The following is a 144,179-nucleotide window of genomic DNA, read 5'->3' on the forward strand; positions in this document are numbered from 1 at the left end:
ACCTTCCCTAAATACTATGAATGTGATTATGTTATATTTAAATGGTATTAATAAAATATTTCATTGATTATACTTTACGGGAAGGCCCTGGAGAACTGTTAATGTCCACATGATCCATATGTTCTTTCAAGATGATCAAATCCATATAAAATAGTTAGGAGGGACACCTCAATAGAGGATTTTACTCTTCTCTTCTGCTGCTGTTGGTTATTATAATAAGTTAACAAGAAAAATCCAGTCATATCATCCACATATGGTTTCTCCTTGCCTCTCTTCTTTGCCTGATGGCTCTGCTCCAAACTACAGGCTAAAAAGAAATCTCAGAGGCTTGTGAAAAGGACTGTGTGGTAGGCAGAATCCTAAAATGCCACCCCTCCCCCAAGATTTATCTTATAATCACCAGGACTGCGAATATGATGAAATATCAGGCTTGTGATTATATTATGTCACATGTCAAAGGAGATTTTGCAGATGTAGTTAAAATTACTAATCAGTTTACCTTCAAATAAAATATCCAAGTGGCCTAATCTAATCAAGGGCACTCTTTAAAAGAAGAACATCTTCTCCAGCTGGTAGCAGAAGGGAAAGTTAGGGGTAGTTGACATGTAAGGTAATTTAGCTTATAGTTGCTGCTTTGAAAGGGCAGAGGATCATGTGAGAAGGAATACAGGCAGGCATTCAGGAGCAGAGAGTGGGCCCCAGCTGACAGCCACAAGGAGACCTCAGATCTAGTCACTTTAAACTGCATTCTGTCAACATACTAAATGAGCTCGGAAGTGGGATTCTTCCCCAGAGGCTCCAGATAAGAGCCCATCCTAACCAACACCTTGATTTCAGCATTGTGAGACCCTGAGAATTAAACCTAGTTGAATCCACTGGGATTTTTGACCTACAGAGCTGTAAGATAATAAGTAGATATTGTTACAAGCTGCTAAAATTGTGGTAATTTGTTATAAAGCAACAGAAAGCTAATAGACTATACTCTTAACTATTGATACATGAAAATATAGACAGATGGGTATAGGATGTGGATCTTGAAGTGTTACCACTTAGACAACTATCACATGTTACCAAAAGACTGAGTCAGGATTTTTGGTACTTGTTTTAGTCCCGAGGAGGATAACCTCACTAGAGCAAACTGTTGACATAAAATCTAAGACATAAAGAGGAGGGAAATCTAATTGTTAGTGTTAGTTTCAGTGTTCTTTTTTCTCATAGATATATGAGAAAATCTTTTTCTTTTTTCTGTATCTCTCCCTAACCCTCAATTTAGTAGATGATACTTTCACAAATTGAAATAAAGCATTCTTTAAAGGGAAACTTATTCTTGCTGAGGCTTCGGAATTGAGGAATAAATACTTTCATTTTTACTTTCATGGTGATATAGTTAATTGTACAAGCTCAATAAGAATCATTTCTCTTTTTTACCAGGACATAATTAGACAAATTGATAATGCAACCAGGACCATTACTGGAAGTGTCATATATGAGAATAAATGTCATTTCACCAGTTCTGACAAGCCCGCCATGAAGAAACAAAGGTTGTACTTCACAGGTTAAACCTATGCCCATAAAACAGTCCCAGGATACTGTTCTGATATGCGTTCAAGAGCTTTATAGGCTGTAAATAACATCACTCCTTGGCAGGCAAGAAATTTCACTGTATTTTAGGGACCTTCAAGAGAGAAGAATTTACCTAAATTTATAGATACTACAAGTGAGCTTTGTTGAGATGAATTTCTTGGGTTTGGTTTCTTAGCCTCAGAATAAAACAGCCAATAAGAGCAATTTTTAAGAATCTGGAATAATAGAGGCTATTGAAAATTCAATTTGAGATTCTTTATGAAATTTTCACAGAAGTTAACTTTCTGGACTTGGTTGTTGCTTAACACTATATGGCTGTAGATGTGCTGACCTCAGCAAGGTGGCTTAGCTGGTTAATTAATACTTTGTGCTATACTCACATGTCAAGATAAAATGAGACTAGCCTTCTTTTGTTTTCAATAACAATCTTTGGGGATTTTTGTTGTTTCTATATTGTGAATGTAAGTGAATTGGAAAATAGTTTATACCCACTGAAAAGAACAAGTTTCTGATATCCGGACTGGTGGTGTATTAGCCTGTTTGTGTTGCTATAACAGAAATACCTGAGACTGGGTAATTTATAAAGAACGTAGGTTTATTTGGCTTACGACTCTGGGACAGCTGCATCTGGCATGGGCCTCAGGTTGCTTCTACTCATGGCAGAAAGCAGCAGGTGGTTAACAAGGAGATGACATGGCGAGAGGAAGCAACAGAGAGCAGAGAGAAGGTAGGGAGACATGCTCTCTTCTTTTAAAGCCCTCAGAACCATGCCCCTGACCACCATTTTTAATCCATTCACTACAGCAATGTCCCACAATCCAATCACCTCTTCAAGGCTCCACCTTTCAACTACCGTAATAGGATCTCCCACCCTCTTAACAACCACAGGGGGTGCTAAGTTTCTAATACATAAAACTTGGAGGACACAATCTAAGTTCCAGTGAATTTTGGGGGGACATAATTCAATCCACTACAGGTGGTTTTTGGTATTTTTACCCTCAGAACCAGGTTCAGCATTCTCGGTTTCATTAATCAATGAGCTAAATAATTCTTTGATACATGTTTATTTTACATTTGTATTAGTCATGTTTACAACTTTTTAAATATGATATATTATCAATAATACAATGAAATTCAGTTTAGGTTTAACACCTAAGTTTTTGTAATTTTATTGTGATTGATAATTTTTCACTTTGGAATTTTATTCCAACATAATGATTGCTTAACTTTCCTTTTTAAACCATTAATTTTTAAAATCTTAAAGGAACACTTATAATTTGATGATTACTTTGCTCCTCGTCTTGGAAGTTGCCGTAATGTTAAATGAGAGGCAAATATTATATTTCTTTAAATCGATTAATTCTTAATGTTTGAACATAAAAATCACCAATTCTATTTCTTGATTTTATTTCCTTACCTAAACTTAAACGTGCAACACTATTTTCCAATCAGTGAATTCATTGCTAACTCTGTGTACATTTACTTCTAATCATTTATACATTAAAGACACCCCAGAGAGTATGCTTTTTTAGTATTGTGTACTACTATTAAGGAGTAAATGCATGGGTGAGAACATGTACTAGAGAAAAGGGAGCAAATATCAATGATTAAACGTGGAATGTGGTCAGTAGGAACAATAGGTAGTATAAGCAGTAAGAAGAAATTTTTTTTAAAATTATTTTTCATGGGGCATGTTATCTAACCATTTTTAGTAAACTGCACATGGAAAAAACAATGAAATATATATATCATCTTACCTTTGGATTTCTTACAGAATGTCTTTAATTTTGATGTACACATTAAAACCAGTGACAGTAAATGGCCTAAATACCTAGACCAAATTCTGTTTCATCAGATGATATTTCAATTATTCTTTTTTTTTTTTTTCCTTTTTGTCTTTTTTCGTGTCCGGCCACGGGATCGCAACCCTCGGTGTTGCTCCCGCCCCTCGCTCAGCCAGTGAGCGGCCGGTCTGTATGTGGGATCCGAACCCTCGGCGGGAGCGCCACCGCGCTTCTCAAGCGGCGCACTATAGCAGTGCGCCACTGGGCCGGCCCGATATTTCAATTATTCTTGCCTGTCTTATTCTGGAGAGAAATAAGAAGGCTTTTGTAAAATAGATAAAATAGTTGGTCTTGGTTAGCCAATACGTCTTTATGCCCATCAGTTTTCCCCAGTGAGTCTTAGACTCCAATCTATAATTTAAGTAATTGCTATAACATTAGCTTAATTGCTTAGCCAGGAAACTCTTCCTAATCAGTTACAAACAAAAACAACAACAGGATATAACTCCTTATTTAATTGCAAAAATAGCAATTAGATTCAGCAAAGGACAGGCTAAATTACTTTATCACATGATCAATGCAAAAGCTGAGATTCTGTTACAGGTAACACTGATCTAGTCTTTCCCAGATAAAAATACAGTTAAAGGAAGAAACTACCATTAAATTAAAGCAAGATATTTTACACTGTTTTCAAAGAAAAATTTTCATTCAGAAGTATTATGTTTATTAAGGAATATCCTGATTCATTATTTTTACCTGAAATCACATGACAATATGTTTGGTTGGTGGTCCATTTGGAAACACTTCAGGGTATCAGTTTCTGCTTTGGATATAGGTTAACAGAATGACTAATAGAAGGAAAGTCTGACTGAATTTCCATGGAAGAAAAATAGTAGACTATGTGTATATCTTTTTTCTGCATATGTATTTAATACACTCCTGATTATGTTGAGGGCCCACATTTCTATCACTATAAAACCTTATTTTTCCTATCGACATATCTTTTCTCAGAATAGTAGACTCCACGACCCTGGGTAGGGTTGAAATTATATTTTTTTTCTATAATGATCAGTGTGAAGTAGCACATGAGGAACTGATCAGTTACACTGGTTTTGGATGAGTCATAGTTATTTTAATTCAGAACTTTTTAGGGAGGTAAGGAGTCATGTATATGCTACAGTTGTAAGGTAGAAAATTCACTCATTATATAAATGTGCAAAGAATGTGTGGATTTTTATTTAGCTATAGTAAATTTTTTCTGAGCTCTCAATTCATTCAGTGGGAGTGATTGGGGCAGGGTTAAAAACTTCAGTTTACCAATTCAATGCATATCAGTTTCTTAAATTTAGTTTCTTTCTAGTTAAGACAATTTGACTAGGTAAACATTTAGTCAATTCAGGGATTAACTTTTTGTTAGTACTGTTTGTCCTGTGCCTACCTCCTTCATAAGAGGGCTTCTACATGGAAAGTTTAAAGGTCCTCACTGGAGAGGGAGGCACCTTGTGATGGTCTTTTCTGTTGGTCTGGCTCTTGCATTTGCAACTGTTGATATCCATTAGCTTGTGGTCAGACTGGTTCAGTCCTCGAGTGTTTTGCTAGTGTTCATGAAAGAAATCCATGGCTAGGAAATTGTGGTCTGTTTATCTTAAATAAGTAAGGATCTATTTTTTTTTTTTTAAACTACATCCTATCTTCATCCTAGTTGACACTACGGATTCCACATTTTTTCTGAGTGTGGCTCCCACTTGCTCCCAGGTCTGAATACTCACCTGGAAATACTTGACTATAGGAGGACTTTGACTTCCTTACTGTAACCCCCTTGGGTGAGCACCCAGTTAATCTCTGAAATACCAGTAGTGCCCTCTTGAAGGCATTAGGCAGGAAGTTCTGGATCCCTTCAATACCATGTGCAGGCTTTGGGGAGCCACAAACACTGCCTGAGGACTAACTGTTTAATAACTACTTCCCTCCACTGTCTCAACACTGTTAAAACCCTTTTCCCCTGCTCCAATGTCAGTGTGAGGCTGCTCTCATGGTAACCTACTCCCAAGGTACCAAAGCAGAGACAGGGCCAGAGCTTTCCAGCTTTTGGCTCTCCTTTCAACCTAACTAGTATTCCACCCTCCCATGATTTTAACCCTGAGGGGAATAGGCAGAACATATGTCTGATAGGCTGTTTTCTCCGCCTTTCTGTTCCTTCCCACCATCACTTTTCCTGGAAAGGAAAGACTTTCTTTCTGCCCCTTCCTCTGAATGAATTTGCTGATGCCAAATCATGTGTTTCTTCTTCTCTGCAGTCTATAATAAAACTCTGCCATCCAATTTGCTTGACATTGTTCTTAATATATTAATGGAAGCTAAAGAAATTTGGAAAATATTTTGTTTCAAAATGAATTTTGATATTGAAGCCTATTGTCTATCTCTGTACTCAAATATTACATTTAGTTACCAAAAGCAGAATATTTTCATTCATTCTTTCTTTCTTTTTTTTTTTTTTTTTGATCTCTACTGTAATTATTATAACTATACAGGAGGCAAATGGATGCCTTTGAAACTATTTGTTTATGCTTTCAATTGGCAAAAATTTATTGAACATATTCTATGTACTTGGCATAGTTTCAGATGTTTGTGTGCTAGTGGCAGAGGCAAGCAATAAAAAAGAGAGATAAGGAAAGTATTAGTAAGTGATAAACACCAAGGAGAAGGATAAAGCAGGAAAGGTCAATTGGAAGTGTTGAGGGAGTTGTGCTGTTCTTTCTTTTGTGTGTGTCTGTGAATCTTTTCTTATTGACACAAACCAAAAATATAATCAGCATGTTACCTTTATATGTTATAAAAAGTATGATTTGTTTTCTTTCCTTTTAATTTCCCTAAAATCTGCAGATGAACATATTCAGAATATGGAAAACCTAAAGAGAAGAAGAAATTAAGTAAATGGTTTGCAGGGCCTTCTCCTGTTCCAGAACCAGGACTCCTAGAAAGTATAGAGATTTCACTGAAATGAACAGATCCTTAAATGTCACTGACTTTCTCATTTTTAATTTATGTAATACTCATTCTAAATTTTTGTTTTTCCCCATTTCTTTTGATAAATTTGTAATTTCAGACAGGGAAAACTCCTCCAATCAAATTATCATCTATTATTTAAATATTTTTTGCGATTGTCTCCTGGAAGTGCCATGATTTATTTTTGATTTTATTATCATTTAAAAACATTTTAAAAAATTTTTTATTGAAACAAAATTGACTATACATATTTGCAGGGTACAGAGTTTACTATCAGTATTTGTTACAATATGTGATGATCAAATCAGGATAGTTATCATATTCATCGTTACAGAACATATTTATTTTTGTGCTCATTAACTAATCTCTTCCTAATACCATCTCCCTTCCCCTCCCCCCTTCTAATAACCACAGTTCTGTCCTCTCTTGAAAGTTCAATGTATTACTGTGTTTATTGATTTCTTCTATTTTTCTTTTTTAGCCTCACTAATGAATGAGCACCTATGGTATTTTTCAATACCTGGCTCATTTCAGTTAACGTAATTTTCCCCACATTCATTGATGTTGTTTTGAATGGCAGAATTTCATTGTTTTCTATGGCTGAGTAGTATTCCATTATGTATACATACTGCATTTAATTCTTTTTAAATTTAATTTTTTTTATTGATTACGCATATTCCTGTGTTTGAGATAGGAAATTCTTTCTTCTGCTCACTCTAGCCTGCTGCTTAAGCTCTCAGTTGTATTTTTATTTCATAAAGTTCCTCCTTTACATCCTGAATTGTTTTTCTCTTTTCATTGTGTTGTCTCAATCTTCTTGTGTCTCATTGAGTTTCCTTCAGATTGTTGTTCAGAATTCCTTTTCAATCATTTCAAGTTTCCTGCTCTTTGGGTCTGGTAATTGAGAGTTATTGTATTCCTTTAGTGGTGTCATATTTTCTTGTTTTTTCATATTTCTCTGCTTTTTGTCATATTTGTTTTTTGTTTCATATTTGTATTTTGGTTTTTGTCATATTTTCATATCTTGTTTTTTCTTATTTCTTTGTTTTATGTCATATTTTCATATTTATTTTTTCATATTTCTTTTGTTTTTTGTCATATTTCCTTTTTTTTCATATTTCTAGTAATTCATTTAATGGTATTGTAGTGGATTGAATTATGTTCCCCTCAAACTCATTGAAGTTTGAGTTGTGTCCCCCAAGTTTTATATATTAGGAACTTAGCCCCCACTGTGACTGTAAAGAGGGTGGGAAATCCTACTATGGTAATTGTAAGGTGGGGCCTTGAGGAGGTGATTGGGTTGTAAGACCATGCAGTAGTGAATGGATTAAAAACGGTGGTCAGGGTCATGGTTCTGAGGGCTTTAAAAGAAGAGGAGGGTCTGTCTTTCTCTCTGCTTCCACCATCTTGCAATGTGAGACCCCTGGGTCACCATCACCACCACCAGATGTACTTTGGACTTCCTAGCCTCAGAAACTGTAAGCAATAAATGTCGTTTTTCTTTATAAATCAGCCAGTTTGAGGTATTCTGTTATAGCAACACAAGATGGACTAATACAGGTGTCATATTTTCTTGTTTTTTCATATTTCTAGTAACCCTGTGTTGATGTTTGGTCATTTGGTAGAGTAGTTACTTCTTCTTTTACTCCAGAGTGGCTTTTGAGGAGAGAGACTCCCTCCTGTAGGTGTGTTTTATATTGACTATTGGCCCTGGGCAGACTTGCTGGTGCCCTGGCTAGTATCCTGTGCCCCTGATAGGAGCACTGGGTGTGCTGAAGTTTCTCCGCTTGAATGGATGGCCTTGGGCAAGCTTCCTCTTTCCTCTTTTCTGTGGATAGAACCTTCTCCTGGGTCTTTGCTTCTCCCTCTTTCCTCTTTTCTCCTGCCTGGTATAATGCAGGAACACCTGGATCTGGGTGAGGTAGAGCTGGTGGAGCTCGGGCTGGGCATTGGCAAGGAGCAGTACTGCTGTGTGGAGATAAAGGTGGCTACAGCAGTAGTGTCCTGGGTTGGGGGGTGACAACGGCGGCCACCACAAGGTCATTTTTTCCTTTGCGGTTTGGGTGCTGGACTGCCAAGGGTGGGGCTGCTGAGCTGTTTCACAGAAAGTGGGCAGGGCCACTGGGCGAGCCCTCTGTGGAGTGCCTTGTTTCTCTGCTGGTGGGTGCTGGAAGGGGCTGCTGGGCCAGCAAGCATTGGATTCCCAGTGTGGCCACCTGGGGGGTTGGGTGGGGCCACTGGGCTGGTCAGGCCACTCTTGGGTGGTGTGCGGGGCCATGAGGCAGTCATGCAGTGAAGGGGCTGATGCATTCACTTCTGGGTCTGTTGGTACAGTTGCTAGGTGGGATTGTTCAGGACAGAGTTGCCAGGCCACCTTTCTGAAAGGATGGATGCACTTTATTTCTTCCAGCCTGAGGGTATATTTGTTATGTTAGAAACCTGTGAGCTGTTTTTCTGACTTGGGGGCTCAGGCGTACACTACTCAGTCAGCTGGTGGGGTTCGAGGGGAATGGAGTGTGGTTCACCTGAGGAGTGTCTGCCTGTCGGATCTCTGGCTGCGGACATTGGTGTGCATCAGTTCAGCAGGACTAGGGTTAGCTTTCCTGGCTGCAGAACAGAGTCATAGCCACTGTGAGTCTAGGATTCCAGCTGCCAGGATCAGAGTGTTGCAGCCTCTTCTTTGAGTGCTGAGTGCACTGGGTGGAGGACAGAGCCTTAAATGTGAAGAAGCCCTGTGGCTACTGGCACCAGAGCAGGGTATGCTCCTCTAACAACTCCAGTTTCATGATAGTGGTGATCTGTATTGGCTTGGGTCCTGAGAGTGGGGCGTGGGGAGTTCACTATTGATGCTAATGTTCTCAGGCACTAGTTGTGTAGGAGGCTGTCCACGCTTGGCTCTGTACTTGTTCTGCCAAAGGATCTGTGGGCCTGTGTGGTGAGGATGGACATTGGTGTAGGTCCTCTCCCTACCTTTTTGTTGCCAAGGAAAGTCTTCCTGCTACAATCTTGGTGTCGGAGATGTGGTGGCAGAGGCTGTATGCCTCTCTATCTTCTCTGTGTTACCCTCCTGGGGTTTCGTTCTCCACAGCAATCTTGCCAGTCTTCTGTTTTATTCCCACACTCTCCCAGCGATCATGCCTTCAACATTTAGCTGTCTGTTAATTGTTCCTGTCCTTTTCTATGGGAGGTACATGCCCTGGACACCTCTACTCTGCCATCTTTGCCCTCTATCTGTTCTATACTTGATTGAGAAAGAATGCCTCACTAAGATCATGACTTTTGAAAAGAATTTTAAGGAATTGAAAGAATTAGTCATCCAATATTTGGGGGAAGACCATATCAGGCAGAGAGAAATAGCAAGTTCAAAGGTTTAAGGGCAGGAAGTGTGTCTGCTTAGAAAGGAGCAGGAGATGAGCTCAGACAGGTGATGAGGAATGCTTTTCACAACACGTCCTGTGGGATAGAACCACCATCTAGTCAGTGGTGGCTGACTTACTGGATTCATGAATTGTTTCTTCCATGGTTTGTCTTTCACTCCCTATCCTTCACTCCTGTCCACAGAAATGATCTCCTGAATTAACCACTTTGACTTAATTAAGCCTCTGTTGCAGGCTTTATGGAGAATCCAGGGGAAGAATTTTTTTTTTTTTTTTAAACCTTCTACCACTTCAAGGGTACAAAGGCAGCTGGTCTGTCCTAAGCATTCAGAAGATTGGCACGTGACAGACTCTCAATAAATATGTATTGAATTCAATTGATTGTGATTTGGTTCTCTAATTATGAAGTTAAGGATTTGAAATTTGGGACTTCATTGCCAAAGTACAGCTATCAAAATGACATATTACCTCATAAGTCATTAAACTAGACTACAGGGAGTTCAAAATGTATGGCAATATTGAGCAGGGATTAAAGGACTTGTATTTAGGAGGCAGACTGCTTCAGTTGCATGTTGCTTGCTAGCTGTGTAAATTTGAAAGTTTCCTTAATTTCTCTGTGCTGTAATTTCCTCATCTCCAAAATGGGAATAATAATAATCCATAACTCAAAGGGTTGTTATAGGGATTAAATGAGTTAATACATATAAGCATCTATGTAAGTACTATACAATATACATGTTTGCTATTATTATTATTATTGATTTTTACCATAGCATCATGGAGACCCAGCATCAAATTAAAATAAGTGCATGTTGACAGATTTTAAAGAAATCTAACCAAAGTCTTCCCATAATTTTCTTATAGTTTGTTATTAGTTACAAGTAATATTTATCCTAATAAACAGTTAACATAAAAATATATAAAGTATCACAATCTGTTTCATTGCCATTGCTCAGCCAAAGTTCTATTTTATTCAAGTATAAGTTCATTTGTTTGCTTATAATGTTAGCCTATTTATAAATGCGCTAACCAAGCCATGATAAATACTAAATTTTCATCGTATACTAGCTTATCCTTGAGCTCTAATGCACAATGTGGACAGCATCACCTTACTTACTACTGTTAAGCTAATGGACAAAATACCAAACTAAGCATCAGGATCCTGAAATTTCACCGTTTGTGAAATTGGGATTGCCATGCCTACCCCACCATGCTTGGGGGACAATTAAATATCAGAATGTTCATGAAGGGGCCTAACACAGGTTCTGTCTGACATGTAGTTGAAGATCAATGACACTAACTGAAATCAGTGCTAATTGGAATCTCATTCATATCCCATAGTTCTCTGAGCTTAGTGCTGTAATATTTTTTTAAAAAGAATACCAACACAAAGTTTTAGCATTACAAATATCTCATTAGTACTTGGCAAATGGAATTCACTTTCATGAAAATAAATGTTCCAGAGATGGATGTTAGACATTGAAAGCTTTTCATCAGCCATAACAGCACTAGGTACAGAGTTATTTCAGCTGCATTTCAATTTGTAATTTAATTTAGTAGGTCATAATGGGAACTACTAAAAGCAGCCTAATCTGAGTTCTTTGAATTCCTTTAACTCAACATCATGTTCTGGGCAAATGGATTTATTAAGCAAGCTGCTTGGGAGGCAAAACCTTGATTCAAACACAAATCTGTATTTTACAATCTTTAAACTATAATACATGCTGTGTGTGACTTTCAAGTTAATAAAGATAAGATAAAATGGAGCACTGGACTTAATGTTAAAAACTTTATCTCTAACTAGATGTTCTTGAAGTAACCCTTATTTTTAAGTCTATAAAAATATGTGGTTATGGGAATGTGGAAGGAGACTATGACAGATATATCTATTTCCTTCATTGGTATTTATGCCAGTGAACTCTACGTGAAAGGTCCTACATACATTCGAGATATTATTCAGCAGTAGAAAACCTCAGAGTGAGATTCAGAGACTAGTAAGAATACTTTCGTGAATTTGCAGGAAAGAGAACTGTTTCATTTTGAGATAACTGCCAACTTGAGAATGCACTACAAACAGTCCTTTGCTATTATGAAGCTCTTTATATGCCCAATTTAGCACTTTTATTGCTTCTAGGTTAAGTGTCATAGACTTACAGAATCTTGTAACCTCACATGCAATAAAATTCAAAAAGAAGAGAAAAACATGATTTCTGTTAATTCATTCCTCTGACATGAATTTATTTACAACCACTTTTACTCCTGAAACTATTTATTCCAAATCACATATTACATGTAAGATAATTTAGTATAATAAAATCGTGCCTTTTTACATCAATGCTAATTAAGTGCCTTAAGCAGAGCAGGTACCAAATTAAATACTGTAGTAAATCCTTGTGACTTCATTTAAGGGAGAAATGATTACCCGTAAAATAAATCGAAATACTGGAAGAAAATACACATCACATTTTAAAAAGAGGTTTCTGAGGCTTAAAATGAACTAACATTTTACTGAAATATTTTACTTGAAATGATACTGAATAATTACTGAAAAGAACTGTATCTGTACAAAAGCTTTCACTAAAATCATTTTGAGAATAATTCTTCAAAAATAAGATTCTAGAATCTAATTATTCCTTTCTCTAACCTCAAGAATGCATTTAGAAAATGACTAAAAATACCAGAAATGGAGACGAAAGCATTCTATTAATTCTAAACTGTTTGGAATATCATTTTTCAAAGGTGTTTCCTGCCCAGTTTTAAATGTCTGTTGCTAAAAATGATAAGCAAACGACTTTATCAATGGACTGCTTGTGTTCCTTTCTCTATTCTCAGAGCGACAAAGTGCCTGATTCCAGCAGTGATTCCCCAGTCTGCTTTAGTGTTACGTTTCCATTGTGATCGTTATCTGCTGAAACTGAACCCAGAGCTCTTGGTCACAGGATCTGAACATTGCAAGAGACGCCAGGAGGTAAGTTAACTCATCCCTCTGCCTCTAGGAAGAGTAAACTGTGCTGAAATATTTTCAGATAAATAATTTTGCATCCTAATCTAAGCAGAAAAATGAAGGAGCGGGAATTTCCTTTAGAAACCTACTTGCATACTTTCAGACTATTTCTATGCAAATGCAGTTGCCACAGCAAGTTAATGTTGTAAAGCGTACAAGGGTGGTGCCTCCCATGCAGCCAGATTAGCATGTGCCTAGGATTAGGCATCTAGGTGTTAATTTGCCTGAGAAAATTCCTTTTATGGATTAAATAACCCTATAGAATATAACCATTTCAATCCATCTTATTTTACATTAATAAACATTTCTACTTTCAGTATTTTTCCATCTCTACTCTCCTTTCAACTTTCCTCTCCATTCTTTCCTTTCACTTTTTTTTAATGGGGTCCTCTTTCTGCCTGGCCTGTTCTCTATCCTCCACCCTGGGCAACGACACCACTAAACTCAAGTTTAGCTCACTACCTTGGCACCTGTCTTTTCCTTGACCTTTTATATTCTATCCAATGCCAAATTCTATAATTAATGCTCCAAAAATGCTGCTAAATCTCTCTTTTCAATTCTGTTACTACTGTCATACTTCAGCCTTTTATTATGTTTTACTTGGATATAAATTAGGCCCCCACTCCTCTTCTTGACTCAGTTTCTCTCTATCTCCCAAATGTATCTTATGCTCGGACTCTGTCCTGCAGCAAAACCTTCAGTGGTTGCACACTTTCTGCCAAATGGCATCCAAACTTCTTGGCATGGCTCTTACACCTTCCTCTCTCTTTCCACACTACCCACACATATCTTATCACTCAATACCAACCTAACTTTGTGGATTTACCATCTACTTTTTCTCTTGCACATGGATGATAGTATTGCTAAAAACAATACAAAATTGGGTGTATTTCAACACACACTAAATTTTCTGACTTTTTTTTTTTCTTGATTCCATGTCTTTGCTATATTATCTCCTTCATCTAAAATTTTATTCTTCCACTATTTACCTATTGAAATATTAACTCCTTCAATTCCTAATCAACCAACCAACCAACCAAATGATATTAACAGCAGTTCCACTTTACTGTGCATTCCTAACATGTCAGAACCACACTGAATATCCTAAGTTCATAATCACTAATCCTCACTCAAATACCTGCTAGGAAGATATTATCACCATGTCACAGGTGAAAGAACTGACATTTAGGAATGTTAATGATTTTTAACTTTGGCTGCACAGCTGATAAGTAGTATGTGGCACATTCTGGTAGTTACCAACATAATACTCTTCTTTTTTTTCTATTTGCAGGGGGGTGTAACAGTGTGACCAGCCAAAACATTATTAAAACAAAAAGGAAACAAAGAAAGTACATATCCCAGCCTCACTTATGGCAAGGAGTGAGTGGCCTTTTGACATAGTTTTAGCCACAGAGACTTATGGGGCAGTCTGCTGCAGATGTTAGCAACATTTTGCTGTCCTGCTATTGGTGCTGCTTCTTTTCCTTATCTCTTTCTTTCTTTTATTGTTTAGGAAGTAGGGCTGATATGCCTGGTGAAGCAGAAACCACCTTGGGGCTATCAGGCTGAGATACAAACACTAAGAGCAAAGCAAAAGGATAAGAGCCTGGGACGTTGATGGTGCTGGGGGCTGCTGCACTGTCCTCAGTCCAGAAATTCTTGTTGGGTGAAAAGACTAAACCTCAGTTTGGTTCACTGATGGAGTTTGGATGTGTTGTCCCCTCCAAAACTCATGTGGAGATTTGATCTCCAATGTGGCAGTGTTGGAAACTGATTGAGTCATGGGGGCGGATCCCTCATGAATGGATTAATGCTCTCCCTGGGGGAGGAGGGGTAGTGAGTGAGTTCTCGCTCCATTAGTTCCCGCAAGAGCTCATAGCTTAAAAAGACCCTGGCACCTTCTCTCTCTCTCTCTCTTGCTTCCTCTCACCATGCGATCTGCTTGTACCCGCCAGTTGCTGCCACTTTCCGTCATGAGTAGAAGCAGCCTGAGGCCCGTGCCAGATGCAGCTGTCCCAGAATCGTAAGCCAAATAAACCTCTTTTCCTTATAAATTACCCAGTCGCAGGTATTTCTGTTATAGCAACACAAAACAGACTAAAACATTTACCTAGACATCGGATTTTCTGTTGCTCATACGTGAACATAGTTCCTAACTGGTACATAATAGAAATGGCTTGTGTCACCTTTATGCTTCTTTCGAGTACCTCACCACCACCTCCTTCGTGAAGCAAATTAAACCTTACCTGAATCCCCACCTCAGAAATAAATTTTTCTTTCTTCTGTACTCCCATACAATTCTGGGCTACTTTTAAGTAGTCCCTTATGATTTTTTCTTTTTATTTGGAATTTTTAGTGAAGATTGTAAATTCCTTAAGCATATAGTCTATAGCTTCTTTGCTTCCATATACTATACATGAAAAACATCAAGTGAACATTTACTGTGTTGAATTAAAACATAAAATTCACTGTTTTCTATTAACTGAGTCTTCTATGAATTATTTTTAATCTTTAAATTTTATGTGGACATAAATGTAACCTAAACCACAATTGAGTTGGCTCTCTTCCAGCTCTGAGAGAGTCTCAGTTTATAGCTGCAGGATGCTTAGAAACAAGGCCCTCCCATTCTGCTCAGCCTTATTTTTCCTCATTTCCCCCCGAGCTGCTACCTCTTATGCTGCTGAGACTGCCATTCTGCAGGTGGCTCTGACTGTGTATCACACTCCAGGTTTGAGGGAGGAAACACTGCTCTCACTACCCCTTTGTTTCTTATGAGGCACAGACCTTTTTCTAAGTACTCATTGCACAAGTGAGACGGGGTCATTTCTTTAAAGAAAACAATAAAAGAATATGGAATGATGCAATGGAAGGAAAATACTCAGAATAGTTACAACTGTTATAGGCCCAGACCCACTGGCTTCCAGCTTTTTCTTAACTGGCTCAATAGGACCAAGGTAGTCCACCCTCACTGTCTGGCTACTGCTAAGCTACAGCTAAGGCCTGAAATCCTGCTCACAGTGCCAATTGTCTAGCTCTTAATCCTGTTTGTGATGCCAATTGTAAAGCTAGGCGACCACGCTAGTTGTCGTGGCTCTGTTACCTGCCAGTAATCCTGCACCGACTGGGCTGATGGTTGAGCTAGGGCTGGGTCTGGAGCTCCCAGGGCCCTCAAGCCCATTCACTGACTGGGTCACAAACCCTTCATATGCCAGGCTGGGTCACCAGACCCCTTCACGCAGGTCTATGAGCTAGGTAACTGGCCACACAGTCCTTGGGAGCTGCAGGTCTGGAAAAAAACATGGCCATGCAGGGCGGGCACCTGAGGCAGTAAACACCAGCCAAAGTGGCGAAGTGCGGGTGCACTCACTCCACCCACATACACACAATGTTTACAGAACCACCCCTATCCGGCCCTGAGGCAAGGGGAGCTTGACCAAATTGTTCCATTTTCTCAATAATCCACCCCTTCAGGGTCTCTTGCTGTACAATCTATGTGTTCAGAATCTTCTGCAATGTTCCCTTAGCAAGGATAAATGACCCTTATATTTACATAACCTATTGTCCATTCGATATGCCTTAATGCTTACAGTTCTGTCCTTTTAACTGTTAGCCACATATGTCTGGTTAGTAGTCACCATTGGTATGATCCTCCATGCAAATCCTGTAGTTATACTGATGGGAAGTTCAATGCATATTCAGTAGGCCAACATGTTGATCACGTGACTCTGGTGCAGTGCCTGCAGCCAGAACACTATGGGCGAAAAGAAAGAAGAGTTATTCGTACCAATAGGGGAAGTTCTCGCCCCTCTGGTAAGATACATGCCAGTTTGCCATCTTGAGAAAGAATGGTTGCAGGAGTAGGTATGTTACCTGGCTTATGATACCATATTTTATCTGCTAACACTGTTGGATCTGTAGGTTCTACATGTAACTGTACAGGGGAACTCATAATGATAATACAAATGCACTCTTTGGAATAGAGTGCTCATCTGTTCCAGGCCATGTTACCTTTACTTGAGGAGGCCAGGTACTTGTCACCCAAGGTGAAACTTGCAGGCCTTCCTCTAATCCTTTTCCCCAAGGCCCTATTAAACCTACTCAGTGTATATGGGGGCTTTCATTCTCCAAGGTCATTCCCATTGTACTGTCTTTCCCTGTTGCAAACAGATTGGGGCTGGTAAGAGAATATTTCCATTCTTAACCATATCCTGGCTTCAAAAACTTACCTTTAGTAGTGATTTGCAACTGTACAGGTGCTGCAGCCCTATGCAACAGAGCTTCCACCAGAGAGGGTCCGCCCTTGTGAGGTCTCTCATTTAGAATTCTGACTGTCAGCCACAATCGCCATGCCAACCCCTTCAGGGATGAGGGTTGTGTAGATAGCCTTAGTTCCTTTTTTAAAAGGCCATTGTACCGTTCAATCATTCTTGCTGCCTGAGGATGATATGGCACATGTAACTTCCACTGAATGGACAACTGGGAGGCCCTCCTCTAAACCCCATGTCCAGTAAAGTGGGTTCCATTATCACTTTCTATAACTATAGGCCAACCATACATAGCTGTAAGGCTATTCTGTGCTTTCACAGTGTTTACCTGGTCTGGGGCCTTACAAGGCCACACAAGCAGGAGACGAGTAGCCATATCAAGAGCTGTGAAGATGTATCTGAAATTCTCTGACCTTAACAGTGGTCCGACAAAGTCCACTTGTCATTAAGTCAGGGGCACCCTTCCTCGAGTTATTTGCCCATCTGTATGGGGCATCCACCAGGGGTGTGGACTCTCTTGAGCACACACTGGACAAGCACGACATGCATTCACTACATCTTCCCATTTTATAGGCAGGGCCCATCTTTGGGCTGCCATACACATGGTTTTACTGCCAGCATGCTGCATTTGTCGATGTAACCATTGGGCTACATCAGTAGCTGGGGCTCTCTGTAACCATTGGCTTCATCATTTCCTGGACGGGCTAAGGGGAAGTGCCCTGTGACATGGAAAAGAGTTACTTCTTTCTCATGCCCCAATTCCCATAACTCTTGCCACATGGCTTGTCCCCACAAGGGCTGGTGGCCTACCAGCCACCATTTATTCTTCCAAGTAGAAATCCAAGGGGTTAAACCTTTATACACAGCCCAGCTGTCAGTACAGATGGTTAATGGCCCAGGCTCATTTTTTACCACCATCCATACTGCTCTCAATTCAGCCCATTGACTGCTTTGCCCTGTACCATTTTCATACCACATGGTATCTGTTAAGGGCTGGACAGCAATGCTGAAGGTCCCATGCTACAGCCATCTGTATACCAAACTTGCTCTGTGATAGGTCCCTGTCCCTCATGGAAAGGTGTAGCCTCCACCTCCATGGGTAATGGTTGTGTCAAAGTCTCCTCCACAACCTCTACTGGGCTTAGCACAGTTTGCAACTCTTTGGACAGAGGACTTGTTGACACAGTGCTCTTTTGTTCTATGTATGCTCCCCATTTAGACAGAGTGGGAGTCTGAGCTACACCCATTTTAGGTTTGGTTGCCCACATGTGCAGCCAACCTATTATGGGGTATGTCATCCTTACTAGGCCTTTGGCAGTTCCTGTGATAGTTTCAGTGGCTATCAAGGCGGAATACGCAGCTGCTAACTGCTTTTCTATTAGGGTGTTACATACTTCAGCACCCTTCCAGAGCTGAGACCAAAATCCTACAGGTGTGCAGAATCGGTCTTGTCTCTGCCACAAACCCCATCCTAACCCCTCCTGGTTTATATGTATGTCCAACTCAAATGGCTTAGTGGGGTTGGCCACTTGTAAAGCTTGTACTTGCTGTATTTCCCTTTTTGTAGCCCAATAAGCTTGTTCTACTTTCTTGGTCTAATCCCAGAGGGCTCCTTTCTTTGTCTATGCATATAGTGGGTGTGCCATTTGGGCCATATGGGGTACAAAAACTCTCTGATACCCCAAAAGTCCCAAATATATCTATAGCTGAGCTACCATTGTGGGTCGAGGGTATGCCTATATCTTATCTATAATAGCTTCTGGGATGACCCTCATCTTACCCAACCAGACCACTCCCAGGAATTTGACTGGCAGCCCAAGTCCTTGCACTTTGGCTGTGTTCATGGCCCATCCACATTGTTCCAAATGACTTAGCAGCATTGGAGCTGCCTGGGTTAAATCTGCAAGAAAATCAGAGGTTAATAACACATCATCAATGTAGTGAAAGATTGTAACCATGCTGGGCCTAGTCCACTTAACTAGGTCCCCAGCCACCAAACCATGACAGATGGTTGGGTTATGCAGATAACCTTGGGGCAATACTTGAAAGGTCCACTGTCTTCCTGCGACAGTGAAGGCGAACTGATCTTGGCTATCAACTGAGACTGTAACAGAGAAAAAAGCATTTGCAAGGTCCAATACATAATGATAATGATAAGTCCCCAGCTGAGTCATCAGCTGATCTATCAAGTCAGGAACTGAAGGCACAGCTGCATGCAAAGGAGGCATTACTTTGTTCAGTTCTCAATAATCTACAGTCATTCTCCAGGTACCATCAGGCTTTTTCACAGGCCATACTGGAGCATTAAATCGGCTCTGAGCTGGACGAATAATGCCAACTTTCTCTAATTCCAATATAGTAGCACTTATCTCTGCATGTCCTCCTGCTAGGTGATACTGCTTTATATTAACTACATGTCTTGGCTTGGGTAACACCTGTGGGTCATATTTAGCATATCCTCATAACACAGGTTTTACTCTCCATATTCACAGCCGAAACTCTCCAACTGTTGTTTACAGGTGCAAACCATGAAGTACATCCATACCCAAGATGTATTCAGCTACAGGAGACATATATACAGTATATACACGAGGAGGTAATCTTCCTATGCACAATGGCAATAACACAGCTTTACTTCAGTAGTATGTCCTCTGTAGTCATCTATACGAACTGTGGCCCCTGGAAACTTATCTGGATTGCCATAATCAGGCTACATTCTGCACCTGTATCCACCAATCCAAAACACGCTGCACATTCGTCCTCGACCAATATATTGCCAGTTCAATATGAGGCCTCTGGTCCTCGCCTGCCCCCAAAAGACAACTATGTTGGCCTGCTCCCTAATCAGAATGGAACAGTTCATCCACCTCCTTGGGAGCAACCAAAAAGTCCTTTAAATCCACTGAACGTAACTTGCTACCTGTTTCCCGACGTTTGGTGAAATGCTGTTCAGGGCGCAATTGCTGCCACAAGGCAAACAGGACTGCATTTAGCTGCCAGTCAATTTTCCTACTATCAACCCCTGCTGCAAGCAAGTCAAGCCACATCTGCTTATAGCTAGTTTTGCTTGGTCCCTTTGGGATAAAATCCTGAGTATTTCTTGGGGGTTTGGTCTTAGCCACTTTTCCGACCCCTTTTGCTCATCTGCTATCCTCTACTTCACCCAAGCTGGCTATCATGGTCATTACCTCATGTATAGGATGACCAATGTATGGGTCCAGTATGGCCATCAGTGACCCAAAGGACGTTGACAGGGCATTTCGCAGCACTATGTCTCTCATGCTGCCTGTAAAGTTCTCATCGTCCAGGCCACAAGTGTTCACATTAAACATGGACTGTTGCATCCTCAGCTCTTGAATGATTTGGACCAGCTCCACATACGTTTGCCATTTACTAACAACCTTGGGCAGTTCTCTCACATTTGCCCACACGGTTCAGGAAGCTGCATTCACCCAGTCCATCAAGGAGTGATTACCTTGTTTGGGTGCATATCTACGTCTATTTTGCAGCTGTTGTCTCAGGGACAGGTGCATGGTGATGGAGGCCGATTTCTTCATCTCCTCACCAGAGCACATTACACTATTCACCCCTAGGTCCCATAACTGCAACAGCCAAGCAGCCAGGGTCTCCCTATATTTCTGCCTGAACTGTCTCCCCAAGTAAACCAGTTCAACCTGGGTATACAGTACATAGGTAGTGAACTGGGTCACCTGTGGATCGCCCACCGGTTGTCCATCTGGTCCCATAGGCTGCTTGTGCCTCAATTTCTCGTGCACAACAGGTTGTGCCTGGAGATGCATGGTTTCCCCCAACTCACCATTAGGTTGGTCGTCTTCCCTGCTGTGAGGGACAGGAGTGGCCAGTAGCTTAACATCATCCTCCAGGACATTTATCCGTGCTTCCAACAACTCTGCTTTCTGCCTCGAATCTGCCAGTAGCTGCACATCATCTGCCAACAACTCTGCTTTCCACTTCAGCTCTCAATCAGTTTGCAGCAGAGTGAGCAAAAGCCAGGCTCCGGTCAGCAGAAACGTGGCCACCAGGCACCACACGCTGAAAGACAGCCATATTTCTTCCCCCTCCCAAGGGGTTTTCTGCCATAGTACCTGGTCTATGCTGCCTTGCAGTACAGTTTGCAGCAACCGGGTCCTGGTCAACAGGAAGGTGGCCATAGGGCACAGCATACTCATAAATAGACACATTTCCTCCTTCTTCCAAGGGCTTTCAGCTCCTGTATCTCCTCAGAGTCCTGTTGCAGGCTATGCCAAATGTGGCGTAATCCTGCCAACTATGCCAATTTGTCTGGCTACTGCTAAACTATGGGTAGGACTGGAATCCTGCTCACAGCACCAATTGTCTAGCTCTTAATCCTGTTTGTGACGCCAATTGTAAAGCTAAGCGACCATGCTAGTTGTCACGGCTCTGTTACCTGCCAGTAATCCTGCACCGACTGGGCTGATGGTTGAACTAGGGCTGGGTCTGGAGCCCCCAGACCCCTCAAGCACATTCACAGACTGGGTTGCAAACCCTTCATATACAAGGCTGGGTCATCAGACCTCACACATGCCAGGCTGGGTCAGCAGACCCCTTCATGCAGGTCTGTGAGCTAGGTAACTGGCCACACGGTCCTTGGGAGCTGCAGGTATGGAAAAAAACACTGCCATGCAGGGCAGGCACCCAACACAGTAAACACCAGCTAAAGTGGCCCCATGCAGGTGCACTCACTCCACCCACACACACACAATGTTTATGGAACTGCCCCTCTCTGGCCCTGAGCCGAGGAGAGCCTGACCAAATTGTTCCATTTTCCCAACACTCACCACAAGAATTTCCATGGTTCTCTCAGTTGGAGAGTCCAAGCAGACCATGGTCCCCAGAGAAAGACTATTCATTTTTTTTCCTCACCCCAGTATAAGACCTCCTTCTCTTACTCTTCATGTCCTTGTTTCCCATGATTGGCAGTGGAAATATGAATTTCTTTTAGGGAAAGCCCAAGCCTCACTCACCCATAATGAGCCTAGAGCACTGACTAGTCTATAACAAAATAACTCAAATTTGATTTAAGTTAACTCTGCTAATCTGCAGAAACTTTTGTAAAATGAATGCAAAATTTGATTATAGTCTGAGTATCATAGATTACATTTTGGATATTTTACATTGGTTTCTAATTGCTGATGAATTTTCTTACGAGTATTATAATATTGCTATTGTCAGTTTTGTCAGTTGCTGATGACACTGAGATATTGTCACTGTTTTTCATAAATAGCAGCTGAAATTTTTTTTTTCCTTTTTGTCTTTTTTACTGACCGGTAACGGAATCGCAACCCTTGGTGTCGCGCCCGTACCGGGGACCGGCAACGGGATCGCAACCCTCGGTGTTGCGCCCGCACCACGCTCAGCCAGTGAGCGGGAACCGGTCTCCACATGGGATCCGAACCCTCGGCGGGAGTGCCACCATGCTCCCAAGCGGCGCACTCTCCAGTGCACCACCGGGCCGGCCCAGCAGCTGAAATTTTAAAATGTGGCAATGAAGTCTAGATTTCAAGTGGTCTGAGGAGCTAAGAAGTACATTTTTAAGGTGCAGTGATTTGTGGAGAAGAAAAGGAGTGGGTGTCAGGAATGGAGTTGGAACTTGAGGGAGTGTGAGTGACCAGGCTTATGAAGAAGGAAGAAGTGGGATGAAAGGAAGAAAAGAGAAGAGGAGAAAGAGAAGGGAAGAAAAGAGAGAAAAAGAGAGTAATTCTTCTGTACCTTTCCAGTAGAGAACATTATTTGGTGAAATTGATTGTTGACAATATTGAATTAAAGCTGTATGAGTAATATCCTGGTATTCTCATATGCAGTGTACAGATAATGCTCTGTGCTCATGGATAGGAAGAGAAAGTTCAGGCAATATTCTTTTGAAGAGATATTGTTTAGGAATTAAGATGGGAAGCATTTAAAATGAAATATTTTTGTCAGACACATGGGAATATAATTAAACCAGGTTCTTTTGCACATGACCAATATTCTATACCATATGTAGGTTTTCTCAACTTTCTGTTTGTCCATTGGTTTATAACTTGGTAACACTTTTTGATGATCTATTATTAACTTCAAAATGAGAGAGCCTTTTATAACATATTGTGATTTTAAACAAGATATGGTAAAAACTTGTAAAGCATATTGTTATTTCAAATTTTTAAAAAATAGGTCTCTCCAAATGTGCTCCACAGGACTGAGGCTGATGTAACTAGAAGCTGCAGAGCTACTTGGCCTTGGAATTGGTCATTGAGACAGAACTGCCCACTCTCCCTTGCCAACGGGGCAGTGAGTCTCCTTCACTTCTCTGTGGCCTCCAGTACAGAAGGTGAGGCTGTCTGTAGTCTTTATAAAACTCAATGTAGTTCTTTCCTTGAGGATAAGACCTTCATTTCATCTCTTCCTGGAATTTAAAAAAAAATTTTAAATTATTTTTTTCATTGTACATGTTTATGGGGTACAGTTTGTTGTTTCAATATGTGCATGTATTGTATAGTGGTCTAATCAGAATAGTTAGCATGTCATCTATCAACTAAACATTTATCATTTAAAGGGATAGAATAGACAATAACAAGAGAACAAGTAAAGAGAAATTGAGGAATGCATTTTAATGATGAGTTTTATAGATGAATTAAAAACTATTGTTAAGGGCCGGCCCGTGGCTCACTTGGTAGAGTGCGGTGCTAATAACACCAAGGCCCCAGGTTCGGATCCCACATAGGGATGGCCGGTTCACTCACTGGCTGAGCGTGGTGCTGACAACACCAAGTCAAGGGTTAAGATCCCCTTACCGGTCATCTTTTAAAAAAATTTATAGATGAATTAAAAACTATTGTTAAGGGCCGGCCCGTGGCTCACTTGGTAGAGTGCGGTGCTAATAACACCAAGGCCCCAGGTTCGGATCCCACATAGGGATGGCCGGTTCACTCACTGGCTGAGCGTGGTGCTGACAACACCAAGTCAAGGGTTAAGATCCCCTTACCGGTCATCTTTTTTTAAAAAAAAAAAACTATTGTTAAAATAATAAATTTTTTTTGGTTGGCAAAGTGATAGATGTGACACACTTTAAATTCTTTCAAATTCTAGAATATTATATATATATATATTTTGCAATAACACTATATTTTGGGGGTTGGCAAGAATATTTTATCTTTTTGAGGTAAGTTTTTTCAAATTGGATGATTCTTTAATATTCAGTTTATATTTTTTGAAGTCTTTGGAATATATCAGTTCCCACAAAGAGTCTAATAGATTTTGTAAGATTTAATTAGTTATGTGGGTGACATCCTGGTGTTGTCTTATGCAGCATACAGGGGTATTTTAACAAGCTCGTGGAAAAATAGAATTAAAATATAATACAAATCTTTCCATGAACTTCTTGAATTACCTTCATATAATCAGTTCTCTCTGCTCTTGTATAATAAGAAAAAGCTTAAGAGATTTGTCTTTAAAGGGAAATAATTTAGGAACTAAGGTGGAATAATAAAGTTGGATGCCTCAGTATATTTCAAAGAAATATATCCATTCTGCCTGGGAGTAATTTTCTTTCCTCTCTCTTTTCTTCTTCCACGCTAGCAGAAAGCCCCTAGCTTGCAAAGCCGGCTTGTTCCTCTATGGTAACCGCCCCTGACACTTAGTAGGAGAGGGGATCAAATAAGCCTTGATGAATAGATCTTCCCTTCTCTCTTCCCTACCTCTGTTGTCATAGAATTAATGTTAAATCGGTGTCTACGTGATCTTAAATGGCTCAGTTATAACAAGGTGAAATTTAGTTAGTTTAAATGTAAGTACTGCATCCTACTCTTACCTGCCAATACCACTGTGAAGTGCACTAGTACAGTATAGGAGAGGTATATTAAGGGTAATTAATAGAGATATTTTTATTTTTGACACTACTCTTTTTTCCTAAAACAGGCAGCTATTACATTTATAACAAAAGTGTAAGCATTGTTTAAAATTATTTTGAAAGCTCATGGTAGATAAAACACCCAAAAAAGATTTCCTGCCTCCAAAAGTTTATGTGAATGGTGGGCTCTGATCTTTGCCAATGTGTTCCACTTTATCAATTCTACAAACAATATCAAAAACACTAAAATAATTCTATGAATATCACTCAACATCTAGCTAGGAAAATGGAACTCACCCTCAATCTTTCAACTAGAGGGGATTAAATACAAGGAATTGATCAGTCAGATGGTGGAAAACAAAGACACTAAATAGGGGACAATGAGGAAACCCAGAGATTGTACATCCAGAAGCTCATGAATTCCCCTGGACATCAAATGAATGTATGGTTGCCAGAAGGCAGAAGCTGGACTCATGTGGGAGCTAGAACCATGGTGGGGGCTTAGCCTAGTGGTTACTGAGGCAAGGGATCAGGTGTGCTTCCTAGCAGGAGCTGAGCCGTGGGGGAGACAAGGGCACCGTCAGAGATTCCTCAGAACACAGGAGGAATGGGAAGAACTATCCTAACTTCCCCCATAAGGAAAACTCTTAGGATAACAAAATCCTGCTTGTGTCCTTTAGAGACTTTTTCTGCATTTTGAATCTGGGCAGAAATCAGCCATGAGCTAAACTGAATTATGTTGAATAGAGACATTCAGAGTGCTGCAAGACCAGAGTCAGTAAGTAGAAGCACTGGCTCATCACAGGTAATGCTTACCTGTGGCATAAAACAAGGAGACCTTCTTACCCTTCTTTTTACATTATACCTTAATGATTTAATGTAAAAATTGAAAGACGATTTGTGCCCTCCCATCTGTCACTCTGTAACACAGAGACTAGAAAAATATAATAATAGCTGATATTTATTCATATGTTTTATGTTTAAAAACCTTGTTCTAAGAGCTTTCCATGTATTAATGCTTTTAATTTTCAAAAGACCCTCATGTGCTACTATTAGCCCATTTATGGAAGAGGAAGTTGAGGAACAGAGAGGTTAGCTAATAGGCACACTGTTACATACGGATAGCTCAGTTGTACTTTTGAGTACTAAAAATGGCCTTAGTAACTAGCTCCGCTATGTGATTGTTGCCATAAAGAAGGTTTTCAGATAAACTCTTCTAAAATGAAATGTTGTTTTCTTATAGACATAATCTACATGACAACACCCTCAATCAAGCCACCATCTTGTTTTCCCTGTACCTGCAGACTCTGAACTCATCTCCTCACTTCATTCTTGTCCTCATCAGTCTACTTTTCTCAAGCAGCCAGAATAACCTTTTAAGAACACAGCTCAGCTTCTCAGAAGCTTAAATGGTACTTAAAAATAGCATACCGTGGGTTTCCAGTGGACAGGCATAGCCCAGTGTGTTTGGAGTGCTGATGGTTTCCTGATGTGGCTGGGCAGCCATTTACTGACCTAGCCACCTCCTCTGGGACAGCCATTGTTTTATCTCTCTCATACTGAAAGGCCATGGTCAAGCTCTGAGTTAGAAAAGTCACACTGAAATCATCCTACACCTCCTGCTCATGAGAAGAGCATTGATCCTTAGGCAGCAGAGCATTCCAGAAAGTCTGTAGGTTTACATGTTAGACTCAACTCACCCTTGGAGACCCCCTGAGGGTTTGTGAGACTGCTGGAGTGCTTGGCAAAGGGACAGCCATTTTGTAATGTCTGTCAATGGTGCAATTTGTTTTGGCCTTTCCCAGGAAAATTTGGTGGGCAGCCAGAGCAACAGAGGGCATTCCTCAGATGAGAATTGGAAAAGGCAGCTGGGGTGAATCTCTAAGTAGTAGAGAGGGGTGTAGGGCAAAGGAAACTGGCCAAGGACAGATATAAGCTAAACTTGACAACATACTTGCTTATATTTGAGCAAACAGCAAAAGCTAACGAAATGCTAAGACAGGTCATAGCATGCTGAGAGCAATGCTTGGTCCCTGTACATTTGGGCGCTGTACATTTCATCCCTGTGGCAATGAACTGTGCCAGGATTTCAGCCTAACTGCTGCTCTTAACTAGCAAGACTATCTTAGGTGTTTCATATGTGAGATTAATTAAATAAAGAACAGTATGAAAATCCTGGCACTGTCTTTGGCTCATCTAGTTGCATTCATAAGACATAAGAAAGAAAGATTAATTGGTATAAAAATATAAGGAGTATTTACCAGCTGATAAATAAAGGGAATGATAAAATACCTTAGGAAAATACTTTGTTCACAAAGATTAGGTATACCCAATCAAATTATTAGAATAACTCGAGAAAAAGATTGTTTTTTTAAAAATTATTTCATGAAGTTGGTGAAGGTGGGCTGTGCATCAGGACCACAATATTACAAGTTTTCTTATTTTAATCTAAATAATTTGCCAAATTCTTCCCAAGAGTTCATTGAATGTGAATTATATTGAGTCCTATGGGTTCTACAAAAGAACTTTGAAACCTCTTTCACTGCTTCAGACTTTATGCAGCCAAAATAATTACTGGAGACATTTCAGCCTGCCTTTTTTTTTCAATTCAAAGGTCATTTACATTGACTCTTCTTGCTCTGTTTTCATTCAAGACTATGACTTTCATCATTAACTATATGTGCTATTAAAATGTTAACATTCCCTCCAAATAGCTCATTAATGTTCATGTGTACTTGACTATGTATTTTTTTTTATCTGAGTAAATTAAAAATACCTGGTAGGTGAAGAAAAAACTCATTTGTTTTATTGTACCTTGCATTGCAAGACATCACAATCTAGTACCTCATAAATATTTTCCATCTAAAAATCATTGCCTGGAAAATAAGTTTGTCTCACTTTTTCCATAAAGCTAAAGTTACAGAAGTCAAATTTTGTAGATGATACAAAAGACTTTCCTCCACAAATAATCACAAGCTCATGCAATTGGAAAGGTCTTCAAGGAATGACAGTTCAGCCTATATCCAGATGGTTCTACTATACACTGACAGTTACACTATATTGTTCAGACCCCTGAGACAGACTGTCCAGAGTCTCTTGCCATGGTAGCCTGTCTCATGTCTCATGTTAAATTATCTTTATTTTTTCTATGAAGCTTTATCTGATGTCTAATTTCTGTTGTTGAGAATTATTCCCATTTCTGATATGATTTTTGTTCTTAGAAGACATAACTGGTTAAAATAAATGCTATGACAGTGATTCCCAAGTGAAAAGTGAATGGGAGCTGAGCTTTGGTGATATTTTGCTATTTTAGATATTTTAATGCTTTTCGAGTATTGATACAGAATTGTTACGTATTTAAATTATTAGAAAAAAAGTTAAGGGAAGAATAACTGTGGAACACTCTACAAATGAGTGCAATTCTCACATCAACACTAAGCTCTTTTTTCAAAATCTAGCATCGATATGAGAACACAACTCTTTTCTCAGAAGTGCTCTATTTCTTACATTAGTTCTGTAAGTCTCTATGTTCTTTCCAACAGATGAAAACAAATTTGCATTTGAAGTATAAGGAGTCTGAAATTGAAGTCAAATGTCCTCAACAGTGTGTAAAGCACCTTCTAGACTAAATGCTAGATTCGTTAGAACTGCGATATTATAAGTGGTGACCAAATAGGTAAAATGATAGCCAGATTATGACAATAGATGTAAACCTCAAACACAAATCACTGATACATTGGTGTTTGCATATAGGAAAGGCAAGAATTAAATTCTTGTATTTTCTGTTTAATGGCGAGTCTGCTATGTAAGCAGATGTTATTTTTTGCTTAGGGGTTCCTACATGTAAATATGTATTTTGAATTTCAACATGTAATATAAATAAAACAAAAACCTACCTCAGATCCCAGTAATACTTATTGTAAAGTATCTTGCTTAGTCAATGAACAGAATTCTAAGTAAAAGCTATTTAAATTTTTTAAAAAATCATAAAATATCATTTATTTAGCAAATATGAATTGTGCTTCATTATTAAGCTATCTACTAGGTGAAGGAAGTATAGCTTGTGATTTTTTAATATAAATAACCAGAATCTTTTCTTTATAGGCTAGTGTAGGAGACATCTTGAAAAATCTACAAAAATTATGTGAGCTTGCTTATGTATTTTGGGAAGTTTTGCTTTTTAAACATTTCTATTTCCTTTGATTTTATTGTCCATATTATATTTTAAATGTATTATTATTAAAATAGTATATGTCATGGTAATTAATGTCAAAAATATAGACAAGTAGGAAAGAACCAGCCCTACAAATATATTTTGGTATATATCCTTCCAGATTTTATGCATAGTTTAAGAAATGTTTATAATGTGTTTTATTCACAATTAAGAAAAATTGGAAAAAATAAAATTAAGGTGAATTTACTCACCATAAAAATGTGTCTATTAACATGATTTTGATATATTTGAAAACACGCTTGTAATATGAAAAAGCTTCTATTATATGTGAAAAATTCAAAATATGAAATGTTATGTACATAGTTATATTTAACTGTTATATAATAAACTTGGAAACTTGTTAGAGCTTGTCTTATAAATCAAAGTCAATATTTGAAAATGGCTTCTGGAATTGATCATATTTCTGATCTATTTAGTATAAAGGAAAATAATCCAGAATATTTGGGAGCAAAAATATAAGTCAAGATATTGTGATTCAGGCTACTATATGGATAAGTTAAGTCCTTCCTTTTTCTTGAAATTTATGCTAAAACACACACACACATAAGTAAACTTTGACTCTTTAAAAATACAAAAATTGGACATGAATTTTTTTAAAAAACTATCACCACCAACCAAAAAATACAATACCAAAAAAAAAAAAAAAAATTAGCAGGGGATAATTTTATCTGTAGATTTTTTTTTTTTTGGGGGGGGGGCAGCTAGAATAGAGGTACAAACTTTCCCGTCCCAAATTTTGATAAATGTGGAATGATCAGTTTTGCAGAGGTCAGGGAATGACTATAATTAAACGTGGGCATTTTTATAGCATGGACACTTAGGTTGAGTTCTGAGAAGTTGACCCTGAGAAAAGGATTCATGTGCGATTTATTAAGGAAGTGCTCTTGGGAGACACAGACAAGGGAGTGGAGGAGGTGGGACTGCAAAGGGGGAAGCAGGCAAGCAGGAGACATTTCAGGTGAGTTCTCAGCCTCACACTGATTCCACAGGCAACATAAATCACATCTCAGATTTCTCGCACTTTGAGGCAAAGGTTGGGCTGTCAAGCTCCTGCACAAATCAGTACTAGGCTCTGGGTTTTCCCAGGAAGGCAATGTCTCTCAAGCACTTCTGGTTCTCTATATAGAGAGCATGGGCAGAAAGGGCTCTGGCAGGTCAGGGTCAGTCCTCTGAAGAGGGGGTCATAGGGGACTGAGATGGGTACAGGAATGTTCACATGGATGTCACAAATCTGCCAGAAATCTGCATTTAAGTTTAGAAATATGATTCCCCATGTTTTGCTGGGCCAAAGGGTCTATGATAAGGGTTCAACTGTGAGGCATAGTTCACAAGTCCCAGGTGTACTTAGAGCTTGGGCATTTTCAAAGAAACTGTGCTATGGGTCAAATATGTCTCCCAAAAGCTTATGTATTGGAAATTTGATCTCCATTGTAACAGGGTTAAAAGGGTGGGAAATCCGATTATGGCATTCAAAAGGTAGGGGCCTTTAAGAGGTGATAAGATAGTGATGACTGTGCCCTTGTGAATGGATTGATCCATTCATGTAGTAATGGGCGTGGTTCTGATGGGTTTAAAAGGAGAGCAAGTGAGGAGGTTAGCTCTCTTGCTCACCCCATTCTTGCCATGTAATACCCTGAGTTGCTGTAGAGAGTCACCACACCAGGAAGAAGGTCCTCGCCAGATGTGTTCCCTGGACCTTGGACTTCCCAGCCTCTGAACTGTAAGAAGTACATTTTGTTTCTTTGTAAATTATCCAGTTTCAGGTATTCTCTTATAAGCAACAGAATACAGACTAATACAAACTGTGATTGGAATTCGGAGTGGAGACTGGTGGTAAGAAATCCTCACGTGTCTGTGTTCAGGAGTGTAGAGAAGAGAATAATATACATTCTGTAAAAATTTGAAACACAAGGAAGGAGAGAGGAAAAATAAAATAACTAGGAGAAGCCCAGAATGTATTCATTATAGGAGGATGCTTAATTGAGGTAAACTGTGTTTTTATTGCCCACAGGAAGGTTGGTCAGAAAACTCAGCTCACATTTGGAGCTGCTAGACATGTGAGTGCAGTGAACTTGACTTGGGCCCCAGGCTGGAAAGGAGCCTGGTTATGTAGGAGCCTAGGAAATCTGTGGAAGTAAAACTCACAGGAGGCCTGGGATGATGGTAGGCCTGGCAAGAAAGGACAATGACCCTGGGTCAAGGCCAAAGGAAGGGCCAACTGCCTCCAAGGGGAAAAAAAGTGAAGCTGTCCAAGAACAGACTGTTTAAGGCTTTAAACTTGTGCCAAGTTTATTGAGGAATGTGAGACTGTGTACTTGCAGATTACCTCAATGCTATATAGTTTGTATTCTAAAATTTTCTCACAGTGTAATATTCAGAGCCTTTTCAAATCTTCCAATCTATGATTATGTGATCCTAAATGAGTTGTGTATGTTAATGTATCCTAAAGATACTGTGTTATTGTGAACAGCACCAAGGTTGGGTGTTGCTAGGAAGCAAAGTGAGAAAAGAACAAGACGGTGACCCTCCCTGTATGGTCCTGGGAGGGAGCTATCTTGCCATTACGATTATACAGAAACTTGTCTCAAGTAGGTGTCAGAAGAAACCCGTCAAGGAGAGACTTCTGTTTGTGCCTTGCATTTGGGTGCCCCATTTGTATGCTGTAGGTCTTTTAGTCACATTTGTATGCTGGCAAACTATATTACAAAAAAAAAAAAAAATTCACAGCAGATAATTATGTCTTTAAAACAGTTTGATGATAAGCTTGCTTTGTCTATATTCTAGAAAACAATTTTTTAACATTAAAAAAAATAGAAGGCTAAGGAGAACACTTGATAATGGTATATTCACTTCAATTTCATTTTTTAAGAGTATTTTTAGGGTCACAGTAACATTGAGAGAACGTACAGAGATTTCCGATACCCCCCTACCCCCCATATGCATAGCCTCCCCCCTTATCAAAAGTTCTCACTGGAGTGGTACATTTGTTACTATTGATGAACCCCAGTGACACATCATAATCACTCACAGACTGCAGTTTATGTTAGGGTTCACTTTTGGTGTTGTACATTCTGTGGATTTAGACAAATGTATAATGACATGTATCCATCATTATAGCATCAAAACAGAGTATCTTCACTGCCCTGAGAGTCCTCCGAGCTCCACTTATTCATCAGTCCCTCTCCACTAACCCTTGGCAACCACTGATCTTTTTACTGTCTCCCAAGTTTTGCCTTTCTAGAATGTCATATAGTTGGAATCATACAGAGTATAGCCTTTTCAGATTGGCTTCTTTCACTTAATCATATGCATTTAAGGTTCCTCCATGTCTTTCCCTGGCTTGATAACTCATTTCTTTTTAGCACTGAATAATATTCCATTATCTGGATGTACCACTATTTATTAATCCATTCACCTACTGAAGGACATCTTGGTTGCTTTCAAGTTTTGGCAGTTATGAAGGACGTAAGCCATGTTGGGACTTAATACCGCCTGGGCTGCAGGAAATGTTAAAAGAGCTTTTTTTCTTAGCCTGTTTTTCTCTGAGTTCCCTCTTTACCCATGGTTATTTGATATATTTTAAACCTTGGTTATGGGGGAGGATGACATTATTTACATAAATGTAAAGTTGTTTTTCAGTCAGCTGGAACTGCAGACTTGCAACAAGACACATACTATCCAGTCCCTGAGAAACCGAGGAAGACATTTATAAAGCTGGACTCTGACATAACAGCAAGGATGAGAACAGAAACCAGACAGAGCATTGGCACGACCTTGCACCTCGCTCCTTGCATGGTGCACCAGCAGCTCATTTCTCCTTACCTTCTGATTTTCATTTCCCACATTCCATTCCCTCAGCCCCCTCTTTATTTTATTTATTTATTTATTTATTTTTAAAGATGACCGGTAAGGGGATCTCAACCCTTGGCTTGGTGTTGTCAGCACCACGCTCACCCAGTGAGCTAACCGGCCATCCCTATATGGGATCCGAACCCGTGGCCTTGGTGTTATCAGCACCGCACTCTTGGCTTGGTGTTGTCAGCACCACGCTCACCCAGTGAGCTAACCGGCCATCCCTATATGGGATCCGAACCCGTGGCCTTGGTGTTATCAGCACCGCACTCTTGGCTTGGTGTTGTCAGCACCACGCTCACCCAGTGAGCTAACCGGCCATCCCTATATGGGATCCGAACCCGTGGCCTTGGTGTTATCAGCACCGCACTCTCCCGAGTGAGCCACGGGCCGGCCCCCCTCAGCCCCCTCTTTAAAAACCCCTCAGTAAACCTGAGTTTTGGGGATGGCTTTAGCCTGGCCTTTCTCCTTCAGGTTTACCAGAGAGATGGGTTAACCTAATATCTTTTCTCAGATCACTGGTATTCCTGAATAAAAGCTGACTTCCACTTTCACCAACATTTGACTTTTGAGTTGATTGTTTTTGTTTGTGGGCAGGCAGCTGGACTTGGGTTTGTTAACAAGATTTTGGCAAGCCTAAACCAGGAGCCAAATGCCCTGGGGTAATAGATCTTGAGGAGCCAAGCCAGGGATCTTGTTTGGGGTCAGCAGCCAGACTTGGGCCCGGTAACACTATTACTCCACATTCTGGCCAGCATTTGGTGTCAGTGTTCCAGATTTTGGCCCTTCTAATAGGTATGTAGTAGTATGTCATCGTTTTAATTTGCATTTCCCTTATGACATACGATATGATCTTTTCATATGTCTATTTGCTCTCCGTACATCCTCTTTGGCGAAGTGTCCATTAAGGCCCATTTTTAAATCACGGTGATGTCTGGCCCATTTTAGTTGAGTTGTCTGTTTTCTTGTTGATGAGTTTTAAGAGTGCTTTGTGTTTCATTTCATTTTTGTACCCAAGAAAATAAGAATCATTTGAGTTCCAAGAGCTGTGGACATCCTCTTACCCTATACTATTCTTTGTTAAGTTGGGCACAGACATCAATTCAATGAGAACATTTCTTTCAAAATGACCGGAAGATTATGAGCTCACACATTTTTTTGATACTCCCAAAATTAGTCAAACTATGCCATTTATTCTCTATAGGCCTGGAAGGTTGTATGTGATTAGACTCACTTCCTCACCTCCTCTCACAAAGGATAATCCAAAAATGTTTTGTTCTTTTAAAAAAAATTTTATTGTGGAAAACTTCTATACAAAAGGAAAAAAAAAATAGTATAATAAATCCCCATGTCCCTGTCACCCAGTTTCAACAACTATCACTTTATGGAAAATATTGTTTCATTTATATCCTCACCTGCAGGATTATTTTGAAGCAATCTCAGATATCATTTCACCCATAAATAGTTCAGTATGTATCTATAAAAGGAAAGTCTTTTCTTTCGTGACCAGGTACTATACAAAGCATAACCACAGTACCACTCGCACACAAAATATTTAAATAATCCTTTAATACCATAAGATATTCAACCAGAATTCACATTTTTCCATTGTTTCACCCCCTCCCCCAACTTGTTTGCTTTAATCACAATCTAAATAAGATTCATACATTTTGATGGTTAACATGTCTGAATCTTTTTTAATCTATTGGTTCCCTTCCACTTCTCCATTTTCTACAGATTGGAAGTTAGATTTAGAGGCTTGATAATTCAGGTTAGACTTTTTTTTCTAGACTACTACATAGGTGGAGTTGCAGTCTTCCATTTGTGGCAAACAATATCATGATTTCTCTTTTTGTGCTGTTAGCAGATATTGGTGATCAATGCTTAGATATATTAATTCATTAGGGAGGCACAAAATGATAATATTTTAATTCTATCATTCCATTGTCATTAATTATCTGGAATGTTGCAATAAGGAGAAACTTTCTCCACCAATCTTTTGGTCATCCGGTAGTACAGCTTGTAGAGAAAAGACTAAAAAATGCGTGATTTTCCCCTTTCTCATCAATTTTCAAATAATATATTGGCTCCCTTGAATGCCCCAAAGGTGATGAATGAGTTTTGTTTTGTTTTGAGAACACACACAGGATGAATTTTTAAACCACTGCTCTTATCGCTCTGGCTGATGTTCATCTTGTCCCATCTTTGTCTAATGGAAGCAAACCCCTTCAAGTTGACTTACAAGTTCTTTTGACAGTTCTGCTTCTTTGTTTTCTGTCATGAAATGATAATCTATTCTAATCTTGTACATTTTTTGTCCCACTCATGCAATGAACCATTTCTCCAAGGAACTCTGGTTCCTTTTAGTGGAAAAGGTATTTGGATACCACAGTCATGTTCAATGTGTTATGCATTGGTCATTGTTTCTAGGCCACTGCAGTGGACAGAACTAGGAAATATGTTTTTAATTTTTTTTGAGATAAAATATTTTTTGAATTCATATAGATTTTTACCAACTTTATTGATGTTATATGTGTATTTCCTTTATCCCATGCTACAAATCTTGATTTTTTTTTTAAAGGACACCATCATAATTATTCATGTGCCTTGAACTGCAATACCCCAAATAGCCTTGGAATAACAATGCCTATACCACCACATATACCATCAGTAAGATTATAGAAAATGGTAGTTTTTAAAAAATGTTCTTTTTGTCCTTAAAGTGTATCTCTCTAGGGATGTATATTCAGAATACTATGCTTTAAACCCATTTAGAACAAATCCTATCTCATGGCTAATATTTTTAAATGGTAATACACAGTGTAATGTGTGACAAAATGGACCTTCATATATACTTGTAAAATTTTTAATTGGTACAGCTTATCTAGATTTCAATTTTGTAGCAACAAAAAAGCACAATCCTTAAAAAATGTTATATTCTTTAATTCAGTAACTGTATTTCTAGGGAATTATTTTAAGAAAACAATGAAATATGGTACAAAGATTCACATAAAAGGATGTTCATTAAAGTTATTTATAAAAATGAGAAATATCCTAAAAACAGAACAATAGGAGAATGATTATAGAACATATGAAAAGTGAAATGTTAACCATGTCTCTCATGAAGGTTTTTAAAGACAAGGGGAAATGCTCATAATATACTTTTAAAAAATGGACCCAAAACTTTATATGTAGTATTATCTCAATTTTAGAAGTAAGGTGCATAGAAAAAGCAGAATGTAATAACCAAAATATTGACAGTGTGGTAATTTTTTTCTCTTGATGCTATGCTATTCCACTTTATTTACAATGTGCACTCTATAACTTTATAATAAAAATACTTGAAAAGACATAAGTATGAATTATAAAAAATAAAAAACTAGACGATAATATGTGTAAAGTATTATTTATTCTTGAGTTGAAACTTTTATAAAAACGATTGAAAAATTTTAAATTAAAAATAATATATTTGGTTATATAAAATAAAAAACTTCATTAAGCAAAATAATCATTAATACAATTAAAATGTAAATACTAAATTTACTTTTTAAGTTACTACACACGCATATATTATTCATAAAGGCACAATATTAATCCATCAAGAAAAAACAAAAACACCAGTGGAATTAAATAAGTAAATGAAATACAGTACATAGAATTAATTCAAATGATCAATAAACATAAGAAAGACTCTCATAGACCTAGATATAATGATTTCTTCATTTTACACATGAAAACAGTGAGGATCAAGCAGATTAAATCAGTTGCGTAGGTCAATAAAGACAATGTTGAAATTCACCCTTGTAACTTTGGAGTCAGACCTCATGCCCTGTCACACTGAGGCCTGAGGAAACCCCAGTGGCCCTCATCTAGATATGTCTTCTTGTGGCTATAAACCTCTTTATCCCCCAGCTTTACTGAGGTATAATTCACAAATAAAAATTATATAAATATAAGGTGTACATACAGCGTGATGTTTCAATATCAGTATATATTGTGAAAAATTACCAAAATCAAACTAATTAACATAGCCATCCTTCACATAGTTACCTTTTTTATTTTTTCTTGTGTGGCGAGAACACTTAAGATCTAGTCTCTTAGCAAACTTCAAGTATACAATATAGCATTATTAACTATAGTCACCATGGTATGCATTAGATCTCCAGAACTTACTCATCCTGCATAACTGAAGCTTTGTACCCTTCAACGAATATCCCCCATTTCCTGCACATGTATCCCAGCCCTTGGCAACAACCATTCCACTCTCCACTTTTATGAGTTTCTATATGCCACATATAATTGAGATCATGCAGTATTTGTCTTTCTGTGTCTGGCTTATTTCCCTTAGCATAATGTCCTTCGGGTTCATCCATATTTGCAAAAGGAGGATATCCTTCCTTTTAAAGGAAATCCTTTTTATGTGGTTCACCCTTATAGTCAAGTGTTCTTGTGGTTAGAGTGAGGAATATTCTTCTTTCCCTGAATGACAGACTCACTACATTTAAATTAAACTGTATGACTCAGTTATTGCTTGGTTCTAAACAGACCATACTTCTTCCATTAAGCTTTTATTGTTAAAGTAATTATATGTTCACCATTATTAAAAAGTCAAAATGTATTTTAAGCCATTCTTCAGTCTAATTGGAGAGAATGTCTTGTGATATTGAATATTTTATATTTAACCAATCACTTAATCTAGAAGCAAGGTAAGGAGTATTTTTTATGACTTTCATACATTTATCTGTTAAGTTGTTCTCTTTATGCATTCAAACATAAGTAATACTATTTTCAGGCTTTAAACATTTATTGCAGTGATATTTCCTTCCATTGTCTGCTCTCTATTTGTTGGATGACAGATATGACCATAAATTCAAGCACGTTCCCATGCTAAAAATGTTCTAACTGACTTGTTCCTTAGGGCATTTTTACATACAAACTAGAAGTCTACAGGATGCCTTTAAAAAGTTTTCTTCATTTGTAACATTGTTTTTACCATAGTTAAAAAGAAAATGTCAGTGAGAACTAAAGAAAAGGCATGGCTTGTGTGTTTCAATTTTAGGCAATGATAGGAGAATTTGCTTTTGATCACATGATTACAGGTAGAACAAACAAATGGGCTTAAGTGTTATAAATAGCAAGGAATCAAGAATTACAGTCTTTTTTCCTCCCCAAATCCCCCCTGAAAGGTTATCACACATTCTCATCAGTAACAGACGCCCTAGTTGGGCATAATAGACTCTCCAGGAGGTGGTTGCTCATTTAACCAAGTTTCCTAGCTGATTCTTATAAACCCCCCTTCCCAAAGGACAAGGACCCTTATATTCCAGGCTTCTCAAACTTGAATGTGCACATGAATGACCTGTGGTTCTTGTTAAAACCAGATTCCGGTTCAGCAGGTTTGAGGTGCTGCATTTCTAAAGAACTCCCAGATGATGCCAATGCTGTTGGTCTACAGACCATACTTTGCAGGGCAAAGTAGCATAACCTCATCCTGGCTCTTAATCACCAATAGATGCTGCGCATCTGTGAACTGAATTATGGGTCTGATGCATTTGTCTTTATCTTGTCTGTGGTTCAGTTATGCTCTGCTTTTAGGGAATTTCCTCTAATTGAAGGGAGCAATTACAGAATTTATGAATCCATTCACCACAGTTATTAAATTGTTTGTTTGGTGTTTCCTGAAAGTGATCTTTCCCTTGAGTAGAACAGCAGGAACAAGGAAAAGAAAGAAGACAATGAGAGCTGGCCTTGCATGCTGGTCAGCAGTAATTCCTGCACATCAGCCCAATGGTAGAGTGAGTAGAGTTGAAGAGTCCCTCTAGCTCCCTGTGAACTCTCAAGCTTCCTTGGGATCTAAACCCTGGAAATCTGGTGCTTTGTGGTTCTGCTCTATATCTGCTTTATTGTCTCCAACTTGTCTTTCCTTCCCTTTCTTAACCTCCCTTCAAAATCATCTGCCATGGTCCAATCCATAAATTGTGTTGAACACTTATTTTGTACAAGGTGGTCTAATCACTGAAAAGGAATCAATGGTCACTGTTCTTAAGCTGTATAATATCTATATATTTAAATAACAAAGAAGTTCCTTAAAAGCTGTATTTCAACAGAAAACACAAGACAGTACCTAGAAGGTCAGCATTAGGGGAGACCTTAAAGATCATCAAGTTCAATTCTTATCCAGCACATGGACTGCTCCTACCACATTGTGGGCAATTGTTTGTCAAACCTCTGTTTAAGTTGTTCCAGGCACAGAGGGTTCACTGAGTCCCAGGGTAGCCCATGCCAACATTAGTCAGCTCTAATTGTTAGAAAGTTCTTATTTACACTGGATTGTCCCTTCTATTAATTGTCAGATATACCCATAGGTTGCAGAGGAAGAAAACTTATCTCTGGAAAAGGCTGATCAGACTCTTAGAGAAAGGAGGTATTTGGGCAGAGCCTTAAGTTCGGCTGGAATTTAGGGAGGTGTAAAGAAGTGGGAAGGGCAGCATTCTTATTCTCATAGAATCATACTTCCTAATTTTTAATCTGGATCCTCTAATTTATGCTCCAGTGTTAATGGATGTCTCCATTTTAAATACTGAAGAGCAATCAACAATATGTCAGACACTGTAGTATCATTTCATAGATGATATTTGAGAAAACTAGTAGAGTTTCCAGATTCTCTTCACTTAAGAAGTAGATGATTATCCACCCACTACAGCAGGGTCTTCTCTAATCCAATTCTGAAAGGCTAGATTTATTCATAGGACAAATGAAACAGGCAGACAAACAGTTGTCTGGAGAACATTCAGTGTTGGGTGAAACATTACGAAGGCTGAAGACGAGCTGCAAAGGCCTGTGGGAGCACAGTGTTAAGCCATGTGGCTCCACTACTGAGAAACCACAGCAGCAGCTGGTCAACCCCTGCTACCCATCTGGGTGGGACAGCTCTATTTAAAGCAATGAACCCAAGTTTTAGTTCTATGTAAGGCAGAAATCTTTTGGGCTTCTCTTTTCATGAACAACGTCACCAGAAATGCAATTCTAAATATAAATGACAGAAAGTACATTTACATGAGGGATGGAAAAACAAATGTGTATAGACAGCTTCCATCTGAGTTTTTCTTAGGAAGAGAATAGCATTTGTGATGAAGGGAAAAAAAAATTACAAGATGGTGGTAGGGTATTGGGGGTAGTGTGTGTGTGAGCATGCACGTGTGCATTATGGGGGTGGTCTCTTAGAGGCCTGGAGGTGCTGGAACCTCCCTGAGGAAGGCAGAGGGAAATATTTGTCAATCTGGAGAAGAAGATGGCAAATGACAGGAATAAAGGAGGAGCTTGGACAGTGTCATCTGAAGACTGGTCAAAGGCCATGCACTGGAATGTGACTCGTCCTTGCAACCCCTCTAAATCTTCAAAAGATAAAATAACAACAATAAAAATGTACACACTGTATGATGTGGGTGGACTTTTGTGGGAACTGCTGAAGAAATTGTATTTTGTATTTAGAGTATTGTGGAGTTTTACAGATACAGAGCAAAACAATGATTTATGGCAGCACGAAGTGTGAGAAGGAAAGCCAGAAGGATTTGCAGAAATGATAGAATAGGCTCCGAACTGTGGAATGCAGTTTAAGATCAAGTTTAACCAGATCACCTGGGGACAAAGGGTACTCAGCTGACATTTAGGTTACACATATAAAATTATTTATTCCTAGGAAACTCCATTTGAAGCTAACAATTTTTTAATAGCTTATTTTGTTTTTTAAAATGTCTACTTTGAAAGGTCAGACTGTCTTCCAGAATAGGGAACATCTCCCACTGCGTTTGTACAATCGAGTAGCCCCTTCTACAAAGCCCTAGAGTTTTCTAAGCCCTATTTTTCTAAATGTTCAAGCTTATTTTCCTTCCCTTTTCTATTCTTACAGCTTTTTAAAAAAAGTCTAAATTCTTTTTTAAATGCTTTAAGACATAAAAACATAAAAGCCAAGGTCATATTACTCAGTTTCCAGTCTGTCTATATCTTTCACACAGGGGAACAGTAATTAAATGTGTAGCTTAGAAAATTCTTTTTAAGACTTTATAAGAATGCAAAATTATGTCAGGAGGAAAAGTCAGAAATCACCCATAGGCTGCCTATCTAAGAGAAAATAATTTTTATTTTTTCTTAGAAGATACTTTACTATCTTCTCTCCCAGAACCTAAGAAATTAAAGAGCTATTTTACGTGATGGGACTGGACTCTAAGAAGCCTGGACTGAATTCCTCTTTCTGGAACTGGCCTTGCTATCCTCTAGCAAAACAAACTTTAAAAAATGTTCAATACATAGCTGCCACTGTGTCTTGTAAATAAAAATTTCCAAAGTCTTTCAAATTTTAAGCTGTAAACCGAGATGTTGCCTGAGGTGTTTTTCTTACATTGCCGCCTGCTTGTTCCTGAAACCCCTCTTCTTTTCAGTACTGTACTGAACTGTCTGCTGAGGTTAAGCAAGGTGAAGGTTGTAACTAAATCATGAAGGCTTTTCATTTAAAGTTTTGTATCTTTGCTTCTTTCAAAAAAATATTAAATGAGAGAGTTAATATAGGTTCTCCTGGTGGGTTATAAATTTAAATATGAGTTAAATACATCTAAATTAAGTAAGTTCAAGTCATTAAATCTTTATCAAGAATCTTGAATGACTAAGATATATGAGCATACGCTGGCAAAGATAAAACTAAATACTATATGTTCTTAGGTCTCAAGTAGCTTGTCCTTAAGAAAGATACAAGTTTATTTAGCAATTGAAACAAGTGAAGAGATATGTGCTGACTGGTATATACTTGAGTTGTTTAAAGAATATTCCTAATAATTTTTCTGATGATTCTATATATAGTAAAGCAAACAAGAAACCCAATTTAATAATCTAAAGCAGCTTGTTGGATGAATGGCCACATCACATAAAATTGCTACTTAATTGAATGACAATCATTATAGCTAAAAAAATCCAATAAAATAATTTGAATGGCTATTGGTACAATTAACCATTTTCTCTTTTATACCATAAATCTCAAGTCAAATATTTAAGTGTTCACTACATTCCAAGACACCATGCCATGAGTTTTGAAGAATAAAGAGACTTGAAAACACACTCTCTGTCCTCAAGGAACTTTTAGTTTTCTGGTTGGCCAGACAAGGATCCCCTTTGTATAATATAAACATAAGAATTACAGAATTCCAAAGAAGGAAGAACTAACTCGTAGTTAGGGCTGTCAGGAATGGCACATAGAGAAAGCTGAAGGATTGTCAGAATTTTGATGGGGGTTTTGGGCATATCAGATGACAGAATGGCAAGAATTGAGCAGCAAAGGCAGAAGGTACACAGAGCATTTTGAGTGTAATGAAATGCTTTAGTTATGCTAGAATAGAGGGCTCCTTCCTGCTGTCAGGAACAATCAGGCCAGAACAACACGTTGAGGCCATATTATGAAAGCTTTAAACACGGGCAGTGGAGTTTGTACTTTATGCTATAAGCACAAGTGTTTCATGGAAAGCTTTTGAGCAAGCGAGTGATGTTACCAAAGAATCAATTTAATAAGATGGTTCTTGAAGTGATACACAAATTACCTGGGAGGGGGAAGAGCCTGAAGGCAGAGTGCTCAGGTAAGAGGCCAAGGCATTAGTCCGGATGTTAGCTGGAAAAGACCAGAATCAGGGGACAGTTAGGAATGAAGGACAGACTAAACCTGGTTTTCGTTTGTTTCTGTTTTGATGCAGCATTTAGCATATTGCTATAAATGAATAATATAACAAAAATGCCAAAGTTAAATGTGTGGGTAATCTTCATTGTTGATGAGTGAACATTCACAGAATGACAGTGTCCTATAAAAGACAGCCACATGAATTCTTTTTCTAAACGATGATATCAAGACCATTGTTCATAACCCAGTTTTACTCATGTTCCCTGTGTAATTTTCCAAGTGAGACATTCCATTGACAGTTTAATCCCAGAAACCTTGTTGTGCTTTTGATGAACTGTTATATTTTCTTCTTTCTCAGAATAAGAGCTACGAAGCTCAGGCAATCTTCTCTGAACGCCAGCAGGCTCGGAACCAGGCTTTCAGTTTAACCACCACAGCTGCGTTGACTGTGAACTGTAATCTGCTTTCTCCTTTGTTCTAATCCCTCCTCCCCACCCCTCGCATTACTCTTCACTAATCTTACTGTCTGGGTTTCTCCTCTGCACCCAGTGTCTCTAAATGATTTTTCAAAGAGGCAAAGGATAAATACAGTACGTTTAATATGTGCCAATAGCTCTCCCTCCTGTCTCCAGCCTCAGTTTCTTCCCTGAACTCCAGCATGGTATTCCAACATCTTGCTTGTATTTTGCCCCAGCCTCTAAACAGGTGGCCCTGTCTAGCACTTTCTTATGTCCAACCTCCAGTCTTATTCATATGTGGCCCCGGAATCAACAGCATCAGCATCACCTGAGAACTTTTCAGAAATGTAAATGCTCAGGCCCCACTCCAGAGTACTGAATCAGAAACTCTGGGGGTAAGGTCCAGCACTGTGTGTTGTAACAAGTCCTCCAGGTGATTGTAACACAGGCTGAAGTTTGAGAACCACGGCTCTAGAGAATGACTACTCTTTCTCTTTCTCTCCTGGTCTATGCATTCTCTAGCTCATGGTGTCTGTGGTCCACTCTGCAAATTTGGCAAATTCTTTATACACTTTTTAGAATGAATATATATTCTATTAGTTGGCATTATTGGAAACAGTCCAAGAAAGGCAGTTTACCCATTCTAATTTTTGAAGATGGTTCAGTTAGGGTTGAGATTAAAGGTTCTATTGTTAGTGAAGTGGACTAGGACTCAATTCCTAAATTACACAAATGCCATCCAATTGATATCTTTAAAGGAAATGTGTCGCTAAATGTTCCCATTAGTATGTAAAGAGATTATTGCTCCCCACCCACCTTTTTAAAATTAAGGAGCACTTTATAAGTTTAAATGTAGTGACAGCTTCTAAAACTGGTTTGTAATGTTCAAATTGTTTTGGTAAGGAAAAGAAGTAGCCAGAAAGTAAGGAGTTTCAGTGGAAATCTCTGATTAAATAGAGGCAGAAAATAGATTGGGGGAGAGGGGATGTCTTGCAGTTCTGCAGGGTGGCAAAATAAAGAAATAGACAAGTATTATTGCAAAATAAATGAGTTTCTAAGATTTATTTAATTATAATTTGAAAGATGTCAGTAATCCATGCAGCTAATAAGTGGGTCAGAGCAGTCTTGTTCTACAGTTGATTACATTTAATGACTGGGTCAAAGGCAGTCTTGTTCTACAAACAAACAAACATTTATTAGGCATTAATGCTGCATGCATTTCTACCAGGAGCTTTTCATCTACTTAAAGAGTCAAGGTTGGCAAAGTCTAAAGCAACACCCAAAACACAAGATAATAGATGGTTAAGTGCTAAAGTATGTTATCCTTGATGTGCTTTTTTTTTTTTGTACACTCAGAAATCTCATCCCTCATGACTTTATCTAATAACTATGTAGGTCAGCGTTCTCAGTCTTGAGTAATGTGGGGATGGACTGCTGCAAAAATTTCTTACATTCCCTCAGTACGGGATGAAAACATTTTATTACTATTTTACCTAAACTTGTACCAATCTAAAAATAGATACAAACTGCTTAGGCTTATGACTCTTAAACTACTATTTTAAAAAACCCAACAATTTTCAAGTTAAATACAGAAAAGCTGTACATTCAACAGAATTCAAATTAATTTAATGGCATGGGTGATGTTTAATTGAAACAAAAATTACCACTCAAAGCCTGAGCATGGTTCTGCCTGCTATGGTGGTTTCCTTTGTGCTCAATCGATCTTTCTCACTGTGAGTCAGGGATGACTTGGCTCCCAAACTACTGAGAAACTATCCTTTATATACTTACTGTGGGTTTTTCTTTTTTCTTATGCTTTTTTTTCTTTTTTGCCTGCAATTTGTACAAACACATTGTGTATGTATTAACTCTGCTTATGATATTTTCTCATTATTTGGCAATAATTAATAGATTTCAACCTGATTGAAATTTTAAAAAAAGGTGAGAAATACAATCTTGGGCAATATTTGGTATAAGGAAGCCATCCACATGGCACCAAGTTTTCTCTTGTTACTTTTTAAAGATCATCATAGATATGAAGACTTGAAATCCTCATTAAAAGACATTAAAATCCCCATTAAAAACTGAGGGTATCCTGTGGTGGACACAGCTGTGCCTCCCAGATCCTCATACAAGGAAGCATGTGGTGCGCCAGCTGCCCCAGCCCGCAGCTCTCAGTTCCTCTAGGGTTTTTTCATCTGCAAACAGCTGCCTAGCCCAAGGCTGGAACTCATCCTTCCCCAGATGCCTACATTCACTGACTGATTGAGGCTATTCCTCTCAACAGGGACAACTCTGATGGGCCCTATGTGCTCCAGACTCCCCGCGTGCATTGCAGCTCCACCACTCCCTCCAATCCTGCTTCCCCCACTCCATTAGTGATAATCCCTACTAAATACCCTGCCTGACAAACTCTGTCTCAGTGCCTATTTCCAAAGACATGAGTAGCCAAGAGCTCTCAGCAGCCTCTCAGAGGACTCCCCAGAGGAGTGAGGATGCTTCTTCTGTAGCCCTGATTCTACTTGCAAGCTTCTGGCCTCAAAGTTCAGCTTCCGGTTGTGTATTCCTGCCAGCTCTTCAAGCTCAACAGGTCCAAATCTGATGCATAACCGATCTCGTAGGCTTGAGCCTGAGAACATTTTGTGTTTTTCCCCCGTGTTATAATTTATTTAATGGTGCTACCAGCTCCTTCCCAGAGTATCAAGAGTTGAAAGACAGTTGTGATTCCTCATACCCCTTGCTCTGCAGTCTGTTATTCACACTTCTTAACATGGGGAGAACTTTGCTCATTTCCTCAGGGATCCACTTCCCCCTAAACAAGGATGTGACTGTAATGATAATAAAGAGCTTCTGTTTGCTCTTGGGATATCTATTTTTTTTTTTTTTTAATAGTTTTGGGTTCCCTTCCCTTCAATTGCATAGACTTTAAATACAAAAATAATTTTCTTTCTCCTAAAAAATAAATATGCAAAATTCCAATCCACAATCACCTATTTATTTTGGAGCACAGTATATTGGTTCACATATTAAATAAGAGAGGAATGCTTTGAGGGGATGGCAGCCAATGCTAAAAGCTTAGGACAAAACATTAATTTTGTCCCAGCTTAATGTAAAATACATTCAATTTTTGTTTCTTCTTTATCTTTTACATTGCACTAAAGAGTAAAAAAAACCAGGTCTTGATAAGTGTCAAAATAATAATTTTATAATATAGACACCAAAACACATGTGAATGTTTATTATGTGGTTTAGAAGTCTATGAAAGCATACATATTTTTAAAAGCAGGCAACTCATTGAAAGATACTATTGTTTAAAATTGAAAGTTGTGTTGTCAGTTGAAAATGAGAATCCGAGATATTCGTGAGGGACAAATTATCAGGAAAGCAGTAGAACATTTCCTGCCCATGGGTGCAGTCTTGATGATTGGTGATGGCCATGACAAATCCAAAAACCATCACCACAGCACCAATGGGAAGCATGAGACAGGACATTATCTTATCTGAGTGTGTCCTCGGTTCTTCAGACAGTCTCAGATAACATGCTGATGGAATGATGAAAATTAGGGGAGCTGCACAGAGTGCACCCTGTGTGTTGAAAACAAGAAAAAAAGATATTGTTACCAGATAGAAGCATTCTTTGGACAGTTTTTAAGAATGTTTAGAAAATGTATTTTTCAATGCACATGTTAAAAATTCAATAAGTTTAATTGAATCAAACAGAGGAAAGAAAAATAATTCTAAGAAAGACTCAGAAATAGGTTTTTTTCCTTTTCTGATGGTATACAGTATATCAAACAAAAAGAGTAAAACAGTGTGACAGTATATGGAACTTAAGAAAAGATGATCAGAAAATAACGTAGAAAATAAAGCAGATGGTAAAACTGACTTCTGGAAAGCTCTTGAAATTTCCCATATTTCTAGTTACATTATATTTCCTTATACTCTTCATCTGAAATTACTGTGTATCTACTATGCACTTCAAATCTGAGTGGCCTGTCATTTGTGAACAAGTGGGGACTTTAAGAAATTGTACTGGGAATACTGTCTTTCCTCTTTACCTGAGCTTGTATGGAGCCTGTCTGTGTGAGAAAGGCAAACTATAACCCTAAGGGCACTTAACATGAAATAGCATTTGTAAATCCTCTTTCAAAGAAAACTAAACACATTAATTACCCTAAAAGATTGACAGCAGAGCTAAATAACTGTAACTCCTTTACCCTCCCCCACCTTAGTTATGGGTAAGTCCAACCTAAGGGGGAATGTCAGATTGAAAATAATGGGTAGTAGAGTTGTCTATTATAAAAATACTAAGAGTTTTTGACTTTAAAGAAGAAGACTTTCCCCTTGAATAGGCTTAATTCACACTACAAGTGTTGCAAATGGGGTAAATGTTAATATTTAATGCATTTTAGGTAATACATTTTTCTAATTATGTTACATGTTAATTATATTATATTAAATAAAATGTAACATTATTAATAAAAACATTAACATTTATGATAAATGTTATTCTCTTAAATAATAAAACAAGTTTTTAATAAATGTATTGTGTATATTTGAGGTTTACAAAATAATGTTATGGGATACATACAGATATGGTTATTATCGTGGAGCAGATTAACATATCTATCATCTCACATAGTTACTTTTTTGTGTGACAAAAGCAGCTAAAATCTACTTAAACAAAAATACTAAATACGATACAATTTTATTGAGTATAGTCCTCATGTTGTCCATTAGATCTGTGGACTTGTTCATCTTACATATGTATCTGTGACTTGGTATCCTCTGATCTACATCTCCCTACTTCGTCTGTTCCTCCCTTTGTTTTTTTTTTTTTTTCTATTCCTTTTTGTCTTTTTTACTGACTGGTAACGGGATCACACCCTCGGTGTCGCGGCCGCACCGCGCTCAGCCAGTGAGTGGGAACCGGTCTCCACATGGGATCCGAACCCTCGGCAGGAGCGCCACAGCGCTCCCAAGTGGCGCACTCTCCAGTGCGCCACCGGGCGGGCCCTGTTCCTCCCTTTGTATTCTCTATTTCTGTATATTTGACCTTTTTTTCCTTTGAATTCCATATATACATAAGATCGTGCAATATTTTTCTTTCTCTGCCTGGCTTATTTCACATAGCATAATGTCCTCTAGGTCTGCCCACATTGTAGGAAATGGCAGGATCTTTTTTTTTAAGGCTAAATAATATTCCATTGTATTCATATACCACATTTTTTTAAATTAGGCCATTGATGGACATTCAGTTTCCATATCTTGGCTATCGTGAATAATGTTGCAATGAATATGGGAGTGCAGATATCTTTATGATGTGATAATTTCATTTGCTTTAGGTATATATCCAGAATACAGGTTGCAGGGTCATGTGGCGGTTCTATTTTTAGTTTCTTTAGCAATCTCCATAATTTCTTCCTTAATGGCTGTACCAGTCTACATTCCCACCAACACTGTACAAAGGTTCTTTTTTCTCCACATCTTTACCAACATTTGTTTTTGTCTTTTTCAAAATAACCACCCTAGTGGGTGTGAGGTAGTATCTCATACTGGTTTTAATTTCCATTTCCCTGTTTATTAGTAGTGTTGAACACTTTTTCACATATCTGTTGACCATTTTTATTTCTTCTTTGGAGAAATGTCTGTTCAGGTCTTTTGCCCGTTTTTTAATCAGCTTATTTGTTTTTCTGCTTTTGAGTTGTAAGAGTTCTTTATAAATGAAATAGAATTTTGATATTAACCTCTTATCAGTTATGTAGTGTGCAAATATGTTTTCCCAGTTCATAGGTTGTCTTTTCATTTTGTCGATTGTTTCTTTTGTTCTGCAGAACATTTTTAGTTTGATGTGGTCCCATTTATTTTTGCTTTTGTAGTCTGAGCTTTTGATGTGGTGTCCAAAAAATCATTGCCAAGGCCAACATCAAGGAGCTTTTCTCCTATGTTCTCTTCTAGAAGTTTTATGGTTTCATGTCTTACATTTAGGTCTTTAATCCATTTTGAATTGATTTTTGTGGATGGTATAAGGCAGGGGTCCAATTTCATTCTTTTGCCTATGGAAATCCAGTTTCCCCACCATCATTTATTGAAGAAGCTGTCCTTTCCCCATTGTGTTCTTTTGGTATTCTTTTTAAAAATTAGTTGTTTCTATATGCTCGAATTTATTTCTGGGCTCTCTATTCTGTTCCACTGGTCTATGTTTTTGTTTTTATGCCAGTACCATACTGTCTTGATTACTACAGCTTTGTAATATAATTTTAAATAAAAATTTTAATGTGTGATGCCTCCAACTTTGTTTTTCTTTCTCAGCATTGCTTTGGCTATTCAGGTTTGTTTGTTTGTTTGTTTTTTGTGGTTCCATACAAATTTTAGGACTGTTTTTTCTTTTCCTGTGAAGAATGCCATTGGAATCTTGATAGGAATTTGTTGAATCTGTATATTGCCTTGGGAAGTATAGACATTTCAACAATATTAATTCTACCAATCCATGAACATGAAACATCTTTCCATTTATTTGTTTCTTCTTTAACTATTTTATCAATGTTTTATAGTTTTCAGTGTACAAATCTTTCACCTCCTTGGCTAAATAAAGTGTTTTATTTTGTTTTTTGATGCTATTGTTATTGGGATTGTTTTCTTGATTTCTTTTTCAGCTATGTTGTTATTTGTCTATAGAAATGCTACTGATTTTTGTATGTTGATTTTGTATCCTGCAACTTTCCTGAATTAACTTATTAGTTCTAACAGGTTTTTGTATGGAATCTTTTGGGTTTTCTACATATAGAATTATGTTATCTGCAAATAGAGATAATTTTACTTCTTCCTTTCCTATTAAGATGCCTTTATTTCTTTTTCTTGTCTGATTGCTCTGACTAGTGTTTTCAATACTATGTTGAACAGAAATAGCGAGAGTGGGCACCCCTGCTTTGTACATACGGATCTTAGCAAAAAAGCTTTCAGTTGTTCCCTGGTTATTATACTGTTAGTTGTGGATTTTTCATAAATGGCCTTTATAAGGTTGAGGAACTTTCCTTCTTTACCTAAACTGTTGACAGATTTTATCAAGAACTGATGCTGAACTTTGTGAAAAGCTTTTTCTGCATCAATTGAGATGATCATGTTGTTTTTAATCTTTCATTCTCTTAATGTGATGTTAATGAGACATCATAAGGTTTATTCTCTTAAACCATAAAATGTAAGTTTTTTAAACATACAGTCAATGGCAAATGTAATACTGGTTTATAATTAAATGCAAGCTTTCCATAAAATGTGTCTCTATATTTTAAAAAGTTATTATTATGTAAATGTGTAAGTATATATAAAAGCAGAAAAAACAGTATAATAAAACCCTATGCACCTATTACTTATGGTTTAAAAACTTTTTGACACATTATTTTGGTAGATTTTCCCCAGGGAAAATCACAGCAAACTTAATTTTAAGTTGGATGATGTGAAATAACAAATAATACTTTAAAAACAGCATTAAAAATAACTATTTTGTCAGTTTCACCATTTAATAAAATTACTGTGTGCTTTATACTAAGCACCATCTCCAAACCAGAAATATTACAACTATAATTCCAATAATATAACTCCTTAAGCTTTTACAAAAACAAAATGTGTCCAGAGAAATGGCAATTAAGGGTGATACATTGTGAAATCAGCCTAGCCAGGCAGTATTTAAAAATCTGGGGAAAAATGTCAGGCATCAAACTGCACAGAAAATATTTCCACACTAAGAGCAATAAGAATGAGAAAATACTAACGGATACCAAAATTGCATTCTGATTTAAAATGTATGGACAATATACTTTTACCATTCATGGCACCTGAATACAAATGAATACCTACAAAGGTACACAATAAATAAAAGATTAGTCATATGGCTGGAATTCAATGAATTATGGATTCCCTAGATTCTATCATGATACTTAGAATTGACTATGCTTTTTAAGTTATGGAAAATACTGTTGAGTTCAGTCTGTGTTTATAACAAGAAAGTATTACTCTCTGATTTCTTTGAAATAAGGATTTATGAAAATAACAAAAAAGTAATTCAAATACAGATACATATGTGTGTGTGTATATATGTGTGTGTGAGAGAGTGCATAGATATAAGTATAGATATATACTTGTGTGTGAGTGTGTAGGCTCTTTGTAGGAACAAACATGTAAGGCTAATTCATCTGGTATTGCAGAGTGGGAAGATACTATCAGGATGAAAATCGCCACCAGCTGCTGCTAAGAAGCTGTCATCAGTCAGGCTTTTGGGACTCTTCCAAACCTAACTTTCTGCACAGTGCAAAGAACTGGGTGATCTGTTTATGTTATAATTCTTAAGAGTTGAGAAAGTAGCAATTAGACGGAAAACTATATAGCTAATGTTTGTACTGGAAGAAGTCCAATAGCTTGTCTAGATACCAGCTACTTTCTTGATATTTGAAAGCTCAATTTTGCTGGAGGTTGTTGCTAGGACTCAAGATCATTAGTAAAATGATAGTGCAGTTCCATCTGATCCCTATAAATTAGGCCAGTTTATTTGTTCTATTTAATGCAGACTTGCTTGAGGACACACCACTGGCTTTGGAATAATTTTTGAAATTGCCTGAAAGCATGTAAAACCATAGCTGCTTATTAAAAAGACAATAAAATACAGTCTTATTTATAAAGGCAGGACAATTGATAATAATACTATTGATACCAGGGCATTTTGCAGTTTTCAGTAGGGAAAGAACAGAAGGTGTTGAAGATTTTAATGGCAATACAGATTGGAAAAGTGTCTGAGTTCTACCTAAACAGAAACCTCTCAAATAATGCAAGGAAACTTAAAACTAAATGAAAGAATCCTTATAACATACAGCTTTCAAATTTCTACTTTGTAATAAATTCAGACTTGTGAAATTTATTCCTATACTTAAAAAAAATATTTTCTCTAGCTCAGGAGGTCTTTGGCAATTTGGACTATGGTTTGCACACCCTGATGGTTGTATTTCTATATTTCAGCTCTCACTAGGTATTTGGCTAGCTTTCTTCCTTCCACTGTAAGCTGTTCACAATGCTTGCTGGGCTGGTTACTCTGGCCACAGGCACCAGCTGTTTTATTTTTTTTTCTTTGTACTGCTGCAGGTAGAAACCCATAGGGCCCAATTACTGCAGATGCCTCTTTTCTGTAATAGTAACATTAGTGCCAAGATGTTGGATTCTTATCACCAAGAATAAAACATATTTACTTTATTTACTTCTAAAAATAAATCCTTTAAAGTTGAGGATGTGTTTGCTTTTGAAAAACGTTTCTTTGTCTATTGCCATGAAAACCACAAAATAAAAGGAAAGCAAAGTTCTAAATGGGGTTTTAAATTAAATAGCTACTTTGTATAACCCAAAATAATTTATCTTATATTATTTAGTTATATAACTAACTTTCCCCTCACTTTGCAAGATCTGATTCTAATCTACATCTCATCTGCGAGGGTCATTATTCTATTTAGTCATGATTCAGAAGACACAATAGAAAAGAATTCCTAAAGTACTATGATTATCACCTAAAATAAAAGCTATTAACTAAAATCCTAACTAAATCCTATTAACTAAGAATTATTGAGACAAAAAACTATTAGTTCCATTTTATATCATATTCTGGTATATATTTTAATTCATTATTAGAGTCTATCCATATGTATTGTGGATTACTCTTAACCTTACTTCCAGATAAACTCAATGCATAGATTTTTTAATTTATAAATGGATAGAGAAATGAGCATAATAATTTTACATAACTTAAAGCTTACACTTAGGAAATCTCAGACTTATATAATGATTAAAAATGTGGGCTATCTCCAAATGCATGTGTTCAAATCTTGATTCTTCTACTTAAAACTAGCGTGACCACAGACTATTTATCTAGCCATTCTATGCCTCAGTTTCATCATCTGTAAAGTTAATATGGATGACAAAAGATAACGCACACAAAGCACTTGACACAGATCAAGTACTTAGCGCACATTATCATTATGAAGTGGAACACAGCATGCTTTAGTTACTTCTAATGTGTTGCATTATCCAATACGCATTAGTTACTGAGAGAAATAATGCTTGATTTGGCTCTGTTAGACATGGTAAGTGCCCACACAAAGGGGATTTTAGCAAAGACTTGAATATGTTATTGTGTACACCAAAATACTTTTATCACTGGAAAAAACACAATATTCTCAGGTGGTCTGACAGAGAATGGAGATGTACATTTTATTAATTTCCACAAAGTACTTTTTTTTTTTTTCCTTTTTGTCTTTTTCCGTGTCCGGCAACGGATCGCAACCCTCAGTGTCGCCCCCGCAACGGACCGGGACCAGCAACGGGATCGCAACCCTCGGTGTTGCCCCCGCGCCTCGCTCAGCTCGGGAGCGGGAACCGGTCTGTATGTGGGATCCGAACCCTCGGCGGGAGCGCCGCTGCGCTTCCCAAGCGGCGCACTATAGCAGTGCGCCACCGGGCCGGCCCTCCACAAAGTACTTTAAAACTAATGTAACATAACATATAATTTAGCATTCTTTATTTTTTTTTAATGTACATCTATATAGCAGGTTTTTAAAAATCTAAGGATCTAGAATCATGTTTTAAATTTTTAAATAGTTCTTCATAGCCAGATCAGATTTTGACTTTACAAGAGATACTCACGGTATTATTCTCCATTTGTTCTATAACACCAGAATTCTGCCTTACCACAAAAAGTTTGCAAATTTAAATATAACAGAAAATATTTAATGTGATTACATGCTTACAATTTTGTTGTGCAAGTGTCACAGAGATTAGGATTTAACTTTACAGAAAGTAATAGTTAAATTTACAAAAATATATCATTCCTGAAAAATGAGCAATAAAGGTGTGTTTGGTTAGCTCAAAGAGAATACAAAATTTTATAGGCTATCAAGATGTGGTGAATGTTCAGACAGTTGATAAACATATTTCCTCTCACAACAAAATTCTTACAATATTACAAAACAAACAATCAAAAACACTTGTGAATTAAAATGAGACATTTCATATACCAAGGAAAAAAAACATTACGTTGATCATCTTCACAGGATAATTGAAAGATTACTACTACTTTCAACATCAACAATTTTTTGTAACACTCAATTTTCTGATACTACACTGAAGAATGTATCTTATGTACAGGAATATGTATAGAAATAGGTCCTAAACTGTGGTCCCAAGAGGCAATAACTCATGCAATAATTTGAGCACTGTGTTCTTAGCACTGTGCCAGATACCATGGAGGATAGAGAGGGTGGTTAAATATTCTTGTCCTCAAAGATCTTACTATTTGGCACATACGGCAAGCTTATGGACATTTCAAACAGTACATGATATGAAATAATACATAAATCACGCTAGTGCCTTTAAGTAGCAGTGATCCACGTACACAAATCAAGATTGGTACATGAAATGATTCAGAGTGGATCTACCAGCTTTGGCCTATGCAAAATTGGGAAGTAGTTAAAAGTTGCCTTTGACATTTGTCCACCTCTCCTATGAGCTTTCTTTCTACTATTGGTGGAACAGACAATTTCCCAGTCCCCTGAGGTTTTGAAAAGCTGCCTACTCCCCACTTTTCATTTTCTCTGCTGCAAGAAAATTCCCACTAGTGTGTTCCTGACTGAATCTTTTACTGCCTTTTACTGGAACGTCAAATCAAAATGGGATCTGGAGGGAACAGTAACTTGGGGACTGGCAATAATACCTTAATCTATCCCTCAACTCTCAATGGAATGAGTAAATGATGACTTGGGATCCCACCCACAAAAGCCTACCCTCCCAGTGGTGCATGATCAATAAATGCTAAATGGTATATGATTCTGATTAGATATTCTGTAAGGATTGTAGAAGGGGAAGATTCTACCTTTTAGTGGTAGATCTACTTCATGCCTATCTTACCAAATGGCAACATTATCTTAGTTCCACAAAGTAGAACTAATGAATCATTCCTAATGTGTCCTTCTATCCCTTTGTCCTCCCAGTTAAATCTGTCACCAAATTGTGTCAATCTTTTCTCAAAAATGTCTTTTGGGAGCCCATCCACTTCCCTCTGTCTTCTTCATTGCCTATATAGCAGTTGAACTTTTATGTTTATTTATGAAAAGGCGTAGATCCTTTCTGATTTCCTGTATCATATTTCTATTGTGTGGCACATAGTAATTACCAAATAAGTGCATGATCAATGAATAAATGAGTTAGAAGTTGCACTAGACCTTGATGTCCTTGTAAGATGTGGACAGAAGTTAAAGGAAAATAATCATTATAGGAAAGGAAAAACACACAAGACAAAGAATCAAAGGAAGAAGTGTTATAACTTATTCACAAGCGAAAAATAAGATTGACTAGAGCTGAGGGTAGACTTTGGGAAGCAAATGGGAAATCACTTTCCATAGAAGGCATGGGCCAGATTACAGAGACAACAGAGTTTATACTTGCTCTGGTAGGAAAGTAGAGATTTTTGAGCAGGTTGCTGATAAATTGAAAGCAGAACTTAAATATATGCTAGCTGAAGCAAAAAAGTCAGGATTAATTCAGATGTGATATAATGAGGACCTAGATTTCGGTGGTGGCAGTAGAAACTACAAAAGAAGGTCTGGAGAGAGAAAAAACATTTAAAGAAAAAGAAAAAGAAATTAGGCCATGGCAAGTGAATGTGTAATATGGTATAACTATTTCTTTCATATTTTTAATAAATCTCGACAGACATTTTTTACTGAAAGAAAATTCCAGAGCCATTTAATTTATAGTTATTTTTAGAAATATCATGTATTTCTGTAAATGAGATATGTAAAAGTGCTCTAAACCAGGATTTCTCAACTACAGACATTTTGGGGTGGATAATTCTTTGTTGTGGGGGGCTGTCCTGTGCATTTTGGGATGTTCGGCAGTCTCCCTGGCCTCCACCCCCCAGATATCAATACAACTACCTACCCACTGTGTCAACCAAAAGTGTCTCCAGACATTGCCAAATGTTCACTGGGGTTGAAGAGCAAAACTGCCCCATTTGAACCACTGCTTTAAAACTATGTAGTCCTATAAAGTGCACAGTGTCATCATTATAAATATTTACTATTATATTAGAAACACATCTTCATTTCACTTCAGAAAGTGACACTTTAGTTAAGGAAAATACATCATATGCTAAGTGTAAACATTATTATTATTATTTTTTTTTCCTTTTTGTCGTGACCGGCAACGGATCACAACCCTCAGTGTCGCGCCCGTACCGGACCGGGACCGGCTACGGGATCGCAACCCTCGGTGTTGCTCCCGCACCTCACTCAGCCAGTGAGCGGCCGGTCTATATGTGGGATCCGAACCCTTGGCGGGAGCGCCGCCGCACTTCCCAAGCGGTGCACTGCTACAGTGCGCCACCGGGCCGGCCCTAACCATTATTTTTAAAGGGATTTTTAAAATGGAAGGAGCAAATATTTAAATGAACTTACACTGAGTTCTAAAACTATCCCAAGGCAATCAACCAGCAATGACAGAAGCGTGACTACAGTGACGATAACCACCGTTACGACGACGTGGAACGCTGACGAAAGATTCCCACCAAAAAACACATTGGCAATTACCTGCCGAATAAACAGATTATTTTGAGAGGGACTCCCAGAGGCATGCAGGCCTAATTGAGAGAGTATTTCATAATAGCACTTAGGACCGAAAAAAATACTACCAATGAGGAAGTTAATCAAATCACAAGTCACTATGAATATTCTATCTTTTCTAAGGTACTTACAAATAGACACATATCAATAACAAGTATTCCTTGCTTAATGATTAGACAGTCTGTGGATTATATTCCAGACCAAGAGTAAGGCATACCAATGTTTGAACACATCTATTTCTCAAGTATAAGAGAGACCTTGGGAAGTTACCTTATCCTTCTTCCTTGAGTCCAACAAGGTTACTTCTAAAACAAACTATAGATGCTATTTAGATTATTTGACTGACCTCTAAGGAAGAGTTACCATGTTTCCTGTAATAATACTGGATGTGTGATATCCTTTACTAACAGGAAATTAATTCTATGTAAACTAAGTCCCATTTGTTATAACTTAAGTCCAGTTTATCTTGCCTCCTTTCTTCAACAAAAATGGAGAAGAGTTCATCACCATTTTCCTTAATACACAGACCAGGAAATCAGTCAACAGTTATCTATTTAATGTGTCCCACACTGTGATATGATTTGTGAAGAGAAAATGTCTAGGAGATGATTCCTGTTCTCAGGAATTAACATCCTAAGTAGAGGTATACAACCAATCTAAAGAAACATATAGAGGTCAATGTATGACAGGATAAAAAAAAAGATTAAACAGAATTTAGAACTAGAAGGAGCTTTAGATATCTAGATCTGTCTCCCTAAAAGTAATCTCCTTTATAGCATTCCTGAAATGCGCTTGACATACCTAGGATTGAAGTGGGGCTTGAAACATGGAGAGGATTTGGAGCAGAATTACAGGCTGAGGCAGTAGTGTGAAAAACAGCAAGAGGTAAGAATGGGAGTGATACCTATGGAGGATATGGCAGTGACAGTCTGAATAGATGGGTGACCCTGTGCAAAAGAACAGTGGGACGAGAGCTGGAAATGGTGGGGTGGGGGGGGTCAGATGCTGGGGTATGGTAACGAAGCTGCTGTCCAAGCTATATTACCTACATCTGTGACATTTCCCACACATCACATACTGCCATGACTCTGCCAATAATTTAATGGTGATACTAATAACTTTAACTAATTATAATTTGTAATGTCTTTCCAAATATCAAAGATATGACCGTGAGAGGGAAAGTCATTCAGTGAGGCAGGCTACTGAGGAATACTTATTAGTACTAAATTAAAGGGGTAGACAACCTTTCTGGCAACCTTGTATGTGGTTGGCTACTTTACCTATAAATAGAAATGATTTCAATAATGTTTATGTCAACTGTATATTTGTGCATGTGTGTGTAGGGGGGGATATGTGTGTGTAGAAAGAAGACAAAGAGAAAAGACATGAATGGGTAAGCAATACAGGACATTTCTCTGCGTAATATTTGCTACCCTGACAGAGACCTTGATTTATTTCTGTCTTCCTCTCATGGCAGCAAAAAGTATATTCAAGTTCCAAGCACTAGAGACAGAAATTTTGCAGGTGAAGTGATCAGACTGTCCCAGGCAGTTTACCGGAAACCGCATGAGAATACATCACGTGTTCTTGTTGATCTAGAGATCAAATTTGAACCTAAAGTTCCAGGTAGAAGCTAAAATAATACCATTTTCTGCATTAAGCAATAGCTGGCAAATTTTTGAAAGACTTTTAAATTTTAAAAAATCTTCATAAAGTAACCTTAGTTCAGTCTACTTACAGTAAGGTGGAAAAATGGGCTGTGAGTTACATATTTGTAAGTGAGCAGAAGTCTAATGGTAAAGGACACATAGTGCTGAAATGTTTCTCTCTTCTGTGTCTCAGTGCAGTTCCTTATCCCCAGTGCTGGCATAAGGTAAGCACTGACCTGCCTGAGAAGCCTGCCTTGAAGCTCTGTAGATGTTCAACTTTACATGTTAGACCCATTCACATGGTACACTGTGTAAACAGCCTCTGGGAAAAGGGCCTCAGAGTAAGCCCTTTTCAGTGTGATTCTTGAAAGAACCACTGTAAAACAGGATCACATTTTATTGCTGGTATGGTGGATTTTTAGCTGACAGCATAAGGAATTCCTGATAACCCATGTTATCCAATTTTATACCACAAGAATTTCCTTTTGGCTAATCTTTCCCCACAAATCCGGGTGGACTATACAACATAATTTGGAGCTGACTTTAAAAAAGAAATATATATATGTATAATATTTTTATACATTTAAAATATTTTAAATATTTTAAAAATATATGTATTTATATTTTTATATATGTATGCATGTACATATGCACACACAAACACACACACATACTTGGAACTTGAATTTACTTTCTAGCTGCCATGACAGGAAGACATATATTTTACATATATAATATACTACATATTTATATTATTTTATATGCTATATAAATGAGACTATAAAATATATTTATATAAATGTATAAATAAAATCTGTGAAACTAAAGGTTTAAGTTGAATTTCAGTTCTATGGAATAGAAGACATTTTCATTTTTAAAAAATATCAAAACCAATTAGAATTTGATCAATGGTGCCTTTAATATACGTTGACTTGGGCCGGCCCGGTGGCGCACTGCTATAGTGCGCCGCTTGGGAAGTGCGGCGGCGCTCCCACTGAGGGTTCGGATCCCACATACAGACCGGTTCCCGCTCACTGGCTGAGCGAGGGGCGGGAGCAACGCCAAGGGTTGCAATCCCGTTGTCGGTCCCGGTCCGGTACGGGGGCGACACTGAGGGTTGCGATCCGTTGCCGGACACGGAAAAAGACAAAAAGGGGGAAAAAAAAAGATACCTATATTCTCCAAAAGGGTGCCCAAAGGAAAAGAGGGCAATGGCCTGGGTGAGGGGTCTCTGACCATAGGAAGAAAGAGATGTGGAGGACAAAGGAGAAGCCCCCAAAAAGACAATTTCATAAAACACATTTTAAACATTGGTACTTAATTTTTTTGTAAGAATAGTTTAAAAAACAACCACCTCGGTGTGGCTGTACAAGACTGACATTTACTGTGGAACGCAGTTGTCTAAACATTTGTGCTTATGTTAATATAAACCAAGCCGCCAAACATAATTTTCAAATTTAACTTTTGAAAAAGTTATCGTGTAAACATCTGAATATAAATTCATCTTGAAACTCTGACATTTTGTATTTGAAAAATAAAATTTTATAAATTATATCACCTGTTATATAATTGGGAATTTGCAGCATCAAATTATTTATAAATCTTCCTAAATTTAATGGGTTAAAGTGTTGGGAAGAATTGTGCTTACCTCTCTAGTCACAAAGCATTCAATTGGGTATGTTAAAATGACACTGATGCCATAAGAAAACCTCCCAACTGTTACCAGATCATCACTTCTGCAATAATTTTCAAATAAGTCACCTAGAGAATAACATAAAATAAGTTTATTTACTAGATACTGAATATTTGAGATAGCTAAGAAATGAGATATTAGATATTTATTATATAAGTGAAGCTGCATAAACTTCATTCCATTTAATTAAGAGAATAGATTACCAGGTCTAAACCTAAGTTTTTGCAGTCAATAACTATGTAGGTATTCACTGACATTAAAATCAGTACATGTTCCACTTGAAGTTAAGTTCATCACTAATAGTTTTTCTCTTATTGTCATTGTTTGTTTTTGGTGGCTTTGCTTCAAATTTGTATCAACTTCTGAAAAATACTTTATCCATTGTCTTCTTACATCAGAATCAACTCCCTACATTCTTGTGCACTAGCTTTGTAAAATTACTTCTGGTCTTTGTTTCTGGTAAGTAAGTGACTTCATTATTTAAGAAAAAAAAAAGTCTGTTAAAGTAAACAAATTTCCTTTTGAAATGCTATTCTTAGATCAAGAACAGTCCTGGAAGGAAGAGTAGACCAGTACATCTGGGGAGCTGAATTTCCTGTATATCATGCTATAGAGTTTAATCACAAGCTCAGGGCCACAGCAAAGAATTACAAACTTAACATTGTCTTTGATGGCATCTGATGACCCCAAGTGTAAATGTGCTGATTCAAAACTGTGAAAATATGGCTATTTCCCAGAAAGAACATTAAATTAGTTCCGAACTCAATGATGTACCATATATATCTTGAACCAGTACTTATTTAGAGATTGTATTTTCCCAGATATCTATGACGAAATACAAGGATCTAACGAGGGCACAGAAATCATGGCAGTAGAAAACATTAACCAATGCTGAATCAGAGTATTTGGGCCTGTTTATTTCCTGAATATAATATGCTTACATTTTAAAAGTGTGGCATGTTTTTTCAATTGAATAGAAAATTAGATCAAAGTCACACACTGCTACACTATTTAAAAAGAAGAAAACTAAACAGCAATATCTCTGTACTTTTTTTTATTAAAAAGCTAAATATGTACCTTAAATGACCTGCCTCTTCCCAAGACTTACTTTAAGTGATCTTCTCCCCTCATCCCATCTAGAACAAATGTACATTCTTTCTAATTATTAAAAGTAAATTACTTTCTAATGTCCCCTTTGGGCAGAAGGAGATTAAACCACAAGGCAGTAGAGGCAGAGGCCTGCTTCAAGGTTGGTTGAAAAGGTTCCAGCACTCTCTGAGAAAAAGGGACTAAAGTTCCATGCTCACTAACCTCCACCAAGAAATGGGCCCTGCATCGTTTCAAAAGTCACTAGGAAGGTCAAGAAGAATCTAGAATTCCTACTGCCTTAGAAGCTGGAATTTATCTACTGGAAAGGGGAGAACAGAAACATGCAGTTTCCACAAACAAGACCAGATCTGCCTAAGGAGAAAGGGCCTGGAGAAATAATGCCATTTTATTCCAGCTTGAATTTAAGTGTATTTTAGGGAATTGTAGCTAAGCGAAAGATGACAACAACATCAGACACCTGTCAACTTTGTTATAGAAAGATTTAATTATATCTGAGCAATTACTACTGATAAAAACATCAGGAAGGTATGACTAGCAAAAAAGGCTTATGTCTTACAGAAAAGGCATTTAAAAACCAAGGTCCTCTACAGATGCAACCCATAGGCCATTCATCTTGGCAAACTATGTAGCAATAGTGATAGATGGCAATGTTTTGAAACACAATTCCTATCAAGACTTTCAAGGTCACTTGTTACTACACACTAAGGGCACATGCATTTATTACATTTCTGACTGCATTGGGATTAAGATAATCATTATTTTTTTAAGCCATCTTTTTTCATTTCCTGAGAAATACTGCTTTCAATCATAGTGACCTGTAATCTCTATTCCAAACAAGGCAGCTATCCTCCAAAGAGCACCCAGTGTCATCAGAAAGCTAAGCTAAGAGGAGTTAGAGGCTAAGAGACAGGTTTTAGTGGGCCACGGTTGACCAAATTACGGGAGGCAGAAAGAGAGCAGAAAGAAAACTAGACTTGGGAGTCAGAAGACTTTTTTTACAGTTTGTCAGCAGCCAGCTTGGGCAAGTTACTTCACCTCTTTGTGTTTTAAGCAGGGGTAAAACTAGTTATTCCACTTACCTTCAGGGGTTGTTTGAAGGTCAAATGAGATAACAGACCTGCAAGAGCTGTGAAGTATGTGAATCACAGCATTTAGCCTGTTGGCAGACTACTACACAGATGATTGAATGTCAGGGCCAACGAAAGGACAAGAGAGGACCATCCAGTTCTTGGGCCCAGGGAGATAAAAGTAAAGAGAAGTAGCTTTGGGGGTGGAGGGGGTGGGGAGGAAGGGAAAGGGCTGGTTCTGTGGGAAAAATGATGTTTTGTGATTAAGGCGAGAATGGGACAACTAAGTAGAAATGTCCTGCAGGCTGGAGATGAAAAGAAAGGTCTGGTCTAGAATTAACAAAAGTGTCTAGAGAATTTGTCAGAGAAAAGCAGGCAACTTGCCTGAGCCAGTTATTTGGGTGGGGTTAAGGTGGATGGAGTGGGGGATTAGAGAGGGCAAAGAGAGAAAAAAGGAAAAACATACGAACAGAGAGGAAGAATTACGATGATAGGCTAGTAGTGTGCCCTTTTCTCTGAGGGAGGAAAGGAGGAGCAAAGAAAGGATATTCGGTACTGCTCAGTGATTCAGAGGTTCAGGAGACTCAGAACAAAGCATGTTATTAGCTTTGAACACTGGGAAACTATTGGCACTTTTCGCAGTGAAGCTGCAGTGGAGCAGTGAGGAGGACAGACAGAAGTCATTTGCTTGGAAGTGACAGCACAGAAGGACAGTGCAGACTACAGAACTAAGTGTAGCAGTTTAATAAGGAAAAAATAAGGAAACAGAGACAACAGAGAGGCAGGAGGGTAGAGGAAAGAATGAGTAAAAGAGAGTGATTCTTTGAAGTAGAACACTGGGCATACTTGTACCAAAAATGAGTAGAGCATTGGATATACCTGTACCAATCCAGATGAACACCAAAATTTGATATCACTGAATCTCTCATTTTACCTTGGGTGAAGCCAGTAAATGTCAAGTATCCACATGCAGCAAACAGCATACAGATAAATAAAGAAACCAAGATGGATATATGAACGATCTTGGACCACTTAGCTACTGTGGGTTCTTCCAAAGAACCATAGACCAAGAAGCAGTTATGGTGGCAAATAAATGCTGCAATAAAAAAACAAACAAACAAACAACAATGACAAAAACCCCACCGAGCATTATTAAAGCAAGCACCAGAGCACCAGTGTTTTCTTTTTTAGTCTGAAAATTCAAAGGTATTTACTACTTTAGAATGTCAATGAATAGACTAATGTACTAAATATGTCAGAAAATAATTTTCTAATAGCTCTAGGAATGAGAAACTTCATTCACATCAGGTTTAAGTGGTCTCTTCATGTCACTGTTGATATAGAGCAGGCCTATCCAAACTTCTCTCCCATTTTCCCTTTCCTAATGACCCTTCCCACCTTAAGGAAAATCTAAAGACCACCATAATTTTCAGTCCATGCCTTCCTTTGCTATATGGGACATAATCGATTAGCTTTAGACATCCAGCCAATCTGTAACACTTTTTGTGCAAGGTGTTAAAGAAGTTCATAACACTTGCTAGACTTCTCAGTTAAGATACAAGATGACTGTAATGAGTTTTCTGCATAAGAAACAGATTTCTCCAAATTGAAGCAAATTTTAGTGATGAGTGAGAAAAGTTTGAGCCTAATTTTATATTGGCACAAACTATATCATATGCTGCTAACAGGAAGTCTAAAACTTAGGACATCTGCTATCCAGGCATACATATCAAATACAGCACTTTTTCATGGAACAGATGACTCCATATTGAGAAACGGCCTTCAAAACCATCTACTCACCAAAAGACATAACTCCAACAGCCTCAATAGCACTGGGCTTTGCAAATACCCAGGCATCTTCTGTTTTTGGTCTAGAAGAGAAACCAGTTAATTTGAAAAATTATTAAACAAATGCAAGTATATCAGAGAACAAGAAATTGTCTCACAAATATAAATTATGTATCTTTAAGCCAGAAATTAATAAGGGGCCCCCATTAATCTTATTTAATAGTAAATAAATTTCCCAGGAACATCAACGTTATCTCTTAACCCCAGTACTCTAAAATGCATGTGAAATACTTGAACAGATTCTGTTTTTACTTATGTAAAATATCCATTGACTATGGAATTTTGTGAATTTATTTATTTGCTCATCAGTTTAATAACAAACACTTAATATGCACTCACCAGTTGAGATACTCATTGAGGGGAGATACAAAAACTAATAATGCCCAGTTATTGTCTTTTATTCCCTTTTATTTTTCCAAGCTCATCCTACCCAAGGAAAATTTAGTGAGCACTACAGTTTGAGGAAGGTAGACATGAACTAATACTAATTTAGGATGCACTGACTGTGTTTTGGGAACTCTGCTGTATTATCTCATTTAAATTTTCACAACAACATTCAAGCATTATTATTTAACAGATGAGGAAAGTCAAGCCCTGGGTGGTGATATAACTTGCCAAGCTTCCAAAGATAATAAGTGAAGAGGTTGAGACTTATCTTCTTGGTCTGTTTATCTTAGTATCTATTCCATATCTGTCAGTGACCCTAAATTCCCACCTGCGATTCATTTCTCAAAGGCGTTTTGGAAATATATGCACTTTAAATAGCTTGAAGCAGCCTATATCTTAGTGGAATTAAAATATTCTGTTTCAGCAGGAATGGGCCTACCTTATTAACACACCCTTGGGTAACAATGGATAGCACAGGCTCCAAGGTTAAATAGCCTGTGTTGTTCTTCTGGCCTCTTCCACTTACTAGCTGTGTGATCTTAGGCAAGTTATTTGACCTCTCTGTGCTCAATTGCTGTATCTATAAAATGGAGATAATAGTAGTATCTAATTCATTGAGTTATTGTGTAGATTAAATGAGAAAAAAGTACGTAAAACTTCCAGAAGACTCTATCACACAGTACATGTTCAATAAATGGTTGTTAGTTTTATCGTCATTATGTATTCATATTGTCGTTGTTATCCACTGTTATTTAACAAAAGGTAGAAATCTAAAAGTATGGCCAACTTCCCTGGAAAAGAAAGGCTTGAGCGAGACCCAAAAGAATGCGTGAAAATAGAAGCTGGGGACAGGACAAGGGGCCTAGAAAACATACAGGTACCGGGGGTTTTAAATAAAAGAGGAATTCTAAAGATTAAAACCCATCTTTTTCATAAATTTGGTATCTAGTCTCCATAAAGAAGACACACCAAAAAATCCTGTTTGTTTTGTCAAAGTTTGCAGGATTTACACATTATATTATCTTTCTTTTCCCATGTGAAATGAGCAGTTATAGACACAAAGGAACTTTACAGAAAGGCTAGTCCGCGAGGGAAGCCTCCAACTGTTACGTGATTGCGCCAATTCCCAGTTTTTTGAGTGGGAGCTGCTGCCACCTGCTGCCTGCACTACTCTTACTGCAGTCAACACTGAAGACAGCAGCATACCTGTTAAGTCAATGTTAATATGGAAAACATACCTATTTTGTCCATGATCCTTAGAAAATAATTTAGATCGGGCCGCATTAACAGCTGTGGAAAGTTAAAGATTGTCTAACTTTCTAATATGTTTTAAATGATATGCGTTCTCTGTTAGGGCTTTTTTTTTTTTTTTTTTTTTTTTTTTTTTTTTTTTCCGTGTCCGGCAACGGATCGCAACCCTCAGTGTTGCCCCCGTACCGGACCGGGGACCGGCAACGGGATTGCAACCCTCGGCGTTGCTCCCGCGCCTCGCTCAGCCAGTGAGCGGGAACCGGTCTGTATGTGGGATCCGAACCCTCGGGCGGGAGCGCCCGCCACGCTTCCCAAGCGGCGCACTTATCCAGTGCGCCACCGGGCCGGCCCTCTGTTAGGGCTTTTATATGTGAAAAATATTCATTTTCCCCCTCAGTATAGATTGTGGTGGTGTCCTACTTTTTAAATCTTATATTAGTAATTTAAATATAGGAGTTTGATTTTTTCTCCTCCCATTTAAGTTTTTTTCCTGGTCCATATGGTTCCTTGAGTATATTCCTGGAGTATAAAACAATACCAAGGGATAATTTTGGATTTTTTGTGTTCATCTTAATGATGTTGATTTTATAAGATGGAAAGTGCCCAAAAAGATGTTATTGACAGGAAAATGCGTGTGTCCAAATCTAGGGGAAGAGAAGGAAAGAGATGTTGAATATGGCTTTCTAATCATTTATAGAATAGCCAAGATTGAGTTCCAGAAACAAATAGTTCCACAGGAAAAAAAGAGAGAAAGATTTCCCTGGTATATTTTATATGAAATTGTTGAAACCTTGATACCCAACCTGGATGAAAAAAATGAAGTTATAGACCTTCTGACTTTAGCCTATAGATGCTGGAATACAAAATGAAATGTTACCAAATGCAGTCAAGCAGTTTATAAGATCAAAACTCATGACTAAGCATGGCTTTTTCTAAATAAATACAAATGTAGCTTTACAACAGAAACATTAACAGATATTAATGTAATTTGTCACATTAACAGATCAATAGAGGAAAAAAGTTTACAACCATTTAAAAATATATAAAAAAGCACATGGAGCCGCAAGCAGGCACACTGCTGCCACCTCCCCAGGGCCCTGCCGGGGTGCTGAGGCAGGAGCTGGGGGAAGGGGAACACAGCCGCAACCAGGTGAAGAATACACCAAAAACACTATTTCCACACAGGTAGCCCACCATAGTCACCACAATTGTCATGGCTGCCACAAAAGCAGCTAGTTGCTATAGCAGTCACAGCCACCGTGCAGATGGCACACCAGACACTCGACTGCATTGACACGCGGAGACCAAAAAAAAAAAATAAAAAGAGGGGTCCTCTCTCTCGACAAAACACACTTCACAGTAATAAAAGAAGCATCTGCCATATGATAATAGTGGGGGACCTGAACACACCTCTCTTAGTACTGGACTGACCATCTAGTCAACAAATCAACAGAGAAACAGTAAATCTATCATCAGAAGGAAAGAACAAATCTATAGTTATTACAGGAGGACGAGAATGGATAAGGAACATAAGGAATCTGTCAATAAAAAGCATATGATTCAGTATTTTGATAAATATGCTAAGCAAGCTATTAATAAAATAGAATTCCCTTAACCTGATAAAGAATATCTACTGAAACCTATAGCAAAAGACATATTTAAAAGCTAAAAGTTAAAAATATTGCACTTAAAGGATGAAATTACAAAAGAGAATATTTATATTGACATTGATAAAATATTAAATGCAATGACATTTAAGTTATTTTTTGAACACCTAGTAGTTTTTAAAGTGAGCCAGAGGCTACCTACTTGATCAGGAAACTTACAGTTTCACTTTCAGGAATTATTGGAAGTCCTGCACTTTGTTTTCATGAGGTGACGTGGCCTCACACATATTATAAATTTTTGGTGTGTGTGTGTGTGTTTAATGGTCTTTGAATGCAATGGAAAATTAGTTTCTCATGATTTTTACCAAATTGAACTTTCATTGAATGCATAAATAGGCACAAGTAATCAATTCCCAATTTGGGCTACTAAGTAAAGAATCATCTCGCAAAGCAGGATAAAATCTTATTTTAGTCACTGCCTTTCACAGACATCTCTTCCCAAAGTTTCAATTAGGCACTGATACAGATGATACTTGCTCTTCCTTTTCTTTCCTAATCTCTTGATCAAGTATAGACTAATAGGGGCTATATAGTAATAGGCAAAGAATGGAACTGGGTAATCCAGCAATTGGATAAATTTTAAGAGAGAATTATTTAACCATCCTTATTTAATAGACTAAGTCTGCTGTCCTTCATAGCATAGAGTAAGTCCCACAAAACATGAAATAACTCTCTACAGTGGAAAATATATTTAAAATAAAATGTTTAAATTTGTACTTAAACCCTCATGCAAATTTATAACCAAAAATTAAACTTGGATATCCAATTAAACATGGGTAGATGAGCAACATAAGTTTATTTCTCTCCTGAGACTCCACTAACATGCTACTAGAAGAATTTAACAGGGAGATAAATTAAAGGGGAAGAGGACCGTGGCAGAAGACGCATCAGTGAAGAAGACATTTTGTGAAAAGGAAAGCGGATGTTGATGTGGTAACTGTTGAGAATGGAAGACGTTATACCACACAGAGGGAGCCTATGATGAGAGACAGCTAATTCACTTTGCAAAATCCTGTTTGTGCAGGACTCAGAGACACCAGGTAGCTATTAAGGATGTTCCAGGGGAAAAAGAGAAAACAATGAAAAATGGAAGATCTGGGATCCTGGATAGAGGGCATCTGACACAAGACAGAGGCAAAAGGAAGTGGTAGGATGACAGTGGGGTAAGCTGAGAAATCAATCTGTCTAGAAGGAAGTGAGAGGACAGAAAGCTCTGGAAGGAAGTTCTCCAGGAAAATAATAAAACTGATAGATTACCTTATACGTTTGAGCATTTGGAAAAGGAGTAATAAAAAGATTGAATGCAAAAGCTAAACTGGACATGCAGCTAAACATGGTTACAAACTCTGAAAAGTTGTCAGAATCAAAATGGAGTCAACTGTGTTAAACAAAACCCTGACAAAGACTGCACAAGGCCATGAAAAGAGGGTTCTCCTGCATAAATTCCTGATAAGAATTATCACAGAAATCTCTGCAAAAACCACAACTTTATGCACAGGCCCTCACAACCTTACACACAAAAACACTTCTGCAAGGATATCCACTCAGCAATTGCCTGCCCAACTGTAGACTGACACACCCTCGTTATTGATCCTTGTAGCCTAGGACAATTATTATGTATTATGACATGTAAGAAGAGGAAAGATAACTTCAGAGAGCTAAATCCTCATCTACTGTAAGAGAAGACAACAGGGAGAGTCCAGAACGAGCAGTTACAAGCATGATACCTAGAAATAAAGACGTGAATGCCAAAAGATAGGCTTAAAGGGTTGAGGTAGGAAAAGATTTAGTAGGAGGTTGCACTATTTCATTAAAAACCATTTGTCATGTTTGATTTTATAAAAATATGTGAATGTATTCTTTTGAGAAAAATAAATACATTGAATAAATGTAAGTACAAGTAATATTGAAAAGAAGCAGACCCTTTATACCTTACAAAGCTCTATAAACATCATGGCAACACAATGGAGGCTACTATAAAATTCAGACCATTTTAGCAACAATGCTTTAAAATATTTTAATATGGCCTGTTTCATTTGATCATACTTCTCTTTACTCCACTTCACAGATATCATGTTTTTATGAATTGAAGGTCTGTGGCAACCCTGCATTGACCAAGTCTATCATGCCATTTTTCAACAGCACATGCTCACTTCATGTCTCTGTGTCACATTTTGGTAATTCTTGCAATATTTCAAACTCTTTCATTATTATTATATGTTACAGTGAGCTGTGATCAGTGACCATTGATGTTGCTATTCTAATTATTTTGGGGATACCATGAACAGGGCCTTTGTAAGACAGAGAACTTAATGCATAAATGTGTGCCCTGACTGCTCCACTGGCCGGCCGCTCCCCCATCTCTCTCCTTCTCTTCAGGCCTCGCTATTCACTGAGACACAATGATATTGAAATTAGGCCAATTAATAACCCCAGGCCGCTTAGAGTGGCCTCTAAGTGTTCAAGTGAAAGGAAGAATCACACATCTCTTACTTTAAATCAAAAGCTAGAAATGACTAAGGTTAGTGAGAAAGGCACATCAAAAGCCAAACCAGGCCTCTTGCGCCAAACAGCCACACTGTGAATGCACAGGCAAAGTTGTTAAAGGAAATTAAAAGTGCTACTCCAGTGAACACAGAAATAGGAAAACAAAACAGTCTTATTGCGATGTGGAAAATGTTTGGGAGGTTTGGATAGAAGATTAAACCAACTACCACATTTCCTTATGCCAAAGCCTAATCCAGAGCAAGGCCCTGGCTCTATTCAATTCTATGAAAGCTGAGAGAGGTGAGGAAGCTGCAGAAGAAAAGTCTGAGCTAGCAGAGGTTACTTTATGAGGCTTAAGGCAACAAGCTGTTTTTGTAACATGAAAGTACAAGGTGAATCACCAAGTGCTGATGTAAAAGCTGCAGCAAGTTATCTAGATCTAATTAAGATCACTGATGAAGGTGGCTACACTAAACAACAGATCTTCAGTGAAGATGAAGCAGCCTTATACTGGAAGAAGACTTCATCTAGGACTTTCATAGCTAGAGAGGAGAAATCAATGCCTCTCTAGCTATTGAGTTTCAGAGGACAAGCTGACTATCCTGTTAGGGGCTAATGCGGCTGGTGACTTTAAGTTGACGCCAATGCTCATTTACCTCTCCAAAAATCCTAGTACCCTTAAGATTATGCTCAACCTCCTCTGCTTGTGCACTATAAATGGAACAACAAAGCCTGGATGACAGCACGTTTGTTTACGGCCTAGTTTACTTAATATTTTAAGCCCATTTTTGAGATCTACTGTTCAGGGAAAAAAAAACATCCTTTCAAAATATTGCTGTTCATTGAAAGGTACATGGTCACCCAAGAGCTCTGATGAAGATGTAAAAGGAGATTAATGTTGTTTTCATACCTACTAACACAATTCTGCAGCCCATGAATCAAGGATTAATTTCAACTTTCAAGACTTATTATATAAGAACTACATTTCATAAGGCTACAACTGCCATAGATAGTGATTCCTTTGATGGATCTGGGCAAAGTACATTAAAAACCTTCTGGAAAGGATTCACCATCCTAGATGCCATTAAGAACATTTGTGATTCATGGCAGGAGGTCAAAATATCAACCATTAACGGGAGTTTGGTAGAAGTTTATTCCAATTTTCATGGATGACTTTGAGGGGTTCAAAACTTCAGTGGCAGAAGTCAGTGCAAGTGTGGTGGAAACAGCAAGGGAACTATAATTAGTGGAGCCTGAAGATGTGACTGAATTACTGCAATTTCATGATAAAACTTGAATGTATGAGGCGTTGCTTCTTATGGATGAGCAAAGAAAGTGGCTCCTTGAGATGAAATCTACTCTTTGTAAAGATGCTGTGAACATTGTTGAAATGACAAAAGATTTAGAATATTACACTACTTTAATTGACTCCAATTTTGAAACAAGCTCTCCTGTGGGTAAAATGCTATCAGTCAGCGTCACATGCTACAGAGAAATATCATGAAAGGAAGAGTTAATTGATATGGCAAACTTTATTGTCTTATTTTAAGAAATTGCCACAGCCATCCCAACCTTCAGTAACGGCTGCCCTGATTAGTTAGCAGCCATCAACATCTAGGCAAGACCCTCTACAAACAAAAAGATTACAACTCGCTGAAGGCTCAGATGATTGTCAGCTTTTTTTTTTTTAGGAATAAAGTATTTTTAAATTAAGTTAGGAACATTTTTTTAGGCACAATGCTATTGCACACTTAATAGACTACAGTATAGCGTAAACATAACTTTTACGTGCACTGGGAAACCACACAATTTGTGTGCCTCACTCTATTGTGATATTCATTTTACTGTGGTGGTCTTGAGCTGAACCTGCAATATTACCAGCATATGCCTGTACTAATAAAAATAAAGACTAACTTATGGACGTTTGCAGCCTCAGCGTGGCAAATACTTTTTAAAAAATGATTGCTTCCCTTACTCTGAAAAAATATAATTGGATGCTTAGTTATATAGTTATATAGTTTTAGGAAACCTTTTTGTTCATGTGTGGACTGGGAATGAAGAGGTTTTAGGGAGCTGTCTCAATTTGGATTCCTGGATTCAGGCATTTCACCCTGTCTGAAAGACAAACTCCTCATCTTCACAACAGTTGAGTAGCTGTAAGGTAAGTTATAGGAAGCAAGTCCTAGCAAATGTACCTTCAGTCTTCATAGATTGATGACAACAAACTTCAGGGTGATTGCTTCTAATCCTCAGAAGGTTAGACCCCCGGATCAAGAGGATCAAACAACATCACACCTCTCCAGGGTACCTGCCTGAACTCTCTACGGCTAAACAGAGGCACCATCCAAATTACACAATTCTGGCAGAGCCTGCATTTTTGCTGCAAGAGCCTTATATCTTAACCTCTTCAACCAGACACATGTGGGAGTTGAGTGCTCTGGATGGCACACAAACAGAGGCTCCACATTTCCTGTCACACCACAAGCTGTGAATAGCAGATCTGACCACTTCCCCAGCTGGGCGGCAGCTGATAGCTCTTTGCCACTCCCTGGGTCCTGGCTCACTTGTTTGCCAATTGTATTCTATTGACAATTGAAACTTACATAAACATATAAAACTGCTCAGGAAAATTCTTCTTGGCAATCACTCTAAATATCAAAAACGATCTATTTTACTAAAACACAAATTTTAAAGAAAGTTAATTTTGAGTTAAAATTTACATGGAACTTTATACTGTTTTTGCCAAAACATAACTTTTTAAATATAATTCATATAAAATGATTGCATAGCTTGGCACCATAAACATCACAAATACTTCCTTTTGCCTTTCAGGACACCAAAATCTTGATTCTTATTGTTACCTACTTTATTTTTTTATTTCTACTTTTTAATTTTTTTTATACTACTGTCTCCAATTCCTCTGTCAACTCTATAAAAATTGGTGTTTACCTCTGTCGGTTGAACAGGCAGAGCATGGATGGGAGGGGGCAGGATTTCACTTTTTTTTTTTGGTGACTGTCCAGTATGGGGATCTGATCCCCTGACCTTGGTGTTACAAGGCTGCACTCTAAGCAACTGAGCTGACCAGCCAGTCTTCACTTTTTTAATATAATGGAAACTTGTTATAATTATGGGTGTTGTTTTGGTTCTCTACTGTGTTTTCCCACAAAACAAAATTAAAATACCTAAAATACCATGTGAGTTTATATTAAAAATAAATGTAATTTCAGATGTGAGCTCCAGATATTCTCCATTGAGGTTCTACTTGCATTGCACCTGTCTTCACCTTGTACACTGACCCTGTCCAGTCTTGTCCACACAGAATCTCCCTAAATTCCAGACTTGCATTTCCAAAACTCTGAGTGACATCTACTCCTTCACCCCCTCAACCCCCAACACCACCAAGGGTGACACAAAATCAAGATAGCAAAATATTAAGAACTTTCTACATTTTCCCCACATATGCTTCCTCTTCTATCCTGGGAAATAACTTAAAAGAAGTTAGGGCCCTTTATATTTCCATAGGACCCTGCTCATATTTCTATTAAATAGTCTATTGAGGTTAACTTTTATATGCTTATTCACCCCACCCCACCTTCAATAATCTATAAGAGCTCTGCAGAAAGAGACTGTGCTATACTGATCTTCACAGCCGGAGTACCAGAGGAATGACTGACCCAGTAGGCATTTAATAAATGTTAATTGACTGAACAAACTCTTCCATTTTCTCCCTTTGGCAGTGAGTGCCGGACCATATACCAGTCTAATTGCCCAAGCTGGAAATCCTGGTATCACCCTAGGTAACTCCTGATCTGCTCATTCAGTCATTAAGTCCTACTGATTTTACTAGCTTAAAATTATTTGAATTTCCTCCTCCCCTTCATTTATACCAGGCTTGTCCTTGTACCATGCCAGTTGTCTTTTGCCTGGACATTTGCTATAGACAGCCTCCTTCCAGATTTCTATACCCCTATCAGTCCTCACCTCTGCTACAAGAAAAGTCTAATTAAAATGGAGACTTGATCTGGTCACTCTCCTGCTTAAGAACTTTCAATGCCCCATCCACTAAAGAACAAGTCCCAGTTTCTTGCCACTACACACAAAGCTTTCCTTTCATCTTGGTCTCTGTCAAACTCTCTAGGCTCATTTCCTTTCATGCTCTGCCAAACTTTCATCTCAGAATCACCAAAATTCTAGTTACTTCCCAGACACAGAAGCTATGTAGTTGGTGGTGATGGGAAAGTAGGGGTCAGTGGGTGCTATGGTTTGCATGTAAGTGCTCCCTCCAAAACTCATGGTGAAACAATCCCCAGAGCAACAGTGTTAAGAAGGAAGGACCTTTAGGAGGTGATTAGGCCATGAGGGCAGTGTCCGATGGGATTAGCACTCTTATTAAATGGCTTGAGGAAGTGGGTTCAGCCCCTTTTTTCCCTGCTGTCCCTTTCACTATGTGAAGATACAGCATTTGTCCCCTCCAGAGGAAGTGGAGTTTAAAGCACCATTTTGGTCAGAGAGAGCAGCCCTCACCAGACACCAAATGCCAGTGATGTGATCTTGGACTTTCCAGCCTCCAGAACTCTGAGAAATAAATGTCTGTTCTTTATGTTACCCAGTCTGTGATGTTTTGCTATAGCAGCACAAATGGACTAAGACTGGGTGAGGACAGCACCTTCTTCGGCAGTTCAGGAGACATGACAGTTGTTAAAACTATGATAAAAATGTATCTGACAAGCAACATAAAAGCAAGATAGAGTTTTTGAGAAAATTATCAAGGAAGAAACTTTATTTTTAAATACTAGCTTCCCCAACCAATGGCAAAGTATCCCTCCTCTCCAAGTTGCTGCTAATGTTAGAAACTTGAACTTCCTCTGCTGTTATATACATCACTTTGCTGGGCCTCACCCATCTCTTCCAACAGTACCTTCCAGCCTCTCCCTACCATTACTCCTTCCCACCTCCTTTTTTGACCCAACTAATGCCCATGCATATTTTCTAACAGCAGATCACATATTGTCTTATTCTCAAATATTCCCTGCCTGCACAGGTTGGGTCATTTCAATAGCACTTGCCCATGATAATTCTATTGCATATTATATTGAGATCTTTCACATTTGTTCCATAAATATAGGGATCTGAGGCGAGGGACTGTGCTTTCTTCATCTTTGCAGCCCTAGTACTTAGAAGAGGGACTGGCATCAGTTAGACATTTAATACGTTGTTATTGGTTCAGAGGACAGGCTACTCTATTTTTCCTCTTTGGTTATGAATCTGTACCAGAGACCAGTCTGGCTTCTAAGTGGAATAACAGGCAGGTGGCAAACAAACCTCACTAAGGCAGCCATTTACAAAAATATGAGATGATAGGTAAAATGAGTACTTAACACTAAGCAGCCTGGGCTATTCCTCCAGCTTCAGGAACACTTACAGTGATTGGATTAATCCTCTCTGAGAATTTATTGTCTTGCTGGTGTTTTTCCTATTTTCATGTAGACTCAAGTCAAACAATGGTTCTATGCGTTGTTTCATGTGGGCAATATGTCTGGTGAAACATACCACTAGCTTGAATACTGCAACAGAACCTGCAGTCAAATGGTATTTTAGCAAATGAGTTAGAAAATTTTGCCAGCATGGAAGTAGCCTTAGGAAAATTTTCTTTGACAGTGAACATTTTTGCATGAAATTTTTACTATTTCATTATTTCAAAATTTTGGTCAGTCAATTCCCAAGTTGAATGGACTAAAACAAGAAGGCACATAGATCATTCATGTATTCAATCGATCAATCAGCAATTCTTTGCTGAATTCTAATTCTGTTAGGCATTCCGCTGACTAATGGGTGTACAGTGTGAGCAAAGCAAATGTGATCTCTGTTCACCTGAGCTTACAGTGTAGTGAGAAACAGAAAATACACACACATTTTACTGTCCATGTTCTTATCCTATTTTCCAGGTGGATGAAGTATCCTTGCTCCTCTTCAAGGATTACCCTAACTACACTGTAAACTCCAATCTTGCAAGGTCCCAGAGGACTTTAGGCTCCATCTTTTGGCTTGGTCTATAACATGCTCAGTATTTCACATAACAAAAAAGGTATTTTTCAGAGGTCTTACTCTCTCAAGCCACTGTTTTGCCATGTTACTTTCATTCATTCATTGAGGCTTTTCATAGAGGAAGAAGGAGGAGGATGAGGAAGAGGCAGAGGAGGAGGTACAGGAGGTAGAGGAGGAGGAGGAGGAGGAGGATTTTCCAAATTCACTTTCCTATCATTCACTTACATCTCGATTCTCTCTAAGCTGGCTTCCACCCATACCATTTGATTGAAATTCCTATCATCTGAAGTGGACTTCTGTGGTTTGCACCATGCAATGGCTACTCCCTCTTCTCCTAGCATCACTGCCTTGGTTTCCTTTGGGACCATCCTTTTCTCTATGCTCAGTCCAGGGGCTTTACTTGGGTTGACTCTATCCTTAGCTCCAAGGGTGGGCATGTGACCTAAACACAATCAACTCAGCACAGGCCATGATGATAGTGTCTGGGATCATCATGGATCCTCATTTCAGAGCTAATTTTGGGAGTGAGTGGGAGGTATCCTAAAAGATGAAGCTCCCTTTTTATTGTATAAACTTGGACTTGAATGGATGTAGGTTGAGATTGCTGCTGCCATCTTGTCACAGTGAGGGAGAAAGACTTTTAGAAACTACAGCTAAAACAGAAAGCAGAGCCAAGAGATGAAAAAAGAGAAACTGTGTCTGATTTTTGTCAATTGAGCTCCTAAATCTAACCATACCTAGTAATAGAACTAACCTTAAACTTTACGCTTGAGTCAATAAATTCTCTTTCACTTCAGCCAGTTACAGCTATGTGGTTATTGTAATTTGCATCAAAAAGGACAATAATTTATACACCACCAAAAAATTCAGTGGTTAGCATTTGTCAGAACTAATCATTCCCTTAAATACATACTCATATCCTTTCTTTAATCAATCCACTCTAGTTCTTCTTTACGTGTAGTATCAACTTGTAGAATTTCAGTGTTAGAATGCATAAGGGGCAATGAAACTAATATGTGTTGAGGTCCTTGAGGAAGGCACATTTAATATGCATAAATGCCTGTTGAAAATGTAGACACACTTTTTGGAATTATGTTTGGAATACCACACTACTGATTACAATGCTGAAAAGAGATGTCATATGAAGGGAAAATGGTTGTAAATTTGGACTGCACGTTATCATTTCCATTCTGAATATAAAGAATTAAATATTAATGAGGCACTGAATGAACATTTTCACAGAGATAATGCCTCTGATTCTAGTTAGAAAAAAATGGGAAAAAAAATGCGAGAACAGTGTTATTGCATTTTTATATTAGCACACTTTCTGGAAAGCAATTAAATTGGCTTGCCACCTGAATTTTTAAAAAGCAAAAGGTTAGAAGATACAATAAAAATCAACATAATTTCCAATGAACTGAAAGTCATTGTACCATAAGATATCTGAAATCATATCAAAAAGCAGAATTTATAGCCTTATGAGTTACGGAAAAGGAAATTGAATTGTGTTTTATTTTTAAAACACAACCACTGAAAAGGTGTTTCCATAGTAACAAGGTCAATACCCGTAGCCATTACAGACCTTCCTCTTTGCTGATAGTGGGTTTAAGGATCTTTTTCAAACACCACTTTAAAAGTCCTATGAAAAAACTATAGCTTTTCTGATCATTCATTTGAACCAAAAATGAAGAAAACCACACATGGAGTATTGAATTTCTCATGAGACATAAAACATGAGAATATTTTATGGATTATAAGCAAACCTATCCGACTAGCTACTATGCCAACCCCTGAACATGAGATTTGATTAACCTGATTGTAAAACAGGGCAAACAGAATGTGTTTGCAGTAATATTCAAACAGAAATAAAAGGAACACAGTATTAAAAAACATTTCTTTAACATCTAAATATTGAAATAGTTAAATAAATAATCCCTGTTATTAGAAAAATTTCAAAGGCTCAGATAAAATATTATATTGCTACTAGAGGAAGGTCAGACAGATATAGGCTACAATTTGTTTATAACAGAAATAAATAGCTCTTTGGCCATAAAATCATTTACCCTGTCAGGAAGTGGACCCCCCCCCATTCCTCTTTCCACTGTATCAAGACATACTGCCTATGTAATAGTCATTCGTATAGCTTTATCTTCTCTACTAAACTGTGAGTCCCTTGAGAGCAGAAATATTTTATTTCTCTTGTATTCATAATAGTATCTCCCATGACATTTTGTGTATATCAAATATTGAAAACAAAAACAAAAACATGCAACAGTAACTAAAATAACTGGTTTAAAATCTCTGGTTTAATTTTAGAAGTGATGTGTCAGTTAAAAATGTGTACTCATGATTTTAATCTCTTTAAACCACGAGGCTCTAGATCCTTGTTCACAGAATCACCAACTGCTAAATAATCAATTCAATTCTAGGCCAATGTCATCAGAATCTCTGCAGGTGGGGCCCTGGCATCAGTCATTTTTAAAGCTATTCAGGTGATTCCAATGTAAAGCCAGAGTTGAACATCATTACCTCCTTCTTTAGCTACTTTTTCTTCTCAATATTGCTTCATAATACTATATTTACCAAATGAGATCTTTTTATATAACGTAATGATTTGTTCCCTAGAATCACTTTTTGATAACAAAAAGTTTCAATTAAAACAATTCAGTTTTATACAATTAACAATTTTAACCAAGGTTATTATTTATTGTATTCCATTCAATATGTTGATTAGCTTTTTGTTGCTGTGAATTCAGCTTTTGAAACCCAGAGATGAATACAGTACTAATGTAAAAAAACATTAAATAAATATCAGTAGAATTGAATATATGCTTTTGTGATTTTATATATACCTTTTCCAGGCCTGTGATGCCTTTTACTCCCTTATATATCTGGAAGAATTCCAGTTCATCTTTCAAAACACCCAGATTATATTTTCCTTCCTCCCTGATCTGGGCAGAACATTAAGTACCCTCTTCTTTGGCAATGCCTGTGCCCTCTTTCATACTTTTGTTTTGTACTTATTACATTGTACTGTCATTTCTTTTTCTTCTTTTATGTTTTTGAAATAAGTCCTTTCTCCATATTGAATTGTGAACAACTTGCAGCAGATGCTGATTTATGCCTGTCTCTGCTTTTTTTCTCTTAGGACACAGCAGAGTAGCAGGAAGCAATAGGCACTCAGTAATTATTTACTAAATGAAAGTATAAATGGCCATGTTGAAGTGTATCAGGTGTATTTCAAAACCACTAATGCTATGGACTGAACTGTGTCCCCTCTAAATTCATGTGTTGAAGCCCTAACTCAACGTGATGATATTTGGAGATGGGGCCTTTGGGAGATAATTAAGGTTAGACGAGGTCATGAGGGCTTCACCCTCATGATAGAATTAGTGCCCTTAGAAGAAGAGACACCAGAGATCTTGTTGTCTCCCTCTTCCATCATGTGAGGTCACAGAAGGAAGGCTACCTTCTGCAAACCAGGAAGAGGGCTCTTACCAGAATCTGGCCATGCTGGCAACCTGATATCTAACTTCCAGCCCCCAGAACTATGAGAAAATAAATATCTGCTGTTTAAGCCACTCAGTTTATGGTATTTTGTTATGGCAACCTGAGCTAACTAACACAACTATGAGTCAAGATTTAGTTATTTAAAGAGCAAAATAATGTAAACATTACAAATATTTCTTATTTAAATCCTCTAAAAAATAGCTGTTTGCTTTTTCAAAGAAAAGGCCATATCAAATGCACTTAGAGTAGATACTGCAAACTATCTTCCAAATAAACTAGAGGCATAATTTTTGGTATTTTCCTGGTAAACTAAAAAGCTTGTTGTAAGCATATACAGTTGAAAATGAAGTAATTTCACAGAGGAACAATTAATCAATAGGAAAGCATAAATTACCTTGAGGAATTCATTATCAATTAGAGTTATTCATCAGGTTTCCGTTTTGGTTTTTCTCACAGAGACCATTCACTAAAGACCCTGTATTCCTTGTACTTCGCTAGGCCTTATATCTTAAATTAATTTTACTTTGTCTTGTTTAATAGAGAAAATGTTTAAGATGTCATGAAAACTCCCTAATGTATTATTTATATATTCAAAAAAGATTTATTGTGCATTGTGTAAATCCAATTTTGTGTTTAAAGTCAATGTAAGCTGGTTTCATCCCAGCATTTTCTCAGGACTATGAATATAACCTACGTGGTCCTTATCTGGTGAATCTATTCTCATAAATGAAGCGTAAAAATATGTACTTTAGATTAGCAGTATACACACTTGAATTTCATGGATGAGTAACATTTTTAAAATTCGAGGAACTAATGCCAAGTTATTAATATTTTACTTGGCCAAATAATAACATCAAAAACAAATAAATACCACTCTCAGCTATCACCATTAGTTCGCAAATGACAGGGCATTTTAACACAAAATAATTAAAGAATATAATCTTAGAAGAGAATAAAGGGTGGTTTTCACAGTGACTTATATTTAGTTTAATGGTGAAAAACATCCACTATGTTCTTTATTTTTCTCATTTCAGACTAGGCTGGTGAAACTTTGTTAAGAACAAATCCATCTCTGGGATAGATATCTCTACTTTGTTCCTTTTATTCACTATTCAAAATCGCTTTCTTATTTTAATTCTTAGAGCTGGTTAATAAAATAATAAGTAAACTTGATTTAATCCCATCAGCCTTGCAGGGTCCAACTGAAAAATGCGGATTTACTTACCTGTAAATATTTTCTCTCATTTTGTCAAATACTAAAGATAAATGATGTTTTTGATACTACAATTACTTTATATTTCTGCATTTATAACATGTCATATAAATATTTATGTAAAGGTTATAAATCGAAGGCTAACAAATATAACAATAAAACTTACATGTTTGGATCTAACGAAACTATCCTTGTAATTACAATTCCAAGAATCAGAGTTGTTAAAACTGTAGAAATAAGGGAGATCTGCAAAAGAAAATGTAAAGATATTGTACGTTTAGGATAGAGATTATTTTATTTAAGACATTACGTTGTTCTCTTTTTTCCTTAAGGAAACTTATGCATAGATTTTTCTATCCAGTTCTCTAGCAGTTTATTCTTATAGTTGGTGTTGATAATCTCAGGCATGTACCTTCTTATCAGATCAGTCTTAGTCCCCCTTCCTCCCCACCCAAATAGGCAAGCAAGTATCATACGTGACTGTTGTTCTAATCTTGCAACATGGCTTTAAACACTTTTAGTGGCTTGCTGCACAGAACACAAAACTAAAGATGTTAGTTTATGAAAGTGAAAGTGAAATTATATATTTTTTCTTCAGGCCCTATTTTAGTGTAGACTTGTGCTTTTTTCTATCTATAATCGCTTCTACAACATTTGTCTTTATCATACCCTCTCTCTTCCAACGAAACACACATACCTCCCTGTCCCCAGCACCTCTGGGGGGTGCCTCTGCTTTTTCCTCTCTGCTCTCTAGCCCTGTGGTTTTGTTCTTTGGTCTGTGTTTCTAGGTCTGTTTTGCTTCTTCTGCTCTGTTCTGTCACTATTTCAACTGGTTAAAATATAAACAGGTCTATATGGGTATGTGCTCTGTGCACTCATTACATTAGGTCTGTGTTTCTATTCTTATTTTTTTTTTTTTTCCTTTTTGTCTTTTTTACTGACCGGTAACGGGATTGCAACCCTCAGTGTCACGCCTGTACCGGGGACCGGCAACGGGATTGCAACCCTCGGTGTTGTGCCCACAACGCGCTCAGCCAGTGAGCAGAACTGGTCTCTACATGGGATCCGAACCCTCGGCGGGAGTGCCGCCACACTCCCAAGCGGTGCACTCTCCAGTGCGACACCGGCCGGCCCTATTCTTATTTTTTTTAATGGATAAACACACTTTAGATTTTTTCTCTGATAAAAAATAACATAAAATTGCATTTATTTCATGTAATTCTCATTAATCTTGTTTTCTAAGTTGTTAATTTTTAACCAGAAACAAGTCTGTATTATGGGTCTGCTGATCTTCTGAGAAACAGAGATTAAGTAACATGCCCAAGGTCACACAGCTGGAAAGTGACAGAGAGGGGACTCAAATGCAAGCAGCCTGATTCTAGATCAGGGTTCCTGACTACTCTGCTTTGCACATTGGGAGATTTATTTAAATATTTCAATATGACACTTTTAAGGGACATTTCAGGACAAAATGTTCAGGTGCACTGATAATATGACAGAATATAAATAGCTTTCTTTTCATGAATGCCTGGCTTTCTGCTCTCAGAAGACAACATTTATGGGCCGGCCCGGTGGCGCACTGGATAGTGCGCCACTTGGGAAGCGCGGCGGTGCTCCCGCCCGAGGGTTCGGATCCCACATACAGACTGGTTCCCGCTCACTGGCTGAGCGAGGTGCCGGAGCAACACCTAGGGTTGCGATCCCGTTGCCGGTCCCCGGTCCGGTACGGGGGCAACACTGAGGGTTGCGATCCGTTGCCGGACACGGAAAAAGACAAAAGACAAAAAAAAAAAAAAAAAAAAAAAAAGACAACATTTATGTCTGCAATGAACATTTAAAATTAAAAAAAAATAGTTCAATCATTTAGATAATTTACAAATTCACAAAAAGGCCCTTTTGATTATTCTTATTTATTTTTGTACAACTGTTAGGGATGAAAGGTGTAGTGGTCAGAATACTCTAGAATACTGTTTCCACCCTAAGCTTTACCTGGAAGAAGGGACTTTGTAACTGGATGCATAATAACAAACATCACAGTGAAAAGTATAATTCAGTTAATTTTTGGATTTTTCAATAGAATATAAAAATATCATATGAATAATTCTTTAAAATTTTTTTTCATCAGAATGCTTAGTATCATGTAGACCTAGCACCAATAATATTTTGGGTAAAATATAAACATCCCTTGAGAATAAGGGAATAAAATACAGCCAGAGAAAGGCTCATCTTTGCAAATGAGCTTATGTGATGAATTAAATAGTTATTTGGTTGGCTTCATTAGAAAAAGTTCAGTATTTCTTTTTTAGCAATAAGAATCATAAATATTGGCCAAATTTTCAATAATTGACCAATTAACACATTGACATTTAAATTCACTGGGTGAAAAACAGGCACAATAGATATTATGATTTACAAATAAAAATATTTTAAGTCGTTGAAATGATTCACTCTTACTTCTTAGTTTAATTTTAAGTTGTTTAAACCACCTACACAAGAAAAGTGCTTTTCTAACAAATTAGACTTGCTTTAAGTATAGTTCTTTATATTTTCTAAACTTAAAGTGTGCTGTCTGACATCAGTTAGGGTATCTACCTTAAAAAAGAAAAAAATATATCTTTAGCTCACACTCATCAACTATTTAAGCATTAGTTCCGCAAAACAAGCTAATGATTCAACCACAGTTTACTCTAGCATAATCGTAAGTAAACTAAATGAAACTAAAGAAGAATACCGTAACTTTGCCAAATTGACAGTGGGTAGACAAAATTAATGTAGGTAACAAGGTGCATTTCTATACTTATTAAAATGTAAAAATTACCTTTCCAAGCTTTGCTATATTTCGGTACAAGGATAAAGGCAGAGTAAAGGTAACCGTAGAAAGCACAATAATGAAGTGGCGACCAATAAACAAGTTTTCAGGTTCAACTAAAACACAATGAATATTATTGTTTATAGATATAAGTAACATAGTGACACAACTAAATATCCAAGCATTTAATTATAAAAATGGCTTCAATAACACAAATACTACATAAATGACAATGAATTTGAGTTAATGAATTCCAAAGAACTATGTAAAAATAGAAATAAATTATAAAAATTTAAATACAAAATAATTTAAGGATGGACCTATACTTCAAATTGTTATAATATTTTATATTCAAATTATTTTAATAGCCTCCTAATAAGTATCACTGCTTCTGCCTTTTTTTGTCTCCTTAGCATTTACTTATAACCCAGAAACTAAAGAGATTTTTTTCAAAGGTAAAAAGATTATGCCACTTCCTGTCTAAAATCCCCTAATGGCAAAACCCTTCATGTAGAGTGTAAGCTACACGAGGACAAATAATTTCTTGAGGTGGTTTACTATTATAACGAGTAAATGCAAACAGTAAATAATAGTGTGTGTATACACATTCAAATAGAAACAGAAGTTGTAAACATAAAATAAAATATGTAAGGATTTATATATTTTAAAAGCTATGCTAACCAAAATAGTCACTTAAGGAGCTATATATCTCTTCCAATAAAGACATCATTGTATAAATGTTTTAGCTTATATTGAATTTCTTTCAGAGACCATGTCATTATACTGTTGTAATTTCCTCAGTGGTACCAAATCATTGTGCATTAATTTCTGTGAAGTCTAAAGTCTATAGGGGTCAAGTCTTAAAAAAGTGAATGATGTGGTAAAAAAAAAAAAGAGTTACTATTCTGAATAATGAGACTAATTTTCTTATATGGTTAACTAACTTACAAGGAAGTTCCAAGATAGGAATTCCAAAATGACATAAATTTTACTATATACCTATGTGTATGTGAATGTGTATAAATACCTATACACATTTAAAATTATATATGTGCCCCTCTGCCGGGAAACAAGCAAGTCAGCACACCCAGTGTCCCAGGAAAGGAGCCAAGGGTTGCAGCCCCCTCTGTCTGGAAGCAGGCAAGACAGCCCACCTGGGGTCCTAGGCAAGGATATGAGGGCTACAGCCCCCTTCACCTGGGAGCATGCAAGACAGCATGCCCGGGGTCCCGGGCAAAGAGCTGATGGCAGTAACCCCTGCTCAAAAGCAGGGAAGAGAGCACTACGAAAACCCCACACACAGGTGGCCCACTATGGCTACCACCACAGCCACAGCTGCCAAAAAAGCAGCTTGATGCCACAAGAGCAGCCACAGCCACTGTGCAGGTCAACTTTATTGACACGTGGAGAGTCATCAGCAGAGACTGGAAAAAGATATTTCTCTCCTCAAAGCCCACTTCCAGAGTAATAGAAGAAGAACTATTCTACCAGATGACCAGGCATCACTGTAGAGATACTAGAAATACAAAAAACCAAGAAAATATGACGCCACCAAAAGAATACAGTAATTCTCAAATACCAGACCCTACAGAGCAAGAAACCATTGAAATGACTGAAAAGGAATTCCAAGCAACAATCTTAAGGAAACTCACTGAGATATAAGAAAATACAGTTAGAAAACATAATGAAATGAGAAAAAAAAATCCAGGATATGAAGGAGGAAATTTACAAAGAGATTAGTACCTTAAAAAAGAATGTAGCAGAACTCACAGAAATCAAAGATTCACTCAATGAAATAAAAAACACAACCAAGAGCTTAAGCAGCAGGCTAGAACAAGCAGAAGAAAGAATTTCTGATCTTGAAGATAGTCTTCTTGAAATAACCCAGGTGGACAAGAAAAAGGGAAAAGAGAATTTTTAAAAATGAAGAAAATCTAAGAGAGCTAGCAGACAACCTTAACCACACAAACATTCAAATCATGGGTGTTCCAGAAGGGGAGGAAAAAGGAAAAGGCATAGAGAACCTATTCAATGAAATAATAACAGAAAACTTCCCAGGTATAGGGAGAGATGCAGTGTCACCTCTCCCAGGGTGATGGAGATGAAAAGGATTACTCAAAGCCCATTTCTCCAGAGTGATGAGAGGCCCGAAGGGGTTAATCCCAGGAGGAATTCCCTCAAGAGAGAAGGATCCCAGGAGTAACCCCAAATCAGGTTTTCCCTCAGTTTTTATTGTCCAGGCAAGAAGGTTACAGAAAAGAACACAGGTGGTTAATCAGTTATAGTGTAAGCAATTTACTATCTAAGGAGTCAAAAAACTAAGCTATGTGAAGTACAAAAAGAAACAATGAGATAATCGTCATGGCAATGCTTAGTTCCCTAAGAAACTTAAAGAAACAGTTGAAGGCAAGATGTGGAATATCCCCCAACCATTAACCTTGAAGCTTTTAGTTCACATACGTTCCCATCATTAGATATAGCTGTACCAAGGACAAATGCCCTTATAGCAGTCACTTTTGCTGTGTTACAATTTTCTTATCTATAACAGAGACTTTAGTCCTGAGAAAGTTTTCTGTTTTATCCAAGCTTAGCATTTCTATGTGTAATTCTAAAAAGTTAGGCTATTCCTTAAACTACAGGGCTTTGGTCCTGCTAAAACTAAGGACTGTGGTCCCACTAAGATAAAGGTTAAGGCCCTGTGAAATACATGTGCTTTATTAATGTTAGTATCCTCCACAATGCAGACTTTAAGATCCAAGAGGCTCAAAGATCCTTAAACAGATTCAATCCACAAAGATCCTCTCCAAGAAAGATTAAAATCATACTGGCAAAGCTCAAAGACAAAGAGAGAATCTTAAAAGAAGCAAGAGAAAAGAATCAAGTCACCTATATGGGAGCGTTATATGTTATTCTGCATATTCCCCAGTATGCAGAATAACAGCAGACTTCTCAACAGAAACTCTACAGGCCAGAAGAAAATGGCATGATGTATTCAAAATACTAAAAGAAAATAACTGCCAGCCAAGAATACTATACCCAGCAATGCGATCCTTCAGAAATGATGGGAAAAAGGTGAATTCCCCAGATAGACAAAAGCTGTGGGAGTTCACCACCACATGACCAGACCTACAAGAAATCCTTAAGGGAGTCCTGCATCTGGAATCTGAAAAACAATAATCACTCCTAAGTATACACAAGAGAGTATAATACCCACTGGTACAACATAAATGCAAATGAGGAAGAGAAAGAAACTAAATCTTACCACCACAAAAAGCCATAGTGACAATGAATAACACCCCTATTTTATTTCTGATTTTAGTAATTTCGGTCTTCTCTCTTTTTTCTTTGTCAGTTTAGACAAAGGTTTGCAAATTTTGTTGATCTTTTTAAAGAATCAACTTTTGGTTTTGTTGATTTTCTCTATTGTTTTTAAATTCCCTATTCCATATATTTCTTTTGTAATCTTTGTTATTTCATGCTTATATTTGCTTTTGATTTAGTTTTCTCTACTTTTTCTATTTTCTTAAAGTAGAAGTCCACATTAAAAAAAATTGTTACAAATGTATCATACTAGTGTAAGATATTAATAATAGAGGAAGATGGTGGGGGATGTCTGAGAACTCTCTGTACTATCTTCTCAATTTTTCTTTACATCTAAAACTGTTCTAAAAAATAAACTATTTATAATTAAAGAATAAATAAAATTATGTATATTTAGCTTTTATGTGTATATACATATATAAAATAATTTTATATATGTGTATAAAATAATAATTTTATATATGTATATACACATTCACACACACATACATACCGGTATGGAATAATTAATCATGAGTAATAGTTTAACTCAGCCATAACTAAACAGTCACCATAAAGCTAAGAATTAAAAGGAAGCTCCAGTTCCAAAAACCCTGAACTCACTGCTTACATATTTCGTTGAACATAATGAACCAAATTATTTATATAACTGTTTCTATTTACCCCATTCAAACCTTTTGCTTCATTGGGAAAATGCTAAGGCCTAGAAAAACACTGAGACAGAGTGCTATATTAGCATGTAGGAGCCTAATAACTGAGGATCTCCATTAGAGTAAAGGCTATTTTTTTACTAATGATCTGATGATGAGATCTATTACCTATACTGATCTACCAAAAATGCACCCAAATATGCATTTTAAATGTTTAAACAATAGTAAAGAAGACTGAACATTGAAATATTTGAAAAACCTCAAAATCATCTGAACATACTATTTCTTACATCAACATTTCTTGTTACTTTGACTTTTATCAAGAACCAAGGCTTTGGTTATTGGAGAAAGCAAAAGCAATTACCACTTGCCAGCCTAGGACATTAGTGATATATTTCAGAAAAAAAAAAAAAAAAGAGCTTTGCAAAGGATTTCATCTACTTCTAAAAATACTCTGGCCTAATATTATGCCTTACAAGATATACAAACAAAGCATACATTATAAACTACTACACTGAAAAATGGTGAAGAAAGTACAAGAACGAATTTGTGACCTATGTTTGAAAAGTCATTTTTGATAGTTATAAAATTGATAACCAGGAAGAGGGTTTCAAGGGGACCTTTAGCCTTATGTATGTTTTATTTTTATGAGTATATATTCATATATTATTTGTATAATTAAAAATCAATAAAGATTAATCAAAATGTTTCTATCAGGAAAAATTAATTATGATTTATGTAAATGTATAGTAGATTCTATATTAGAGAATACAGAACTTCCATTAAAGCAAATAGAATAGATCTTTATGTTTTGATATGAAAATATGCCCTTAATTTATTACTAAGAGAGAGAAGCACATTATAGAACAAGATGTGTGTGTTACATTATATGAATATCTGAAATTACATGTATTCTTAAAACTCTGAAAGTATATATTAAAAAGGAAGGTAAAAAAGAAGGAAGGAAGGTCGAATTTAGAAGGACTGTCCCAACCTGGATGTCCCAAGAAGTAGTAGTTATTAGTACTTTCTATTTTCTCCATTTTGCTTGTCTGTGTTTTCTAATATTTTCCCAATAAATATGTATTACTTCTCAAATAAGAAAACAGAGATAAAAATTATTTTAATTAGTAATGCTAGATTGAAAAACCTTGGAAAATAACAAAGGAAACAAAAATCCCATGAATCTTACAATTAAAAGAAAACCACAGTTTATATGTGAATATATTTCTTTATTATTTTTTCCTAACTTACGTATGCAGAAAATTTACATAATTTAAGTCATATTATATGATGGTATTGTATTCTGCCCGTCTCTCCTTAGCATTCTCTCTACTCACATGATCTCATTTTGTGTAATCATGATTTGGAGGTTGGGGGCTAGGACAGAAGCCACGGACAGTTCAGAGAAATATTTATGTAACAGCACTGAGTAAGCCCACCCTGTGCTAGGTACTGCCTATACTGTCTCTTTTGCTTCACACAGTTCTATGAAGCAGGTGATATTTTTTTTTTTTCCTTTCTGTCTTTTTTTCGTGACCAGCAACGGATCGCAACCCTCAGTGTCGCGCCCATACCGGACCGGGACCGGCAACGGAATCGCAACCCTTGGTGTTGCACCCGCACCTCGCTCAGCCAGTGAGCGGCCGGTCTGTATGTGGGATCCGAACCCTCGGCGGGAGCGCCACCACGCTCCCAAGTGGCGCACTGTAGCAGTGCGCCACCGGGCCGGCCCAAGCAGGTGATATTTTAATTCACAATTTAGAGGTGAGAAGACTGGAACTCAGAGAGGACAACTAAACTTCTCAAGGTCACATAGGTAGTAAGTAATGAGTTTGTGATTTGTTAGCCAAGTCTCCTTGATCTCAGGTTCTACTAAACCCTCTGAGAGGAATAGGTGCAATTTCTAGCTCTAGGCTTTGTTTCATTTTGTTTCTCATGTCTCTAGAATGAGTGATTCAAACACTAAGAGGAAACGTGTTTTTATTCATCTATAATAACAACTATCAAGTTAGATCACAATGAAATGGGGATTTATGTGGCTTGGATAAGACGCTTTGAGCAAAAAGACTCAGGATCTGTGAATTATTCTAATAATCATGATATGGTGAAAAGTTGAATGGGGAGTGGGATTGTGCCACACGTTGAGGAGTTCTGCTTGAGAATGTTCACAGTGGCTTTTTTGTAATCATCCCAAACTGGAAACAACACAAATGTCTCTCAACTGGGAGACAGATAAACTGGAATCTGTAAAATGGAATGCTTCTCAACAATTAAAAAAAAAAAAAAAAAAAGGAGCAAATGCAAACTACTGAAACATCCCAAGACACAGATGAATTTTAAATGCACCTTGCTAAGTGAAAGAAGCCAGACTGGAAGAGCTACATATTGCATGATGCCATTTACATAGCATTCTGGAAAAAGCAAAACTATGCAGAGAAAAATGAGATCAGTGGTTGCCAGGGACTAGAGACAAGGGAGGATTTGATTATAAGGAGAAATGGTGAAAATGTGGGGAAGTGATGGAATTGTTTTGCATTTTTATTGTGGTTGTGGATATATGACTATATGCACTTGTCAAAACTCACAGAATATGCATTAAAAATGTTAATTTTACTGTATTAAATTATACCTTAATACAAATAATGGGGAAACAGCTTGCTTATTCAAAAAATGATGTAGTATAAATAGTACATGAAAAAAATGTTCCTATAGAGAGCTGGGATAGAAAACAAAGAATTTAGAACATGAAGTATTCCAAGTATATGAAGAATAACATTTTTTCAAACAGCTAAAGAACTTAAATTATATATAAAAGTAGATCAACACTTTAGGATCCGAACGGATCATGGGAATTGCAAGATATCTCAATTAATGCGAATTCTTCACTTTTAAATATTTTATTCATAAATTATTATGAACCACATTAACTATAAATAATTATATAAATTAATATATTTAAAACTTCAAAATTTTTATTTTGTCTTACCTCCTGGGATTCTTTGAAAAACTTTGCTCAAAGTATCTCCAGCTATTATGTTATAACTTATCATAGCTAAAAACATAATTAAAATAATACAGTCATGAACAAGTCATCACGTATCTCACACTGAATATTTTGAAAGTAACCAGTTATTACTTCCCAAATATTGGTATAATCCTACTACTTTCAAATATATATTATGATTACCAATATGTACAACCTTTAAAATAACTAGACAACAGATTTATAATACAGTATCAATTTGTATTACAAAAAGATTTTCACTTTAAAATTGATTCATCCCAGAATACCTTTAAATAGTGAGTTTGGGTAGTCATTTAAAATGCAATTTATTTTGTTGTTAACATTCAGTTTCCAAACACCTTTTCAGGAACACATGTACTGCCTAAAGTGAGGGAGAATAACAGAAAATTTTGAAGGCACCAAAAGGAACTAGTGGTTTGAACAATAGCTTCTGTAGTATTGATTTAAAAAATGAAGGTCAATTTGAACATTGGTAAATATTAATATTTTACTTATTTAAGAAGTGCTGGGTGACATTTTCACTATTAAGGTACAAACTTTAAATAGCATGTTGGCCTAGTACATGGCTTCCACAAATCCTTAGGTTTTCAAAAAAAAAAAAAAGTACTAGGAGTTAGAAGAAATCTGTTACTTTTCTCATTCACTTTAATCTGAGATCTTTCTGTTTTTTACCAGATAAGAAAAGCCCAAACATTAACCCAGTGAAAGTCACCCTCATTTTACTTCAGAGAAATACTCCAAAAATAAACCAAAAGGACCAGAAAATAAGGAAGAAAATGGTTAAGGAAGTAAACGTTTCATTTGGAAGATATTTCAACTGCTAATATTCTTTAATGACAATTTAATGACTATTAAAATTATTTTATTCAGAAATGAATTATGTTTACACAAATAATTGCAATATTCATCTTCACAATCATCTTACCTATAAAGGGATATAAAAACTGTAGAAGAGAGAGGAGGAGATACCCTGGAAAGCCAAAGGTTTTATTAACCAAAGACTGGTAGGTGTCTGTTCCAGAGAGGGCCCCTCCTTTTATCAATAAAACAAGGGAGAAGTCTGTTGCAAAAACAATTGAACAAATGTCAGATTAGTTTTAAGACAAAAGTTTTCCATGTTTTTACTTAACTACCATTGAGAAAAAGGGAAATTTTAAAGAAGAGTTTAGTTTAAGTAGGAGCTAAGAGAGAAAGAAGAAAGGAAAGAAAGACAGACCACAGCAGAGTGTTGGACTGGCAGAGAGAGGGAGCATACTTAGGGGTGCAGAATGGGGTGGTGGAAGAGAGGAGGGGGAGGGAGGTCAGGGACTAATTGGGTGGGGGACACGAGGAATAACTGCAGTTTGTGGTAATGTGCATGTTGATAGTATTGATCTGGCCATCACATCTTGGCCACAAGTGGTGATGGTCAGCTTTGTACCCCATGAATATGCATAACCAATAAAATAAAATAATAAAATAAAATTTAAAAAGAAGAGTTTAATGCTATAGTATTACCATGATAAGGCTAACTTTCTTTTCTAAAATACTACCTTTTATGAAACTGTAATGTTTCCAGTTATATATTTTTCAATCAAGATGCAAATATACTTAATACATCCATGCAACCAACTGGACACAAGAGGGTACACAGACTAGAGTCAGAGTGCCAGTGTTCCATTTTACTTTCCTAACCTAACCTGTGTAACTACTGTTGTTAGGGTGTAGCTCAATTTTCCAAACGACAGAACGTAGGGCATCAGATATTTCGTAGACATTCAACAGGTAAAGACTGAGAATGGAAAATGTAAAGACTAAGAATGGAAAAAACAGACTGAGAATGGAAAAGCATTTAGGAAATAATAGGTTTAGGAGAATCGAAGCATTGTTTTATAACAAAATAAAATTAGTAACTGTATTTTATAGCTGTTATGGTTAAGAGAGCACTCTAAGAATTTTTTTAAATTTACATTTTAGGAATTTCAGTTTCAATTTTAATACTGAGGTTGAAGATGCAAATACATAGAAATTACATAATTAAAAGTTAATCTCTTTTTTTCATTTAACTCAATTTTTTTTTTTTTAATTACAGAAAGACCCTTCAGTTATATTGGTTGTGCATTGTGTTGGTACACAGTCATGTACAAGGTATAATATTTGCTCTCTATTTTTTCTCATGCTTTCATCACAATGATTCCTTTTTATCTTTTCAGTAATTTGATAGTGCATTAAAATGCAAATCATTGCAATGTGGTTTCCACCTTGATTCCCTTCCACATCAGTGAAACTTATTTCGAAAGCTCATCACTGATCTCCAAATTAATAAATCCAGTTAATCTCCAAATTAATAAATCCTAATTTATTTATTTGTTTGTTTATTTATTTATTAATAAATCCTAATTTGATCTCCAAATTAGTAAATCCTAAACATTAATTTTATTTGTTCTTTCAGAGCGTTTTCTTGCTGCTTACCATTCTCCTTTTTCTCAACCATCCTCCCTTGGCCTTTGTGATACTCCTATCTCTTGGTTTTCCTCCTACCTTTTTGGCCATGTGTACTCAATTTTTCACCAGTTTATTTTACTCTGTTCAAGTCCTGGATCCTTGTACTTTTTTTTTCACTCTTCAAGATGTCCTACTGAGATCTCATTCATACCCGGGGTTTCAATTTTCATACAGATCTTAATAACCCTTAAATTTGTATTTTTAGGTCAATTCCCTTCAAAATTCCAGACTTCTACATCTAACTGCCTAATAAATGTTTTACCTTGAAAATCTCTTAGACATCTCAGTTTTAAAATGTCCAAATTTTAATTTGTGTATTTGTTCTGGAAATTTATTCCCCATCCATATTTTTCCAATCTGTAAATATTGTCAACAGAAACTTGAGACCTGCCCTAGACTTCTCATTATCCATTACTTTCTATATCCCTTTGGTCACCAAGTTCATGAACCATTTCATCATAAATATTGAACCGTATCCCCTAATTTCTAATTTCTAACCTGCTTTATTGCAGAGTGCTGGTCTTTATAATGACTTACCTAAATTACTGCAACAACCTTCTGATCTTTCATCCACCAATCTGGCTTCCCATCAAGATACTTTTGACATCCTCTCCTTACCAACGCATTCTGGACATTCCCCCTCTACTAGGCGAATCTGATCATAGCGTAAACCTAATCCTTTATTCTGCTTAAAATCCTCCAGGAAGATCCACTAATTCCTTTGGATAAAAATAAACACCTTTTCATGAGGCAGAAAAAATTATTTCTTAGCAATGTGACCTTGAGTAAAAGACTTGACTTTCCTGAGTCTCATCTGTAAAGCAGGGGACTATGTCATTGAGGATTATGGTGTTTAAATGTCTATCACAATGCCTAGTGTGTTACAGAGGCCAAATGAATGAGAATTTCTGCTATTTTTACTTATTTTTGACAAGCTAGATGTGGTGGTGGAAAAAACATCGTATTTGGAGTCTGATAATAATGATAACAATCACAAAGCAATAGCAAATGCTTTCAGAACACTTTTTTGTGTGCCAGATATGTGCTATGATTACCCCCATTTAATAGATGAGAAAAATGAGTCACAGCAGGTTAAGTAAATTGCTGATTTCCACAAAGCTGGTAATGAAAGAGTCAGGACACAGGTCCTGGTGGGCTGGCCCCAGAATCCACACACTTAATCAAAATCCCAACTCTGTTGCCAGTAACTGCAGACCTTGGGTAAGTTATTTTAACCTATTAAAGTTTCATTTTCCTCCTCCATAAAAGTAAAACATAAATATCTACTTCATGGAGTCAGAAGGATTTAGTATTGCGGCTTCATTGTGCTCAGCACCTAGCCAGTCCTCAGGAAATGGTAATGATCATCATTATAGAAGAGCTTTCGTATCTGCCTCTGCAAACTCTCTAACTTCCCCTCTCTCCACTTAGAAACATCAATCCTACACTTTAGCCAGATTGACTCACTGGCATATTTCCCTTTTGCATTTCTGCATTTCCATCTGCTTTAGTACACATTTTCTTTGCTAACTCAATTTTTTCATAAACATTCAGTGGAGATATTTCCTCCTCCCTACAGTATTCCTTTTCCTTAGAGGATGGGTAAAATGCCAGTGTCCCTATCATCATGTACATATTTTTATTGTAGCATTTTTCATGAAATAGTGTAAATATGTGTTTTTTGCCAATCTAACACATCACATCATGAGCTTCATAAAGGCATGGATAATGTTCTTCATTGCTATATTGGCAGCGATATTGATGCATGGAACACTGGTGATTAAGTATTTATTTGCTGAATGAATCAATATCAATATAGCAGAATTGCTAAATCTTGACGTATCCAACTCTAATTTAATGTGATACATGACCTAATACATAGATTTTAAAGTATTCTGCAAACACGAAGTTGTAGCAATTAATTCTTCTTCCTTTGCTTAAAACTAGGTAATACTTCACAGAAGAATTGAAAAGTGCCTTGGAGGATAAACAGGATTTCAACAGGTTGAGAAGAAAAGGAATGTCAAACAGGAGGACTATCAAAGGGAAGGCAGTGTGAAAGCATGGGTAGGGAATGGAAAAGTCCAGAATGACTAGAAGAGAGGGTTTGCATGTGACATTGTTGGTGACAGGGTAAGATTGAGGATATAGTATTTTGAAATGAGACTAAAAATGAAGACTGTTGCCAAACTATGGAAGAATTTGAATTTGAACCAATAATTGTTTGGTTGTTGTTTTCATTATAGAGTCTTGGAATGTTTTGAATGGGGAACTAACAGAAATGAGGACAAGGTTTCATTAACATAACTCTTGCAGCAATATGGAGGACTGATGACAAATTGACAGATGCAAAAGGCAGGAAGACTTAACAGCAAATAATTATTGGCCAAAGAAGAGAACCATGAGGAGTTGTGTCATAGGGAGGAGGCAACCAGTTTCATAGATGCTGTAAAGGTTTGGTGAAGAACTGGATGTTTGTGATGAGAACACTGAGAGTTTTATAAAAGTTCAAAAGGTACTGTTTAAGGTTAACAATTTGTTAAGAATCTAACCCATAATAAATATAAATGCTTTCACCTGCTTGTAAAATACAGACCATACATATATTCCTTTAAAAGTATTAGGTATCTCAAATATCAATCACTATAACATTTTGATCTCCCTTTAAATATATTATACACAACTTTTAAAATAATTCATGAATGAATCAATGTTATTTAACAGGGCAATTTTCTTTTAAATCATTATGTATAGTTTGGACAATAGAAATTATTTCACTCTTATCAACCAAATATAAAAAATCTTAAAGCAAATTAAAATAAAATTATTTGTTATACATATTTATAATTTTCCTCAACATCTCACAGACATGAAAAAAAAGCCTTCCTGTTGAACTGAACATATCTCATTAAAGGCCTTAAAAAGGCAAAAGAAAAATTCTAGAGACAAAGCACTGTTTAATTATAGGGTCAATCTAAAGAAAAAAATCAATATTATACCCTACTTATCAATGTTGCTGTTAAAAGTCAAATTAAGAAACAAAATGAATCATAGACTATAAATTCTGCCTTTGTGTGGTCATCCTTTATCAAAATTATTAAAAATCTGTATCATGCACATAAATTAAAAAGGAGTTAGTAATTTCTACAGTAATCTTGCAAAGTACTGCTCACAGTCATTGCTAGAGGCTTATACAGAGTATTAGTTGAAAAAGTTATTCACATTAAGATTTATTTATGTATAATATGATTTAGTTTTAATAAACTGTTCACTCTTTTCAAGTCCTGAATTCTCAGGTGATATATAATTTTTAATTTTTTCTATCTACTGGTTTACCATATGTGTAAATGTTTACAATTCACTTAAATAAATCATGGTAATTATGCCTGGGTGGAATTATTTGTCAGCGCTGACTGACTGGGAAACAGGAAATTTTAAAATGACAAGGGTGAATCCTTGAATGGGATTTTTTAGTGTGATGAACGCTCACTATATAGAATGCAATTTATAAATACTGGCAACTCTTAATAAGCACAAAATTATGGGTCCCACACTACTAAGTAATGGGTCTTAAGCCACAAATTAAGACTGTGGAAGCTCAAAGCAGCCTAGGTCTTGGTGGTGGGGGCAGTGAGAAGGCAGAGGGAAGTCCAGTGTCTGTGCAGCTTTGAATTTGCTGTCTGTTACATGCTTTACTGTCTCTTCTTCAGCCTGAGGAAGAAGAGAGAGTTGTGGCTCTTCTTGGAAGCCTGAGACTTCATGAGGGATGGCATTTTCGTCAGGGTCTCCAGGAGCAGAGCTGAGACAGAGATTCTTGGGCAAGGGGTTTATGGATGGCATGCTTTCAGGGGAAGGGGGTAAGAGGACAGGGCAGGGGAAAGAGCTCAGCAAGGGCTGTGGTGATGGAACTCTGGAACTCCAAGTGGACCACACACTGGCCCCTCCTGGAGGCAAGGACGCCGGCCTTTGGATTCCTACCAGTCAGTCACTGGCTGAAGGCTGTGGGGACATGGGGGCTGAGGGTGTCATAATCTCATAGGAGGATGGCTCCCTTGAAGCCCAAGCCAACACTCCACAGAAGGGGCGGCCAGCTGAAATGTGTACTAGCTGGTAAAAGGGCATCTAGGTGCCACACTCAGCAGCCACCACAGCAGCATCCCCTGTAGGGGGGGGTCTACTTATGGTCATGCCTGTTTCACAGTGATCCTAAAGAAGAAGAAAAATGCTGTTTGTCACAAGGTGAGCTGGTAGATGACAGGTCAGGGAAGAGGACAACAGGAAGAGCAGATGATTATGAGTTGTACAGCCTGCATTTAGAGGAAGTAGTGACAAAACGCAGGAGTGAATAAACATGTTACGCTAAGAGGGGGAGGCAGAAGAGAAGGAGCAATACAGAAACACCTTATTGCCGCATTTAAAGACAGTGGCTGGCAGGAAGCACGGACAGGTATGGGTGAGACGGGGAGGGTGGCGAGCCCTGCTGGTGGAGCGGCGGGGCTTTCAGCGCCCCCAGCACAGACACAGCTGAAGAAGGTTGCTCATTCGCATGCACCTGCCCACAAAGCTCTGCCTTCTGCTCTTTCAGAGCACAGTCCTCCCTCAGCCTTAATCAGTCTCTACAATGACTCCCCCACCTACCACATTCTGCATAAAATGAACAAGGCACATGAAAAGGATTTAGGCTTGGTAATATATAATGCTCTTCTACTCTTTCTAATCTGTTTAAAGGATTAGTAAAAAAAGTAAATCTCCTCAGACATAAATGCTTCAACTCTTTAGGATTCTTTAATGGACTTTTTAATTAGCTAGGAAATTCAATTGCAGCATATGTGTGTGTGTGTGTGTGTAAAGTGTCATTGTACAATTTAAGTTGCAGAAAGAAGCATTTATATAGTATTTTACCTGTAACATATGAAACCCAGAATAAAAGCAATATTCCCAGAGGAAACCCAGCTTGCTTCATTGAATAAGGCAACCCTAGAAAAACATAAAATGCCCCCACCCCTCACATTAATAAGACAGAAATACAGGTTTCCCTCCAATTCCTATATATACTAAGTTGAGTAAATTTACATATTTACATGACATAGTTTAAGCAATGCATAGGACAGTACTAAAATTAAATGTTAACATATTAATACTTATTTCAGAACAAAATGTTATTAAGTTAGGGACACGTCAAAAAAGTACATTAATGAGGTGATGTAATAAGAATTAGCAAGCAGCAAATGAGAAATAGATGCCAGTTCACACACACAATACTTCTTTCAGGGTGAGGGCAACATCTGCCCTAGACTTCGAAGAGTAATGACCCAAACCCTTCCTTACATGCTAGCGAGGAAGGCAGAGAGGATAGCAAGAAACGCACAAAGATTATGGAATATTAAGAAAGATCAACTCTGGAGTCAAAATGGGGCAACCATGTAGGAAAAAAGAGAGAAAAACGAGAAAGACGTATTTTTTACAAAGCTGAAGGTGGTATATAAAATTATTTCTTATAATTTTGGGGGGAAGTGGACAATTTTTGATCATGGACAATAAAATATTTAAACTAAACATAGTTAAAACATTTCCACCAGAATTTTAATTCTCTGAAAAGGTTTCCCATTAAAAAAAAAAAGACAAGCTGCTGAGCATAATTAAGTGGTACTTTTTAATACTGCTGACATCAATCAGCTTAAAGTGCTCACATCAGAAATTAACTCCAGAATTCTGCCAAATAGAGCTGCCCACAACTCTGTGGCACATGGAGGCAGAATTTCAAACAAATCTTCACCCCTACTTGCTTCTTCTTCACCTCAGATACCTCCACTTTATGTACCATTTGAGAAAGAAAAAAAAGTCTATATATGGAAAAATGCAAAATCAAGAAGTTTGTGAAAAATAAGAAAAATATTTCAATCCTGATATACATTCAATGTTCAGAAAATGATGACTGAGACTCAAATGTCAAAACTTTGTAGTAAAAAGTTATATTTTCAATGAGTATTGCAGTTTGAAGGATTTTGTTTGGTCCTTGCCTTTTCTCAAATGCAATGTGTTCAAATAGTGAAAAAAATAACAAACACTGAAAAAATAACTGCTTTTATTACTATAATGCAATGAACTTAAAAAAATTTTTTTCAGAATGTTTCCCTTACTTTTAATACATTGAGAAAATGTGAACTGTTTCTTTTCATTCTGATTGGCTCCTTTAAAAAAAACATATGTATTTTTTAATTAACAAATGTGTTTTATTGACTAAATGCTATTTAAAATTAATATATCATAATACATTTGTACTTTAAAACTTAACATTGCATAGATAAATAAGGAAATATAACGTGGATTTAAGTTTTCACAAGATTGTTTTCACATTAAACTTTTGTACCTGCAGTATTTACAAATATCTGGATGTTTCATACTTCCAGTAGGATATACAAAGGTGATTCAAGTAATGGTGGACACTTCAGAGAGAGGAAAAAATGAGGTAACATCATCAAATGACTACACAGCCTTTAAAAATACTCAGCATCTCTCAAGTGCAGCTTCACCTTAATCATGTGGAGGATGCTCTCAACTATGGAAAGAGTGTAAATCAAAACCCTGTCTTCAGGAAATCCATGCGTACTATTATATTGGGAAAAAAGGAAGGCTTTTATGGAATCAAATTAACAGTTTCTCGTTTAAGATTTTTTCCTTTAAAAATAATCAACGAACACTAGGAACATATTAAGAGTTTTAAATTTGGCCTTTTCACTTAAAATTAAAAACAAAGCATAAAACACTTACCTATCAGACCAGATCCTATAATTGAGTTGACAATATTAAAAACAGCAGCAGACTGACAACTTTTCTCTTTATACTCATGTTCAGAAACCAGAGCTTCTCTGTCATCCAGATCTCTCTGTTTTAATGGATAAAATGGCGATTAAGCAAATATATGCTAGCTCATAAAATTTTAAGTCAAATATGCAAGGCAGGATACTAACACAATATCAGTAGTAATAATAGGTAATGTCAGTAAGGATAATAAAGTAATGATGAGGATAATCATATTAAAGAATAATAATAATACTGAAAAGTTCAACAGAGCTTTGTAAGCAAACTCCATCCTAAAATGTGCTGATTACAGCTGCCCCAACCGCTTCATGGAACCCCAAGAGCGCAAGATCTGTTAGCGCGTCGGCGGTGTGATTTTTGTGAAATTAAAAGGGTTACAATGAGAAGTGCCTGCCAAGAAAAAAAAAAAAAAAAAAAGGTTAAGGCAAAACTTTTTCTCCACGGTGCTTCTCCAAGACCCCAGGTGAAGTAGTTGCCCTGTTGCAAGGTGAATGCAGCTTGAGGGGGACTGGCGTCAGAGCCTGCCCCAGTCGCCAGTTTTACCTGCGGCGGGGTGACAGGTTGCTGCCCCTGGTAGCCCATGGCTGCGTGCTCTTCCTGAGCAGATGGAATGTTCTGGGGCCAGCCTCGTCCGTCACCACGCACGCCCAGAAGGTCCGCAGGGGGCCAGAGAACTGGAGAAAGCAGGTTCCGCCGGCGCCCCGGCGCCCCTGGAGCTCTCAGGGCTGCCGCAGCCCGGGGCGGTTTCTCATGGAGTTTGCCCAGCCACACGCACTTTTCCTCCTGAGGCGGACACGCTGCAGGATGTTTCTGACCTGGGCAGCTCTCTCTATCCCCCGACCCCGCCTCCCCCAGGGAACACGGAGAGCTACTCTTCCCCAAGCTGCAAAGTACAACTTGTCCCACCCACACCGCCCTGCCCAGATTGCACAGAGTTATGACGGCCTCGTTTTAGTCCACTTCTAAAATAGCTGCTCTTCTGCTGGAGTCGGATGCACAGGTCACTAGTAGACCCCTGCTCCCGTGGAGCATCTTTTCTATGAGCACCTGCTCCTTTTCTGTGACAGAGATGACAGGGGAAAAGTTAGGACTTTTATTTTAAATGGAAATTGGAAGACTTGTGAGAAGATAAACAGAAAAACCCACAAAACTTTCCTAGGATTTTAGCAATCTTGATTACAGAGCATGCTTTTGTCAAATGCTTCCTGCTAACTCTTCAGAAAGGGAGACCTAAAGAGAGGAAGGAAAGATGGATTGTTATTGGATTCAGGTAAAGAAACTTAAAAGGGGAAGAGGGATACAAGGGGATGGGAAAGACAAGGCACCCAGAGTGTGTGAACTAGAAAGAGTCTTAAATGACTATCTATTTATCCTCTTATATTACAGATGGTGAAACTGAGGCGCAGAGATTATTCAATCACAAGGAGACAGAGTACATAAGAGAACAGTGTCAGGGGCAATGAGAGTGTAAATAAGACATCAGTACTTATCAAGTACTGAATTACATAATTGAAGAGGTTCTTTTTTTTTTTAGACATTTATTTAAAATTTTGACAAACGTGTTAAAAGCATGGAAGAACTGGAGTTATCGAATAAACTCCATATACTCTCCACTGTCAAATTAACAAATATAAACATTTTGTGTTATTTTCTTTAAATTATAAAAGTGAACATTTACTGTCACAATAAAAACTCCTTTGCTGTGTCCCATTCCTGTAACCCTCCCTTCATACCTCGAGTCATCGAATTCATGAAGTTAGTGTGTGTCTTTGCTATCAGTGCTTTATATTTTAATCAATTCACCTGTAACCATAAACGATAGATAACTCTATCAAGATTTACAAAGATGGTCTATATTGTACATGTTATTTTCCCACTGGCAATTTTGTTTATTCAATATACTGTTTTGAGATGTATGATGTAGATACATGCAGATACAGTTTATTAATTTTATCTAACATAGTTCAATGAGCCCTACCCCTACTGAAAAATATTAAGGTTGGTTCTAATTTTATAATCTTCTGGAGCATATAAGCAACAATTTTCCTAGACGTAGATTTGTTAGATAGTAGGACATGCACATTTTCAGCTTCACTAAGTATTTCCAAATTGCTGTACAGATTGATTGTATGGAATTACACTTATACCAGTAGAGATGGAATTCCTGTTTTTCTGTATTGTGAAGAGCACCAGGACTTAGTTTCTTTTCAAATTTTTGTTGTTCCAGTGGGTTTTTAAATGGTATATAATTATTGCATAAATTTGCATTATTCTAATTTATATTGAGATGGAGAATCTTTTTATATATTAATTATATATGTGCACTGTCCTTTTTCTGAATTTCATTTGACATCCTTTGCCAATTTGATTTTGGTTGTTAGCCTTTTTCTTATTGATTCATAAGAGTTATTTTCATATTTGGGGTGCTAATGCTATGTTAGTTATATAAATATATATATATGTTTTGTATAACTTCTCCAGCCTCTCTCTTTTAAAATTGTTTGTGGCATTTTTATTTTGTTAGCTAATAATTTTGATATACTCAAAATTAAAAATTTTAATCCTGATATAAGTACATTAAAAGAAAAACACATTTATAACCTTATTTTATTCAAAAATATAGATCCAAAAATCCCAAAGAAAATATTACCAATTGAACCCAACTATGATTGAAAAAGTCAACAATATGGTGACCAAGTTGAGTATACCCCAATTTGAAAGGACAGCTTAAATTTTTTTAAAATCTATAAATATAATTTCCCACATTAACAAATTATAAGAGAAAACCATGTTGTTATTTCACTAAATGCAGGAAAAAATACTTGATAATGTTGAATTATTGATTTAAAAAAAACTCTTTGTAAATTGGAAATACAACTTCCTTAAACTGATAAACTGTAGCAAATATCTTCATTATGGGGAAATTTTAAAAGCATTACCATTTCATTCAGAAATGAAGCAAAACCATCTATGATTATAATTTTTATTTAACATGATACTGGAGTTCCTAGCCTAAAGAAATAAGAAAGGAAAGAGAAATCAGAAATATTAGGATTGGAAAGATAGAAGTAAAACTTACTTCTGGTAACAAGATTGTTTATATAGAAAAATCCAAAAGAATCTAAGATACTATATTATTAGAAATATTATATTATTGGAAATATGAGAGTTTAGGGAGCCAACCGATATAAAATTAGCCTAAAAATATCTTTATTCTCTATATCTACAACAAACTAGATATTATAATTAAAGAGAATATAATACTGTCAGAGAATATCCAATACTTAGAAATAAATCCAACCAAAGATTCAGATGCACACAATCTATTCAGAGAAAATTATAACAATAAGATACATTAAAGAATGCCTAAATATATGGTGAGATATGCCATATTCATGGATAAGAAAAAATAAATATTGAATGATATCAGTTCTGTCCAAGTTGATTTATTAATTAAATACAATTAATTTCACCATATTAGCCACAGATCTCTGGGCTAATTTTTACAAATAGACTTGTAAAAATTTCCTTTTTTTAAATTACAAAAGAAAAATGTTTGTTTTTAAAAAGTGGAAAATAAAACAGAGAATTTTATAAATTATTGTATTTCTACTCTCAGTGATAACTCTTTTTTTCAATATATTATATGTGTCTGGGTATGTTTGTGTTTGTTTTTGTGAATATGGGCTCTGTGATCGTTTAAAACTATGTTCACAAGTTCTCTGATTTTCCTCCCTTCAAGAAGTGGAGCCTAATTTCCCTTCTCTTGAAATTACTGGGCTTGACTTAGTGACTTGCTTCTAATGACTGGTATATGATGGAAGTGATGTGTATAAATTCTGATACTAAATCATAAATCAACTAAATCATAAGCTAAATCATGTGGCTTCTGCCTTGCTCTTTTTCAGATCACTTACTGTGAAGGTTAATTCTAGGTGTCAACTTGATTAGATGAAGGAATGCTGAGAAACCTGGTAAAGCTATATTTTAGGTATGTCCATGATGGTGTTTCCAGCAGGGATTAGTAAGAGTCTGAGTGGACTGGGTGGAAAAGACCCATCCTCAATGTGCGTGGGAACCATCTAATCTTCTGGGGGTCCAGAACAAAGACAGAGGAAAAAGGCGAATCTCTCTCTCTATCCGCTGGAGCTGAGATACACTCTTCTCTCCTGTCCATGGACATCAGAGCTTGCAACACTTCAGCTTTTGGATTCCAGGACTCACATCAAGGACACTATCAGCTTCCCTGGTTTTGAGGCCTTTGGAGTTGGACTGAGCCACGCTACCAGGATCCAGTTTATAGATGGCCTATCGTGGGACTTTTCGTCATAATTGTGTGAGCTAATTCCCTTAATAAGTCCCTTTCATGTAATTATGTATCCTATTGATTCTGTCTCTCAGGAGAACCCTGGCTAATACACTTACTCTGGGAGGAGCCAGCTGCTATGTCATGAGAAAATTCAAGCTACCTATGGAGAGGCCCACCTGGTAAGGAACTAAAGCCTCCTGCCACTGCCATGTGTGTGAGATATATTGAAAGGGGATCCTCCAGCCCCAGTCAGGCTTTTAGATGACTGCAGCTCATGTCAACATCCTAACTGAAACTTATGAGAGATTCTGAACAAGGATCACCCAAACAAACTGCTTCCAAGCCCTTGACCCACAGAAAATGTGAGATCATAAATGTTTATTGCCTTTTTAGGTCACTTAGTTTTAGGTTTATTTATTACACAGCAATAGATAACTAATATAGAATCTTTCTATACATCTATTTAATGACCTTTAAGAAACTTTTTTAGATTTTAGAAGTATTATGTATTTAATACAGTTTCAAAAGTACTATATTCTCAATGAGAAACCTTGAAAAAGAAAGAAAAGCACACGTAGGATCACTAACAATCCTCCCATGCAGAGGTAAACACAGTCCATGTTTTAAACCCTACAATTTAGTCTGATTATACAGTATTTGGTTTGTTGGATAAGTGCATGTTAACATGTACAAAAACCATTTTATTGAGTCTGGCTTAGCCCCAGACATAGGCTATGGGAGCCAGACTTTCAGGAATATAGAGAGCCTTAATTTGATCTTTTTATTGGATTGTATAATTATGTAGATAATATACCAGATCCATGTAGGATTACTACTTTTCTTCATTATTTGGTTACAGTCCAGGCTAGGTGACTTCTAAGAACACCTAGCTCTCTTAGAAATAGTCAAAGAAAGCTCTATCTTGGAAGAAGTCTGAATTTAGAAAGCTCTTCCTGATGAATAACCTGACTCCTTTCTGACATTATTAAGTTTCAAATTTGGCTGAGACTAGAGATAATAACTTAATCCATATCACTAAGAAAGAGTCACTTTTCCCTCAACCTTGGAAATGAGTCTGTAAGAGGGGCGCTTTTGCTTTTTTGTAAAAAAAGGATGTTGATATTCTCCACAATATTGGGGTATAGGCTTAGTTGCTATAACGGAGCACTAATATGTAAAGTCTCAAACAATATAGACCTTTCTTTCTCTCTTTTTTAATTTTCCAGAGGTGGGAGTCCTGGAAAGAAAGCTCAGATACTTTCAGCTATATAATCATAGTGTATCTCGTCTTTTCATGAATTAGTCCTCTTAAGAAAATACTCTTTAACTATTTTCTTTCATCTATGTATTACTCACCAAATATCTTATTCTTGGTTCCATGTTATCATTACATAGTTAAGGTATTTTGATGTTTTCTAACTTTATTAGAATTCTATAATTTTATAATTCTATAACTTTAATTATTAGAATTCTATAGAGCCAGTGTACTGCCATTTCTGGTTAGGAGTCAGGGTGGGTGGGGCACTGTGGAATGAGTTAAGAATTAGTTTGACTGTAAGCCGTGGTTTGCCCAAGACAGTCTTTATTTAGGCTTTTTTCCCCCAGTGTAATTGAGTAGGAACTTTTTCATTCTCAAAAGTGTCCCTTTTTAAATGATAGATTTAAATGATAGCATGCTACAAAAGGATCTATGGGATAATAATACCACCTAATACCTGCATAGCAAGCAAGCTGTGACAAGATGGCAGATCTAAAAAACATGGACTTTTGGTTAATTCTTTAGTTAGTATAGTGGATTAGGAGCTCGGGCTCTGGGATAAAAATACAAAAACGAAAACCTAGGTTTTAATCAAAACTCAGGGATCTCATCAAGTTGCTTAATGTTTTGAGCCTTAATGTATTTATTTGTAAAAAGGAAAGACTAACAGTACCTCTCTCATAGCAGCAGTGGTGGGAATTAAAGTACCATGAATTGGATGACTCAAAACAACTGAAATTTGTTGTTTCACAGCTCTGGAGTCTAGAAGTCCTAAATCAAGGTATCAGCAGGACTTTGCTCTCTCTGAAACCTGTAAGGGAGAATTCTTCCTTGCCTCTTTCTAGCTTCTGGCAGCTTGCGGGCAATCTGTGGTGTTCCTTGGCTTGTACGCATCACTCTAATCCTCCGTCTTCACATGCTCCCTGTATCTCTTGACATAATCTTTCCTCAATGTATATCGGGTCTATGTTCAAATTTCCTTTTTTTATAAGGACACCAATCATACTGAATTAGGGACCACCATAGTGACCTTACCTTAACTTGACTTTACCTGCAAAGACCCTATTTGCAAATAAGATCACATTATGAGGTACTGGGGGAAAGGGCTTCAACATATCTTTTGGGTGATACAATTCAACTCATAACACTATTTTTAAAGGATTTAGTTGATTGCTGGGTTCATAATAAGCTCTCAATAAATGTTAGCTGTTGCTGTATCCAAAAAGAAAAATACTTTGTTAAGCCAAAATTGTATAAGATGGAGTTTTAATTACTGCCGCAGAAACTGCTATTTGTCTAAATATTCGCTCTCCCTTCTTCTACCATAAGAGAGCCTCTGATTTTTGTCTGGACCATGAGCACCTGGAAAGAGAACTTAAATTCATATCTCTCTTGTAGCTGGTGGTCGTCATGAAGCTAAGTCTGACTAAGAGGATGCAGATGGAATGTGTGTCTTTAAAGAGAAGCTTCATAATAGCTTTAGTTCTCTCTTTTTTTCCCCTCTTGCTGGCTGCAGCACAGAGACACGATGGCTGAAGCTGAACTTTATCCTGGAGTGACCACCTGTTGGAAACTTTATGTTGAAAATGGCTGAATAACAAGATAGAAAGGATTTGGGTCCCTGGTGGATATGCCAGATCTGGATTGTTCATAGTACTGTAAGAAGGAAATAAATTTCTGTCTTGCTTAAACCACTGTTATTTGGGGTTTTCTGTCATTTACAGACAAGTCTAACCATTATGAATACACCTTCTCTAGGCACCAAGACTGTGATTCTAACAGCCAAATAGAACTTATACAACCTAAATATTTCTACATAACAGCACTTATAGAGGTGCTTTAACTGAGATCCCTATGGAGGGGTTCATTGTGCTTTATTCAACTCTGTATTAGTAAATATATGGTTTACCATTATATCCAAATATAATAAACTGTGACTCATTGGACTCTGATATTTTTTAGTTTTGCTTCACTAATGAACTGGTGAGAAACCTTGGCTGCTATAGCTAGGGGAATACTCTCTCTGTCAGTATGGTATGGACCTTCTTCCTCTGTGTGTCCTATGTTGATCTTATCTTTAGATCCTTACGTGTGTAGTCAGCACAGCTGTCCAGGTCTTGCTTTGGGATCTTCAGGGAATGTTTAGCCTTTGATCATTAACTCAAGAACTGATCCAGCAAAATTGCATTTCTGATTCTGACTTGAGTGTGCTCTCAGTTTCTCCCACTCCATTGCCTGTAATCTCTGCATATACGATGGAGAATGTCATTTTAAAGAGTGTGGAAAGAAGTCCTTCTACTGGGAGTCCAAACTGATTTGATCTTTCTTGTTTTCAACTCATAGTATTTTCTTTGTGAGATCACAAACCATTTCCCAGGCTTCCGCAGCTGGTGAGTGGATGTTAAATCTCAGTCATTTCATGCCCTCTATAATGTGAATAACATTACCCAAGACAGTAGGTGGGCAAACTGAGATTTATCTTCAGAGAGTAATAGCTTTTATCACTCATTCATAAATATGCCTGACGCACCCAAAGTGACAGGGATGAAGAAATGAAACTGGGTACTGTACACCCTTGAGTATCTTTTAGTCAAGGTAATCTATAAATATCACACTAGAATAAGTAAGAGCTCACTTGCCTATTTGATCTTTTTTCTCCTTCTGTTTTAATAAAGTTCCATTTGCAGTATCTCAGTCCTGTATCAGTTGACTTAGACTGGGAGAAAGGATATTATAAAGCCTTAGGATGGGCTGGCTAGGAGGACCAGACTCAGCAAGATAGTACTATCAATAATGTCAACTAAAGAACTTGCAAAACTGGAGCAGAGAGTGGGGTGGAACCTTGGTAGTGGAAACGTTAGGGACAACTGTGACTGTGCATCCACTTCCAGCTAGAGCATTGCCTTTTCATACACAGTGTTTTCCAGAAACACTCTTTGTCACAAAGAATGGCAAGTGGGGCTAAAATCAGGAAGTGGGAGCAAAGGGACCAAAAACAACTTAGTGACTAGAGCCAAAATTGCCTATAGTGTAGAAATAAGGGGCTGGCGAGCTTCCCAAACCTCCGCATCTGACTTACGTCTCCTTCTTTCTGGTCTTGGATAATTTTGTTCACTACTAGAACACAATGTCTAATCTTTTACTGCATGTTATAGGTAAGCGTAGTCATGTCTGTGGGAATGGTAAGCGCCTTGAGGGAAAAGATCGCATTTATGGTGTTTTTGGTTGTTGTTTTTTTCCCCCACTGAACTAAGCACAGTGATTCACACAATTACTGCTGCTCATTAAAAACATATAAATGGAAGAAACACTCAAGAGAAATTAGCTAGTAAAAAGTTTTGGTGTTAAGTGACAACAAGTTTAATGTGAACAGTGATAGGACCATCAGGAGGAGAACACTTAAGTAATGGAATTATGCTGCTCATTTGCCTCTAGGGCCTCTGAGAGACTGAGACAGGTCTGGCTTATCTCCACTTTCTCATGAAAACAGGATATTAAAAAGTATAAATTTTAGAATAGGGTGACACAAAATTGTGATACATGTTTAGATGTTTCAGGTAACTTTTTGGTATGAAATGTGTCTTCCTAAAAAGCCTGTAAATTTTACTATTGGGTACCTTTTGGGGAAAAATAAGAGCAATCTAATAAGTATAATGCACACACACACACACACACACACTTTAAATGTGTGTGGGGGGGTGAAAATAAATCACGTACACTTTTTCCCTTTGACTTAAATAGCTAGTTGCTATTAGGGCTCCATAATTTCTCTGATTCTGTTAGAGGGAAAAACTACTACATGGTGGGTTTTTTTTTTTGTACATTTTTCTGTGCTCTAGTTAGAAAAAAATTTCAAAAATTTCTTTTGAAATGATTTTTTATTCCACAACAAATTCTGAAATCATTATTATTCCATTATCTGTCTGTGATAGGTTCTATGTTGGCTCAAATTATCTCTAGTCCTTTTTCTGGTAAGCTACTGACATCTTTTTTGTGTGTTGTGTCGGATGATAAGATTCTAAGGAGGCAGTTTAACTCCTTATGTGATTTCAGTGATAAAAATATTCACAGTAAGAGAAACATGGTCTTTAGTAGTTGAATGATCCATAATTCATTTGTAAGATCCCATGATATGGTCCTTCAAGAAGCAGGAAGCCCAGGTCCTAGGAATAATACTGTGGTGAGCTCGGATCTTCTTTTTTTTTTTTTCCTTTTTGTCTTTTTTTGTGACCGGCAACGGGATTGCAACCCTCGGTGTTGCGCCCGCACCTTGCTCAGCCAGTGAGTGGCCGGTCTGTATGTGGGATCTGAACCCTTGGCGGGAGCGCCGCCGCGCTCCCAAGCGGCGCACTGTAGCAGTGCGCCACCGGGCCAGCCCTAGCTCGGATCTTCTGAGTGGTCAGCTGGGCTACACAGGATCTCTGGAGGGTTGAGTTTTGGGTCCAGAGGATGGCACAGACATTTAAAAACTTTGTCATCCCATCAGCAGCCAGCCCAGAGTCTACCTCAGGCATGAATCTAGGAATTCCCATTATTTTCTTCACTCTTCTCCTTTTCTACCCCTTCCCTTTGCCAATTTTCAATCTATTCTTTCTTTCTCTGTCTTCCCAGAGACTAGATTCCATTTTGGATGGAGTCTCTACTATTTCCTGTCAGAATTAGGTCCTTCTCACTGTGCACAGTGGAACATGAAAAGGCTAACTCTTCTGAACGCTATTGACCGCTACTCAGCTTAACATCTGCACAGCTTCTATCTGCACTTCTCAAGACTCCTTCCTCAGCATTTTAATTTTTAACACCTACCCCTACCCACACACACTTCAAAGAAAAAGGAGAACCAGCATCTGGATCATTACAAAATGACTCTGTTTCCAGTCATAACTGACTGACTGAGGTGGTGGAAGCTTCAAGATGTTTTTAGGCAATCTGATTGGAACCAGAGGGAAGGAAGGTGGGGATGGTGTTACCTTGTTTGTCTGGAAGTTGAGTTGGCATGGTAAACATACTGCAATTAAAACACAGCTTAATTTTTTTTGTCTCTCACTTCTCTCCTTAAAGTTTAACCCTGTCGCCTTCCTCGTTTTTGCCAAACTCAGATTTTGGCAGCTCTAGCATTTGAAAGTCTGGGAAAGGCTTCTCTTTCAAGTTCATAAGTGACTGGTGTCATTGTAAACAGGTTTCTTCTTAAAAGATGAAACCTTTCACTTTCTCTCTTGAATTGATCTCATGGGTTGTGAAAACCCCTCTAACATCACTGCTGGTTTCTCAACTCCCAATCCCATCATTTTACCCCAAAGGCTGTTTAATCCCTCAGAAGCTCCTGGAAATCTGGCTGTCGACATTTTAAGTGTACATTCTATGAACTGTGAAAAAAGATATACATGCTTGTAACCATCTCACTAATCAGGATATAGACCATTTCCATCACTCCAAGGTGTTCCCTCATTTGTTTCTGGCTTCATTAATTTGGAATAATGATTTTGAGATTCATCCATGTCAATGAGTGTATCATTAGTTTATTCATTTGCATTGTTGAACAGCCATTAAATTGATATACTACAATTTGCTTATCGATTTACTTGTCTATTTTATTTGTTTCCACGTTTCAGCTGTGATGAATAAAGCTGCTGTGAACATTCTCGCACAAGTCTTTGTGTAGATAATTATTTTCTCTTGGCAGATACTTAGTGGTATTATTTGGGTCATATAGTTGACAGAGTTTGGATGTGTTGTCCCCCAAAACTCATGTAGAAATCTGCTCCCCAATGTGGCAGTGTTGGAAGCTATTTGAGTCATGGGGGCAGATCCCTCATGAATGGATTAATGCTCCCCTTGGGGTTAGGGGTTGTGAGTGAGTTCTTGTTCCCACAAGAGCTGGTTGTTTATAGGACCCTGGCACTTCCCCTTTCTCTCTCTTGCTTCCTCTTACCATGTGATCTGCTTGCACCTGCTGGCTGCCACTTTCCATCAAGAGTGGAAGCAGCCTGAGGCCCATGCCAGATGCAGCTGTCCTAGAATTGTGAGCCAAATAAAGTTCTGTTCTCTATAAATCACCCAGTCTCAGGTATTCTGTTATAGCAACATAAAACGGACTAGTACAATAGTAAACGTATTTTGAGCTTTATAAATTACTGCACCACTTTACTCTCCCACTAACAATCTGGCTGTTCCACATCCTTCCCAGTATTTGATATTGACAGCTTTAAAATATTAGACAATCTAGTGATGAAATGAGTGATATCTCATTTTAATTTGCATATTGCTGATGACTTATAATATTGAGCATCATACATCTTCTTTTACAAAGTATCTTTTAAAATATTTTGGCCAAACATAGTATCCAGTACAGAAGATCCTCAATAAATATTTGTTGAACTTATAAAAACTAAACACAGAAAATGCAGCTCATCAAAGAATTTAAATTAAGTCTAAATTATTTCCTGGTGTTTTGGAGGTACTGAGCAAGATATCAAAGGAGCAAGCCAAAGCTAATTCTAAAAAAGTTAAAAGAAAGTATACATTCTCATCTGTCTGTCAAATATGGCCCACTGGCAATTGGCTCAAGGTCAAAGAGATAGTCAGTGGAACAAAGATGAGAATCCACATTTTGTCCTTCTCAATTTAATTCTCTTTATATTTAACTCAGGATAAATATAAAGCATTTATTTTTCTATACTATTTTATTGAATTTATGTTTTATTTAATTACCATTTTGCCACAATTATCTCTTCATGTTCATCATTACCAAACTTTAGCTCTGTGATAAAAACCTAATCATCACCTAAAACTCATTTTCCTTCATGAAAATGTGTTCCAAGTTCCAGATGCCATAATTAACAAATGAACTTTTAAACAAGTTTATTTTGGGAGACCTACACATTAGGTAGCATCTTTGTTTTCTGCCTTATTTTTTTATAAGCGATTAAAGGTTAACCAATTCAGAGATGATTGCCTTAAATAAGGAGTGCTCTGTGTATCAGCTCTGAGCCGGGTAATTGCATTTAGCCATGACTCAAATGAGTTGCATGTGTGCTGCGAGCAACTAACTGATAAGTTGGGACACGCCATTGCTCAAACGATAGCATCAGTTCCATTTAAGTGCCTTGTTAACATCAAGTAGCTAATGAGAAACAAATTGTTAAAAGTCCCTGGTTTTTATACACAGATATTCAGATAAAAATTTGCCTGAAGCAAAATTCTATTTAGGCAAGGAAATACGGGAAACAGCATTATAATATGGTTCAAATTTCAAAAACAGGAAACTCCTGTAAGCATCATTTATTTGGCTTTTTTTTTTTTTTGGCTTCACTTTAATTTTAAAATTTATTTTTTATTGTAACATAGTTGATTGTACATATCTGTGTGGTACAAAGCTGAATGTCAGTACCTGTGTGCAAAATGTGATGCTTTAATCAGGATAATTAGTGTATTCAACATTATATAATGTAATTGTTTTTTTGTGGCCCTTTACCAGTTCCTCCCTTAACACTTCTCCCCTTTTCTCTGGTAACGTCTGGTAACTTCGGTTCTGTTCTCTCCTTTTGAAAGTTCAATGTATTATTGTGATTGTTGTATCTTTCTTTTTTCTTTTTCTAAAATTTATTTGTTTATTTTTTAGCTCCCACTTATGAATGAGGACATGTGGTACTTCTCTTTCTGTGCTTGGCTTAGTTCACTTAGCATGATTTTCTCTAAGTTCATCCGTGTTGGTACAAATGGCAGTATTTCATTCTTTTTAGTGGCAGAGTAGCATTCTATTGTGTGTATATACCACATTTTCTTCATCCAGTTGTCCAACAATGGACATTTAGGTTGGTTCCAACTCTTGGCTATTATAAATAGAGCTGTGATAAACAAGGGGATACAGGTATCCCTTTGACATGATGATTTCCATTCCCTTGGGTATATACCCAGCAGTGGAATTGTTGGATCATATGGCAGTTCTATTTGTAGTTGTTTGAGGAACCTCCATACCATTTTCTATAATGGCTGCACTAATTTGCAGTCCCACCAACAAAGTGCAAGAGTGTTCCCCTTTCTCCACATCCTCACTAGCATTTGTTATTCTCTGTCTTTTTGATAATGGCCAGTCTAACTGGAATGAGATGATATCTCAGTATGGTTTTGATTTGTATTTCCTTGATGATCAGTGATGTTAAGCATTTTTCATGTGTCTGTTGGCCATTTTAACTGATTTTTTTCTTTCTTTTTTTTTTTTACCAAAATACCCCTCCTTTGTGGTATTCTTTAAAAGAGAAAAAAAGGGAGGAAAATACGTTTCTTAGCCCTGGAGGCATGTTTTAATTATTAGTCATTTCTACCATGGTATATTATATTGACAACTCATTTTTAAGTTCTCCTTTTGTATATGCTATTTTTCACTGAATTATAGTGTATAATAAGAAATGGCTCTCAAATCATCAGATAGAATATATGATAATCAATTCAGTTTGTAGTCAATATTCATTATTCTTCCAAGATTCTTTATTTTGGTAGTTTAGTTATAGTTCTTAACAACTACCTTGAAATTTAAAGGTAAAAGTGATGTTTAATTTTGCTATGCTCAATCACAAAAATAGCTGTGGAACGAACAGTAGAGTAGGGAGATAATGGGTGAGTCCTCAGATATCCTATCTTATATTAGTTGAAGAAAATTTATTAGAATGTTCCTGTTTCTCCTTACATTTATTAGGGGTTTGACTGTGGGAAAAGAGAAGTAAGGCTTAATTCAGTGGATTATTGATTTCTAGTAGGCACTTTACCAATATTACTGTGCCATTGTATTACCGATTCTTTCTACAGTGTGGGTTTTTACTTATTGAATGTAATTGAAAGGCTTCGTTTATTATTTACAACATCCCTAAGAGGTAGTTAATACTATTCCCAATTTAGAAATGTTGAAGATGAAGCTCTACAGTTTAAGCAGATAAACTATCCAAGGTTATGCAATATGTGCTTAGTTAAGCTGGTGAACCCAGGTTTTGACAGTTCTGAAGTTCATGCTCTGTCTATCCCCATTGCAAAAATTTACAAAACATCTCATGAAAGGAAACACTTAAAAATTGGGAAATCCACAAGAATATACGATTTAGTATTTATGAAGACATCTGAAAATCCATACATATAGTAGATTTTTAATTAGTTACACCCTGTATATTTTTCAAAAGGAATATTTTTCAAATATTTGCCTGGTTTTTGAATAGTTAAAATTAGGCTGTTAAAATCTATTTGGGGCCGACCCCGTGGTACACTCGGGAGAGTGCAGCACTGGGAGTGCAGCAACGCTCCCGCCGCAGGTTTGGATCCTATATAGGGATGGCCGGTGTGCTCACTGACTGAGCGCAGTGCAGCCGGTCACAAAAAAGACAAAAAAAAAAAAAAAAAAAAACCATTTGGCTTAAGTTAACCACCTTTTATATTTAATTATACTCTAAGGTCAGTGATGTTTTAATATTTTAGATCATATACACATGTATTGGAATATTAAAATGTAACATTATATTGAATTTTTTATATTGGTGAAAAAAATATTAGTAATTAATACATATTCTGTAAATCTAAAATACATATTATTAAATCATAATACTTAATTTACAAAGATTTCAGTATTTTGTTTTCGGGTACATGCAATTATTTTAGTATCTGGAGCAGAGCGTCGGAAAGCTTACTGTGCCAAGAACTCAAACATGAACGTTCTCTAGCTATGGTCTTCCTCTTTCTTTGGAAGTGTTGCTATGCTTTCTAGGTATTATGAAGTTCTAGAGAAGAGATTTTCACTTGAGTTTGTGTAAAATTCACGAGTGAATAAATTGTACAATATGCTTAAAATCTTCTGAGAAGTAGGGCAGGGAATAACTCTCTAATCCTCTTATGGATTTACTGAAGTGTTTTTGTGTTAATAAAATAATAATATGGAATCTACTTTAAATCCTTTTGAAACAAGGTAGGTGGGGTATAAATAAATAATCCAAGTAACATGATATTTTGAACGTTAGGCAAAAGGACTGACAAGGGTTTGATCCTTCTTTTAGGCCTGGTGGGCCTGAAGTAATCTTATCCCCATACAAAAAAATTCAGAGCGTTTCAAAGACCTGGCTATAATTACACAGTTCATGGTGGCAACTCTTGGAATAAAAGCTCAGCTTATTCATTCTTTCGTCACGTGTTATCCATTAGTTTAGCATTCTTGGATTCCTTAAGATTAAGGTCTAATGAATAGTTTATCTTCATTTGATTGACAAAGACGACTAATATCTTCTACAAAGTAGAATTTTTCCTTTTCCTTTCATGATACTATATTCATGTGTTCTCATGGTAAATCTTTTCTTGTTCAGTTACTTAGAAGTGATAAGGATAAACGAAGAATAATGTACCTAACATTAGCATAACTCTATAAAGAATTGTGGGAGTGTCTTGTTTACAGAAAGCCAATTATACACATATTATTCATCTCATGATATCTTTTTGTATAAACAGTGAACTCAGGAATTCATTTTAAACTGGGAGTTTTGTGCTACATGGTTAAGTGATGTAAGTACTACACAGCAGCCTTTCCCCTGGTAATATGATGGGGCAAACTACTGAACCACGTACCTATCACAGGTATATTCTTTATTTCTGATTAATTATCAGTCAGGATAGGGTAGGTAATTTTCTGGTAACAAACCATAACAAAATCTCAGTGCTTTTCCTTTATGGAAAATGGTATGGAGTTTCCTCAAACAATTACAGATAGATCTACCACATGACCCAGCTATTCCACTGCTACGAATATACCCAGAGGAATGAAAATCATCATGTCAAAGGGATACCTGTACTCCCATGTTTATTACAACACTATTTACAATAGCCAAGAGTTGGAACCAGCCCAAATGCCCATCATCAGATGAGTGGATAAATAAAATGTGATATATCTACATAACAGAATATTACTCTACTATAAAAGAGAATGAAATACTACCATTCACAACAACATGGATGGACTTAGAAAAAATTACATTAAGTGAAATAAATCAGGCACAGAAATAGAAACACCACATGTTCTCACTTATTTGTGGGAGCTAAAAATAAATATACAAACAGTGGGGGGTGGGTGGGCAGAGAAAAGACATAACAATCACAACAATTCCCTGAACTTGTTAAGACAAGTGAACAGATATGATGTTGATGGGGGGAAGGGGAGAAAGAGGAATTGGTAAAGGGACACGAAAATCAACTACATTGTATATTGATAAATTAAAATAAAAAAACAAAAACAAAATCTCGGTGCTTCTACAACAAATGTTTACCTCTTGCTCACTCTAGATGGCTTATACTTGCTCACACTAGCCATCACAGATAGTCAGGAGACCTCTGTTTATGGTGGTCCTCCAGGAACTTATAGGGCAGCCACCATGTAGAAATTGTCGGTTGCTGTGCTGGCGGCAAAAGTGAGAACTGTGGTGGGTTTGTCATCAACAATTAAATACTCTGGCACAGAAGTGTCTTGTCACTTCTACTCATCATGTATTGGCTAAGACTAGTCACCTAACCTCCTCCACCAGGGGCCAGGAAATGTGATCCTACAGTTTGGATGCAAGTGAGGGAAGAACAGGAAGTATTTGTGAAACAGTGGTACTATCAAAATCAATGTGTAGAATTAATTTATGCTTAAACAACTGTATGTATTATTACAGCAATACTGGTCAAAAATAACTATTCAATTGAGTAGTAGCTCATACGAATTATGGAGATTGGGCACAACATACATATATGCGTATAAATAACAAAAACAACATATGTGTATATATAAACAATAACATATATAAACTATATATATGTATATATGAAGGTACTTCAAAAAGCTCATGGAAAGATTTGTATTATCTTTTAATTCTATTTTTTCACAAAATTTTTGAAGTACCCTTGTATATGCACACATACATACATACATAGTTGTCCTTCAGTGTCTGCGGGGAATTGGTTCCAGGAACCCCCAAGATACCAAAATCCATGGGTGCTCAAGATCCTGATGTAAAATGATGCAGTATTTACATATCACCTGTACACATCTCCCACTTACTTTAAATCATCTCTAGTTAATACCTAATACAATGTAAATGTATGTAAAGAGTTGTTATATTGTATTGTTTTAGGGAATAATGACAAAAAAAAGTCTGTACATGTTGAGTACAGATGCAATGTTTTTTTCCAAATATTTTCTGTCTGAGGTTTGTTGAATCCATGAATACGGAACCCATGGATGCAGAGAGCCAACTGTATATATAACAAAAAAGGCCATTTCTTTTACAGATTGTTCTCAATTTGGATTTTTCTGATTGTTTCTTCATAATTAGATTTAGACAAAATATTTTTGGCAAATATACTACACAGGTAATGATGTGTCTTTCTAATACAGGTTTTTCAATTTTAAATTCTGATATTGCCTTTGCTCTATGAAACACAATTATCTTTTGGCCAGCATTCGTAGGAAACATAGACGTCCTTTTAAAATCAAATTTGAGCTGGCAGGTTAGCTCAATCAAGACATCGTGGTACTGATACCAGAGGAGAGGGTCTGGGGAGGACCAATAGCTGGCCTCAACCCACCCCGTCTGTTTACCAAGTTCTTGATTCCACCCCAGGATAGAATTCAGAGCAGAATCACAGTGGACAGTGAAAACAGGTTTAATTCAGAGAATAAGAAGTACAGACTTTACAAGGAAATTGTGGCCTAGCTCCAGAGACTGAGCAGGACCCACACTCAGTTTAATACAAAAGTCAGAAATACACACTTAAAGTTTAATACAAAGTGCAGGTTGGCTCAAGAGTGAGCAGCCACTTGCTAAAAGTAAGTTTAATACAAAAGTTAGTTTAATACAAAAGTAAAGCGTACACACCTGGCAGGCGGAGTATGGGTTGGCCCAGGAGAGTGAGCAGCAGCCCTGCGTTCTACAGGATTCGGCTTTTACGGTTTTGCTATCTACTAAGTATTCATGCTATGTAATGAATATTCAACTAAGGTGATGGTTCTCAGTTATTTAACATAGTCTTGCACATGCTCAGTTGGTCTTCTTTTAGGGCATGTTCATTGGTCAAATCCTTTTACAAGCACCAGACATTTTCAAGAATATCCTGTGCTCTTTAGCACCTCTAGTGGAAGATAATTCAAAAAATAAATTCCACTTTCCTGAGAAGGCTGGTCTACTGGGGTTACACAATTCCTTTCTACTGAGCATGTTCAGCCACTGGATTTGTATAAATCCTCTCCTTGTGGTCTCAATCTCTCCATGTTGGTACAGAAAATAGGTGTGATAAGCATCAGTAAGGCTCTTCTATGGGAGCTGAGAGGAGGGGCCTGAGACCTTGGAGAGTGGTTTGAAACCCAGAGGTGTGTCCTGAAACCTGAACCCATGGAAACTGAGCACCTCCTATCTGAGTACCGGTAACATCAAGGTTCAGATCCCAGTACCAGCCAGCTACATAAAAGTAAAAAAAATAAAATAAAATACAATTTATGCAAGTTTTGAATTTCCCCTCTTGAACTTCTCCTAGCTTGCTTACCTGTCTACAGGGTGATAAAATTATATCCTTGCTCATAGGAAAGGGAAAACCCTGTGGCAGCTGGAATTGCCTTAAGTTATTTATCTCCTATACTACACTTATTTTGAGGTTTAATATTATTATTTTTTTCTGCTTCATCCTGTTATATATATTCTTCTGATATCAATTTATGAACATAAGTTGTTGAAAACAGACTTAACATTTCAACTACTTAAAATTTCATTTTATTTCAGCCATCTGGAACAGTATTCCTGAATTCTAAAAAACGTAGTGCTTTTCTTAGATTCTTTAAGAAGTTAAAACCTACATCACATCTGTCCCAGACATGCCTTCTGTTAGAAAGCTCTAATGGGATTTACCTCGCATAGTTTTGTGGAAACAGAATAGCAACAGCTGCTGCTGCTCCTTCCTCTCCCTGCCTCCTCCTCTTCTTCATACTTACAGATGTTTGATCTCTTTTCCACTCACCCCTAAATTAGCAGCTAGTGACTGGGTGACTAATGACTAATCTGAGGGTCAGAGCTTCTCTCCTGATCCCTAGGAAGCTTCCTAAAAAAAAAAAAATCCCCCAATAATTGTAGGTTTCAAGGAAACTCTATTTATGCAGTCATTCTCTATCTCTTAGGTTCTCTTTACTTCAAATTACATGATATTTTCTTTTCTCCTGAAATTTGAACTGGAGTTTCTTTGACTTTCTTCAAGTGTTACTACATTAATTCAATGCATGTTAAATTTTTAATGGATAAAAATGTGAACTTGTGTTCAAATTTCAAGTGATATAGGAGTTTCATTAATTCTGCTTAAGTTGGGCTCCCCCCAAATGAGCTTTTAAACAAGTGCATTACTGTTTGGCCAGAGGCAGGAAATGGGTTTTCAACTTGCGTTCTCTCCACTGTCTACCCTTTCTTGGTCCCTCCCTCCCTCCTTTCCAGTATTAGTCTTAAAGAGGAGCTGTAGCAGAAGAAAACAGAAGGTTTCCAGCTGACTTATCTCTTTTGTCTCTGAACCACTACTAACAGCAGTATTAGTCATTGCTCCCCCAGCTGCCCACCATACTATTTAAATATTAATTTGGGTATATTTTTTCCTATGTATCCTTTTTCACTCCATAGTCATGGCTGTGGAGGAAACACTCTAGGCAACACCTCCCACACATGACCACATAAATATTTATTAGTTTTTTTATTTGTACAAATCTGTTCTGTACAACGTGTACGAATTTTCATTGCTCACATCCTTGTTTATTGTTTCAAACGAAAGTTCAATATGATAGTTAAAAGAAACATTTCCTCATCCCTGTTTTGAATGGTAGAGAACTTAAATGTTTAAATGTTCAAGTTCTCTACTACTCCAATAAGAAAAGGCCAATAAAAATAAGTGCTTCCTTTTAAAACATTTAAGAAGCCTAGTTTTTCCTTTATTTAACTTGCTCACCAGCTCATATTGACTGGAAATTATTCAAAGCTACCTTAGATCAGTTGATGGGCTATATTTTCTCTTTCAATTTGTATTAGTTCAATAAATATTTTATTGAGTGTTTTCTGTGCACCATGTGCTGTATCAGGTACTGGGGATGATTATGAAATAGACTGAGTTCCGAAGCACTTCATAATGGAGCTTAAATTACACAGAAAACAATCTTATTACAAACTGTAGATCCTAATAAAAGCATTCTGTATGCTGGGACCTAAAAGCTTGCTCTGTGTGTTCATACAGGTAAACAGTTTAATCTCTCTGGACCCTAGTTCCTCTCTGAAAAATGAAAGTGTTGAATTAAGTGATGTATTGCATTATCTAACACTGTGAAATCATTTTAGAGTAGGCATGCTTGTTCTAGACCTGTTTGCCCTCAGATCCATTCCCTGCTCCTCTTTTGCTCTGCTCTGTTCTGTGGGGGAGCGGTTGATCTCTTGAAGCCTAGGGTGGCTTCTCCAGTGGCTTTATTTCCTCTGTGACTCCAGCCCCCTCTGCATCCAGGCCCACCACAGTTCCAGTTTCCATCAGGTAGTCCTTTTGGTGCCAGTAATTGCATGTTTTCCTTTGGTCCCTCCAGCCAAAGTATGATAAAAACTTCCTACTAATGCTAATCTCTAGGATTATTTTACAGCCCCCTGTTTAGCTCTCAGCTTCTCCATTCTCCATGGACCCACTGTACATTTCATTCCTTCTGCTGTGAACAGTTGAGATGGTTTCTGTTTTCCTGGTTAGACTATAACTAATTCACGGTGAATACTTAAACAGTTGTGCTTTAAACAATTGAAGAAGAAAAATATAAGCATTGATACATTAACTGAGCTGACCCAAACTAGCTCCTGTAACGGACATAGGCACCAAAAGAAACACTTATTTAATGTCTCTTTTAGTCAAATATTGAAGGATATTAACAGGATCCTTTATTGAAAATGCCAAGTTGAATCTCTTGAAAGTTAAGACCCATGTATATCAAGGTGAGGAAAACCTTTAATGAACTACATTACTCTGTGTACTTCTTGGTTCTTTGGACAAATGCATCACTTTTCCACCACTAGAGTTAATTAAAAATAAAATGATAATGATAAATGTATTAGCAACCTAAAGTTTTGGTAAGAGAAAAATATGTAATAGACTCCTTTTTAAAGACTTGCTTAGGCATTATGCTTTTCTTCCATCTCTTTTATCTCTATTACCTTTAGCTTGCTAAGTACTTTCGTCATTTCTAGCAGTTTCACCAGAGAGAGGTCAATAATACAAAGTGAGGTGATTTTTTTCTACCATATGACTCAGCTATTCCACTGCTGGGGAATATACCCAGAGGAATGGAAATCATCAGGTTGAAGAGATACCTGTACTTCCATGTTTAGTGCAGCACTACTTACAATAGCCAAGAGTTGGAACCAGCCCAAATGCCCATCATCAGATGAGTGGATAAGGAAAATGTGGTATATCTACACAATGGAATACTAAGCTATAAAAGAGAATGAAATACTACCATTTGCAACAACATGGATGGACTTAGAGAAAATTATATTAAGTGAAGTCAGGCACAGAAAGAGAAATACAACATGTTTTCACTTTTTTGCGGGAGCTAAAAATAAATAAATATACAACAAATAAAGGGGGGAAGGGGAGAAGAAATAACAATCACAACAATTCCTTGAACTTATTAAGACAAGTGAACAGATACAATGTTGCTGTGGGGGAGGGGAGAGAGGGAAGGGGTCAAGGAGGAATTGGTAAAGGGACACAAAAATCAACTACATTTTACATTGATAAATTAAAATAAAATAAAATACAAATAAAAAGATAGGTAGTGAAACTTCTCTTGTAGAGATATTCTTTAATTTATTTATTAAGGGAGGTGATAGAGTGAAAATCTGTTCTATCCACCCCCACTCCCACCTTTGGATAGGGATGCAAGAAGGGGAGACATTCATGGTGATTGGGTGACAAGGAAAATAATGGTACTGTTGCTGATACAGTGACAACCCTAGAGAGAGGAACTACATGGACATCCACTGAATACATCAGTGTAGTGGTTTCCTGTGGAAGGTGGCTTAAAACAGACACTTGGTGACTTAAAAGAGCACACATTTATTTACTCACATTTCTGGAGGCCAGAGTCTAAAATCATTATCACTGTACTGAAATCAAGGTGTCAGCAGGGCCATCTTCTCTCTGTAGGCTCTTGGGGAGAATCTGTTCTCTTCCTATCCTAGCTTCTGGTGGCTGCCAGCATTCCTTGGCTTGTGGCCACATCACTTCAATCTCTGCTCCCATGATCACATTGCTTTCTCCTGTTCTATGGTGATATCTCCTTTTGCCTCCCTCTTCTAAGGACACTTGATATTGCATTTAGGGCCCACCTGGATAATCTTCAGGATGATCTCTCTGTCTCAAGATCCTTAATCACATCTCATAGACTCTTTTGCCATATAAGATTACATTCAGAGGTTCTAGGGATTAGAATGAGGACATACTTGGAGGTCTTTATGCAGCCTACTACAGTCAGGTAAAGTGCATAGAGAGATTGGTGTGGGTTTCCTTTGCATGTGGTCTCTAAGAGTCTTATAAGAGCCTGACTAAATCAGAGTTAACTGCTGTCTTCAGGGTTAAGATCTCTTAAGAACTGGAGAATATTAGTTACTTCTTAACATTCTGGGCTATACACTAGATGTGGAAATAACATTCCCTTGTGGAAATAACAAAATGTTCAAACTTTATCAAAACTGATGTCAGTGTTAATAGTTGTACTTATGGATGTTACAGAAAAGTGCATATTCTCTGTATAATGTAAAGTTTAATAATGCCTATTAAAAATATTTTATTATTCTTCTTGATATTCTGTTTTATTTCCTTGATCAATCTGTTAGTTATGTTAAAGTTTTAAGTAGATTTTTCTTTTCCTTCTTAATAGTTTTTATTTTATGCATTTTCCCACCTTATGGATTGTTTGTGATTGTTATATTTTCACTGTGCATTGTAACTTTTATAGGTATATATATATAATGATTTTATCTCATTTATTATTTTGCCGTGATTCGTGATACTTTGTCTGATTCTAATATTTCCACCTTCTTGTTCCTCTGACTTGTTGTATTCCTTTGGACTAGAAAAACTTCTGACCCCCTTTATTTTCAACATTTCTTTGTTAATTTGTTCACATGTATGCTTCTTGTAATTAGCATCCTTGAGTTTTACCTTTTAATATAACCTGATTGTATTTGTCTTTTATTGATACAGTTTAAGCCATTTACATTTACTATGCCTAGCAATGTATGGTCTTATTTTGCCATTTTATTTTACACTATATGGTTTATACTTACTGTTTTCTTCTCCCCTATGCATTATATGTCATTGAAGCTTTTATTTTTTCCTATTAGATATTTTTTTCTTCAAGTATCTGTAGAATGTACATTTGTACCATTTTTGTTCTATAGTGTTTAGCTATAATATATAGTTATATATTATATATACATATTTTACACATATTGTAAAATTACATATACACACAGATTACTATACAGATATATGTAATTTTCAACCAATGATAAATATATAAGATTACTATTGATTCTTCTGTATAAGAAATTCATTACATTCTTACTTTCCCCTTCTCTCACTCAACATGTATTAATTAATTAGTTTATTTAGAGCAAGTATTTTGGTATTAAGAATTTATTTTTTTATATTGTGTATTCTCTTTCCAAAGAAACATATATGATCAATGAATTATATAGCATAAACATGTTAAAGACTACTTATGATTTTTTAATGCTAATTTTAATGTATAGTACACATTATCAATTTTTAATGACATATCACTCCTTCAGATTTAATAATTTTTGTTTACTCTTTTAGTCAGTTGTAGCATTTTTTCAAGTATGAAGTAATTTTTTCCCCATATATGGCAAATGGATCTTTGCACTTTTTGATTTCCTTTCACTTTAGTAAAAGTTTGACTGGTTTCAGAATTTTTGACTATAAATCATTTCTCTTCATAACTCAGTAGACTAATCTTACTCAGATAATGATTCTTGAGCCATCTGCCATAGAACTCATGGAGATAAGCTCCAGGAATCTGAATTTTAAACAAGGGTTTGAGGTAATTTAAACTCTTAAGAACTTTTTGTAAAGAAATTGCTCTCATCACTACTAAAATTTAGTTTCGTAAAAAGAAAGTATAATTTCAACTGATTATTTTTCCTTTGTATATTATTTTTAGTTTCTGCTTATAAGATTTTTCATTATTCTTGAAAACCATAAATCTCAAAAATATTCATCGCTGTGACTTACATTACATTGATTTTGCCAGATTGGCCCTTTTGAATTAGACACTGAAGTATTTCTTTGGCTCAGCATAATTTTCTTTCTTTCTTTCTTTTAAAAAAAAAAAGATGACCAGTAAGGGGATCTTAACCCTTGACTTGGTGTTGTCAGCACCACACTCTCCCAAGTGAGCCATGGGCTGGACCATCAGCATAATTTTCTTCTATTTCTCCTTGATTATTCTCTTTCTTCCACATATATTTTCTCTATATGTGTATTGAATCTTTTTGACTTGGTAATACATCTTTTATTTTTTTTCTGAAATAATTATAAATTCACAGTGTGTTGCAAAAATAGTACAGAGAAATCTCCTGTATGCTTCATCTACATTTCCCTAATGATTACACCTTCTGTAACTATATTCTAGTATCAAACCAGGAATACGGCACAATGCGTGTGCATAGTTCTACGCCATTTCATCACGTGTATAGATTTGTGCAGTCACTATCACAATCAAGATGCAGAACTGTTCCATCTACACAAAAATCTTTCTCCCTTTTTGGCTACAACCCTCACCCATCTCCCTCCTAGCCTCTGAAATCACTAATCTGTTCTTAATCTCTATAATTTTGTCATTTCAAGAATGTTATATAAGTGAATTCATCTAGTATGTGACTTTTTGAAATTGGCTTATTTCACTCATCAGAATGCCTTTGAGATCGATCTATCCATCTAAGTTGCCACAGGTGTCAATAGTTCACTTTTTTTTTTTTTTAAGGTGAGCACTATTCCAAATGAATGTACCACAGTGTGTTTTGTAAATCTTCTAACTTCTTTATTATCTTCAACTACATTTTCTTTTCCTTTTAGTTCTGGAAAAAGTTCTCAAGTTTATGTTATAAATAGAGGAGTTAAGTTACTGTTCATTGTTTCTATTGGCTTTCTTTCTTTTTTTTTTTTTTTGTCTTTTTTCCATGTCCGGCAACGGATCGCAACCCTTAGTGTCGCCCCCGTACCAGACCGGGACCGGCAACGGGATCGCAACCCTCGGTGTTGCTCCCGCGCCTCACTCAGCCAGTGAGCGGGAACCGGTCTGTATGTGGGATCCGAACCCTTGGCGGGAGCGCCGCCGCGCTTCTCAAGCGGCGCACTAACGCAGTGCACCACCGGGCCGGCCCTCTATTGGCTTTCTAAATTTAATATGTACTTTCTTTTGCCTTTATGATGCTAATCTTAATGACTTCAGATTTTTCTCTTTAAATAGATTAAGTGACTCTCAAATCTTGGTAATGTTATAATTGTACTTAATAGTAATTTATTGTTAACATAAATTATAATTTTAAAAATGTTTTTGTGTTTACTGGAGGCAATATAGCAAAGTGGCTAAAAGCACAGTTCTTGACTCAGACTATTCTGCAAAAACCCGAACTGCATTTTTAAAGCTGGGGCGCCTTCTGAGTGGAGAGAGATGTGATCAGATTTGCTGTTAGGTGGATTGATGAGACTGTGATAGATTGCAATTTAGTGAGGTAAGTAAATATAAATACCAGGAGAACAAGTGGTCACCAGGTGGGTTATTTAGAGTTCTGTCGCTTGTCTTTTGTTATCGGAAGGTTTAGTAACCCATCCTTCAATCTGCGCCACGTGGAATTAATTTCATCTATCATTTGCCACTGGAATAATTGATGGTGTGTGAAATTTTAACTGGAATATAGACAGCATGAATGGGAGTGTTTCGGAGGACGAATATTTTGTATTATCACGAGAAAGCATTGGGAAGGAAAGATACACATTTGTCTTGGGATGAGTAATATAGTACCAGAGTCATTTTTTCTCCAAATTTTTTATTGTGGTGAAATACACATAAAATAAAATTTACCATCTTAACCCTTTTTAAGTGTACAGTTCTGTGATATTAAGTACATTCATATTGTTGGGCAAACATCACCACCATCCATCTCTAGAACTCTTCCCTTGCAAAACTGAAACTCTGTACTCTTTAAAGAATAGCTCTACTTCCCTCTTTCTCAGCCTCTGGCAACTACCATTCTATTTTCTGTCTCTATGAGTTTGACTACTCTAGGTAACTAATATAAGTTAAATCATACAATATTTGTCTTTCATGACTGGCTTATTTCATTTAGCATGATGTCCTCAAGGTTCATCCACGTTGTAGTGTTTCATTCTGTTTTATAGCTGAATAATATGCCATTGTATGGATATGCCATATTTAGTTTATCCATTCATCTGTCAATGTACACTTGGGTTGTTTCTACCTTTTGGCTATTGTGAATGATGCTTCTATGATGGAGTCATTTTAAAATATGAGTTCAGGGTTTTTTTGTTTTTTCTGACTGAGATATACTTGAGATAAATTATGCAGTAGAGCATAAAACATAAATGTCTGTAAGGAAGCCAGAAACTGAAGTCCTAGTCTGAAATAATGCCATGGGATATCATGGAATTAAGTAATAACCCATATTGATGAAAGTATCACTTACCAAGAAGATGATCTTACAGTATAGGAATACTAATTGTTTAGCTATAAATGTATGGTGACTTTATGTGTATGTATAAAAGAGAGGTTTTCAGGATTCCTGAAACTAGTCCTTCATTCAAAAGTCATCTTCTTATTGTCCATTTCCTGAACATGAACTTACTCAATTCTTTTTTTTTTTTTTTTTAAAAAGATGACCGGTAAGGGGATCTCAACCCTTGGCTTGGTGTTGTCAGCACCACGCTCAGCCAGTGAGCTAACCGGCCATCCCTATATAGGATCCGAACCCGTGGCCTTGGTGTTATCAGCACCGCACTCTCCCGAGTGAGCCACGGGCTGGCCTGAACTTACTCAATTCTAAGGGGCATACTTTCAAGGTCATAAAAAAAATCTGTTGGGTGTGAGGACAGAGATTCAAGGACTTCCCATAATGGACCATACAATGTAAGATGAAATGACATAAGGGGAAATGACAATGACAATTATAACTTGTATGTGGGGGGAACAATTGCTGTCAATCTTGGAAGATGGTTCAAGACTGCATCAAGACTGGGAGCTACACTGAAGCTCTCAGGTAATCAGGCATGGTCCTTTGCTTCTGGCTTTCTGGGCTACTGGTGACATAGAATTGAAACTAAAGACAGACCTGTTGTTGACTTTGTTCAATCTACTTTTTTTCCTTTTTATCTTGTTTAATGCCTGGGTTTCCCTTCAAGTAATATCACCATGACTGTATTAGTTAGGATTCTGTAGAGAGACAGAAGCAATACAATATGTACATAAATATATGAGAGGAGATTTATTAGGGGAATTGACTCCCACAATTACGAAGGCTGAGGAGTCCCACAGGCTATCTGCAAACTGGCTGCTGGTAGTATGGCTCAGTCCAAGTCCTCAGTCCAAGGAACCTCAGAAGCAGGAAAGCTGATGGTGTGATTCTCAGTCTGAGGCCAAAGGCCTGAGAGCGAGGGTGCCACTGGTATAAGTCCTGGAATCCAAAGGCTGAAGAGTCTCGAGTTCAGATGTCCATGGACAGGACAGAAGAGTGTATCCCAGCTCCAGCAGAAATAGAATGAGAAATTCATTTTTTCTTCTGTTGTTCTCTCTGGGTTCTCAGTGGATTGGATGGTGCCTGCCCAAATTGAGGTCGGATCTCTCCCACCCCGTCCACTCAGGTTTACATGCTAATTTCTTCTGGAAACCCTCTTGCAAACACACCCCAAAATAATGCTTTATCAGATTTCTATGTATTCTTTAATCTAGTCAAGTTGACACCTAAAATTAACCATCAGAACAAGTAAACAGGGACCTTAGTCATTAAAGTGTACATTCTAGTATTTGTTTTAACATGGTGTTAGTCCAGTATTGTATGGGTGAATTCGGGGAAGAAGTGAGCAGAGTCTGTATCTACTCTGGGCAATGAGAGGATATCCTTGCTATGATGTTTTAGGCATCTGTCCTGACCCCAAAAGAAAGTTGCTGTTGATATTGTTAAGGAGAAAAGAGATGCATTGATATTTGTGTTATTAAACATCCCTTAGATCGTAGCGGACTATACTCTTATGGGCTGATTTTCTTAAGCAAATCTGTGAGGAGAGTTGTCATGGTGGAGAATTGCGGGTTTAATCTCCATTAATAATAATACAAATGGAGAAAATTTAATTGAGGACAGTGTTGAGTTATTAGAGGTCCAGAGATTTTTTTTTGTGGAAGGAGAATTTGCTCTATTAAATCTCCATTAGGTAAACTCATATTTTTAGAGAAACGGTAAGAGAAAATGTCTCCAAGTATATTAGCTAAGGAAAATGAGAGAGGGGAGACATGGAATGGGGTCATGTGAACTGTGAATTGCATATAAGAAGAGAAGTCAGAACCAAAGAAAAGCCCTCAATGGGTAGAAGAGGTGGAGATATAAAAGGAACTATTAGAGATAGGCTACAATAAAACTTCCAAAAAATAAGTTTCAAGGAAAAAGTGGACATTATTGGGATCAAATATTGATTAAAATTCACTGAGATAACGATGTAGAAAAGGTGTTGGACTTGAAAATTAGATTATTAGTAACAATCTTTATGAGCAAGTTTCCAAAGTGTTGTAGAAGTGGGACCCAGCGATTAAGGGAACTATGGGTATGGTCTTTTGCCATACTGAACACATCACCCTTCCTCTGGATAGCAAACTAGCTTTCCTATTTCCCCTGCTTTAAATCTTATTTCAGTAGAAGCCAGAGGGAGGGTGATGTGTTCAATTTGAAAATGGTAAGATTTGGATGTTCTGTAGGCAACTAGAGGTATTGGAATCCACACTTGGATGAGGGGGTAGATTTGGGAAATCAGTTGGGTAATCATGAGTATAAAAATGATAATTGGACCTAGAAAGCAGGATAAGTGGGCCAAGGGAAAGTAAGTGGAGAGACAGAGGGCCTGAGGACTGAGTCTTTTGGCAAGAAGAGGCAGAGGAGTTATTGAAAGGGATGTAGAAGGCAGATAGAGAGGTAGGAGAAACTTATCACAATGGTCCTACTACTCTGGGCCTGCATACTCACACATAGCTTCAAGTTTGGATGTTGGACATGATATCTCATGAGATCATATCACTATATTTTGAGAATATGTGTTAAACTTTTAATTTAGTAACAGTAAACATTTAAAACATTCTGAAATATTTGAGCTCTTTTTTATAAAAAATGGAAGTTAGGACTGGCCTGTGGCTCACTTGGGAGAGTGTGGTGCTGATAACGCCAAGGCCACAGGTTCAGATCCCTATACAGGGATGGCTGATTAGCTCACTTGGGAGAGTGTGGTGCTGATAACGCCAAGGCCACAGGTTCAGATCCCTATACAGGGATGGCTGATTAGCTCACTTGGGAGAGAGTGGTGCTAACACCAAGTCAAGGCTTAAGATCCCCTTACTGGTCATCTTTATTTTTTTATTTTTTATTTTTTTTTCCCTTTTTTTTTGTCCTTTTTCGTGTCCGGCAACGGGATCGCAACCCTCGGTGCTGTGCCCGCACCTCGCTCAGCCAGTGAGTGGGAACCGGTCTGTATGTGGGATCTGAACCCTCGGCGGGAGCGCCGCCGCGCTCCCAAGTGGCGCACTATAGCAGTGCGCCACCTGGCCGGCCCATTACTGGTCATCTTTAGGAAAAAAAAAAAAAAAAGGAAGTTGTTTCGACTTCTACTAACCACTGACTAGTCTTAGGAGGCAAATCAGAAGGAGACCGTCTGGGAATGGGTAATTGAGGATGGAAGAAATGTCAATAAGAACCAAGAAAAGATCATGGAATTCAGCAAGGAGAGCACTAGAGCTGTGTAAGAGAGAGATCTGAGTACTGTGGTCAAAGGGGGTCAAAGAATTAGTAAAAAGAAAAAATGGGACTGGTCTCAAACATCCCTCAGAGAAGTTTAGCAATTAGAATGGTGTGTGTGTGTGTGTGTGTGTGTGTGTGTGTGTGTGTGTGTGTGTGTGCAGGCCATTGTTCGTTTTTACCTCTTGTGTTTTACCTCTACCAATACCTAACATTTTCTAGGAAAATGAAATCCTGGTTGAAAGACAGGCCTGTCCCCACTTGTCATAGTGCTCAAGCAGAGCACAACAGGGAGTCTCTTTTTATTTACACTGTGCTGCCAGGAGCCAGAGGTAGATGCAAAAAGATTGCCCTGGAGTCTGACATATGATGACTGAAAGATTGCCCTGGAGTCTGACATATGATGACTGAAAGATTGCCCTGGAGTCTGACGTATGATGACTGACTCAAGTTATCCATGAAAGGGCTCTTCAGAAATAGGAGTACACAGCTTAAAGGAATGAGGCTGAAGAGCAGAAAGCTCTAAGCAAATGGCAGTGGAGGGGAACAAGTGGGGGCTCATCTGGAGCAGTTTAAAGCCAAGTAGAAATAACTACTGTTAATGTTCACACGTTTCCAGCTTGCTGCCTCAAGGGCAAGCAGGAGTCATTTAGCATCTGAACTGAGTAGGCATCTAATACTGTTAAATGTTATTATACCTCAGCCACCACCATCGCCATCATTCCCAGCCAGTATTCATGGGGCACCCGAAATAGTACCTGAACCAGAAGCAAAAACTCAGGGTTGACTTGGTTCTGTGGTGTGTACATAGGCTGTTGTTTGCTGTATCAACCCTCCAGGAAGCATTTGACTTGTAAATTTAGCTCTGTGGCTCACTGAACAGCATTTCCTGTGGACAGTGGGTTGAGGAACCTGCCTCAAACTTCTCAAGTTTTTCTTCCCTTCCCTTGCTTTTGTGCTTAAGCACCTGTGTAATTCTTGTAGGCCTACATAGGAGTAGGCAGAGCCAGAGTGTCCTGATGTCAACAGAGAACAGTAGTGTACCCAGACTTAATTTGAAGCCATCCTGTCTTCCTGGCTTTTTTTTAAAGCTATGTTCCATGGCCTCTGAGCCAGTACAGTGAGCCCTGGAGGCGTTTGTATTTGCAAAAGGAATAGTATTATTTTTTCTCTGCCTAAATAAGGGAGATAGGTGATATCTATCACATATCTATTCATTCATTCATCACTCAATTCCCATTCATTTATTCATTCAAACATTTATTTAGCATGTCTCATGTGCTGTGTCCATCCCAGGGGCCACAAAGGGATGGAAAATATTACTTCCCTACAGGAAAAAAGACCTATACAGATGTAGAATCCAGTCTTATCAGGATTCATAGCTAGAAAAGAACATGTCTGTCTGGAGGCAGGAAGAGGTAGGGCCTGATAAATTTTATTCTAAATGAGTGTGCTTTCTCCGGAAGGTAAGAATTGGACCAAGATTCAAGATTACTGAATGCATTAGCTTTCTGTCACTCATATCAGAATACCCGAAACTGGATAATTTGTAAAGAAGTGAAATTTATTTTTTACAGTTTTGGAGTCTGGAAAGTCCAAGGTCCAGGGGGCACATCTGATGACACCTTCTTCTTGGTGGATATTCTCTATAGAGTCCCGTGACAACACACGGTATCATATGGCAAGGGCTCGGCATGCTTCTTCCTCTGTTTATAAAGCCATGAGTGCCACTCTTGTGAAAATCCACTTATGCACTAATCTATTAATCCATTGATCCACAAATGAATTATTACATTCATAAGGGTATAATGCTCACAATCCAATCACCTCCCAAAGGCCCCAGCTTTCAATACTGACACATTGGGCTTTTACATAAGCTTTGGAGGGGACAAACATTCAGACCATAGGACTGAATTTTAAGACAAATTCTGAACACACTGGAGGAAAAATCTGCATATATGCAGAGTCATGGTGATAGAGTATTAGGCCCCATTTTCAAACACTTTACTGTGGTCTAACTCAGAATTTTATATTTAAAAAGGTTTAAATGTATCATATCTAGGTGCTCCAGTTCTTTATTTTATTTTATTTATTTATTTTTGGCAAACTCTTTTAAAACCTAAATACTGCTCTTCTCTAGCTTGGCCTTGGCTGCTTTTCAGTAACAGGAAAGAACACTAGATTTTCATCAGTTTTGTGCATAGGCCACTAGAGGGGAGCATTTTACTTCTTTTAAGATTTAATGCCAGGCTTCTGCAAAATGCTAAACTGTGCCTGGAGGGCTTTGTGGTGTGGAAACTCTTCGGAAATCTGCAGTGAAACCCACCATTCTCTGATTGGTCCTCAAAGAGGAGAAGAAATTATTCTATGTAACTAGTCTTCTTGTTTGGGAAGTTACCAGGACATTTAAAATTTAAATTCCTAATTACAGAGCCACTAGTAAAGATTGGCTTAAGTATATATTTTTTAGTGAACTTTTGTTCTGGTCTATACTTCACTCTTTGGGGTAGAGAGCACTTCTAAATGTCCCCACATAAGCATACTGCTACAGAAGTGTACATGTCATAAAACCTCTTGGTGATGACACCAAGGCAGGCGGCATCTGCCTGTGGGTGCCACCTGCATCAGCTTCTTCCTTCTGTCCATCTTTCCTGCACCTATCTACTTTCCATTATACTGTAGTTTTGTAGCTCTTCATTTAGCATGGTTTCACACGTCTTTGCCTTGTATGTTCATCTCCTCAATTAGTTTGCAAGCTCCTTGAAGATGGGGATTATGTTTTTCATTTCTATTTCATTCCCTACAGTGTTCTAAATAGGGCACAGAACATATACTCAAAAGGAATTTCCTGAATCCACGGAAGTTGGAAGTGATACCACCCAGACAAGCACCAATTTAGCGAATTACCTGAAGGGCATCTTTCGAACCCTATAATTGTGTGTGGAGACTCCCTATTTCCATTCCTAGAGGCTGACCTGGCCTTGACACTTTATATCACTATTCCAGTCTTCCTGTTTTGAGTCTTATTTCATCAGGGTCCAAATCAGAGCACTAATGGGGACTGTCTCCTGAAATATATCTGAATGGTTTCCTGTAATGACTAGATACAGTGTCCTCTTCTCTACTTTCTTTTCCTTTACAAATAGCAATCCTAATGATGGGAATTTCTTGATCAATAATTCCTGTAGAGTTCACAGGAGAGATATTTCAGGTAACATTGTTTCTTAGAAACCCAATTCTTTTGGAAGGAGTCCATGATAAGGAAAGTAGATATGTTGTTCCCCTTCCTGACTTTTATAACCTCTTAACATTGTCATTAAACACTACATTGAATTTCATACTGTATTTGATATTCTGTACAGTCCCTTTGATGAATTGTGGAAGATACACTGGATGGCTTGTTTTGTGAGAGAGCAAAAGGGCAGGCGGAGCCTAGTTACAAAAGTTACTATTGAATTTCTCCCTGAAAAATCTAAGAGCCTAACCAAGGAGAGGAGGAGACTGTGGAGAAATATTAAGAAGGCAAAACTCTCAGGACCTAGCAATCAATTGGATATGGAAGGTGAGCAGGAAGGAGGACTAGGATTTCTTCTCGGTTCTTGAGTGGTTTGAGGAAGGGTTATAAGTACAGGGACTAGAGGAGGAAGAACAGATCCAGGGGCAAAGTGAAAGAGTCTGGGTTTATCCCTACAGCTTGTGAGCCATCTGTGAAATATCCAAATGGAAATGTCAGGAGGCAGAGGAGGTGAGGATGTAGAATACAAAGAGAAGTCTGGGCCAGACATACAGAATTGGGACCCATCAGTGTGTGTGATGGTAGCAAGTCCACATGAGTATAAGATTGCCCACATTAAGTAAAACATTGAGAAAACCAACATTTATGGGGTGAGGAAAGAAAGATGGAGCCAAGAAAGCAGTGTCTAGGACTGTTGTCAAGGATGCCAAGGAAGAAGATTTAAGAGGAGAACGTGGTCAATAGAGCTCAGTTAATAGGAGGTCTGAGAAGACAAGGGAGGCTTGAATTATGCAACTAGAAGGTCAGATTCAACAGAGCTATAGGAGAACAGGGTTTGTAGTGAGCTGAGGAAGGGATATGCTTCGAGATTCCCCACAGAGCCTAGGACAGTGCTAAGCATGTGGAAGATCAATAAATGCTCTGTTTGTTGAACTGAGCTAGCTGATAGTGATCATAAAACACCACAGTGATTCTTAAATGGGGAGGGGAAGGATATACAACCTAAATGACAGCATAACAGAATATCTGGGGCATTTTTTTCAAACTATGCAGGATCGTCACTAATTGTAATTCAGACCTTGGTGACCCCTTACAACTCCTTCTCCAGATGGGAATCATTCCAATTTGTAATTACATTACATACTGAGGGGGAAGTTTTGAACTGTGAACATTATGGAGGTGGGGAAAAAGAAAAGGTGGAAGCCACAAAGGTACAGCTATATACATAGTTAATTGTATATGTTTAGTAACATTAATTTTTGTATATATGCTTGAGATCTTTCACAATCAGTGTGTTAGTGACAAATAAATATTTGGAGCTTACTATGAAAACATTTTATTGTTTCTTTAAATGTCCAATTGTACCATAGTCCAACACAAAGCCCTTTGCTAAGAGAGATGGAATAGCATAAAGAATTCAATGGTTGGATTTAATACGTAAACATTTATTGAGCACTAATGAAGTATCAATTACGTATTGTGATTCATTTTGATAAAATAAGCCAGCCCCATAAATTAAAAAAAAGAAATTACATGTTCTGGGTAGAGAATTTGTTCCCTACTTTTCTTTTTCTTGACCATCTAATTTACAGAATGAACACTTCTTACCTCCTTATTTTATTTCATAGCCCTGTGTTCACAATTTGTAATTGTTTACTTACCTGTTTACTCGATTACGATATTGATCATGAACTCAATGAAAAGAAAAATCAAATCTGTTTTATTTATTTATTTATTTATTTTTGCATACCTAGCATGTAGAGGAGTACCTGGGAAGTAGAAGGCATTAAGTAAATATTTGTAGAATGAATGTATGTATTTCTTGTTTTATATGTAAAAACAATTTGTTATGCAAATCAGTTAAATCCCGATGTTAGTATTTATGTCAAATGATTATTATGTCATACTCATTAGCAGCTAGGCTATCAGTAACAACCAAAATATGTTTCAAAATATGAAACAATTCATTAATAGGAAATTGAGTTTAGTCTTGTATAAGATTTTCAGGTAAAATATTCGAATCCTTCTCAAGTTATAATGTGTCAGCATATTTAAACTTTAGTCAGGGATGACATTTCTCAGTTTCCAATGGATGTTTACACCTGATGGCTGTTGTCTGTTTTGACTGGTCTGGTGTCCAAGGGTTGACTGTTCAGTGCTTGTATCATATCAATTCTTAAATAACTTTAGTATGTAATATTAAAATATATAATTTGTCTTTGATTTTTTTACAACATAGATACCTTCATTTATCTAAACAGATATTGATATTAAAATTAGTTTATTTGAATTTTAATGCATCATATACTAGCCAAAACTTCTAAGGCGAGAGAGAGAGAGTGTGTGTGTGTGTGTGTGCGTGTAAACCACACAGATCAAAAGACATGCAATCTTGTATAAGTTATTGATTTCATGAAGGAGTTCACTATAGAGTTAGGTGCAACCTATGTTTAGAATTTGATTTTATATTTTCAATTGGAAGAGTGCTGATCTGAAAGTCAAAAACTCTAATTTTAAGCCACTGCTGCATAAACGTGGGCATCTCAACGTGGGCTTAATTTACCCATTTGTAAAATGAGGTGAATGGACAAGACTTCCTTAAATTCTATCCTAATCATATATTTTCAAGTTTCTGCAGTATACGTTCCTTTTAACAAGTGAAACATTACCAGGATAAATGTAGGAAAAACTGACAATATCCCCCCACCCCAGTGCCTCCAATTTCACCTCACTTAGGTAATAATCTTCATACATGCTGTATATCCTTCCATTATCCTTCATGGCAGAATAGAAAAAAGGAATGTTTATTTCCACTAGGAAGCATGCTGAAAGTCTCTACACACCAGACAATTACAGAAGCATTTTTGTAGGAAAAATGAATAAGAACAACCCACATAAAGACAATTCATACCACCGTAATTTTCTTTACTGAAAAAAATCTTTAAAATGGGGACCAAGGAAATTAAACCTACAAGGAAAATTTTAGGTTGTTACAATATGTGGGTAAAATCATGCATATATCATTATAAGCACAGAGTTGTAGAGATTAATACTTCACTTGACATAAGAATAGAGTGAAAATGACTTCTATTTACATCCATTCCACTGAAACTGATAAAAAGTTATTTATTTATGAAATATCTACATCTTTGACCATACAAAATGACCTGCTCATGATTTGCCCATTCTGCAAGACCATAACCTATAACAGCATAAATGTACACTTTAGATATTTTTCCTTATTCACCAGGCTTGATTTCAAGAGCACTTCTTCATCTTCTGTTTAATTCAAAGTTAATTATCCTGCAGGCAAGTCCCAGGACTCCCATGCAGGAAATGCTGCCTCATTTTTTTTTTTGTCTTGACCAATTACAATTTCTGGAATCCACTGAGATTTTTATATTATGAATTTAAATATTTTCCATAATCTGAGAGCAAGGTCTATTCTGGTAACATTGTTTAAATGTGATTCTAAAACTATTTCCTGAAGAGTCTATATCATTCTATAAGAAGACTGCAAATCTAATAATCATTCGAGTTTATAGTTTCCATCTCTTATATCAGACTGCAAAGATTTTTGTATAGCAAAGACATTAACATGGTCCAAAAAGCATTTAAAGTCTGGACAATCAGCTTAAGGGAAAATGTTATATTCCAGGGTGTCTTCCTAGTTACTTTGAACCGATATATCCCACAGGAATATGCACATATACACCTTTGAGAAAAATTTATGAGCAAGGACGAAGAAAGAGTTTGTTCATTTCAACTCATCAGGGAGAAAAGATTATGTATTCTATTTTATTAAGATATGTAATAAAATTAATTACATAGAAGAATTATAGAAACCAGCAGAGTCTCTGATCACTCTCCATTCACCTATTTTTATTTGAGTTTTTAAAACTACAAATATTAGAAGTTAAGTTTTCAATCAGAAATATATATAAAAGTATATTTTTATAGATCATGAACATTAGAATGAGAAAAAAAAAGTTGCAGACATGAGATATTTAAGATGAGTATGGAAGTGATGGGTGAACTTCAGAGAAAAAGACTAGAAATTTAACAGTGAGCTTAAACAAACCAAAGGAAGAGAATATGTACTTATTGAAATGTTAATTTAAAAATGATTAGGTTTTATTTTTTTTCTGTCTTCAAGGGGTATTTTTTTTAAATGCTGAGATACTTCTAAAAACTGATTTTTCTGTTACTGTTAGTTTGTAATCATATATTTAATTGTTCAGCATGTCTGTAGATCAATTTTGTTGTTGAGAGTGAACTAGGATATTACTGAAATAAAATGTTCTGAGTTATAACTTTAACATAAAGGTAAAAGATTCTGAGAGTAGTGTTGGTACATTTGTGTTACACAGAGAGGCTCACATTTCCTCATGAATATAAGTTCTATTTCTACTGTTTTATTTATATATTGTTTATATATTATTAACCAAATTGACAACACTCTATATGAATGGTTGCTAGCTTTTTCAGGACTTGAGCATTTTAGGATACTTTCACATTTCTATAATTCCATTGTGATATTTATAAAACACCAATGTATTCGGTAAGAAATTATATAAACGATATAAATCAACACCCCTAATTGCACAGTAATGAGCTTAGCTTCTTCTGAAGGCTTTCTGTTTTGATCAGGATGTGGAGGCACTTGTGTTTAAACACACACACACACACACACACACACACACACACACACACACACACAAAACCTACAAATAGGGAAAGGTTGAGGCTTGCTAATATGGAAACCAGAACTACTTGCTTAAAAAAGAAAAGTATGTAGGAAGAGCCTATAATTTTCACTACTATCTTTGGGCTTGGAGAAATGCCCAGGTTAGTGACAAAGGGAACTTTGGTGGAAGACTCTAAATCTTCCACATTGTAAGAGAGAAAATGGAAAATCAGATGGATAGCTTCATTAAAAACATAAGCCATGTAGAATCTTCAAGAATTCAAGCAATAGCAGGATGTCTATTGACTTTTTTCCACATTGAAATATTACTATGATTTAACCATTTAAATTATTTTGAAAGTAAGCAACAATGCAGCTGTAGCCATTAGCTACAGTCAAACTCATTTTGAATCTGCTTTTTCAGCCAGTTTTCACATACCCCCAATAACCCAATCTTTAAACCTTATTGTTCTCATGGATCTTTACCACTTTTTGAAGCACAATTTCTCTTGCATCCATCCTTTTTTTTTCAGATGCTATTTTATGATGTCTAGGCCACTGCTTCTTATACTTTAATGTGCACAAAATCCCCCACAGACTGAAATGGAGATTCTGATTCCACAGGTCTTGGGTGGGGCCTGAGAGTCTGCATTTTAACAAGTTTCCAGGTGCCAATGCTATTGTTCTGTGGCCCATACCTTGAGTAGCAGGAGTCTCTAGGATATTAGATCCTACAAAGGCCTCTTAAATGATTATGTAGCACTAGATTGATCTTTCCACAGTACTATTTTAGTAAAAAATTTCCTTTGCTGGAAAAAACATTCAGGGATCTACCAAATCTAATTTAAAACCAAAATCAAGTCATTTGCTACCCTTCATAATTTTGAAATAACTTTCTAAGCTTGTTTCCCACTACTTCCTTCCAAGAATGCTGTGTTTAGTCAGATTTCTTTTTTCTGCAGAGGTTCCAATTATAACCAAGGGGTGGGCCTAGCAGGATTATTACCTAACGGAGGCTCATTCTCTGCCACCACCAAAATCCATGCCAGAAGAACAAGTGAGGGAAAAATTGAGACAAATGAAAAACCCCTGGGTCGAGGATATGGGAGAGGGAACAGATTTCAACTCCTGTGTGAATCAGGGGGTGACTTTGGCCTAGGGCAGGAGGAAGCTCAGCCTGCTTGTAGGACACTAAAATAAAAGTTTCTCCCTCCATTCTCTTTGGGACAATATAATGCCAAGCCCTCTGCCTGCAGCAACCCAAACCTGGGCTCAAGTGTCCCCAGCAGGGAAATCAGGGCAGTGTGGATGCTAGTGCTTGGGGAGGCTAACTTCATGGCTTCCCATAGTTAGCCCCCCTGAGCCATGGGGTTGGGGAAGCACATGGTCACTTCAAATAGTTCAATGAAAGGTTCATATTACCTTTCAATTCTATTTTTCCATGAACTTCTTGAAATATCCTAGTACAATCTCTGACATTTCTGGGGTGAGCAGTAATTGACTGTGGTTCTCTGGCGTCCTCTTCATTAAGTTTAGTTAGCAATGTTATACTTCATAAAAAAAAGTTTGAAAGTGCTTTTTTTTTCCCCCTATGTTCTGAAACAATTTCAGCAGAATTCGGATTGTCTGGTGTTTGAGGGATGGGTAGAATGGCCATGTGAAGCCATCTGGGCCTGCTGCCTTTTTCAGGTTTGGATTTTCTTTCTTCAGCTTGTTCTAATCTGCTGCTTAAGCTCTCCGTTGTGTTTTTTATTTCACTGAATGCGACTTTCAGTTCCAGGAGTTCTGCTACATTCCTTTTCAAGGTATTAATCCCTTTGTAAATTTCATCCTTCATATCCAGGGTATTTTTTCTCGTTTCGTTGTATTGTCTTACAGAGTCCTCTTTTATCTTGTTGATTTTTCTTAAGATAGTTACTCCGAATTCTTTTTCAGTCATTTCAAAGGTTTCCTGTTCTATAGGGTCTGGTACTGAATTCCTTCGGTGGTGTCATATTTTCTGTTTTTTTCATATTTCTAGTATCCCTACGTTGATTTTTCGTCATCTGGTAGATCAGTTGCTTCTTCTATTACTCTGGAGGGGACTTTGAGGAGAAAGAATTCTTCCTCTTTTTCCAGGCTCATCCAGTGACTCTCCTTGTGTCAGTGAAGTCAGATGTGTAGTGGACCACCTGCACAGTGGTCATGGACGTTAATAAGGCAGCAAGCCATCCTTGCAACAGTATTAGCTGTGGTGGTGGCTGTTGTGAACCACCTTCATGGAAGTTTTGTGAAGCCTTGTGAAGGTGGCACAGCACATGGGGTCCTGCCTTCTGCATGGGCGGGGCAGGCCTGGGTGGGTGGCTGGCCTGTTCTCCTGTCTGCCTGGGTGCCTCCACCATCAGTGCAGTGTGGTGCAGGGTCCTGCCTTCTGTGTGGGTGGAGCAGGGGTCTGGTGGGTGTCTGGCCCATTCTCCTGCCTGCCCTGTTGCCTGTTTGAGGTAGTTTTTTCATAATTTTTCTAACTTTTTTCCTATGGAAATAAGTCTATTTAAGTTACCTATATTTAACAGGATCAATTTTGACCAATTAAATTTCTAGGCAATTACTATTTCATCTCTATATTGTTTTCATAAAGTATATGAAATAGTCTTAAAATATTTGAATTCCCTCTCTTTTAGTAGTTATTTCTTACTGTGTGTATTTAGGCTTCCACCTTTTTTTATCCCTAATTAGGTTAGCAAGTGATTCACCCCCATCCCAAACCAACATTTTAATTTATTAATTCTAATATTTTAATAATTAATTTCTGCTTTTATTTTTACCATTTTCATTTTTTGTACTTTCTTGTGGTTTACATTGTTTTTCCTAGTATTTGGGGTTGGGATTTTACTTCATTTATTTTTATTCTTTCTTTTTTATTGATATAAATTCTTAAGGCTATGAATTTTCCTGTGATCATGGCTTTAATTATATTCTATATATTCTGATATGTAATAATTTTATTATCATTTTTTTAAATTCTGTTATTTCATATAGTATTTCCCTTTCTACCAAAGAATTGTTTAGTAGGGAGATTTTACAATTTCAGCTGGAACATCCTTTTTTTTTTCTTATTAATTTCTATTTATATTATACTCTCATTAGAGAATATTGTTTGGATTGTTTCCATGTTATAGAAATTATTGAAGATTTTTTTGTGATATAATATATGGTCAATTTATATAAATATTGTATATGGCCTTGAGAAGAAGGTGTGTAAATCATTATTGGTGGTGAAATTCAATATATATATTTATATGATCTACTTTATTTGCTATGTGATAAGTGTTTTATACCCTTCTTTGTTTTTTGTTCACTTGATTTTCTTGGTCTGGGAATGATATGATTCAAGGCTCATATTACTATTTTGTTTTTGACTATTTCTCTTGGCATTTCCTGGAATTTTTGCTTTAAAAAGGTGGTGGTTGTATTCATGGCTATTTAAAAATACTTTAATTAGGAATTATGTCCTTTATCATTTTCACATGTCCTTTCTTGTCTCATTTAGTGCTTTTTTGGCCTAATTTATACCTTGTTTGATATCAAGACCATCAACCTGCCTCTTTATTGTTTATAGTTGCCTGGTATAACTTCATCCATCCCCTTATTTTTAGCATTCCTGAATCTCTTTAAGTGTGTCTGTAGTATGTAGCATAGAGTTGGGTTTTACCTTGTGTGCCAATCTGAAAATCTCTTTAATAAATAAGTTCATTTATATATATTGATATGATTAGTATGTTTAGTCCCAATTCTGTCATGTTATTTTTTCATTTACTTTATATATTGTTATAGCTACTATATTTTTCCAAGTGGTCTGTTCCTTGCTTTTTGGGGTGGGGTAGTAGAGGGCACAGTATTTAATTTGGTATTTAGGAAAGTTTGTATTTTTCCTAGAGTTTACCTTTATACCAATACCTTTTATATTTCTCTTAGTCCCTTTATTCCTTATTTAGGTTGCTACTGTATGGTCTGTCACTTTAAAAGGATGTCATTTATCATTAGGTGGTATTCAGTAAGTGCATTTCACTTTTTCCTTTTTTTCTCTTATATGCTCCCATTTCATAGTTGTATAACTTTGTCAGAATATATAATAGTTACATGGTACCCTTTCACCTTTTCCCTCACCTTTATTGTAGTCTTAGATCTACAGTTGAATATATACAGTAAATATATTCAGGGCTCACCATCTTCAGAAGTTTCCCCATTCATATCTGGTGGGATGAAGCTCCATCTCTAATAGAATCCTGAGGAAGGGCTCATGAGTTCTGCATTCCTGGGTTGTTGTATGATTAAAATTATTTTCTATCACCTTGACTGTATGTGCAGGGGTGAGAGATCTGGGTGTTTGACTGGGATTCCTGGTTTGAGAATGCCTTATACTACTGTACAGTTCAGGACAGTTCATTTAATAGATGGCACCTTTTGGAGGAGGAAGTTGCTATATCTTCTGGTTCTGATTATCTTTGGTTTCTTCATTTTTCTTAATTTCTAACACTTTCACATACTTTCCTTTTACCACTAAGCCTACAAGGGTTTCCCCTTCCACTCCCTAGAGGCTGTCCCTTCCCAAGACTGGCACCTCTGATACTGCACACTTTTTGGTCCCTGCCTTTTACTTCTGCAGGAGCCAGTGCCCTGATCCGCCAGGTCTGATCCCTGTCCTCAGTATTTCTCTTCTCCAAGTGGAACTTTCTCTTTCTGGGGGTGACTTTTTATCTTTCGGGTTCTGCTACGCTGAGTCCCACTGCTCTTGCCTCATTTTTGCTCTGGAATGGCCCTGGGGTGGCTCCACAGCTGTGCATGTTTATTCCCCACTTAACATGTAAACTGAGGTTTGTCACATTCTCCTTCTCCCAGTCATGCTGTAGGCATGGGTTATTGATCATTTTATTTGCTCTATTTTTGAGTCTGTGTGGGTTTTTGAGAATGTGAGCAGAGAATTTAAATTTAGGCAGTCACCATCACCCTATGGCAACTCAAAAGGCAACAGATATCACTTTTTTATTTCAGTAGTTTGAGCTCAATTATATTGTAAGAACTTTGAGAGCACACCTAATACAGTATTGGGCTTATAATAAATAATGATTAAGCATCTAATAGATAAATTAATTAATAGATAAAATTCACTTTAACAAAAGAGATTATGGAGGAACTATTCTAATGTTTAGGATAAAATAATCATGTTTTTCTTGTCTAAATTTTCTTAGTTGCTGACTCAGTGGCTTAATCGTTGACAACCTAACAGTTATATAATATGATGGAAATCAAATACAGAAATGGTTTCATTTATTTGGATGCAATTCTGAGAGATAAAGTGAGGTGAGCCCATATTAGGATAGAAAATAATATGGTAAAGATGGTTGTTTCCTAATAATGCATAAAGTGAGATAAAATTTTTATGCAAAGAATAAATAAGCTATGGAATTTTATTTTCTTTGATTAAAAAATTCACATATATTAAGCTCTCAATTTCTAGCTATTTGAAGGATGTCATGTAAAAAAAATAATGTCTAATAAAGTAAACATGCCAAATACAACTTTTATAGTAGATGGTTTTTAGTAGATGATGTTTATAGTAGATGGCTTTCTTAAACTTAATTGTGTGGCTCCGTGATAACACCAAAACAGAGCAACTCAGAAAAGATGAATCAGTACAACTTTTAGAGGATAAGACTGGCAGTGGCTCCCATCTTTCTCAAGAGTAGAACTTTCTTTGAACATGTTCTATGTCTGTGCTGTCCAATAATAGCTACTAGCCACATGTGGCGAATGGACTGAGGAACTAAATTTTAAACT

General features: G+C 37.1%; 1 protein-coding gene across 3 annotated transcripts; it reads right to left on the reverse strand.

Annotated features, from left to right (window-relative positions):
* Positions 1-46,312: 46,312 nt before the first annotated feature.
* SLC38A11 (solute carrier family 38, member 11) lies at positions 46,313-99,815 on the reverse strand. 3 transcript variants are annotated; one of them, XM_008583866.1, is made up of 10 exons: positions 99,732-99,815; positions 97,863-97,937; positions 90,438-90,503; positions 83,487-83,593; positions 80,835-80,914; positions 64,058-64,128; positions 63,192-63,353; positions 60,036-60,148; positions 56,574-56,705; positions 46,313-46,674 (listed from the first exon to the last, which is right to left on the reverse strand). In XM_008583866.1, the coding sequence occupies exons 2-10, from the start codon at positions 97,921-97,923 to the stop codon at positions 46,381-46,383; spliced, it is 1,086 nt and encodes a 361-aa protein (XP_008582088.1). In that variant the 5' UTR covers positions 97,924-97,937; positions 99,732-99,815; the 3' UTR covers positions 46,313-46,380. The 3 variants fall into 3 exon arrangements, with proteins under 3 accessions (XP_008582088.1, XP_008582161.1, XP_008582017.1); XM_008583939.1 differs by lacking the exon at positions 99,732-99,815 and adding an exon at positions 91,402-91,536 and having other exon boundaries at positions 97,863-97,923; XM_008583795.1 differs by lacking the exon at positions 63,192-63,353 and having other exon boundaries at positions 99,732-99,745.
* Positions 99,816-144,179: the final 44,364 nt, after the last annotated feature.

Source organism: Galeopterus variegatus, unplaced genomic scaffold (assembly GCF_000696425.1).
Source record: "Galeopterus variegatus unplaced genomic scaffold, G_variegatus-3.0.2 Scaffold9, whole genome shotgun sequence".
Taxonomy (NCBI): Eukaryota; Metazoa; Chordata; class Mammalia; order Dermoptera; family Cynocephalidae; genus Galeopterus; species Galeopterus variegatus.

Coding starts and splice junctions, on each gene's coding strand:
- SLC38A11 (XM_008583939.1), bottom strand. CDS start 97,923: ATGAAGCAAGCTGGGTTTCCTCTGGGAATATTGCTTTTATTCTGGGTT. Junction 60,149..63,191: donor ATTTACTGGCTTCACCCAAG/GTAAAATGAGAG, acceptor GTTATTCTCTAG/GTGACTTATTTGAAAATTAT. Junction 56,706..60,035: donor AATGCTTTGTGACTAGAGAG/GTAAGCACAATT, acceptor TTTATTCGGCAG/GTAATTGCCAATGTGTTTTT.